The sequence below is a fragment of the Stegostoma tigrinum genome, chromosome 27 (genome assembly GCF_030684315.1).
Source record: "Stegostoma tigrinum isolate sSteTig4 chromosome 27, sSteTig4.hap1, whole genome shotgun sequence".
Lineage (NCBI taxonomy): Eukaryota > Metazoa > Chordata > Chondrichthyes > Orectolobiformes > Stegostomatidae > Stegostoma > Stegostoma tigrinum.
In genome coordinates, this window is record NC_081380.1 from 3,739,129 (window position 1) to 3,883,307 (window position 144,179).

Sequence of the window (144,179 nt, forward strand, 5' to 3'; positions counted from 1 at the left end):
TCACCTGTCAATCTCCTATGTTCCAGTGAAAAAACTCCTAGCCTATCCAGCCTCTCCTTATAACTCAAATCCTCGATTTTCAGTAACATTGTTTTAAATCTTTTCTAAATTTTCTCCAGCTTAATAATATCCTTCCTATAACAGTTAGTTACAGTTCTCTGCTCATCACAACAAATTTTAAATTTATCCAGGGTTGGTGACATGCAAATTATGTAGGTATCAGCTAAATCAGGGTCAGATATTAAGAACAAGTCAGCCAGGTTTCTGTAGTGAAAATGAGTAGCAGATTTATTGCCAAAAAAATTCAAATAAAGATGCAAAGATTATTGGAGAACAGTTTGGATTATATAAGTGTGCATATATAAACCTTTTTGAATAGCTCTATCATGCACACTGAGGAGGCAACTTTATTTACACCGAGAGTGGTTTGTATGTGGAATGAACCGCTAGAGAAAATGGTGGATATGGGTACAGTTACAATGATTAAAAATCATTTGGATAAGTACATGACTAGGAAGGGTTTGGACGGATATGGGCCAAACTCAAGCAGGTGGGACTAGTTTGGTTTGGGAACATGGTCAGCATGAACTAGTTGGACTGAACAGTCAGTTTCCATGCTCTATCACTCTGTCTCTTTGAGGGAATGCAGTCACTTTCAAGCTTCAAAATGGGGTCTCGGAACAACGTTTAAAAGCTCTGCCTTAGAGAAATGCACTGTGTTCAGCTGATTTTTTTTGTCCAAATAAAGAATATGAGTTACTATCCAGTGAGAATTTCATTCTGGTTAAATACAAGAAGGCCACCAGGAACAGCGTGAAGTTACATCCATCTGTAAAGAAGACCCCAACAAAAATGTGAATAAGTGTGACCCATAGCTGTGATGTACAAGCTATAAACAGCTGGTGAACTAAGGTTTAATAGTTGACATGTACCTGTTTGAAATACAACAGTGGCTGATGTTACCACTGGAGACTATTCTGTGATTGGGTTGATTTGCATGTCTGCTGAGGCAAGAGGCTGCATTAAAAACTTGCTCTCCTTGTGATCAGTGGAGTTGAATTGCTACAAAGAATTTCCTGTAGCCCTTTATCTTGTGAAGCACTCAGAGCATCAATGTATCATTCATTGCTGCACTGCTATATCTATACTACATCAGCCTGAATTATTAATGTTAGTATTTGCTGTGTCTGATGGATGTTAATAATGAATGTGCATTGTAGTAACTATAGTAAGTATATTTTATGCATGATTCTCAGTCTGGGGAGAGATGCAAATGTTACATTGTAAATATGTATCAATATAAAGAGGATATTTTTTGCATGCTTTTATATTCTAGAATTAAGGTAATAAAGGCCTTGAGTAAGTTACTCATAATGAGCAATTATGGACTAAAAGGTTTGGGTAACTGCACGATAAACAAGATTTTGTAAATTTATGATTCAGTAAACCAAATTATATGACAGATTCTGGCTAAGGTCTTATTATTTATCTAAAGTGAAGCAAAAGACTTTTATGTTAATTCAGAGGATAAATGTAAATTCACCATAGTCCTACCAGACCATTAGGTTGTTCTCATTAGAGAGAGAGACAAATTGTGGTGGTTTACTGTGATGGTCAGCACATCTCATTTGGCAGAAGTGGTTGAGAAAGAGAGCCCTTTAACATAGCCCAAGACAGTGTGGAAATCAAACCCATGCTGTTAGCATCACTCTACATTGCAAGGCAGCTAACTGACATTGACTGGACCAGCATTTGTTGCCAAACTCAAATTGCACTGGACAAATCAGTGGTGAGCTGCCTTCTTGAACAATTGCTGTTCGTGTGCTTTCGGGGAGACCACATTGTGAGCAGCAAATGCAGTAGGCTAGATTGTGTGTGCAGGTAAAGCCCTGCTGTTTGGCCCCTTGGATACTGAGAATACCTGCACTGCAACGAAGTGTAGATGGGGTGACCTCTTTGCAACTCACTTACACTTTGTCCGCAAAAAAGACCCTGAACCTACAAATGCCTGCCACTTTAACATACCATCACATTCCCTGGCCAACATCTCTGTCTCAGGTTTGCAGCCGTGCTCTAGTGAAGCTCAGCGCAAGCTGGAAGAACAGCACCTCGTTTTCCGCTTGGGGACCCTCGAGCCTTCTGGACTCAATATCGAGTTCAATATCTTTAGGGCTGAAATCTCCCACGTTCTTACCACAACCCTAACGTGCCATTTTTAGCCACTAGCAGTCTCCATTAATAGCTATTCACCCTCCTAGCCAGATCATTATCCACTTTGTCCAACTGTTCTTCTCTCTCTTTGGACTCTATCCCCACCTATCATTTACTCCTTACCCACTCCCTTCACCCTATCTTCTGCTTATAAACTGACAGTTTCCTACGTGCCATTCTATTCTAGGGAAGGGTTTGTTCGACCTGAAATGTTAACTCTGATTTCTTTTCATAGATGCTGCCAGACCTCCTAATCTTTTCCAGAAATTTATAGTTTTATTTCTGATTCAAAGGATCTGCAGTTCTTTTGGTTTGTGTTCTCTAGATCTTATTTCATTTGAACTTGGAATGGTTCAGTATCTGAGGAATTATGAATGGTGCTGAACATTGTACAGTCATCAGCAAACATCCCCACTTCTGACCTTATAGTGGGGAGGTTGGTGTGGATGTGCAGTTGGTCATTGAAGGAGCGGCTTGAAAATATTTATGCTGCTGAAGTGCCAGGCAATGATCATCTTCATAAAAGGAGAATCTAACTAGCTTCTTTTAATGTTACCATCACTGACTCCCCCTGTGTCGATATCCTGTCCCGCCCCCGCGGAACTGGACTCCCTGTATAAACACTGTGGCTACAACAGCAGGCCAGAGGCTAGGAATCCTGCAGTGACTAACTCATATCCTGACTTCCCAGAGTCTGTCCACCATTGACAAGACACAAGTCAGGTGTGTGTCGGAATACTCCGCACTTGCCTTTTATTCTTTATTCATTCACGAGATGAAGGTATCACTGATTAGACAGCATTTATTGGCCAGACCAGGTAGATGGCAGTTTCTTTCCTAAAGGACGTTAATGAACCAGATGGGTTTTTCCAACAATCAACAATGGATTCATGATCATTTTTACACTCTTAATTCCAGATATTTATTGAATTCAAATTGTACCATCTGCCATTGCGGGATTCAACCCCAGTTCCCAGAACATTATCTGGGTCTCTGGATTAACAGTCCAGTGATAATACCGCTAGGCCACTAGACCAGCGTCTATTACAATTCCTATTATCCAATCATTGGTGGTGGTGAGCTTGTCATTTATGAACTACTTCAGTCCTTGTGCTGTTGATGTGTCCACAAATTGGAGGGGAAGGAGTTCCAGCATATCAGCCCAGTATGACGAAAGGATGGTATATATCCAAGCTGGAGCTATTGTGGTGCTGGAGACAACCCATTCATTGCATCGTTACCTCCTTAGAGTAAGGGAAAGGGATTAACTAGAGGACCTTGATCTGACATTGAGAGATTTTTATCCAGAAAGGCCATCCAAGGGTAATGAATAAAGGAAGAATTAAGGTACAGATTAACTATAATCAAACTGGAAAAGGCTTGTTCCATTGTTCATATTCACTACATGTCAGCATTTTTCGAAATATCTTATAATTTTCATTTGAAATCCCTATCATTTCTACTGCAAGTGACAGTGACTAGTAAATTTGCAATCTTGACTTTCAGTAAGAATCAGTAACTCTTGGAAACGACTGTTCCAAACAGATGCAGTATATTTTAAAATAGAATGCCATTTCAGACGGGCACGGCTCGCTGTTTTTGGGATTTATCTGCAGTGTGATTATAGCACCCTCCTCCCAAATCTCTTGTCTTTTCTTAAAAGTCATTGATTCCATTCCCATCCGCCTGTCACAGCCAGAAAACCTCGAGCAATGACTTACACTCCCATTAACTCTGCCAGGTTGCTGACAGAGAACCTAACTTTGGCCCAGGACCCAACCAAAAGGTGGACCTGCCCTTCGCACCTGTGATCCAAATTGGAGATCTAAGGAAATGAAAATTTTCTACCATAGACAATTGGGAAAAGAGCTTCCATATGCAGCAAGGAATTAGAATAGAGTTTTAGCGTAAGCTACCAGATATTTATTAGTCTCTACGAATCCTAAGCTAGCAACATAACCACAGTAAATATCTCTGTTGTGGTTTTGTTTATTGCTCATAACAAGGTCTAATTCAATGATTTTCCACTGCTTCAGGTAATTTGCAGGATCTGTGGAGGATGGAGTGGGACCAGAAATCACAGCAGATGGTAAAAAGAAAGATTCTCAGCTTATTATTCCATGTACCCACCCTGACATTTTTCCTGCAAGATCGCAATACACTTATACACTGACTGACACTGAGGGATAATATAGAGGGAAAACGCACAATATAAAAAGCAGAAAACTTTAGCCTGGGATTTCTAACCAGATCTCCAACCAGAGATCTCTAGTTCTCTACAACCACCTTAAGATGACTGTCTATGTAGTGGAGTTTGCACATTCTCCTCGTGTTTGCACAGGTTTCCTCCGGGTGTTCCGGTCCCCTCCCACAGTCCAAAGATGAGTAGGTTACTTGGCCATGTTAAATTGCCCTTAATGTCCAGGAATGGGCAAGCTAGGCAGATTATCCATGAGAAATGCAGGATTATGGGGATAGGGTGGAGAGGTGGGTCTGAGTGGGATGCTGTTCAGAGGGGTGGTGTTGACTCAATGGGCCAAAAGGCCTGCTTCCATACTGTAGTGATCCTATAAGAAAACCCCAATCAGCATGCAAACCAGCTGTGTTTCCAGCAGTGCTCACAGTTCGCTTTGTATTCATACAGGAGGAAGTGGAAGGTAAATGGTTCAAATGTCATGTCAAATCTTAACTTCAAAATGTGAGGTTTGTGCAGTGTGTGGTCAGTCATCTGAGGCAAACATTGTCACCAATTTGTGAACAAGTTCCTGCATATAGCAAATTAAGTAAACGATTGGTTAGTCTAACGTACAACATCCACAGTTCTTTTGGTTTTGATTGGTTACCCTGCTTTATAGTGTTATTTAAAATGAATGATACTTACCATCTCAACATTAATAGCAGCCCTCTCAAGCCAACTGAACTAAGCAGTCCTTCATGAAATATAATGTCTTCTGACCTGGTAAGGGAGGTGACTGTGCTCAATTCTAACCATTGGATTGCTAGGAAGTCACATTCCAGAACGACTGAGGCCATGTTTCCACTGAACTGTGGCTGGAACGGGACAGGGTAAAGCCGAGGCCTCCAATATTGAAATTTTAATTATACATCTAGAAAAAGCCAAATTGAATCATTTGTATTGTCTCTGGGAGCCTTGCTGAAGTTTGAATAATGGTTTCATTGAGAAAGCCACGGTACAATATAGAAAATACATTAAATCCAATTCAATTTAACCAACTCTTTTTAGCTAACCTGATTACGCGGCTTCAGTGCACATGCTGCAGAGTCATAAGATTTGTTACTAATATTTCATGTTCATGGATACCATACCTACTGAAATCTGTGTCATAGAACATATCTCCAACATTAATGTGTTGGTGATAATGGGAACTGCAGATGCTGGAGAATCCAAGATAATAAAATGTGAGGCTGGATGAACACAGCAGGCCCAGCAGCATCTCAGGAGCACAAAAGCTGACGTTTCGGGCCTAGACCCTTCATCAGAGAGGGGGATGGGGAGAGGGAACTGGAATAAATAGGGAGAGAGGGGGAGGCGGACCAAAGATGGAGAGTAAAGAAGATAGGTGGAGACAGTGTAGGTGGGGAGGTAGGGAGGGGATAGGTCAGTCCAGGGAAGACGGACAGGTCACGGAGGTGGGATGAGGTTAGTAGGCAGGAGGTGGAGGTGCGGCTTGGGGTGGGAGGAAGGGATGGGTGAGAGGAAGAACAGGTTAGGGAGGCAGAGACAGGTTGGACTGGTTTTGGGATGCAGTGGGTGGAGGGGAAGAGCTGGGCTGGTTGTGTGGTGCAGTGGGGGGAGGGGACGAACTGGGCTGGTTTTGGGATGCGGTGGGGGAAGGGGAGATTTTGAAGCTGGTGAAGTCCACATTGATACCATTGGGCTGCAGGGTTCCCAAGCGGAATATGAGTTGCTTTTCCTACAACCTTCGGGTGGCCTCATTGTGGCACTGCAGGAGGCCCATGATGGACATGTCATCTAAAGAATGGGAGGGGGAGTGGAAATGGTTTGCAACTGGGAGGTGCAGTTGTTTATTGCGAACCGAGCGGAGGTGGTCTGCAAAGCGGTCCCCAAGCCTCCGCTTGGTTTGTGTTGCCCGGATTTTAGGCACTGATTTATTGAAAGTCCCATTGAACTATATTTCTGCTATTTTTCACTTCATTTATCTCTGATAAAGTGGAACTTTGAAGAGACAGAAGAGACCGTCCTGATGAAGAATGTAGCCCTGAAACATCAGCTTTCCTGCTGCTGTGATGCTGCCTGACCTGCTGTTCTCCAGCTCCACACTATATTGACTCTGGCTCCAGCATCTGCTGTTCTTGCTATCACAGATATTTTTCTGTTTCTTGGACTATGGACAAGGCAATACTTATTGCCCATCTCTGAGTGCCTGGCTGCATTCAAATCAAAATAAGGGACTTACATTTCCCGAGTGTCTGTTACTAATTCAAAATAACCCAAAATACTGTGTTGCCAGTGAAGCTCTTTGAAGAGTCATTGTCATTGCAGCTTTAAAAGACTTTGGTTAGGCCACACTTAGAGTATTGTGTTCAATTCTGGTTGCCACATTACAGGAAAGATGTGGAGGCTTTGGCAGAAGATGGGGCATTTAAGGACTTTTGGATAAGCACATGAATCTGCAAGGAATGGAGTGATATGGACCAAGGGTAGGCATAAGGGGTAAGTTTAATGTGGAGTCATGTTTGGCACAACATTGTGGGCCAAAGGGCCTCTTCCTGTGCTATGCAGTTTTTTGCTATATGTTCTATTGTAAGATTGGAAACATAGTAATCAATTTGTGCACAGCAAGAGACCACAAATAGCAATGTGATAATCGTCAGATAATCTGTTTTTTGAGAAGTAAATACTGCTCAGGACATCACTGTTTGAAATAGTGACACAGAACCTTTCAGACGCTAGCAAGGCTCTTGTTTACATGCTCATTTGAATGGCCACAGCTCCACCAGTGCAGCACTTCTACACTACTTCACTGACAAAGAACAAAGAAACCTACAGCACAGGAACAGGCCCTTCGGCCCTCCAAGCCTGCGCTGATCAAGATCCTCTGTCTAACCTGTCATCTATTTTCTAACAGTCTGTGTCCATTTGCTCCCTGCCCATCCATGTACCTGTCCAGATATATCTTAAAAGGCGCTAACGTGTCTGTGTCTACCACCTCCGCTGGCAACGCGTTCCAGGTGCCCACAACCCTCTGTGTAAAGAACTTTCCATGCATATCTCCCTTAAACTTTCCTCCTCTCACTTTGAACTCATGACCCCTAGTAATTGAGTCCCCCACTCTGGGAAAAAGTTTTTTGCTATCCACCCTGTCTATACCCCTCATGATTTTGTAGACCTCAAATCAGGCCCACCCTCAATCTCCATCTTTCTAATGAAAATAATCCTAATCTACTCAACCTCTCTTCATAGCTAGCACCCTCCATACCAGGCAACGTCCTGGTGAACCTCCGCTGCACCCTCTCCAAAGCATCCACATCCTTTTGGTAATGTGGCGACCAGAACTGCACACAGTACTCCAAATGTGGCCGAACCAAAGTCCTATACAACTGCAACATGATCTGCCAACTCTTGTACTCAATACCCCACCCAATGAAGGAAAGTATGCCATATGCCTTTTTCACCACCCTATTGACCTGCGTTGTCACCTTCAGGGAACAATGGACCTGAACACCCAGATCTCTCTGTTCATCAATTTTCCCTAGGACTTTTCCATTTACTGTATAGTTTGCCCTTGAATTTGATCTTCCAAAATGCATCACCTCGCACTTGCCCGGATTGAACTCCACAGTCCCTAGATTTTGTGCATAGGTCCCTAGAATGGGGCAAGACCTTACAATTCTAAGAGGGTTTGTCGGTGCAAGGTAGCAGCTTTCCCTTCCTGAAAGCTGTTGGTGATCTTTAAGGGTCTAGGCCCGAAAAGTCAGCTTTTGTGCTCCTGATATGCTGCTTGGCCTGCTGTGTTCATCCAGCTTCACACTTTGTTATCTCCGTGATCTTTGTAGGCCATTACAACCCATCCCCCACCTGAAACAATCACTGCCTTCAGCACAGTAAGAGCTGTAAATAATATACAAGATGGGGTTGGTTTAGCTTGGTCACTGGATGGGTGGTTTGTGAAGTAGTGTGATGCCAACAGCATGGTTTCAGTCCCTACCACTGGCTGATTTTACCATGAAGGACTCTCATTCTCAACCTCTAACCCCTTGCCTGAGGTGTGGTGGCCCTCAGGTCAAACCACCACTAGTTGTCACTCTTTAATGAGAGAGCAGCCCAATGATCTGGTGAGACTGTGGTGACACACAAGATACACTGCAGCAATTTACCATGCTGCCTTCACCGGTGCCTTCCAAACCCACAGCAACTTTCAGAACTTACTGCTCCCCTACCCAAGCTCTTTCAGTCTAGTTAAAATGCTGATATTTACCTGACAATCTGCCTCGCCCAGAATTTTGTGCTCCCTTTCTATGACAGCAAACCTCGTTTTAATCAGTACTTTTATGAACTGGCCCTCCTGATCAGGTGGCAAAAAGTATATATCTAAACGCTACAACGTTTACTGTATTATTCTGTCCAACTATTATAGAATTTAATTTATTTACCTCAGTGTAAATTGAGGAGTTAAAAGCAGGACAAATCCAACCCAGCCAATTACTGCCCCATCTGTTCACTGTCAATCATCAGTAAAGTGATGGAAGGTCCCATCAACAGTGCTATCAAGCAGCACCTGCTCAGCAATAACCTGCTCAGTGATGCCCAGTTTGGGTTCCACCAGGGCCACTCAGCTCCTGATCTCATTACAGCCTTGGTTCAAACATGGACAGAAGAGCTGAATTCCAGAGGTGAGGTGAGAGTGACAGCCCTTCACATCAAGGCTGCATTTGTTTGAGTGTGGCACCAAATAAATCTAGAAAAAATGGAATCCATGGGAATCAGGGGGCAAAGTCTTTGCTGGTTGGCATCATACCTGGCACATAAGAAGGTAGTTGTGGTTGTTGGAGGTCAGTCATTTTCACTTCAGGACATCTTTGCAAGAGTTCTTCAGGGTACTGTCCAAGGCCCAAACATCTTCAGCTGCTTCATCAATTACCTTCCTCCATCATAAAGTCAGAAGTAGAGATGGTAGCCAATGCTTGCACAATGTTCAGCACCATTTGTCTGATACTTAAGCAGTCAATGTCCAAATGCAACAAGGTCTGGACAATAACCAGGCTTGGGCTGACAAGTGGCAAGTAACATTAACAGCATACAAATGCCAGGCAATTACCATCTCCAATAAGAGACAATCTAACCACTGTCCCCTCATATTCAATGGTGTTACCATCACTGAGTCCCCCACTATCAACACTCGGGGGTTACCATTGACCAGAAACTGACTGGACTCACCACATAAACACAGTGGCTATGAGAGCAGATCAGAGGCTGGGAATACTGCAGCGAGTAACTCACCCCCTGCCTCCCCAAAGGCTGTCCAGTCAGGACCATGATGGAATACTCCCCACTCGCCTTGGATGAGTGCAGCCCCAATAACGCTCAAGAAGCTTGACAGCATCCGGTGCAAAGCACTTGATTGGCACTACATCCACTCCCTCCACCACTGATGCTCAGTCGCAGCAGTGTGTGCCATCTACAAGATGCACTGCAGAAATGCACCAAAGATCCTTAGACAGCACCTTCCAAACCCATGACCACATCCAGCCAGAAGGACAGGGGCCACAGTTACATGGGAACACCACCGCCAGCAAGTTCCCCACCAAGACATTTGACTTGGAAATATATTTCTGTACCTTCACTGTCGCTGTGTCAAAATCCTGAAATCCCCTCCCAATTTCTTTCTGGGCCTACCTACAGGATATGGACTGCAATGGTTCAAGAAGGCAGCTCACTACCACTTTCTCAAGAGCAACTCGGAAGTGGTGGAGGCTGGTACAATTACAACATTTAAGAGGCATATGGAAGGGTATTTAAATAGGAAAGGTTCAGAGGGATATGGGCTAAATGCTGGAAAATGGGACTAGGTTAATTTAGGATATCTGGGTAGCATGGATACATTGAACCAAAGGTCCTGTTTCCGTGCTGTACATCTCTATGACTATATGATTGTATTTAATACAAATTTTCAAAATTATGAACCAGTGAACAGAGTAGATAGCGGGAAACAGTTCCCACTCACAAGCGGATTGTGAACCAGAGGGCACGGCTTTAGTGTTTTTCAAGAGAAGTAAACACAAGGTGAGGGAAAAAAAACATTTTCTTACAGTGACTAGTTTAGGTCTGGATTGCCCAGCCTGGAAATATGGTGGAGGTAGGTACAAATGAGGCGACTGAGAGAGCGCGATTTCTCTTTAAAAAACCATTCCCCAATGTTCAGGGTATTGAAGAAAAGTGGGAGATTAAAAGGGGGCTGAATGGCCTCCTCATGCACTGATCCAGGGATTGCTGTAAGCAGGTAATGTATCTCATGCAGACGATCGTGGCAATTTGCTAAGGACATTGAACATAGACGTGGGAGAATGAGAGGTATTAAGGGGACATGGGAGATAGGAACAATATGGAGGCGAAATGTCAGAGGATCTGGGGCACACAATGGGAGCATGTGGGGTATGAGGAAGGGGCTGGAGGGATATCATGGGGGTGGGGGCACATGGAGTGGGTAAATACTCTCTAATTAACCTGTTCAGAGCTTTTAATACATCCCTGTGGAGCTGGTGGGGACTCGGACCTTCTGGCTCAGAGGTGGGGACACTACAAGCACCCAGCCTGGGTATGAGGGCTATGATAGGCATGTGGCCTGGTTGGAGAAGGGAGCGTTAGTTGGAAGGGTTGAGATTGGTGAATATTTCTGCACTGATGCCTCAGTAAAAGGAGATTGGCTCTCTAGTCTGGCTCTCCATCTGCTGCCATCACCAGTTAGGACCTGCTACCACATGGAATCAACGTGGCTCCATACCCATCCCTGGCCAGCTGCAATGCAAACAATGGCAGACACTTGCACGCCCAGCTCTCTCCTGCTATGTCACCCTGGTCTCCGACATTCACAATAATCATATTCTTTCTCTCAACGTGGCAGAAAGAGAGTGGCCTGCTGCTGTGAGGGGAGGCCCCCGTCAAACAATCTATGGTCACCTGCCTCTTATAATCAAGACCCCACGGCTGGAGTTGGCCAATTAGAGGAGGCCATAGGTGTCACTGGATGAGTGCCCCCTGGCGGAGCTGGGACAGAAGAATTGATTTGGGGGATGAGAGGGGTGTATTTTGGGTTGGGTCGTGTATTTTGGTTGGGGGTGTGGGTGGATGCCAGAGAGAGGATGTGAAGGGCCTGGCTACCCTGGCCTGGCATTCAGTGTTTGTTGTTCAATGGAGAGATAACCCCCACCAGTATCTGTGGTGGCAGCTTCCAGGAGCAATGCATGGTGACAGAATGACCAGAATGTCCCCCACCACAAACCGTTACTCCCAGTGAGCTGAGGCCTCCCCCCAGATCTTTAATGGGCCAGTTGAGGGCCAGTTCATTTGTTAGCGGGGGTGAAAATGGTCACCTCCCCACCCAATCAAGTGCCCTTCCAGTTTCCAAATGCACCACCTCCAGGGGCTGTAGTTATCTCCCCTTCACTCAGAAAGTTTCTTCCTTAAATGAGACATGAAGAGACAACAAGGTGTAGAGCTGGATGAACACTGCAGGCCAAGCAACATCAGAGGAGCAGAAGGCTGACATTTTGGGCCTAGACCCTTCTTCCGAAAATGGGTTCAGAAAATTTCTGAAGAAGGGTCTAGGCCCGAAAGGTCAGCTTAACATGTTCTGAGGCAATCACTGCAGCCAGAGAGGCTTACCTATTGCTCTAACATGTGGTATCAGGGGGGGACTGCAGCAATTAATGGGATCTGATCGAAAACCGAAAGAACTGCGGATGCTGTAAATCAGGAACGAAAACAGGAGTTGCTGGAGAAGCTCAACGGGTCTGGCAGCACCTGTGAAGAGAAAAACAAAATAGAGTTAACGTTTCGGGTCCGGTGACCCTTCCTTGGAACTCGTTCTGAGTGAAGGGGAGATAACTACAGCCCCTGGAGGTGGTGCATTTGGAAACTGGAAGTGCATTTGATTGGGTGGGGAGGTGACCATTTTCACCCCCGCTAACAAATGAACTGGCCCATTAAAGATTCGGGGAGGGATCAGCTCACTGGGAGAAATGATTTGGAGTGGGGGAGGTGTTCCGGTCTCCACGCAGTGCTCCTAGGGTCTGATGATGGATATGACCTTGAGCAGTGCCGCAAAGTGACCTGTGGGGTCCAGCTCTCCGGTAGTTGAAGTATCCTGCATTTATTGATGGCAGAAGTAATCCATTCCTGCCCATTTGTCCTGAATAACCCTGATCATTTCCCAGTCTGTGACAAATCCATTTCTACAGCAGATGCCATTTTTACATCAGCACTTCATTACTCAGCATATCTATATGAAAGCAGGGTCCTGCCAGTTTGACCTGACTGCTGTGTGTGTACCCACCTGCCAGCATTCTACCTGGGTGTGTCAGAGTGTAGAACCTTCTCATTTTGTTGATGGGCAGGCTCTCTGGAGAAGTATGGGGCAAATTGGCTGAACCAAGTTTCTGCTCAATATTCATTTGCCATTGAGATGGATGCGTGATCTTCATGTTCACCTTGTGTTTCTTGGAAGAATTTAGTGAGAGGTGTTACCGACTATAGGACTCTCTACCCCCCCCCAGACTGAGATAACTCCATCTTCTGGCTGTCTAAAAATACAATCAGCATCAACATTTGTTCAAATGCAGTGATATTATTATCATTGATTTTCTGAAGAAGGATCCCGACCCGAAACGTCAAAACTTCCTGCTCCTCCGATGGCGCTGTGTTCCTCCAGCTCCACACTGTGTTACCTCTGACTCCAACAACAGCAGTTCCTACTTTCTCTGATATCATTGACCTGTTCAGTTTCTGCAAACCCTTCCTACCCATTGGCCAGACTGACTCATTCTTGCAGCGGGCCTAACTGATGAGTTCTTCCAATTGCTGATCCATCACTACTGCCAGGAGGAGACTAACATCAGACTCAGGGGTTGTGCCCTCTGCTGCTTCCTCCTGATGGCCCATGATTGAACACTCATGCTTGCACAGTGATGGAAATAAACCCTTTACTATCTGTCCTGTGCCCATTGCACTGGCACATTGGTTTTCGTTCACCACTAAATTCTGAGGGAATAACACTTGAGCATTAAGGGCTGTGCCTCCCTGAAGCACAGGGCAGCTCTGGCTGAACGGAGTCAGCTAGTTGAGCTGACTGCCTGTCTGGTTAGTGATGCCAACAAGTGCTGGTTTGATTCCCATACCAGCTGGAGAGGCAAAAGCCCTTATTTATTGTCTGAGGCGTGGTGACCCTCATGTTAAACCATTTGTGTTTCTCTCTCAGAGAGAGCAACCCATCATCCTCTGGGACTATGGCATGCTTCACCAAACTTGAGTAAACTGCAGAAATGTACTTTCTTGCTTTGTTTTCTTTCTCCCACTGTGTATTGTGGGTTACGTAAAGGAGTCATAGTCATACAGTACAGAAACAGGACCTTTGGCCCAACACATCCATGTCAATCAGATTTCCTAAACTGAACTAATCCCAATTGCCTGCATTCGGCTTGAATGACTCTAAACTTTCCTATTCATGTACAACTGTCTTTTAAATGATGTAACTGTAATTGTAAAAGTTTAACTTTTTGGGTCTGGTGACCCTTCCTCAGAACTGACCCGAAACGCTCACTCTGATTTTTCTCTTCACAGATGCTTCCAGACCCATTGAGATTTTCCATCAACTTCTGTTTTTGTTCCTGATTTACAGCATCCGCAGTTCTTTCGGCTTTCACTTTCAAGGAGCTACGAACCTCCACTCCAAGGCCTCTTTGTTCAGCAACTCTCCCCAGGACCTTACCATTAAGTCTTGCCCTGATTTGCCTTTCCAAACTGCAGCACCTCGCATTTATCTGAATTAATGTCCATCTGCCTCTCCTTGGTCCATTGGCCCAGTTGTTCAAGATCAGATTGTACTGTTAGATGACATTCTTCACTGTCCACTAATGATCTTTCCTCATAATGCTCGACCGTCTTGCCAGCCAAATATCTGTCCATCTATTGGTCCCGAATGCACTCAATGACTAAGTGTGCACAACTCTGTGGTACACAGCATTTCAAATATTCACAAAGCTTTGAGAGAAGATCTACTCTGTCATAAATATCCACACCTTATCCTGATGCCATTATGCTGTAACACACCCGCAACCCCCACTGTCTCTGAGCCACAAAATCAGGAGAAACATTTACTCAGCTTTGACCTTAAAATCTTCTCAAATATCAATGAGATTACCTCTCATTCTTCCAAATCCCAAGAAATGTAGGCCTGGTCTCTCCCCATGATATAATTCAGAGGTGTAATGGGTCTTTGTTGCAGTCCCTCTTGAACGGGTTAGTCTGTCCTTAGGGAATTAAGTCAAATAGGAAGAGCCTACAGAGAATTTCGAGGTAACTCCTCTGGTGGCTACGAAGCAGGATAGCCCAAAGAATAGTCAGGAATGGCCAACATTTTGTCCCCTTCATCATTGTCAACAATGCTATCTTGCTCTGCCCATCCCTCAGAATCACGTTGAATAGTCTTTTAGCTGGCTGGTCAGAGGATCTCCTCATGGGTCTGCTCCTGGACATGGCTGCACTGCACACGTCCGGGCAGCGGTCCATGGAGGTGGAGGGGGTCATGATGGCTGACTGCCTGCCCCTCTTCTGCAGTTATGTCTGAACACAGTGTGTGCAGTGACACTCGCGATACCTTCAGGGTGAGGTGGGCACCGCGGGGCGGGTGGAGTAATTCATTTCCCCCTCCCAATCTTATTCTGATTTGGTCCTTACCCTTCCCCTCACTTCCTCTTTTGCAAAAGCATTGCCCCTACCAGGGTTTTTTTGTCACTGGTTCCTTGGCCACATGGGTGCTTTCCTGATGGTGGTGTATTGATCAAGTTATTTACACAACTGTGTCTCTCACTGCGTCCTGCACCGACATGTGCAAACGTGGGTGTTGGGAAAAATCAGCACGACTGCTGTATGGCACTAGTGCAGGGGCAAAAATGTTTCACCAGGAGACGGGAATCTCCTCAAAAGAAAACAGAATCGACTTTATTGTCACTTGCACTCAATGAGTGCTGGGAACAGTTCGTAATGTCATCTCTTGGTGTCATCTTAAGTACAGCGTACATAGGTACAGGTACTTTAGGTGTTATCTCACAATTGAAATAGTAGGAAAAGGAACAGACGAGCATGGGAATTACAGAGTTTAAAAGCCCAGAATGAGAATAAAATGTGTCTTTAAAGTCCTCACACCACAGTCCTTTTCTACTGATCCCGCGCCCACCAGGATTCAGAACATGAGGTCTCCCCCTGTCCTGGGCTCAGACATGACCCACCCCCCAACCCTCCCAGCCATCCCACGCTCATCCGCACCCACTCCAGGCTCCGGCTACGACTCGCTTCTGGGACTCAACCCTCGCTCCCTCTGCTCCCGGCTCCGGGACTCAACCCTCGCTCCCTCTGCCTCCCGCTCCATCTCCATTCTCCAGGTAGGGTAGTTAAAAAAAGGTTGGATCGGGGGGCGGGAAGCTGCTCCAGGAGGGAAAGAAAAGGAAAAGGAAATGGAACTGGTGAGCAGAGGAGCTGTGCTGGAGTTTCTTACTCTGCTGCCATTTTGCCACCAATTACTAAAAATACAACAGGAGTGTAGAGTTGACATTCTTTTTATCTGCAAATTGGATGTCCTTCCTGATGACAAGACACAGCCTTCCATTTTAAGATGGGACCTGACTCCGCGCTAGTTTGGAGTGTGAATGCTTGCCTCTGGGAACTCAAATTGCCCGTTCCCCATTCGGCACATCTCCTGCTAGTGAGATGAGCCCACTAGCTGAATGAGCAAGACGTGTCAACCCTCAAAACAAACTAGCTCACCCTGCAAGAAATTTTGAGTGAAGTTCCAGAAATTCTTCCGGAAATGGGAATTCTCCCAATATCTGGAGCAACCTCCCATATTGCAGTTAACATTTATCCCTCATAATGTCCCAGCAATGGCTATCTCTAACAGAAGAGGGGCTCCAACATAGCGGCTTGACATTTGAATGACATTCGCACTGGTCCCTACCCAGTTCACAGCCCGGTTAGTACTACCCTGAGAATTAACTTGGTTCAGAAGTGTGTCTGGTTTACCCACGCTACGCAGCCATTACAAGAACAGACAGTGGGATTCCTGATGAACGGTTCACGCAGGACCCCCACCCCACTCCCCAGTTTCCTACAGCCTCTTCACCGTCTCCATAGGTCAAACCAGGATAGTGCTGGGACACTCAGCAGAGAACATCCACAATAGTTCCCAGAAACTACTGGTTCGCTAATGTCCTTTAGGGAAGGAAACTGCCATCCATCCTGGTCTGGCCTACATGTGACTCCAGACCCACAGCAATGTGGTTGATTTTTAACTGCCCTCTGGGCCATTAGGGATGGGCAATAAATGCTGCCTAGCCAGTGATGCCTGCATCCTGTTAATGAATGAAAGAACTGAAATTCTCCAGCCCAGGTAATATCCTCTGTACCTTCTTCAGTGCTGTCACATCTTTTCCATAATGTGAATTGCTGAACTGCACACGGTGCTCCCGTTGTGTCCTAACCACCATTTTATATAGATCCAGCATAACTTCCCTGCTCTCAATCTCCACTTAACTAGATGAGGGAGCAGTGTTTCGAAAGCTTGTGATTCAAATAAACCTGTGGACTATAACAAGATGCAGCTTGGTCTGCTGTGTTCATCCAGCTCCACACTTTGTTACCTTGACTATAACCTGGTGTTGTGTGATTTCTGACTTTGTCTATCCCAGTCCAACACTAGCACCTCCAAATCTTAATCTCTTTGCCTTGGCTAAGAAAGGCAGGTGTACCACATGCCATCTCTACCACTCGATCCACCAGCCTAAGGGACCTATGTACATACATACCAAGATCCCTCTTATCCCGGTGCTTCCCCCCGGATCCTACCATTCATCATGTATTCCCTCACCTTGTTTGTCCTGCCCAAGTGCATCACCTCACATTTATCTGGATTGAATCCCATTTGCCACTGATCGGCCTGTCTATATCCTTGTGCAATCTAAGTCTATCCTCCTCACCTTTTACCATCCCACCAATTTTTGTGTCAAAATGCAATCTTACTGATTAACGCTCCTACATTCAAGTCTAAGTCACTTATATAGACAACAAACCACAAGGATCCCAACACTGACCCCTGTGGGCCTCCACTGGACACAGATTTCCAGTCAGAAAAACACTACTCAGCCAACACCCTCTGCTTCCTGCCAATCAGCCAATTGTAGATCCAATTTACCAAAATTCCTTGAATCCCATAAGCTGTTACCTTTGCTATCAGTGTCCCATGTGGGACCTTACCAAACGCCTTGCTGAAGTCTAAGTCAAATACATGCCCTCACCTCCCCTTAACAAAACCATGCTGACTATTCTTGACTAATCCCGTCTCTCCAAATGCAGGTTAATTCTGTCCCTCAGAATTGCTTCCAATAGTTTCACCAACACCAAGATTAGAGTGGTAGTTTCCTGATGTATCCATTTCTCCCTTCTTGACTAATAGATTTGGCTGTCCTCCAGTTCTCTGGCACCTCTCCTGTAGCCAGACAGGAATTGGAAATTATTGCTAGCCCCCCTATTATTTCTTCCCTTGCCTCACTCAGCAACGTGGGGGACAAATTATCCAGCCCAGTATACTTATCTACCTCTAAGCCCACCAGACCACTCAAAACCATCTCTCTATCTATGGTTCAGAGATAGTAGGAACTGCCGATGCTGGAGAATCTGGGATAATATGGTGTAGAGCTGGATGAACACAGCAGGCCAAGCAGCATCAGAGGAGCAGAAAAGCTGACGTTTCGGGTCTAGACCCTTTCTTTTCTGAAGAAGGGTCTAGACCTGAAACATAGCTTCCTGCTCATCTGATGCTGCTTGGCCTGTGTGTTCATCCAGCTCTTCACTTTGTTATCTCTCATCTATGCTTTGGGGCGGCACTGTGGCTCAGTGGTTAGCACTGCAGCCTCACAGCACCAGGGGCCCAGGTTTGACTCCACCCTCAGGTGACTGTCTGTGTGGAGTTTGCACATTCTCCCCGTGTCTGCTTGGGTTTCCTCCCACAGTCCAAAGATGTGCAGGCAAGGTGGATTGGCCATGCTAAATTGCCCGTAGTGTTCAGGGGTGTGAAGGTTATGGGGGGGGTGGGTCTGGGTGGCATGATTCAAAGGGCAGTGTGGACTTGTTGGGCCAAAGGGCCTGCTTCCACACTGTAGGGAATCTAACTTCTTTAGGTATATCACAGTCCTTCTTGCTGATTTATAGACCCAAATTTTCCCCTTCATCGTGAACACTGACACAATGTAGTCATTTAGAACTCTACATATGTCCTTTGGGTCCAAACACAAATTACCACAATGTGCCCTATTTTTTTCCTAATTATCCTTTCATGAATTGTAAAACAACATAAGGGTTCACCTTATTTCTTCTGCCATTAGTCCACGTTTCCCCTTTTTGCACTTCTAATTTCGTTTTTAAGTTTCCCCTCACACATTCTATACTCTTCTGGGGCTGCAGTATCTGCCATAACCTTCCCTTTATCTCTTTACCCAATCCTGTATGTCCCTCAATATCTAGAGTTCACAGGGATTTGCTGCTGTTGTTCGTGTGAAGATTCATTCCAGCCTGCAATGTTTGTGAAAGATGTGATAAGGACAAGTCAGGTAAAGCCCCATTAAAAGCATCCTCATTTCCTAGCTCCATAAAGAGCTGAGCAAAGTTGGTTGATGTGATTTTTTTTAATTAAAAACAAGTTACATAATTTCTCATGGCTGTGAACACTAAGATAAGCAATTGGACACTTCTAACCCAGCGACAAGGAGCAGTGCCATACGCAGAATGTTGTACAGTGAGTGTGCCTGTACCAGCCGCCTCATTTCCTGGGAAGAAGTTATTGTTATGATGGGCCATGTCCAGCTTGGGGCCTCGTTGACTGTTCAGTTGCTGTGGGGATGACTGGAGTGGTCCCTTATGAAGTTCTGTAAAAGATGGGGAGGTGTTCTCTGAAGAAATAGTGTCTGGCTTCTTGTTCAATTATTCAGGAATGTGGACTTTCCTGCTGAGCGTTGTCAGTTGGCTTGGAAGGGATGTTTCCTGGTGTCAATAGGATCCAATTCTCCTGTCTGCGCTCACTCTGTTTCAGAGTCCCTTCTGGATGCTGAGGAATGTTCTCCCTCTGTTACTCTTTGGTCTGTTTTCGAAAGAAAATCCAACAATATTGTTTAATTAGCCGAGGAAGGAATATTGAGTTAATTGCAAACATACCTTTTTAAATATTTGCAGTGAGGAGTGGAACTTAAATTTCATCATCTCCCCAAAACGGGGGGGTTGGGCTGATGGGGGCTTCTCCTGTTCACGTACAGGTGGCACAAGACCTGTGTGCTCCAGCTCATTCTAATCATTTCATTGTCCAGCTACATCACCCAAAGAAATGGCACTGAAATAACACCACAGAGGCCGGTATCCCATCACCAAGTCACCCTTCATTTACACATGCCTAGTACTTGACTATCTTCTGGCTCCCTTAGAACCAGCTCTCAGAGTGAACAGAACCCCTGACTCTCCTGTTTATATCTGTCAGCCAGGGCTCCCTGATTGGACCAGTTTCATTGCCCCAATCAGGGAACTCATATTCTATGAGGTCCACCTGACTGACCTCGTTACAATCACTTACAGGCGCCACATCCTTTCTTTCGGGACACAGTAGAGGTGCAGGTCACTGAGTCTGAAGTTATTGTCTGTGCAGACTCGATGGGCAGAAGGGCCTTCTCTGTGCTGTATGAATCCTGGAGCTTCCACCAGGAACAATGGGTATGTGCCCTCTCCTGTGCTGTGTTTGGTGATGTGGGTGGGGCATTTAATCAGGTGGAAGGGTGACACTTAGGGAGTCTGGTGCCTTCTTTCCTTCTGCTGTGATTAAGGCCATAGCAGAAATGCCCAGGTAATCTATCTGCCCCTCCAACTGAAACCTTCACATGGGCACCTAACAGCATTGGCCCATCTATGGGTGTGAGAACATGACTTGGCTACAGGCAGTGGCAGGAGGCTGGTTCCTCACACAGAGGCAACTAGTGCCTGGCCCAGAGACCTGGCATCAGGATGGGGAAAGAGTTAGCCGCACTGAGAAGCCCTCTCCTGCCCTTGATGCCTACCCTCCTTTTCCTTCCTCCCTGAACCCCAGCCCCATCCATCCCTCACTTCCCATGGTGCCCCCTCCTCCATCTGGAGCCTCAGGTACGTGTCATACCAGCAGCAGTGCCCACCTCTGATTGACTGTTAGCTCTCTGTGGGCGGTATGCCCACCCGTGGAGGTGGGGTCCTTGGGCAAAGATTCATTGGTGGCCTGCCAAGTGCCAAAGTGGCACAGGATTTGGCCAACTTTCTCAAAAATGGGTGCGAACTGCCACCAGCTGAAAGCTTGGAGTAGGGCAAAGGGGGGATTGCCAGTCCCTGTGAAAGTGACAGCAGTGTGAAAGAGAAAGATTCTGCTCCCTCAGTGTCCAGTTGGTGCATCACTGTGGGCAGCTAACCATGCCAGCCAATGCCTGGTACCCAGGTCCCAAAATAACATAGCACACAGATCGGCATTGGGGTTCTGTCTGCTCTTCCTATATCCAGTCAATGCTCACTTCGCTTGTGCAAATGTGGCACCCTACACAGAACACAGATTTAGTTGGCACCATTTTAGGGCTCTAAGGGTAATGCTCAAAAACTAAAACAATCACACTTTCACACGGTTTGGCTTTCTAAGTGAAAATCAAGTGAAATGGATTAAATCTTTTATAGGTAACACAGCGTGGAGCTGGAGGAACCCAGCAGGCCAGGCAGCATCAGCGGAGCAGTAAAGATGATGCTTCGGTTTGGGACCCTTCTTCAGGAATGGCCTGGATTATGTCTTTTGTTGTGTTTGATGATCTCTGCATTAATTACTCATCATCAAATCTTCACTCACTTCTGCTGGTTTTGATGTGGGGGATTCTCCTTCAACATTCTTGAACTTCTTTTGTTTGTAGTAGTTACGTTTTGGGAGCATGTGAAGCAATACCAGGTCACACACGAGTGTTGCCTTGAAAGAAATGAATAGTTTACGTAGTTTAAAAGAATTCATTCATCCATTGGTACTGAGTTCCCTTACCTAGGTTCAAAAGGGTGCACCTTCAGCTGTTGTATTTTGAAGGTCCTATCGTCTAACGCGAGATTCTTGAGATAATCTTTAGTCGAGAGTAAATGTGATTTGTTTTTGCCTTCCTCAGAGTATTTAAATTAAGAGACTTGCTCCCAAATGAATTTACACTGTACAGTATCAGGGACACACATACCCATCAGCATCCTGTTGGATTTGAACCAGTGTCCAGAGCCCACTGCGGAACTATAAAGACTGAGCCTCAGAGACAGAGGTGGAATTATTACACTTTGACCACTGTATATTCTCTCCCTTTCACATACATGCCCCTGCATTGTTAACACAGCTCTTTGATCTGCCCAAAACTTGTTGACCTTCCAGAGCAAGGAGCTGACCCTGACTGAGTGTTGCAGACTGGCACATTCCAAGGTCCAGGATGACCGGCTGAGGGATGCACCAAAGCTTGGGGCAGCCGCACAGTGGGGCAAGACCACTGTCTGAGGTCTTCCTGCTGAAGTTAATTAGGGCCTATTCAGTTATTGGACCCTCCTAGTGCCTCAATGCATGTAAATATAGTCCTGTATTGGTTGGTTTGAATAGAGTCAAACTCAGATGTTTGTTGTGTTTCCTTGACATGCTACTGTACAGAACTGAATGGCATTTGTGACAATATATTGATGTATAAAGTGTATTATTGAAATAAAGAAGTTCTAGTTGCCGGTTGCATGGGGAACTTGGGGTGGTATTGTGGCTCAGTGGTTAGCACTGCTGCCTCCCAGCCCCAAGGGACCTGGGTTCGATTCTACCCTTGGGTGACTGTCTGTGTAGAGTTTGCATCCTCTGGGTGCTCCGGTTTCCATGTGCAGTTTAGGGTGGATTGGCTATGCTAAATTGGTCAGGGGTGTGGGCTAGGTGGGTTAGCCATGAGGCAGGGGGATGATTGTGGGTGGGTGCTGTTCACTGTGGACTGAATGGCCTGTTTCCATCCTGTAGAGATGCTATGAATCCTGCGCCTGAGGCAAAGTCTGACACCTCATGCAATGTAAAATTGGAAACAAGATTTGTAAATGTAGCCTGTTTGATGGTTGGTTGCTTAATGAAAGTATTCATTGTTGATGAAGGAGCAAATAGAGACAATCTTGATTCTAAGCACCTGGTATATAGCTGCCTTTTCCAGTTGCAGGGTGGATGCAGGATCGCAGTGTATCAATGTTCGAATTTCCGCAGAAGAGATTCTGAGGTGTTGCAGTTGTGATGTTGGAAAAGTAGTTTGGATATGATGAGAAAGAGAGAACACTGAGGAAGAATAAATATATGGCTCTGCTTTAAGAAAGTGGTTAACATGGTCTTCATAATTTGGAAACCATGATGTGGAGGCGCCAGGGTTGGACTGGGGGTGGACAAGGTCAGAAATCACAAGGCCTGAGGTTATAGTCCAACAGGTTTATTTAAAACGCAAGCTTTCGTGGCTCAGCTTCTTCTTCAGGCATTGTGTATGTGTGTGAGAGAGAGTATGAGACACAGAATTTATAAGCAGAAAGGTAACAATCCTAAAACTGGCTGTCTCTTGTTGAATTTTTAATCAGTTAGGAAGGAGACTGCTGGTTAAATGCAAGGTCCAACTTCCTCTCGTCATTATCCTGAGGTAATTAAAGGTTTTATCAATGTATACAAGAGGTGACATCTCAGGTCAGACAATGCACTTTAGGTCTGCGGTGTTCCCAGTTGTTTGGTTGTCCATATGTTTCTTTGTACTAGCCCCTTCAATTCTGTATGAAGATGGCTCCTTCTTTGCCTGCTGGTTTGATGACGATTGGCTTTGAGAGCACAGGTGGCCATGCATTGTGCCTGGGTGACGTTTTGCACCACCTTGTAAGTGCGGCTGATGAATCTGGCACACTACAGGTGACCCCACTGCACTGTACACTTGCACACACACTCACACACCCATATGCTCATACTCTCTCACAAATACACACTCGCACAGATCTTCTCTCACACATACACTCTCTCACACACATGCACTCCCTCACACTCACGCTCTCTCAAGCACATGCACAAACACACACACATGGACACAGACACACACACACACACACCACACACACACACACACACGCACACACACACACACACACATATACACACACACACACTCACACACTCTCTCATACCCACAGACTCACACTCACAATCTCTCAAGCACATGTGCAGACACACACACATAGGCATGCACACACACACATGCACACGCACACACACACATGCACACGTACACATGTACACACAGACACACGCACACGCACACATGCACACACACATGCAAACACGCACATATACGCACACACACACATGCACATGCACACACACATGCACACGTACACATGCAAACACGCACATATACACACACACACATGTACACAGGCACACACACATGCACATATGCAAACACGCACATATACACACACACATGCACATATACGCGCGCACACATGCACACGTACACATATACACACACAGACATGCACACGCACACATGCACACACGCACATATACGCACAGACACACACACACACACACGCATACGCATGCACACAGACAAACAGGAATTATTTCATCCTAGATGTCTGTGTAGTTGCAGATAAATCCTGTTTTGCTCAAAAAGATAAAACCTGACCCCAGTTTAAAACATAGGCAGATTCTAAGCAAGACCTCGCACTTAAAATGCATTGTCTGACCTGCCTATAAATTCTCTGCCTTATACCCTCTCTCTCACACTATGCCTAAGGAAGGAGGTGAGCCATGAAAGCTTGCACTTTCAAATAAACCTGTTGGACTATAATCTAGTGTTGCGAGATTTTTGACTTTTAATTTGGAAAATGCAAAGGGGAAGGTTTTAATTCTGTATAAAATTCATTTGGTTGGACAGTATATGTTGCACCTCATTTTCTCTATTAAAAACCTGATTGAAAAGTAAGGAAGAGAGAGGGCATATATAGCAAGGCATTTCTAGACAGTTCATTGTATACCAAAGGCTAAAAGTTAGCATTACCTTTTGGAAATTTGAGAGGATTATGAAATGGAAATAAACTTTCTTCACAGCCTTGTAACTGAGCAACTTTTTCTGTTCGTTTCTGAGTGTAAGACCAGGAGAAAGTGATTTCGCTCCTCAAGCTGGTTTCACTATTCAATTAAATCTTGGCCAAACTCCACCTCACCTCCACATAACCCTTTCCCCTCAGATTGTCTGATCAGTGAAAATCTATTAATCTTAGACGTGAAAGATCTAATTAATATCTCAAACCCCACTCCAACCATGTGCATCATAGTTCTTTGAGAGGAGTGAGATCTAGATTTCTCCTATCTTTTGGGTAAAATAATTGCTTCCTGAGATGCTTCCAAAATGATCTATCTCTAATGTTGAGATTAATGAGTATTTTTACTTACCACTCCAAACACCCCAATTCCAGAACCAATAGTTGTCATGGTTGGAATGATGTTAAATTTACCAGCCTAATAAAACAAAATGAGACCATTAAACAAGATGAGTAACTAACTACAACCTCTAGTGCACACACTCGAACTAGTGCATCTTTTATCAGAGAATGTTTGACTATTTTGACCAAAGGAAATTAATACTATTCAGAGGAAAAGTGAAATACACCTTTGCCAATTAAGCTTTGAATATTTAATAAAACAGTGATTTTTAACATTACAAGAGAAATGTGTATTTGAAGGACTGCTTTGATGATTTTGAGTGTTAGCATTATATCTGGACAGAGGTTCCATTTTGTGTGTAATTTTAAATGGACTTGACAAGGTTCAGTGAATTAAGCAACCTCATTTAAGTAACTGATGTCCTTTGTTTGACAGGAATGCCTGGTCAATAAGGAGCATGGTCAGACCACTGCAATGTGGAACCTCAGCAAAGTGAGACTAGGCTAAGTGAATTACTTTCTACGGTTAGAAACTTGGTTCAAAGTGGAAATTGAATACGAAAGGGGTCAAAGGTGATTTAGCTAGGGTTTACTGCAAGAAATAAACTCCTCAGAGTGAGGGGCGAGTGGAACCAGAATAAAAGTCTTGCATCGAGAAGCTGACCTACAGTGAGACCAATGACAAAGTGTGATGGGAGTGCAGAGAAAGAATCTGATCACTGATTCACAATGTTGACTATTTCTTTTCATTAAACTAAATATTGAGTCTTCAGTTTGTGTTTTGACCTCAGATGTTTTTCTCTTTACTTAATAATAAGTATTTTAGTGCTGTGTTCTCTCTCTTTTTAGTTTATAAAAACAATGTATCAGAACAGGGAAATATAAAGAACAAAGAAACCTACAGCACAGGAACAGGCCCTTCGGCCCTTCAAGCCTGCGCCGATCAAGATCCTCTGTCTAACCAGTCATCTATTTTCTAACAGTCTGTGTCCATTTGCTCCCTGCCCATCCAGGTACCTGTCCAAATATATCTTAAAAGATGCTAACGTGTCTGCATCTACCACCTCCGCTGAACCTCTGTCCAAGCACCCACCACCCTCTGTGTAAAGAACTTTCCACGCATATCACCCTTAAACTTTCTCCTCTCACTTTGAACTCATAACCCCAAGTGACTGAGTCCCCTACTCTGGGAAAAAGCTTCTTGCTATCCACCCTGTCTATACCCCTCATGATTTTGTAGACCTCAATCAGGTCCCCCCTCAATCTCCATCTTTCTAATGAAAATAATCCTAATCTACTCAACCTCTCTTCATAGCTAGCACCCTCCATACCAGGCAACATCCTGGTGAACCTCCTCTGCACCCTCTCCAAAGCATCCACATCCTTTTGGTAATGTGGCGACAAGAACTGCACACAGTACTCCAAATGTGGCCGAACCAAAGTCCTATACAACTGCAACATGACCTGCCAACTCTTGTACTCAACATCCCATCCGATGAAGGAAAACATGCCATATGCCTTTTTGACCACCTTATTGACCTGCGTTGTCACCTTCAGGGAACAATGGATCTGAACACCCAGATCTCTCTGTTCATCAATTTTCCCTAGGACTTTTCCATTTACTGTATAGTTCGCCCTTGAATTTGATCTTCCAAAATGCATCACCTCGCATTTGCCTGGATTGAACTCCATCTGCCATTTATCTGCCCAACTCTCCAGTCTATCTATATTCTGCTGTAATCTCTGACAGTCCCCTTCACTATCAGCTACTCCACCAATCTTAGTGTCATCAGCAAACTTGCTGATCAGACCACCTACACCTTCCTCCAGATTATTTACATATATCACAAATAACAGTGGTCCCAGTACAGATCCCTGTGGAACACCACTGGTTACAGGTCTCCAATTTGAGAAACTCCCTTCTACTATTACTCTCTGTCTCCTGTTGCCCAGCCAGTTTTTTATCCATCTAGCTAGCACACCCTGGACCCCATGTGACTTCACTTTCTCTACCAGCCTGCCATGGGGAACCTTATCAAACGCCTTACTGAAGTCCATGTAAATGACATCTACCGCCTTTCTCTCATCAATCAACTTTGTCACATCCTCAAAGAATTCTATTAAGTTGGTAAGACATGACCTTCACTGTACAAAACCATGTTGCCTATCACTGATAAGCACATTTTCTTCCAAATAGGAATAGATCCTATCCCTCAGTATCTTCCCCAGTAGCTTCCCTACCACTGACGTCAGGCTCACTGGTCGATAATTACCTGGATTATCCTTGTTGCCCTTCTTAAACAAGGGGACAACATTAGCAAGTCTCCAGTCCTCCGGGACCTCACCCGTGTCTAAGGACGCTGCAAAGATATCAGTTAAGGCTCCAGCTATTTCCTCTCTTGCTTCCCTCAGTAACCTGGGATAGATCCCATCCGGACCTGGGGACTTGTCCACCTTAATGTCTTTTAGGATACCTAACACTTCCTCCTTCCTTGTGTCAACTTGACCTAGAGTAAGCAATCATCTATCCCTAACCTCAACATCTGTCATGTCCCTCTCCTTGGTGAATACCGATGCAAAGTACTCGTTAAGAATGTCACCCATTTTCTCTGAATCAGCGCATAACTTTCCTTCGTTGTCCTTAAGTGGGCCAATCCTTTCTCTAGTTACCCTCTTGCTCTTTATATATGAATAAAAGTCTTTGGGATTTTCCTTTAACCATGTTTGCCAGCAATATCTCATGTCCCCTCTTAGCCCTCTTAATCCCTCGTTGCAGATTCGCTCTACATTCCCAATATTCTTGCAAAGCTTCGTCTGTCTTCAGTCGCCTAGACCTCATGTATGCTAAAGAGCAAGGAATTTCTAGAAATTAATTTATAGGGTCATTGAGTAATGGAGTTGTACAGCATGGACACAGAGTCTCAGTCCAACTTGTCCATGCCGATCTGAAATCCTAAATTAATCTAGTCCCATTTGCCAGCTGGTGCCCCATATCCCTCTAAGCCCTTCCTATTCATGTACCCATCCAGGTGCCTTTTAAATGTTGTAACTGTACCAGCCTCCACCACTTCCTCTGGCAACTCATTCCATATGCGGACCACCCTCTGTGTTAAAAAGTTGGCCCTTAGGTCCCTTCTAAATCTTTTTCCTCTGACCTTAAACCTATGCCCTCTAGTTTTGAACTCCCCCACACAAGGGAAACTACCCCTCACTTTCACAGAGATAGTAGGAACTGCAGATGGAACTGGAGAATCTGAGATAACACGGTGTGAAGCTGGATGAACACAGCAGGCCAAGCAGGATCAGAGGAGCAGGAAAGCTTGACATTTCGGGTTAGAACCCTTCTTCAGATTTCAGTTTTCACATGCCCTTTATGATTTTATAAACATCTTTACGATCACCCCCTCACCCTCCAGGGAAAAAAGTTCCAACCTATGCAGCCTCTCCTTATAACTCAAACCCTCCAGTCTGTTAACATCCTGGTAAATCTTCTGAATCCTTTCCAATCTGAATAATATCCTTCCTAAAGCAGGATTCAAAAATTGATCTGCAATGAGGAACAGGAGAGTGGCTGAGTGGCAGAGGCAGGTATGAAGACCTAGGGGCTAAAATTGAGGAGCCTCAGTCCCTGCAATTGTCCAACAATTATGATGTCCTTGCAAACTCTGCGGTTGGGAGTGGGGACTGCAGCAAGGATGAACAAACTCCCTTACAGCGCCTTGGTGCAGGGAGCCATTCAAATGGTGAAAGGAAATTGTTCTGTTGAGGGATAGATCCTGTTCTCTGCAGTTGCGAGGGGGAGGAATTTGGACTCAAAATGACTGTGATAAATTTAAACCAGGGCAATTGCCAAGGAAAGGGGTAGAGCTGGCTGGATTGGATTGAGAAAGGAATTTAGTAGTGAAGGCAGTTGAAGGAAAATGGCAGACTTTAAGAAAATAGTTCATGGCTCACAGCAAAGGCATATTCCAGTGAGGAGGAAGGATTCTATGAAGAGAATAGTCCAAACATGGTTAACCAGGGAAGTCTAGGAAACCCTCAGATTGAATGTAAAAATGTACAATGTGGCAGTGGTAAACCAGTTGACTGGAAAAGTTTTAAAAATCAACAAAGATGACCAGAAAAACAAAGTGGGAGAAAATAGATGTTGAGGTTAAACTTGCAAGTAATATCAAGATGGACAACAAGAGCTTCTTTCAATATGGAAAAAGAAAAAGAGCGGCTAGAGTGAACATAAGCCTCTTAGAGAAAAATAACAGAGAACCAGAAAATTGCAGAGGAGGTGAACAAATATTTTGCATCAGTATTCACAGTAAAAGATATTAATATTGTTCCAAATTACTAAATATGTAAGGGCCAAAGGACGAGAGAAAATAAACAGAATGACTAAAACTGGAGGAACCGTGTTCGGGAAACTAATGCGGTTAAAAACTGATATGTCCCATTGTCCTGATGGGATATATTCTAGGACATTGAAGGCAATAGTTACAGAAATAATGGACGCAATAGTAGTAATCTTCCAAGAATACATTGTGTCTGAAAAAGTTCCAGAGGACTAGAAAGCTGTCAATGTAACACCTTTATTTATAAAAGCAAGGTGATAAATAATATGTAATTATATCTATTGAAATGTAGAAAATAGGAGTAGACCTTTCAGCCCTTCGAACCTGCTCCACCAATCAATATGATCATGGCTGATCATCTAATTTAGTACTCTGTTCCTGCTTTCTCCCCATACTCTTTGATCCCTAAGAACTGTATCTAACTTCTTCTTGTAACATTCAATGTTCTGGCCTCAACTGCTTTCTGTGGCAGAATCCCTCAGGCTTCCCACACTCCGGGTGAAGGACTTCTCCTCATCTCAGTCCCAAATGACTTACTCCGTATCCTTAGACTGTGACCCTTGGTTCAGGATCCCCTCGTCATTGGGAACGTCCTTCCTGCATTTACTTTGTGCAATAATGTTAGAATTTGGTAGATTTCCGTGAGATCCCCCTCATTCTTCAAAAGTCCAGTGAATATAATTCTAACCATTCCAAACTCTCTTCATATGTCAGTCCTGTCATCCCAGAAATCAGTCTGGTAAGCCATTGTTTAGGCCAGTTAGCTTATTTGTTATTGCAAAAATGTTAACAGTCTGTTATAAAGGATGAAATAGCAGCACATTTAGAAATACATAATATGATCAAACATAGTCAAATAGCTTCATGACAGGGAAATCTAGCCTGACAAATTTACTGGAATTCTTTGAGGATGTAACCACAGGATAGATAAAAGGGAAGCTGTGGATAAAATATATTTAGACTTCCAGCAGACATTCAATAATGTGCCACACATTAGGCTACTGTATTGGAACCATGGTAGGAGGTAGTTCATCAGCATGGATAGGTATTGGATAACTAACTGTCAGACAGTTGGGATAAGGGGCACAATTTTAGAATGGCAACTTGTAACTAGTGGAGTGCCGCAGGGATCAGTACTGGGTTTGTTGCGATATACATTAATGATTTGGTTGAGGAAAGTGAATCTAAGATTGCTAAGTTTATGGATGACACAAAGAGTCTGCAGACGATATGGACAGGATAAGTGAATGGGCAAGAACTTAGCAGATGGAATATAATTTGGGGGAATGTGAAGTCATATAATTTAGCAGGAAGAATAGAGGAACTGAATATTATTGAAATGGGGAAAGACTACAGAAAGCTACAGAACAGAAAAATTTGGAGATGCTTGCCTATGAATCACAAAAATCTAGCATTCAGGCTCAGTGGATAATAGAGAAAAAAAAAATGGAATGTAGGCTTTTATTTCAAAGTAAATGGAATATAAAAGTAAGCAAGTTTTGCTAAAGCTTTACAAGGTATACTGCAGCTGGAACACTTGAACAGTCTTGGGTCTAATATCTGTGTAAAGATATATTGGGCTGACAGTCAGTTCAGAGAAGGCTTACTGGGCTAATCGCAGGTATGAGCAGCCTGTCTAAGGACAGGTTGAGCAGATAGGGCCTGTACTCTTTGGAGTTTAGAAGAATGAGAGGTGATCTTATTGAAATGTATAAGGTTCTTAGGGACCTGACAGATGCAGAAAGTTTGATTCCCCCTTGTGTGGAAGAGGTGCAGAGGGCAGAATCTCAGAATAATTGAATTGAATTAGTTTTAATATTAGAACATAGAACATAGAACTGTACAGCACAGAACAGGCCCTTCAGCCCACAATGTTGTGCCGACCATTGATCCTCATGTGTGCACCCTCAAATTTCTGTGACCATATGCATGTCCAGCAGTCTCTTAAATGACCCCAATGACCTTGCTTCCACAACTGCTGCTGGCAATGCATTCCATGCTCTCACAACTCTCTGTGTAAAGAACCCGCCTCTGACATCCCCTCTATACTTTCCTCCAACCAGCTTAAAACTATGACCCCTCGTGTTAGCCATTTCTGCCCTGGGAAATAGTCTCTGGCTATCAACTCTATCTATGCCTCTCATTATCTTGTATACCTCAATTAGGTCCCCTCTCCTCCTCCTTTTCTCCAATGAAAAAAGTCCGAGCTCAGTCAACCTCTCTTCATAAGATAAGCCCTCCAGTCCAGGTAGCATCCTGGTAAACCTCCTCTGAACCCTCTCCAAAGCATCCACATCTTTCCTATAATAGGGCGACCAGAACTGGATGTAGTATTCCAAGTGCGGTCTAAGCAAAGTTTTATAGAGCTGCAACAAGATCTCACGACTCTTAAACTCAATCCCCCTTTAATGAAAGCCAAAACACCATATGCTTTCTTAACAACCCTGTCCACTTGGGTGGCCATTTTAAGGGATCTATGTATCTGCACACCAAGATCCCTCTGTTCCTCCACACTGCCAAGAATCCTATCCTTAATCCTGTACTCAGCTTTCAAATTTGACCTTCCAAAATGCATCACCTCGCATTTATCCAGGTTGAACTCCATCTGCCACCTCTCAGCCCATCTCTGCATCCTGTCAATGTCCAGCTGCAGCCTACAACAGCCCTCTATACTGTCAACGACACTCCAACCTTTGCGTCGTCTGCAAACTTGCTGACCCATCCTTCAATCCCCTCATCCAAGTCATTAATAAAAATTACAAACAGTAGAGGCCCAAGGACAGAGCCCTGTGGAACACCACTCACCACTGACTTCCAGGCAGAATATTTTCCTTCTACTACCACTCGCTGTCTTCTGTTGGCCAGCCAATTCTGTATCCAGACAGCTAAGTTCCCCTGTATCCCATTCCTCCTGACCTTCTGAATGAGCCTACCATGGGGAACCTTATCAAATGCCTTACTGAAGTCCATATACACCACATCCACAGCTCGACCCTCATCAACTTTTCTAGTCACATCCTCAAAGAACTCGATAAGGTTTGTGAGGCATGACCTGCCCCTCACAAAGCCGTGTTGACTGCATTTGATCAAGCCATGCTCTTCCAGATGGTCATAAATCCTATCCCTCAGAATCCTTTCTAACACCTTGCAGACGACAGACGTGAGACCTACTGGTCTGTAATTGCTGGGGATTTCCCTTTTTCCTTTCTTGAAGAGAGGAATTACATTTGCCTCTCTCCAGTCCTCAGGTACGACTCCAGTGGAGAGCGAGGATGCAAAGATCCTCGCAAGTGGCGAAGCCATTGCATTTCTCGCTTCCCAAAGCAGCCGAGGACAAATCTGGTCTGGGCCTGGCGACTTGTCAATCTTAATGTTTGACAAAATTTTCAGCACATCAGCTTCCTCTATCTCTATCCATTCCAGCATGCACACCTGCTCTTCAAAGGTTTCATTCACTACAAAGTTTGTTTCTTTCGTAAAGACAGAAGCAAAAAACTCATTTAGGGCTTCCCCTACCTCCTCAGACTCCACACACAAGTTCCCTATGCTATCCCTGATCGGCCCTACTCTTTCTTTAACCATTCTCTTATTCCTCACATAAGTGTAAAATGCCTTTGTGTTCTCCCTAATTCGTTCTGCCAAGCCTTTCTCATGCCCCCTCCTGGCTCTCCTCAGACCATTTTTGAGCTCCTTCCTTGCCTGTGTGTAATCCTCTCTAGCTGAACTTGACCCTAGCTTCCTCCACCTTATGTAAGCTACCTTCTTCCCTTTCACAAGAAGCTCCACTGCTCTCGTCATCCAAGGTTCCCTTATCTTACCCCTTCTTGCCTGTCTCAGTGGGACATATTTACTCATCACTCGTAACAACTGTTCCTTAAACAGTCTCCACATGTCTATAGTGCCCTTACCATGGAACAATTTCTCCCAGTCCATGCTTCCTAACTCATGTCTAATCGCGTCATAGTTTCCTCTTCCCCAATTAAATATCCTCCCATTTTGCCTAATCCTCTCCTTCTCCATAGCTATGTAGAATGTGAGGCAGTTATGGTCACTATCACCAAAATGCTCTCCCACCACAAGATCTGATACCTGCCCCGGCTCGATTCCGAGCACCAAGTCTAGAATGGCATCTCCCCTCGCCGGCCTGTCAACGTACTGAGTTAGGAAACCCTCCTGAACACACCTTACAAAAACAGCTCCATTCACATCTTCTGCTCGAAGGAGGTTCCAATCAATATTGGGAAAGTTAAAGTCACCCATTACAACAACCCTACTACATCCGCACTTTTCCAAAATCTGCCGATTTATGCTTTCTTCAATCTCCCTGCTGCTATTGGGGGGCCTGTAGTAAACCCCTAACGAGGTGACTACTCCCTTGCTGTTCCTAATTTCCACCCATACTGACTCAGTAGGCAGATCTTCCTCGACAATGAGTACAGAGAAAAGTTTACAAGTTGCCGCTTAGGCTGCCAGAATAGGTATGAGGTACGCAGGTACAGATTCTTCAGTACAAGTTCTTAGGAAAATAAGGGGTGACACATTAAAGACAGAAGTGAGGAAGGATTTTTTTTCAGAGGACAGTGAATTTGCAGAATTCTTTACTGCACAGACCTGCGGAGGCTGGTTTTTAAGTATATTCAAGAGTGGAGAGACAGATTTTTAACCAGTACGGAAATCAAGGGTTATGGGGTCAAAAGGCAGGAAGTGGAGTTGAGGATTATTAGATTAGCCATGGTTAGTGGATCAGACAGTGCCTTGAGCGAAGCTGTTGCACTGACATGTGACAGCAATGTGGCTAATGGGATTTCTCTGGCCCTTGCAGTGAAAACTTGGCGGTCATGTTGACAGCAGAAGACAGTTGGAGCTAAACGACTGATTCATTGTTAGCACAGTTTCCACGCAAGTGAAGAGCCTGTTTCAGAAATCAATTTATCTCGGGAGGTATGTGGGACAATTACCTTCATGCATTTAGTCTAATGGAAGAGCGTACAGTTTGTGACTCTCAATTAACACCCTGTTAGCCTGCTGAATGTTAAATATTTATAGTCTGAGCACCAACCCAATAGAGTGAACACATTATAGAATGTGGTCATCTGAGTTAACGCAGCAAGATTTGTCTATTTGGTTCCAGGCCTACTTTGATTTCCCATTAAAGTTGGCCCTCGTTTGTTAGAAATTGATGATTGACCTGTAGAATTGGTTGGTGATACCGAATGCAAGGGAATATAGAACACAAGTATGGACTCAAAATCAGGGATTTTTTCTTCAATTTGCCAAATACTGCATAATGAAGCTAAAACAAATGATTGTCTCAAATGGAAACTGTAGATTCAAAGTGGTTGCTTTGATTACACCACACTGTGTTGTTTCTGGGACCAGATTTTCGATGGAAATGACTCTTAGAGTACCACCAGTAAAACAGACCCATCTGAAAACTCACCACTAACCTGCTCATTGAGGGGAAAAATGGAAAATTCACAGAGACTTTGGGAAGGGAGAAGCATCACTAGGATAATTTAGAAAAAGTTATTACCTCTGAAATATTACCTTGGGCTATCCTAAGGTAGTGTCTGATGTAAATTCCATTCCCTTCACTTAATAATATCACCCAAAAATAAGAGAGCCTTACCTTCCCATGAACCATGATATCTAATCGAATTCCATACACTTTGTAAAGGTCTCTCATTTCCACACCATTTTCCTTGTAGTATTTGGCATATCTATGAAAAAGAAATTTTGGCAACATTAGTGAACCTGGAGACAAAGGAAGACTTGCATTTCAATACCACCCATCATATTGTCAGCCCTCGCAACCCACTTTAAGCCAATGAGGTAATTTAGAAGCTGTTCTATGTTCTAGAAGTGAGTGAAGTAATGTAAGAAAAACAGCGGCTAATTGAGTACAACAATTCCTAGCAACAGCCAAGTGATGATGTATTGATAACCTGGTTTTTATGTAATTTGAGGAATATTGCCCAGGGCACAGGGAGAGGGCTACCTGTTCTTCCTTGAAATCATGCCATGGGATCCAATGCGATGATCAGACAGAGCATGATGAACATAAGAATATAAGGACTAAGAGCATGGAGGGGCAATTCAGCCCCTCGAGCCTGCTCCAACATTTGATACCTTCATGGCTCATTCTTATCTCAGCCTTGGCTCCTCCTTCCTGCCCACTCTCCATGACCCGTCAACCTATTACTCATTAAAAAATCTACCTCCTCCTCCTTTCACTTCCTTCGACTTTAAGTACCAAGAGTTTATCCAACAGTTCCTCCTAATCAGTTTAGAACTCTTCTCATGGCTGAATTCCCACCTTCGTTAAGGTAGCCATCCCTTGTAGGTAAGGACAGAAGCAAGTATTCATTTCATACATCAACAATACCTCTTCATTCTTCGCCCCCTTTTCGTCTCTCATCAGGCCTACTCCTCCTTTTGACACCCTTTCCTGCTGATGATTCAATAGAAGATTCCAGAATTCTCCTTTCTCTTGGCTACTGGTCTTTTGCCATCATCTATCTTTGCTTCTCTGACATGCTTTCCAGCTGTTCTCTGAACCTTTGTATTCAGCTGGATTCCCACCACTGCTTTCTACCAGTTATCTACCAGAACCATAATTTGTCTTCTTTATCTTAATTTGTATCTCCTTTTTTGGTGTGCAGATACATAGATCCCTTAAAATGGCCACCCAAGTGGACAGGGTTGTTAAGAAAGCATATGGTGTTTTGGCTTTCATTAACAGGGGGATTGAGTTTAAGAGTCGTGAGATCTTGTTGCAGCTCTATAAAACTTTGGTTAGACCGCACTTGGAATACTGCGTCCAGTTCTGGGCGCCCTATTATAGGAAAGATGTGGATGCTTTGGAGAGGGTTCAGAGGAGGTTTACCAGGATGCTGCCTGGACTGGAGGGCTTATCTTATGAAGAGAGGTTGACTGAGCTCGGTCTCTTTTCATTGGAGAAAAGGAGGAGGAGAGGGGACCTAATTGAGGTATACAAGATAATGAGAGGCATAGATAGAGTTGATAGCCAGAGACTATTTCCCAGGGCAGAAATGGCTAGCACGAGGGGCCATAGTTTTAAGCTGGTTGGTGGAAAGTATAGAGGGGATGTCAGAGGCGAGTTCTTTACGCAGAGAGTTGTGAGAGCATGGAATGCGTTGCCAGCAGCAGTTGTGGAAGCAAGGTCATTGGGGTCATTTAAGAGACTGCTGGACATGCATATGGTCACAGAAATTTGAGGGTGCACACATGAGGATCAATGGTCGGCACAACATTGTGGGCTGAAGGGCCTGTTCTGTGCTGTACTGTTCTATGTTCTATGTTCTATGTTCTTATTGTCCAGGGATCCTTTGTTTTTTGAGGGAATATTTTTTGGCCATGCCTGAATTTTTCTAGTCCATTGTTCAGCTACAGTTTTTGCCTCTAACCTTTGTCCTCCAGCATATGTGGCCCAGTTCGGCTCTTCAGCTATTGAACCCACACTCCACCAGTTGGTTTTCTTACTCTGATTGTTCGCTGACCTTTTCTACTGTAATTCTGAACCTTATTTTATTTTATTTCATTCATTTGTGGGACATGGGCGTCATTGGCTAGGCCAGCATTTTTTGACTGTCTCTAGTTACAAAGGTGCTGATGGTGAACTGCCTTCTTGAACCACTGCAGTCCACGTGCAATGGGTAGGCCGCTGTAAGGGAGGGACTTCCAGGATTTTGACCCAATGACAGTGAAGGAACAGCGAAATATTTCCAAGTCAGGATGGTGCGTGGAGGAGAAATTGCAGGCGTTGGTGTTCCCATGTATCTGCTGCCCTTGTTGTTCCAGATGGAAGTGTTTGTGGGCTTGGGAGGTACTGTCTAAGGAGGTTTGGTGAGTTTCTGCAGCGCACCTTGTCGATATTACATACTGATGCTAATGACCATTGGTGTTGGAGGGAGTGGATGCTTGTAGATGTAGTGCCAATCAAGCAGGTTGACTTATCCTGAATGGTATCAAAGGTTTTGAGTGCTGGTGAAACTGCACGCATCCAGGCGAGTGGGGAGTATTCCATCACACTCCTGACTTGTGCCTTGTAGATAGTGGACAGTCTTCGGGGAGTCAGGAGGTGAGTTACCTGCTTCAGGATTTCCAGCCTCTGACCTGCTCTTGTAGCCACTGTGGTATTTATGTGGTGAGTCCAGTTCCATTGCATGATTTACACCAATTCTGACATGTTACTTGAAGGCCAGTTCAAAATACCTGTTCAGTTCATCTGCCACACTATTTAATGTAAATCCAACTCCTTTCCATGTTATGCAGTGGGTCGCGAGAATGCTGACACCAGCAAAGTTTAGGAATAGATTGTTGCAATAGTACAAATTTCACTTTCCCTAGTGAGGCCAGTGTTCTATAAACCCCTCCTACATCAGTGCAGCACATTCATTCCTCTAATCAGATTTGTCCTATGTCCATTTTCACACGGTTTAGTTAACCATGCAGTCATTATTAACTTTGAGGTCTGCTTTTCAATTTGGTGTCACCCTCTCGTACTGGCGATGTACATTCCTTCTCTTGTCTTTGGAATGAACCATTATAACTGGATCCTCCCCCTCCCATTCTCTGCAGCCCTCAGCAGATTTTGTAAACTCTGCTATCAGGCAGGCAGCACAGCCATCTGAACTCTCACTCTCTTGTTGCAGTGAACGTGGTCAATCTCCCTCAGTACGCTGCGTGCACAGAGTCACTATATTCCCTTTCATCCCCCTTGTCCACTTAAACTGCTTCCTGTATAACAATCCCATGGTTAACATTAACAGAAGGAAGTTCAGTAGGTTTGACAGTGTCTGCGAAGAAAAATCAGAGCTGAAGAAGGTGATCCTCCCTCAGAAATGTTAACGCTGATTTTCTCTTCACAGATGCTGCCAGACTTGCTGAGCTTTTCCAGCAACTTCTGTTTTTTTTTCCTGATTTACAGCATCCGCAGTTCTTTCAGGTTTTAATTCCATGGTTAAGTTAACTCCTCCATCCTTTAGTCTTCACTGTCATCCAGACAAACTGAAAAAACATCAAACCAGAGATAACGGGAACAGCAGATGCTGGAGAATCCGAGATAACAAAGTGTGAAGCTGGATGAACACAGCAGGCCAAGCAGCATCTTCGGCACACAAAAGCTGACGTTTCGGGCCTAGACCGATGGTCACGAAGACTGAGGTTCCTGTCCTTTGGGTTCTTTTATCTTGCTCAGCTGCAGTCTCATACTCACCTATCCCTGACCACTGCCATAACAATGGATCATGATCCTGGGCTACCTAATTATGGGCTAGATTTATAATTACAAAAGTGCTCTTGTCGAAGAGGACGTATAGTGCTGATGTAGATTCAGTCGCTGACAATTCCCTGAGGATGCACTGTGGAATAGCACACTTGTAAAGGTGTTAAGGCAACTCCAAACAGCAGCCCTTTAATGGGAGAGATGCAGTCCAAAACAAACTGGGCTGTAATCTTCTGACAACAGCGAGGAGCAAAGAGGAATCCTGCCAGAGATCCAGGGAGATTTGATCACCCTCCTCCACCATCCCCACCCTTACCCCCTCCCCCCAGCCTTCCCCCTGCCACTCCAGGCTCTCCTTGCAGTTTTTTTTTCACTTCTGAGATTGACCCAGTTATGCAGAATCACAAAGACACAATCTGACATAACGTCGTTACACCGACAGATGGTTTTATCAAACGGCATGCTGCATTTTTTTAACGAAACACGAGTGCTGTCAACTTCCAAGTCCAGCTGTGAGTTTCTTACCTGAAATTAAATCCTGCTGACACCTGCTCCTTGCCTATGCCCCCATAGAGTTGATGGAAGCTATATTTGGGTTTACAGTGCTTCTCCGACCAATCCAGGTCACAGTTCCAATCTATCACAATCCCGATCATACCACCCTTCAACAGAAAACGCACACTGTGACCAGAGCCACACCATCAGACCTTTTAAAACCATTATTTCACAATTACAGACATCACTAGCTTGACCAGTGTTTACTACACATCCCAAGCTGGCCTTGAGATTTGACTGAAATTTGCAACACCTTGAGAGACAGGGCAGATGGGGAGTAACTGCACCCTCTCATAAGGGGGTCAAGAACAAAAACACACAGTTACAAGATAAAATGCAAAAGAAGCAAATGAGAGGTGAGGAAAATCTTCTCCACACCACGCGTAGTTCAGGCCTTGAGGCATGGTGGAGGCAGGTTCGTCTGAAGCATTCAAGAGGGCATTGGATGATCAGTTAAGTAGAAATGATATTCGGGGTTATGGAGAAAAGGCCATATCTCAGCACTGAGTCATTATGCCAGCACAACAGGCCGAACTGCCACCTCTTGCATTGTAATGATTCTGTGATTCTGATGCTGAGCTGCCTTGCTATATCACTCCAGTTACTGCTGTCAGGGCGTGAGTTCCAGGATATAGCAATACAGAATGTGTCTCTATCATCCTTTAATGCTTCAGCGCATGTTATGATAAATTAAGCCAGCTACTGTTGCTTTCTGCTCGTTGCATTGCCATTGATTATTCGGAGGCCAATGCTCCTGGTACAAGTTTACACTTACCTTATACGCCAAGGCAGTGAAATTCTCTTTAAGCTCTTCAACAATGTATCCCAAACGGAACACTGGGCAGAGAGGGTCACGGACCTTATGGTAGGTGCAATTTTTCAGAGTTGCTTTGGTTACTGATTCCACTATATTCCGCCTGGAAAATACAGCTTTTTAATGAAGTTAAAGAGAAAACGCACTACTTTTTATAACAAAAAATCAGTTTAAAAAAAAATTGCGTTCCCAAACGTACCTGGAAACACCAAAGGCTGTAAATGTGATTGCATTCTTGATAAAAATTGTAAAGTTTTCGGCAGCCATCAACAATGGTGGACTAAGGAGTGGACAAGAGAAGACACCCGTATTACTATAGCCGTCAAACTGCCTTGGATAAACTGACAAGCATCATAGTGAGGTCATTTTGACCTTGGGTTATGTGTAAAATGAGTGATACCACAGCTGGGGGCTTGCAGTTTTCAGAAATGGAGAGATTTTCAACACCAGCAGTATTGACCCTGCCCAATCCACAGTATTGGCTTACTCTTCCAACTCCCCGCACCTATGTTCTCAAATCACTGCTGAAATAACTTACCACAAAGGAATACAAATTGTGTGGAGATCTTTCCTACTTGTGCAAGTGGTAGAAGGGAAGACCATTAGGTCTGCGCCATATGAGAAGTGGGGGAGATGATGGCTTGGTGGTGTTATCACTGGGCTGTTAATCCAGAGACCCCCATAATGTGCTACAGGCTGGGTTCAAATTCTGCCACAGCAGGTGGTGGAATTGAATTCAATAAAAAGAAAGTCTGGAGTTAAGAGTCTAATGATGGCCATGACCCTATTGCCAATTGTTGGAAAGGAAACCTCCATCCTTACCTGGTTTGACCTATATGTAACTCCAGATCCACAGCAAAGTGGTTGACTTTTACCTGCCCCCCTCTGGGCAATTAGGGATGGGCAATGAATGCCAGTCTGGCCAACAACACCCTCATGCCATCAATGAACAAAAGAAAACACGCAGAAAGGTTTGGAGGGGAAAATCTAAACTTAGAGCAGGAGGAACTGAGGGTAGAGCCACCGATGGTGGAACACTTAACATTGGGAATGCTTGAGAGGCAGGAGATCAGGAGAAATTGCATCGATTGGAGACTGGATTGGTAAGGAGAGAACAATGGGCACAGTATGCATTGGGAACTCTTCCCAAAGAGCCAGTAGACATATGATGGGTCAAACAGCTTCCTTCTGTTCCATGTTATTATAGAATAGCCTACGAGGAGGGGGCACCCCATTTGGCTGAGTGCTCCCACCTTCCTGGCTGGTAAACCTCTCGTTGCAGCAGAACCTAGTTTGTCAGATTGATCTTCACAAACATGTAGCCACATTCTGACCTGAATTCACGAAGATTGGGCAAATTATTTCTTTGCTTGCTTGGAGGTCAAGTGGAGCAGAGATAGCAATGCCTAGGGAGTGCTAGGTGGATATCTGAAAACCACCCACAGGGCCTCAGGCCCATGCCAATCCCAAGCAAAAGATGTGCCTGAGTTCTGAGGAAGGGTCTCCGGACCCAAAACGTTAACTCCGTTTTCTCCTCCACAGATACTGCCAAACCTGCTGAGCCATTCCAGCAACTTTGTTTTTGTTCCTATTCTGCATGCACACTGCTTATTTAAATCACTTTAGTACTCTTTGTGGAATGTGCGCATTGCTGGCCACAGACCAACATTTGTAACCCACCCGTAATTGCCCTGGTGAAGGTGGTAGTGAGCTGCCTTCTTGAATCAATGCAGTCCTTGGTGTGTAGGACCCACAACGCAGTGAGAGAGGGAGTTCCAAGATTTTGACTCAGTGTCACAAAGGGAATAGTCATATATTTCCAAGTCTGGGGAGGAGATTGCATGTGGTGGTGTTCCCAAGTATCAACTGCCTTTGTCCTTCCAATGGAGGAGGTCACAGGCTTGTAAAATGTTGTCTCAGGAGCCTTGCTGAGTTGATGCAGTGCAGTGTAAATGATACACACTGACGTTGCTGTCTGTCAGTGATGGAGGGAGGGAGTGAGGGTCTGAACTCTCTGAGCACTGGATCAAGAGCTTTTTGCATTTTGTGCTGTATGGTCTCTTTGTATGAAATGTCTTTGGCATTCAGCAAACAGGAAGGAACTGGATTTGACGGAGAGACCATGAGAATCGGTCTCTCTCATGAACAACACAAAAGTTGCCAGGCCGGGAGTCAGATAAGAATCCTTACTTTGAAACGACGCTGTCATCTTCGACTGGGCACCATCCAAAGATTTCACACGTCTTGCTTCCTGCAGTGTTGTTCCGGCATTTCCCGCTCATTATGCCTGGTGAGATCAAAAATTCCAACAAGTTCAGTCAAAGAATTTACACTACATCCCTACTGTCCTCCATGTAACTATTCCCCCTTACGTCTCAGCAATTTTTAAAATTCTCTCATAAAGTCAGAATCATGCAGGAAACAGGCCCTTTGGCCCAACCCGTCCATGCCAACCAGGTTTTCCGACCTGAGCAATTCTCCTTTGCCTATGTCTGGCTCATACCTATCTAAATATTACCTGTTCATTTCCAAATGTCTCTTAAATGTTGTAAATGTACCTGGCACTACCACTTCCTCTGACCGCTCGTTCCATACATGCACCACCCTCTGTGTGAAAAGGTTACCCCTCAGGTCCCTTTTAAATCTTTACCCTCTCTCACCTTAAACCCATGCCCTCTGGTTTAGGACTCCCTATCCTGGGGTAAAGACCTGGGCTATTCGCCTCATCTATGCCTCTCACGATTTATAAACCTCTGTAAGGTCACACTTCGGCCTCCAACACTCCGGGCAGAAAATTCCCAACCGATGAAGTCTCTCTTTATAACTCAGACCTTGCAGATTTGACAACAACCTTGTAAATCTTTTTCAGGGACCCTTTCCAGTTTAATAATATCCTGCCTATAGCAGGGCGACCAGAATTAGAAGCAGTACTCCAAATATGGCCTTACCAATGGGACAGCATTAATCGTTTTCCTGCCTTGTGGCACCTTGCCTGTGCCCGTTGATGATACAAATGTCTTTGCTAGGGCCACAGCAATTTCTTCCCACAATGTTCCGGGATACAATTGCTCAGGTCACCTTTTATGTTCTGAGACCTCCAGCACCTCCCCTTTTGTCACGTGAACTATTTTCCCAAGTTCCCTGGCTTCCATGTCCTTCTGCACAGTAAGTACTGACCAGGAATACTCGTTTAGGATCTTGTAGAGCACAGAATCCGACAGAGGATGCAGGCCCTTCGGCCCAATTCAGACATGCTGACCAGGTTTCCTTAACTGCCCCAGACCCATCTGCCTGCATTTAGCCCATATCCCTCCAAACCCTTCCTAACCGTGTACCTGTACAATTGTCTTTTAAGCGTTGTAATTCCATCCACCTTGACCACTTCCTCTGGCAGCTCGTTCCATACACACACCACCTTCTGCATGAAAAAGTCGTCCCTTTTAAATCCTTCCTCTCTCACCTTAAACCTATGCCCTCGAGTTTTGGACTCCCGTACCCTGGGGAATAGGTCTTGGCTATTCATCCTATCCATGCCCCTCATGCATTTGTAATCCTTGATAAGATCACCCCTTAGTCTAATATGAAAGAAGTCCCAGCCTATCAGCCTCCCCTTATAACTCAAACCCTCCAATCGCTGTAACATCCTTATAAATCTTTTGCACCTTTTACAGTTTAATAGCATCCTTCCTATAGCAGGACGACCTGAATTGTACGCAGTACTCCAAATATGCCCCCATCAATATCTCATACAGCTGTAACATGACATCCCAACTCCCATGCTCAAATGCTCTGATTAATGAAGGCAAGTGTGCCAAATGCTTTCTTAGCCATCCTGTCTACCTGTGACACCACTTTCAAGGAACGATACACCTTCACCCCTGGGCCTCACTCTTCAACCACACTCCCCAGGGCCCTACCATTAACTGTATAAATGCCGTCCTGTGGAGTCCATGTAGATCCATCTGGGTAACGATGGCAGATTTCCATCTCCAAAGGTCATTAGTGAAACAGAATATTCAGTGATATTTACAATGGTCACCATCAGTTAGATTAGGATTATATTCCTGATTCTATCAACACATTGAGGTCACTTGGACAGCAGCTTCCATACTTAAAACCACTGACATCTCAAAGAAAGGTTGTAGATACATAGGAACAACGCCATCTGCAAGCCTTCCTCCAGGCCAATCACCATCCTGCCTTGGAAATATATCAACGGTCCTTCAGTGTTGCTGGGTCAAAATCCTGAAAAAGCACCCATCCTAAAAGCATTCTGGGAGTAGCTATACCACATGGTCTGCTGTGGCTCAAGAAGGCAGCTCACCACCATCTTCTGGATTACATTTGAATGGCAGGTTCAGTGATATTACCACAAGACCATTTCTGAACATAATGTGGATGACTACACTTCAAATGTCAGATACCATTAGTAACAGAATGTCCTGAGTCGTGAGATGGAGGAAGACCAACCAGTAGAGATCTGTCATAATGAAACAGGCCGAAAAAGGTCACAAGGACAAATGCAGACCTATAAAAGTGCAATTAGGAGCTTAATGTTTCCTCAGAACCTGTTATACTCAGGGCACCTGTGGACACTATCTCTGACTGTTTGATTAGAAAAGCCATTGCAATAGCATAATTCCATGGCATTTCAGAAAAAGGTACAAACTGTCCCTTTATCTTGATGACTAACTGCTTATATCTGCATTTTAGTTAATAACTGCATCATTTTTACACTGTAACTTTCAGCAGTGGTTGTGTGACCAGCCCAACTCGTCCCCGCCTCCCTAACCTGTTCTTCCTCTCACCTATCCCCTCCTACCACCTCAAGCCTCACTTCCATTTCCTACCTTCTAACCTCATCTCGGCTCCTTGACCTGTCCGTCCTCCCCAGACTGACCTATCCCCTCCCTACCTCCCCACCTACATCAGCTTTTGTGCTCCTAAGATGCTGCTTGGCCTGCTGTGTTCATCCAGCTTCACACTTTGTTATCTTGGATTCTCCAGCATCTACAGTTCCCATTATCTCTGATGAACTATTTATCTTTTTTAAAAGTAAAGTTTTGTCATTAACTATTTTTAAATTTGGAACATTCAACTGCTAAAAGAGGGTTAAATAAGGTACAGGTGCTCCAGCCAATCAGGAACGAGTGATCCCATCCATTCCTTGTTCCAGTCCTATTCCGGCCACCACCCACAACTCTTTCTCCAATACATCGATGATATTGTTGATGCTGCTTCCGTCTCTCATCTGGAAGTGGAGAACTTCATCAATTTTGCCTCCGATTTCCACCCTGCCCTCACTTTCACCTGGTCTATCTGACTCCTCCCTTCCCTTCTTTTGACATTTCTGTTTCCATTTCTGGGGATAGACTGGCCACTAATATCCATTACAAACCCACCGACTCCCACAGCTACCTGGACAATACATCTTCACACCTCACTTTCTGTAAATATCCATCCCATTCTCTCAGTTCCTCCATCACATGTGTTCCGATGAGGCCAACTTTGACAAGGGAACCTCCAGAATGTCCACTTTCTCCCTTAACCAAGGATTCCCCAGCTCCGTTGTCATCAGCGCCCTCAATTAGGTCTGATCCATCTCTGGCACTTCTGCCCTCACCCCTTCTCTTGTCCCCTGCAACAGCGATAGAGTTCCTCTTGTCCTTACCTACCATACCACCAGCATCCACATCCAGAAGATCATCAGATGCCATTTTCACCATCTCCAGCGTGATGCCACCAGCAGACACATATTCTTCTTCCCACCCTTGTCTGTCTCCCGCAGGGACCGTCCCCTTTGGGACACCCTGGTCCACACTTCCTTCATCCCCAACACCTCCTCACAGCCCTATGGCACCTTCCCCTGTAACCGACGAAGGCAGAACACCTGCCCATTTACCTCCTCCCTCCTCACTATCCAAGGGCCCAAACATTCAACCAACACTTCTTAGAATCTAGTGTACTACATTCCCTGCTCACAATGTGGTCTCCTCCACATTGGGGAAACGAAGCGTAGACTTGGCGACCGATTTGTAGAACATCTAAGTTCTCCTCGCAAAAAAGACCCTGAACTACCTGTTGCCTGCTACTTCAATGCACCACCCTGCTCCCTGGCCAACATCTCTGTCCCTGGCTTGCAACAGTGTTCCAGCAAAGCCCAATGAAAACTGGAGGAACAACACCTCATTTTCTGCTTGGGGGCCCAACAGACCCCCAGACTCAATATTGAGTTCAATAATTTTAGGGCCTAAACTCTCCCATGTCCCAGTCCCCCACCCTACACACCAGGCCTTGTTACCACACAGCCTGCCATTACACACCCCGAGGTGTTAGTCACTAACAGTCCCCATTAACAACTGTTCACCCTCCCAGCCTGGTTGTTAGCAACTCCTTTGTCTGTCCAACTGTCTTTCTCTCTCTTTGGGCTCTATCCTATCGTTTACTCCCTGCCCCACCCACCTCCCTATTTTCTGCATATAAATTGACGTTTTCCCAGCCACCATCAGTTCAGGAAGGGTCACTGGACCTGAAATGTGAACTCTGTTCTTTTCCTTCACAGATGCTGCCAGACCTGCTGATCTTTTCCAGCAACTTTGTTTTTGTTCCTGATGTATCACTGAGGCTGTATAAGGCTCTGGTCAGACCATACTTGGAATATTGCCAGTAGTTTGAGCAACATTTGTAAGTAAGTATATGCTGTCATTAGAGGGGTCCACATGATGTTTACAAGAACAATCATGGGGATGAAGGGCTTGTCACAAAAGGAAGGGTTAAGGATTCTAGGTGTGCACTCAGAGCTTGGAAGGATGAAGAGGGAATTCAGAATACTGAGGCCTGGACAGGGTAGATGTGAAGAAGATATTTTCATTAGTAGGAGAGGCTAGGGCCTGAGGGCCACAGCCTCAGTATGAAGGGACAACCCTTTACAACTGAGATGAGGAGAAATGTCTTCAGCCAGAGGGTGGTGATTCTGCAGAACTCATTGCTGCATGAATCCTGATGAAGGGTCCCAGCCCAAACAGTCAAATTTCCTGCTCCTCTGTGGCTGCCTGGCCTGCTGTGCTCCTCCAGCAACAAACATCCAGTTGTTTAGCTGTTAATGGGATGCAATATGTGCGCTGCTTAAATTAAGCTAAATGGAGTCCTGTAATCAGAGGCCCCAGTCTTTGAGCCATCAAACAGCAGTGCACAGCCAAGCTGTGGTACAAGCCTTTCCAAAGATCCCAGGCAGGGCCTTGCTACATTACTCTGAGTCTTGATGATGTGATTACCAACCATGTTCACCCAGAATAAGATGAGCTAAACTTCCTTTTTTTCTGAGGAAGGGTCTCTGGACCTGAAACATTAACTCTGTTTTTTTCCTTCACCGATGCTGCCAGGCCCGCTGGGCTTTTCCAGCAACTTTGTTTTTGATCCTGATTTACAGCTTCTGCAGTGCTTTTGTTTTTTAAGCCTTCTTTCTTATTGTCCTGAAACAGTTTGGCTGCTTTGATGATTTTTCGCAACAGGAAATAAGTTTCTCCTTGTAACCCAGTTCAAAATTAGTGGCTGTCTTCATACACTGGCCACAAATAAAACTGCTTTTCTGGGCCACCCCACCACTAGGTGGAGCAGCGAACAGACATGTGCAGAGAGGCAGCGTCTCAATGAGGACCTCTCTGAAAACGGGGAGGACGATTGGAAATACAGGGACTTTGCAGTAAATTTCTACCCGTTACACTAGGGAAGGTGTTAGCCTAGTGGTAACATCATGCAACTAGTAATCCAGATTTTCAGGTTAATCTTCTGCAAGATGTGAATTCAAAACCCATTGCAACAGATACTGAAAGATCAATTTTAAAAAAACTGGTGCTAAATGTTAGATTAATGGTGCAACTTGTGTTGATTGTTACTTCTAAAAAAAACTGCAGTCGGTTGGTAGTGTGCATTAATGTGCTGTAAATCTGTAGTCAGTGGGAAGTTGAAATTGGCAACTGTAGCTAACATACCTAAAACAAAAAAATGCACTTTTGAACCTGTTCTTTGGAAAAAGCTGCATGGGCCACTTCTATATTAGCCCTATCGGAGCTGGAAATTTCCTGGCTGGCTGGAAAGTGTTGAAAGAGCATGTGTGTCATGAGTTAGGTCACAGATGTAATGGAACCTGAGCCTGGGTCTACAGGGCTGCAGTGACATTGCCCTCTCCCTCAATCCTCACTGTACAGTTCTGTCCATGAAAACTGGTTACTGTTCACTCCTGGAAGTGTAGATTTCATCTTACTGCAGAGCAGTCCTCAAAAGGTTAGGCGTCTCTGTAATATAAGCCTTAACTATTATAGGGTTCTGTAAAATGGTCAAACTATAACATTACACCAAAATTCTTCAGATACTTTGAGGATTCAGACAATGGTTCAAGTACTCGCCAAACACAGCATGCATTTTGATCAAGTAACGTGGGCATCATAAAATCCGATTTTTGGGCTCATGGGTTTGAATTCTCAGTCACAATTAGGACAATTATTAAGGACTTTTTCTTTGCTTATGAATATTCAACAAATGGAGCAGATCTTCCAATAAGGGGGTGCGAACAAAATACATGGAATCACCCAACAGCCAATTGGCTTCATTTTGGGGCTGGGGGTGTCTGTGGTATCCCAGTGACTTTCCTCACCTTGTGATCAGATGCAGTATTGATGGGTCCGAGGCTGAGAGCCTCTTTCTTGTTGATTAATTGCCCAAGTATCACCCACCATTCAGACAAAAGCTTCAGATAATTACTGCTTTCCAGCCAGGTTTGAAGGACAAGGCCTTGTCCACATCCCTACCCCCCCCCCACCCCAAAATTCACCGGGAACTTTAGCCCTGAATTTCTCCAGGAATCATCTGCCCGAATCATCAGGAGATGATTGGCTGAAAGTCGGTCGAGACAATGGAAATGGCCAAACCTGTTGATCATAAACTGGGATCATGCAAAAAAAACCAAGGAACTCATTTTTAAATTTGGACCACTTGCTCAGTGTAAGCAGCTGTATGTCAGTTCCTAGTTGAACAACACCAATTTAAAGTTCTCATCCTTAATTTCAAATCCCTATATGGCCTCACTTTATCCACTCCTTTATATTCTCTTCCTATTCCACAACCCACCAAGAACTCTGTGCTCCCCTATTCTTAGGGCAACACCGTGGCCTGGCAGTCAGCATTGCTTCTCACAGCACCAAGGACCTGGGTTCGATTCCACCTTCGGGTGACTGCCTGTGTGGAGTTTGCACATTCTTCCTGTGTCTGCATGGGTTTGCTCCGGTTTCCTCCCACAGTCCAAAGATGTGCATGTTAGGGTGCATTGGCCCTGCTAAATTGTCCCAGATGTGCAGGCTAGGTGGGCTAGCCATGGTAAATGCAAGGTTACTGGAATGGAATGCTCTTCAGCAGGGTGGTATGGGCTGAATGGCCTGCTTCTACACCCCCAGAACCCTTTCAAATCTCTGCCTCACTTTTCTCCTCCCTCTTTGAAGAAAATTTTGGCCAACTGACCTAGCTTTCTGTGATACTTCAATGTGTCCAAGAGGCTATATAACTTCAAATTGTTGTTGTTCATTTCCCTTGAGTTTCCACCAATCTCTTATCCCGATACATTCAGACCTGTGACAATAGCACTTTACAAGTGACTAAAACAAGTACTTGTGAACTGTGTTGAAGTTGGGAAAATCTTACCCTCCATTTGCTGAAATCACTGATTCATAGTGAAGTTATTTTGAGGATGATATTTTCGTCTATCGATTTTAATAATTCAGTTTCAGTTCTTGAATTATAGAGTGATGGTGGATGTACTTACCTTGTCCATACCGGCTAAACTTTCCTGCCGTGCAGTCACTGTCAGACTCACACTCTTCGGAGCTTTGAAGCTATCGATGAGATAACGAAACAGAATTAGTTTTCCACCATTATAATTCCCACTCATTCCATACACCATTAAAGAATACCAGCTTGAATGGGAGCCTTGGCTCAGTGGATAGTCCTCACATTTCAATGAGCCAGACATGAAATTGAGGCTGACTATAGCCTAGGATTGAGGGAGTCTGCATTCTCCCAAGACAGCATACCGAGCAAACAGAATCTCAACTGAATGTCAGATACACTCCCAATGTTGTCGCTAGACTGATCTCTATAAAACCAGCTGCCCGAATGGCTAAAACTCATTTATATGTTTATGGTTCATTTCTTGATACCCTTAAGAGGGCAATATCCATATTAAGTTTTAACATAATCATTCAAAATATATGAATCCAACATATTTTCTGATCAGTCAAATGAAGTGTCACAGAGGGGAGCATGTAGAGGGTGGCTTGATTCTAATTGGAGGCATTGGTCTGAGCTGCTCCATTGTTGTAAATATGGCAAACTAGGCCAACCAATAGAATTCCTGTCCTAGAGATGGCACCATTTTCACAGGGAGCTAACACGGACAGTTCATAGTGTAAAATGGGTGGGTTAAGGGGTGCTTGTGATGCAGTGACACTGGCCCTACATCTGGGACAGAGGTTCCTAGTTCAAATCCAACCTAGCCTTGAGGTGTGCCATGGGTTGCTCAAACAGGATGATGAAAGTATCCTAACGTTAGCATCTTAGCTCCATTGTGCACGTTACCCATCACCGTTACTGAATGGAGCCATTCTGCCTGAGCTACCAAGCAGCAACTCACCTGTGTACAGTGCATCATGGACTGCCTTGGGGTCACAATATAATTGGTCATTATAACAAAGGAGTCTGATCCCTAAAAGAAAGAAAGAAGCACAGTTACATGATGAAGGATCACAGCAAGATACTCCTGGTTTCTTTCTGACAATATCTGATTTGTTGACCATTCTTGTCTCTTATTTTGATTTCAAGCCTGATGTACTTTTAGTTTTTTTTATATGCTAGCTCACACAACATGTCAGGTTCTATTGAGACTGATATCTTGAAGTTTATTTATATCATTGACTATTTAGATGGTGATAATATTACACATATAAACACACATAGTCTGGTTTCAATACTTACTGTTATCACTGTACATGACACATTTAACCAACTGGGGTAGCACAGCAGCTCAGTGGTGAGCACTGCTGCCTCACAGCAGAGGGACCCAGGTTCAATTCCACCCTCAGGTAACTGTCTGTGTGGAGTTTGCACATTCTCCCCATGTCTGTGTGGGTTTCCTCTCACAGTCCAAAGATGTGTGGGTTAGGCAGATTGGCCAAGGGAAATATAGGATCACAGGGATGGAATGGGTCTGGGTGGGAAACCCTTCAGAGGGTCAGTGTGGATTCAATGGGCCAAATGGCCTGCTTCCATACTGTGCAAGAATCCTATGAATGACTACTCTGATTGTACTACACATGGACAGAGAGTCACTAAAGGTGAGGTGGGTAGTTAAATATCAGAAGCCGTGTATGAATAAGGGGTGTTTTTTCTGGTTGGTGGTCAGTGGTTAGTGGTGTGCCTCAGGGTTCAGTGTTTACAATTTAACTGATGGTTTAGAGTTGGGGACCACGTGTAGTATGACAAAGTTCACAGTAAGATGAATGGTAGAGTAAAGTGTGCAAAGGACACTGAACATCTGCAGAGAGATATAGATAGGTTAAATGAGTGGGCAAGGGTCTGACAGATGGAGTACAATATTGGTAAATGTGAGGTCATTCATTTTGGTAGGAATTACAGCAAAGTGGACTATTAGTTAAATGGTGTCCTTGAGCATGCATCACAAAAAGTTGGTCTGCAGGTGCAACAGGTGAGTGGAATTTTGTCCTTCATTGTGAGAGGGATTGAGTTATAAAGGGGTGAGGTTATATTACAGATGTATAGGGTGCTGGTGGGGACACACGTGAAGTGCTCTGTGTAGCTTTGCTCTCTTTACTTGAGAAAAAATGTACTGGCACTGGAGGGGGTACAGAGGATGTTCACGAGGTTGTTTCTGGAATTGAGAGTTGGCTTATGAGGAGAAACTAAGTAGACTGGGATTATATTCATTGAAATTTAGGGGGGGATCTTATAGAAACATACGAAATGATGAAGGGAGTAGATTAGATAGAATCAGGAAGGCTGTTTCCACTGGTGAGTGAAGCTAGAACTAGGGGGCATAGCCTTAAAATTAGCAGGAACAGAATTAGGACTAAATTGAGGAGGAGCCTCTTCACCCAAAGGGTTGTGAATCTGTGGAATTCCCTGCCCAGCGAAGCGGTTGAGGTTTCCTCGTTGAGTGTATTTAAGGCAAAGGTAGATTTTTGAACAGTAAAAGAGTTAAGGACTATGCGGAGTGGGCAGGTAAGTGGAGCTGAGTCCATGAAAAGATCAGCCATGATCTTATAGAGTGGCAAAGCAGGCTCGATGGGCCAGAACGCCTGTTCCTGCTTCTAGTTCTTATGTTCTTATGTCACATAACTGTGCTGAAGGCCTGTCCATTCATTGGACTTTTTTTGTCCCTGATTATTACCAACTGAATTCAAACAGCCACGGCAGGACTTGAAATACGAATCCAGTAAAGGCACTGTTTTATTTCTACAGGAAGATATGTAGAAAAAGCAGCTTCAGGGCATCACACAACTATAAAAAAAGCATTTCAGTGGTTTGTGGCCTGCAGGTCTCACCACCACAACAGGCAGTGCACACGAGAACTGAAACTGTTCTGCCTGCTGCTCATCCAAGTGCCTTGCTATCTCTTCACCTCACTCATTCAAACCCTTTTATGTTCATGGCCAGCGGAAGTTCAATCCATTTGGTTACTTCCCACAGTTAGGGCAAGCTCCATCTCCTGGTTGGTGCCTGATGTGTGTTGGGCATAATGGAGGTGTGCTGAGTGGGAGATTCATTAATACTTCAAATATGGATGGTCAAAGGGCATTGTCCCACTGCTCTGACCTGGGCATGAGCACATAGTTTCCAAGATGGCGGGGGAGTAGGTCTCCTCACCAGAGCTCATCCAAGCTAACTGCTTTTCTTTCTTTCCTTTCTCCTTCCTTCTACTTTTCTCTTTCTTTCTTTTGGCTCTTTGGTCTTTGGAGCTTGGTTGTGGAAACAGCTGGGGGACATTGCCAGTCGGCCACGAGGCTGTCGGTCACTGTTGGGGGCATTGCGGCTTCACCAATGGAGCAAGTGCAGGAGCGCGACTCTGCAGGGAGGTGGCTGATGCGGCCACAGAGCGTGGCAGGGGCTGGGGCACAGTGCCGTCCCGCATGGTAGCAGCAGCAGCTGGTGGTGGAAGATGGCAGTTGGTGGCGAGTGGCGGTGAGGCCTGGGGTGTCACATGGACCTCAGGAGCGGTGGTCGGTGGCAAAGCCAGCTGGTGAGCGCAGGTAGGTCTTAACCCAGTGCGGGAAAGTATGCCCGGCATGGGAGAGAGTGAGTCCTATTGAGAAGATTTGTAGCTCAGGTTGAGGTTCTGGATGTGAGTTTGCTCGCTGAGCTGGAAGGTTCGTTTTCAGACGTTTCGTCACCATTCTAGGTAACATCATCAGTGAGCCTCCGACGAAGCGCTGGTGTTATGTCCCGCTTTCTATTTATCTGGTTAGGTTTCCTTGGGTTGGTGATGTCATTTCCTGTGTTGGTGATGTCATTTCCTGTTCTTTTTCTCAGGGGATGGTAGATTGGCTCCAAATCAATATGTTTGTTGATGGAGTTCCGGTTGGAATGCCATGCTTCTAGGAATTCTCGTGCATGTCTCTGTTTGGCTTGTCCTAGGATGGATGTGTTGTCCCAATCAAAGTGGTGTCCTTCCTCATCTGTATGTAAGGATACGAGTGATAGTGGGTCATGTCGTTTTGTGGCTAGTTGATGTTCATGTATCCTGGTGGTTAGCTTTCTGCCGGTTTGTCCAATGTAGTGTTTGTCACAGTTCTTGCAAGGTATTTTGTAGATGACCAAACCAGATAAATAGAAAGTGGGACATAACACCAGCACTTCGTCGGAGGCTCACTGATGATGTTACCTAGAATGGTGACGAAACGTCTGAAAACGAACCTTCCAGCTCAGCGAGCAAACTCACATCCAGTGAGTCCTATTGGCCCACGGCTTAAGAAAGGACCATAATGATTAAATTTTTAAGTTTATTTCTTCATTTTCCATTTTTATACTAAGAAGACAATAGTGTTGAATTTTTAAAACATATTTCTTTACTTTTCTACTTCTGTAATACAGATTTTGTACCTAGATACTTTATGTGTGGTGATACTTTGCACTTATAGGTATACATTTATACCCCATACTTGAGTGCACATGACAATCAAACTTATACCTAAATCCAAAGCCTAGGACCAGAGGTCATGGTTTCAGAGTTAAGGGACGAGGAGGAATTTCTTTTCTCAGAGGATTGTGGAAGTCTTTGCCATAAAGAGCTGTGGGAGCGGAGTCCTTGTGCATACTTCAGGCTGAGATAGATTCGTCATCAGTCGCAGGATCAGCAGTTACGGGGAAAGAGCAGGAGAGTGGATGAGAGGTATGACTGATCATCCATGATCCTGTTGAATGGCAGAGCAGGGTCGAGGTGCCTGAATGGCATACTCTTGTTTCTATTCCTTATCTCAAGAAACCCGTACATTCCCCAGGAAACCTGGCAGTAAAATAGATTGGGTGCATATTCTTTGGTAGGAGGCAAGGGGCAGCAATAGAAATTGCTCACAGATTTTACAGAGTTGTTCCGAGTTCCTGGTTTTGTTTTTGGTCAATTAGAAACATGGGGATTAGCAGAGAGGGGAAGACCCAGGCAGGTCAGCTCTCCTACACGTGACATGTTACAGCGACAATGAAATGGTTCATTTGTCATGAAAACCAATCCCCGTTAACCAATCCACAACATTCTGTCAATTGTGGTCCATTGCTTGTCTTTTCTGCCGAGTTCCATTTCCTGCCATCAGGAATTCACTAAACCGCTGTACTTACAGAAATAAAATCTCCAGGCAGGTCAAGACGAAGTTACTGGACATCCCCAGGACACAGATACCATCCCAGGATTCCACCCCTCAACCAGCCCACAGCCCAGGTCCTTAGTTATACAGGATCCAGATCATGGGGCCCTGGCCCCTGAGAGATGTCCTGTTCAGGCCCCAGAACTCTGACTCTGACCACAACAGTGTGACCCCCATATCACTGAACCCCAGTGCTCGGTTCTCCAGCTTGTCCCTGAAGATTGTGACAGCCAGGCTATGACCACCCACCGCAGCCCAGGATTCTGCCTCCTCCCCTTCACTGACTTCTGGCACGGACCCCCTGAAGACAACTCCAGGATTCTGGCCTGCAGGAATCAGGAGGAATTTGTCCCATGCAATGATGTGATCGCGTTTTAAATCAGCGCTGAGTGTGAGAACCCAGCTATAGAAAGACTAATGATGCCATTCAGTTGATCTCCTCAAAATTCGTTTTCGTTTTAATCAACCTGTTCAGAGATGTCATGACACAGCAGGAGGGACTTGAACCTAGGCCTCTGGGCTCAGAGGTAGGGACATGACACCAAAAGAGGCCCTATCCTCTCATTTCCAAACCAGTCTCACCTGTGATGGGAAGGAATAGTCAACAGCGTCCAAAATCCGTGGGCCAATGTTAGAGAGGTTCGTGAAGCCAATGCCTTTCACTTTAACTGAAACAGAGCTTATGGTGGAATCAGTGGACTGATAGCCTTTCTCATAGATGAAAACCCATCTGCAAGACAAGGAAGGAAAACTGTATCAGAGATAAAGGGAACTGCAGATGCTGGAGAATCTGAGATAACAAAGTGTGGACTTTGATGAGCACAGCAGGCCAAGCTGCATCTTAGGAGCACAAAAGCTGACGTTTCGGGACTAGGCCCTTCTAGCTTTGTGCTCCTAAGATGCTGCTTGGCCTGCTGTGTTCATCCAGCTCTACACTTTGTTATCAAGGAAGGAACACTGCATGCTTACCCTGCGTAACACCACATCCCCTCATGTATTCATGAACAATGATGACCCACTCACCCATCTGATATGCTCCACACAGCCTATAAATTACAACCCCACAGAATGGTGACAAACCCAGGCCAATTAGAGCAAAACCATCTTCTATCCAACCCCTTTGAGTGATCTGAATGGGAGGTGATGGCCTAGTGGTATTATCACTGGACTGTTAATCCAGAGACCCAGACAATGTTCTGCGGACCTGGATTTTAACTCTGCCATGGGAGATAGTGGAATTTGAATTCAATAGAAATCTGGAATTGGGTCTAAAGATGATCATGAAATGATTGTCGGGAAAAACCCACCTGGGTCACTCATGTCCTTTAAGGCCAGAAGTCACACAACACCAGGTTATGGTCCAACAGGTTTATTTGAAGACTCAAGCTTTCATCTTCAAATAAACCTGTTGGACTGTAACCTGGTGTTGTTTGATTTTTGACCTCGTCCACCCCAGTCCAACACCGGCACCTCCACATCATGTCCTTTGGGGAAGGAAATTGCCACCCTTACCTCGTCTGGCCTACATGTGACTCCAGACCCAAAGCAATGTGGCTGACTCTTAATGGCCCTCTGGGCAATTAGGGATGTGCAATAAGTGCTGCCCACCTCCCATGAATGAATAAAAAACAAACTAATTAACAATAAGTTGGGAGATCACTCCAGCTCTAACTAATGTTTCCAAAGTGTTACAAACAGAATTAGTTCCATAACTTTCATGGACTGGGTCACAGGGTCATTGGGATCACTGCTGATTGGCTAACATGATCCTGATCCCAGTCACTGGGCCTCACACCAAGGTCAACTCACTGGAAACCAGGCTGACTGAATCAGCATTGCTACAGGTTATAATTTCAAACTGTTGCAGAGCAGCAAATGCTCACTGCCCTTAGAGATCGGACACAATTTATTGTGAAAGAAAGCATTTCAGGATTGACCCATTGCTTTCTGGATCCACAGGACAGCAGGTGTAAACGTAGGTCCATCCTTCTGGAAGGGACAGGGCACGAGGGAGCAGATGTAGCACAGTTTGTTTTGGGCAGCATTTCAGTGATGCTATCCGAGTCTAGGGTTAAGGTTGGCACTCTCACCCCAAGTCAGAAAGTTGTGGTTACAAGCTTCGGTACAGATATTTGAAGATGAAATCTAGGCTGACGCTGCGCTGCAGTACTGGGACAGTGCTCTGCTGAAGGGTCTAGGCCTGAAACATCAGCTTTTGTGCTCCTGAGATGCTGCTTGGCTGCTGTGTTCATCCAGCTTCACACCTTATTATCTGGGGCAGTGCTGCTCTGTCAGAGGTTCTGTCTTTCAGATCAGGCTTTTACCTGCTTAGCGTGACTTAAAGAGATCTCATGATCCTATTTCTAAGAAAAGCAGAGGAATTCTCCCAGTGAACAGACAGGTTCTCATGGAGATGCAGATGAGCCTCTGAGGTAAACTATGATGTCACTGACAGTAGTCATGTGATAGAGGCTCTGCTAGAAGGTTGGAACCAGAGTTTGATAACACATAATGGCATCCATTAACATTTGGGATCAAATAATAGAGACAGGTGATGTGCAACTCTTTTTCACAGCTTTAGCACATTAGGAATGTAAGAACGGATGAAATGACATACAAACTAAACTGTCCCCTTCCACCACGGTAGACCCTCACCCTATCCATTTCATTCTCTCAATGATAGTTCCTGTGGAAGTGTTTCCTAATCTCCAAAGTAATTTGGCCAAACCACAGACAATTCATTCATTTGATCTCTCGGCTTAAAGCTTTGAGGATAGATGCAATAAGATGCTGGGCTTTCCAGTGCTGAACTTTCCTTGTCACAATGTGGGCAAGGTCACAGAACTGCCTTTCAAAGATCCCACTGCGTACATACTGAATTAACTCATCTTGTGTTCCTTCGAATGGTGCTCTGGTATGACCAGAAGGTTCAATTCCATGTGCTACCTTTTTTTTCACTCGTTTAGCTTTCCCATCTGTGCAGCTTAGGTGTCTCAGGGCGTGTAGCTCCCCCACTTTTGAGACAGAAGATCACAGGGTCACAGACTTGCTCAGCACCAAAGTCTTGGCTGACTCATCAGGTGACTTCAATTTAAGGTAAAATCAAGCGGACCGTTACAGGGTTTGGCCACTCTGAGTCTGTGATCAACATGCCGAGCAGATCTGATTGCAGTTATTCATGCTGAACTAAATCCTGTCTCCATGATTCTTTTTCACAAATGTGTTCACATGGTGTCTAGGTGTAGAGGGATGACAGTGAATTGATGCATTAATCCGTCCCGATCTTCTATTAACTTCAATGAAGATAAATCTCAGGAGAGACACTGCTGTTTGGCTATCACCCTTCAAAGTGTGACACAAAGTCAAGTCCTACTTTTTCAGGTGCTACCCATGTAGCTCCGAACGAAATATTCGTAATTGCCCAGCACAAATCCTCAGAGGAATTGAAGCAGTCCGTTGGGACGCCACCTACTGATCACGCTTACTGCTGCGTGCTCCTCTCAGTGTAATGGCCTCTGAGGCATTTTAGCAGCATGACTACAATCTCATTAACATCACAATGCTAAGCAAATGCCTGGAGCCCTCCTGTTAGAACACATTTTGGACAAAGCTCACATCAATCCGGTGACTGTTCAAGCTTGGAACTCGATGTTAATGATCGATAATAATTACGTCAAAAGGCAGCAAATTCTTTAGATCTGCAAGAATATTTTATTTACCGGATTGAGAAGCCAGCAGGATCAGAAGTGGATTCTCACAGCTTCCCCCCCTCTCTGTTCCTGCTGCCCTCCCCTTGGCAGTCACCAATGCCCCCCCCCACCCCACAACCACCACCACGTTGGATTCACTCTGGTGTTGCAGCTCCTGCTAGCAACCTTTCACCTCCTGTGTGACCTGTGCACTGTCTCTAAGGGCTTCACAGCCAATTAATCACATTTGAACTGTGTGCAATCATATAATTACCATCCCAACACAAAACAAGTGCACATTTCTATCATTACTGTGCTTTTGTTTCATTCATTCATGTTGTGTGGGAATTACTGGATGGCTAAGCACTTATTGCCCATTCCTAATGGTCCCACCTTTCCCTTCTCTCTAACCTCCTCCAGCCCAACATCCCTCCGAGATATTTGCACTCCTATCTTTGGGCAAGTGAGGCCTGAGTGATATGGGAGCCAATTGTTGGATGGGACTGAATCGACAGAATTGCGATAATGGTGCTTTCTCCAACTGGAAGAAGCTGACTGTTCTGGTGCCACAACAACTCATTGCATTTATTAATAGAGATTAACAGTGAAGGATTTGGTGATTGACTAGTAACCCAGAGGCTCAGGCTAATGCTCTTGGGATCTGGATTCAAACTCTACCAAATCTAGTTCGCCAATAATTCCAGTCCACTGTGTAAATGTCAATCTGAAGAGACTCACTTTCTAAGTGGCAGACAGGGGAGGCAATGGCCTAATGGTATCATTGCTAGACCTATTAACCCAGAAACTCAACTGATGCTCTGGGGGCCCAGGTTCAAACCCTGCTGTGCCAGGTGGTGAAATTTGAATTCAATTAAAATATGTCTGGAATTAAGAATCTACTGAAGACTATGAAACCATTGTTGGTTGTCATGAAAACACATCTGACCCACTAACATCCATTAGGGAAGGAAGTCTGCAATCATCTCATGGTCTGGCTCACATGCAATGTCAGACTCACAGCAACTGCCCTCTGAAGTGGCCTACCAAGCCGCTCGGATCTGTTAATTAACACAAAGTCTCAACAAGGAAATGAAATTGGACAGACCGCCTAATGTTGACCCAGACACTGGAAAAGATAACGGCAGAAACAGCCCTGTCAACAGTGCAAAGTCCTCCTCATTAATACCTGGGGGCTAGTGCTAAAATTAGGAGTGCTGTCTGACAGGGCAGTCAAGTAACAGGCTGACATAGTCATATTCACAGAATCATACCTTACAGACCATCACCATCCCTGGATAAGTCCTGCACAACAGATTCAACAGTGTGTACTATCTACCAAGATGCTCTGCAGAAATTCACTAAAAATCCTTAGACAGCTCCTTCCAAACCCACAATCACTTCCATCTAGATGGGCAAGAGCATCAGATACAGGGGAACACCATTGCCTTCAGGCTCCTCTCCAAATCACTCACCATCCTGATTTAGAAATATATCGCCATTTCATTACTGTTGCTGGATCAAATTCCTGGAACTCCCTCCCTGATGGCATTTTCGGTCAACCTACAGGACATGGACTGCAGCAGTTCAAGAAGGCAGCTCACCACCACCTTCTCAAGGACAAGTGGGGTCAGGAGACATATCAGCAATGCCCACAGTTCACAAGTGAATAAAAAAAGTCAGTGGGGATAGGTTAGGTGGATTGGCCATGCTAAATTGCTGGAAATGTTTCAGGATGCATAGCTTAGGTGGGTTATAGGAGATGGGCCTGGGTGGAATGCTCCAAGAGTCAGTGTGGACTTGTTGGGCCGAAGGGCCTGTTTCTACAATGCAGGAATTCTATGATTCTAAATCTGGATAATCAGTTTGGCTTCAAACATGACCAGATCATCTATTAATGCGATCGATGACATAGATTAGTCCCCAGGTGTGGGCAATTTTGGGATGTTGCCAAGTTCCTCATATTGACACATTAATGCCTCCAGTTTCACTGAATATCAGATTTGTCACCCGTGTTGAGGTACGAGAGAAGTTAAAACAATTTTGAAGCTGATGGTGTCATTGAGAAAATCCCCTATCCATTGTGGATTTGAACAGGGAGATCGGGTGACACAGAAGTGGTGATTTCAGATTCTACATCTGGCTTAAAGTAGTGAGCAAAGCTTTCATTCCACCTGTTTCTACCATCCAATAACTAGTGGCGACATTTTATTACCCCAGCGTTCGTGAAGCTCAATGTGTAGCAAGGCTGTGTTTAGACACCAATATCAGAACAAAGGCAATATTTCACAGCCTGCGTTCGCTACATTGGTGTGTTTTAATACCACAGAATGACCTACAGACTAACTCAGCACCTAGTGCATTGAAGGAGACATTTTCTTCAATTTTAACAAATGTTGAGGGAACACTCTACCTACTTAAAGATATTGTTACTCATGGAAGTGACAAAGCAGACCCTGATCAGATATTGTTAGTGGTGCTTTACTGGATACACACAGCACAATGTAATGTTCAACGATGACACATCCCTATTTGCCGTGCCTGACAAAAGCTGGAGTAAAACCCGTACACAACAATATCAAGGACAACGATGTGCTTGCAACATTGTTTATCATGAGCGAGTTGGCATTGGTCCTCGGTATGCCCAACTTTATCATACTCTATCATTCCCAAAGGTGGAGCGATCGGAAGCTGCTGCACAAAGCTGCACAACAGGAATAGAAAATAGCATAAACAATATTTGACATATTTAAAGATGAAAATAACATTGCTGCCAAACCTGAAACATTTCAGCGCACATGCAAAAATGTATGTTACAGCAGCTACGACAGGAATTCTGATAGGAGCTGTACATCGAAGCAGGCAAAATCACTTATACATCATGTCCATTGTCAGAAGCTGAACACAAATACTCTCTGGGACAGTGGGAATCATTATCTGGAGTATGTGCTAGTAAAAATCGGCACTTGTATTACTGCAGTAGAAAGTTTACTCTGCGTGGATTGTTAAACACCGTACATCATTCGCTGCTTCAGAATCTAATCAGCAACCTCTGTGAATCCATACATGATTAGATCACCTTCATCGGTTTGAGATGAGTATCTTAAATGTTCAGGTAATCAAGTACCTGCAGATATACTTTGTTGTGCTTGTTATTACATTAGTGAGAGACTTCTAGCATTGAAGACAATGTGATCGCAGTGAGTCTTGTTCTGTGAGAGAAGTAAAACCAGCGACAATGGGTTGAAGAAAGTAAGGCAGTACCTAAAAACTGAGTGGCTGTGTGAAGGAGTTCATCTGACGAGGATGAACTGTGCATGACAGTGCAAACTGTGTCCTGGGTTTACTAAACCACAGAGTTTACCAAAATCTCCTCGTGATCATTCAGCTCACATTATCCTCTGTTCACGAAACACTCTCGGAACTACTTTAACAAGTAATTCCCTGCTGCTGGCTGGGAGATGTGAAGGATTCCAATTCCGTAACCTTAGACCAATGCTTGTGGGGATCAAGCCCTATGTCAGAATCTGAAGCAAAAGGTGCACACTGACAATTCAGTGCAGTACTGAGGGAATACTGCTCGGTCAGATATACTGTCCACTGGGCAAGGCAATGTAGTTGAAGATACAGTTTTATAACATGAAATATGTGTTAAAATCAGTTTCATTAACAAGGGACAGACTACAAAAGCAAGGAGGCTATGCTAAACTTGTGTAAGACTATTTTGGCCCTAACTGGAGCATTGTGTCCAGCTCTGGGCATGGAAGGATGTGAGAGTGTTAGGGCTGGTGCAGAAAAGATCCATACGATTGGGATGATTAATGTAAGTTATGAAGATAAATTGGAGAAGTTGGGAGTGTTTTCCTTGCAGAAGAGATTTCTGAAAGGAAATCTGGTAGAGGTTTACAACATCATTCAGGACGTGGACAGAGTCAATAGAGCGAATCTGTTTCCAACTGATAAACAGATCGAGAATGACAAGACATAGATTTATATTGATTGACAAGGATTCAAAGAAAACCTCTGTCAACCAGCAGGTAGTTCAGATCGACACTGCCTGAGAGTGCGGTGGAACCAGGTTCCGTGGGAACCAGGCTGATCTTTGAAAAGGAGGAATATGCAAGGTTATGGGGAGGAGGTGAAAAATTGACGTTTTGGAGAGCTGGTGCAGTCATGATGGGCCGAATGGCTTCATTCTGCTCTGTAAGTCTGTGAAGTGTAGATGAAATATCAACCTGATGTCAAAACTTTGACCAGTCCCACCAAAAAACAAACTCACTCTTGTATATTCAGATTTCGACGCCTGAGATTTCTCATGTAGGTAATATCGTAAATGGTAATCCTTCGATTGTTTATATATCATGGAAAGGAGCCATTGATATAAAAATTAGTTGGTGCCCAGCTCTTTTTGTATAACTGGAATGTAAAAACAGCTTGCAAACACTGTTCCTTCAGTAGATACAGCCAGTGCGTACAGCTGCTGATTGTGAGTGCATTTTGAGCAAAGTTTTTGTGAGCTTTTTGTTTCAGGATGTGACCTGATCAAGAGCTTCCAAATGAAGATGATGATGCCCTGTAAATGAAGACTGCAGTTTATACAAGGGCAACAAGGTCAGATCAGGAACCAGAATGAAAAATGATCATTGAAGCTCAGTGGTCAGCACTGCTGCCTCTCAGCGCCAGGTTCAATCCCACCCTTGGTCTGTGTGGCGTTTGCATATTCTCCCCATGGTCTGCGTGAGTTCCCTCTGAATGCTCTGGGTTCCTCCTGTAGTCCAAGGATGTGAAAATGACATGAATTGGCCATGCTAAGTTGCCCATTGTGTCCAGGGATGTGTAAGTTAGGTGGCGTAGTCATGGGAAATACAGGGTTACAGGGATACGGTAGGGAGGTGGATCTGGTTGGGATCCTGTTGTGGACTTGATGGGCTGAATGGCCTGTTTCCACATGGGAGGGATTCTATGATTCTATGACATGAAAGGGCAGAAATTATGTTAAAATTTAAAGGAATTATTGAGGTGCTCGGTCTTGAATACATGCCTTAGGTCGTGTTAGCAGCGGGGATATGAAGGAGCTTTATTTTTATTAAAACATTAAACAGCAAACACAGAGGCGTCCCACGGAACAAAAATCAGATCCATAAATTAATGACTGTGAACTTAGCAAATCAGTAGAAAATGACAGAGGCACTGTGGATATATTTTAAAAGGGGACATACTGTAGGTAATTGAGCCAATAGAGCGAGCTACGTCAAAACTGCATTGAAAAGTGGTAACCTTAGCATACAGGCAGCGAGCAAACATCTTCACTCATGATAATGAATGTTTTTCGCATCTTCAGCTTCATTGGTGTGAGCAACACTCATTTAACAAATATTCAAATTTAAAAACAGAAAAATCAGGGCAGGACTTATATACTTAATGGTAAGGTCCTGGGGAGCATTGCTGGACAAAGAGACTTTGGAGTGCAGGTTCATAGTTCCTTGAATGTGGAGCCACAGGTTTACAGGACAGTGAAGAAGGTGTTTGGTATGCTTACCTTTACTGATCAGTGCATTGGGTATAGGAGTTGGGAGGTCATGTTGTGGCTGTACAGGACATTGGTTAGACCACTTTTGGAATACAGTGTTCAGTTCTGGTGTTCGTGCTACAGGAAGGATGTTGTGAAACTTGAAACGGTTCAGAAAAGATTTACAAGGATGTTGCCAGGACTGGAGTTTGAGCTACAGGGAGAGGCCGAATAGACTTGGGGTACATGAATTAGAAGGATTTAGAGGGATATGGGCCAAATGCTGGCAAACAGGATGAGATTTATTTAGGATATCTGGTTGGCATGGATGAGTTGGACCAAAGGGTCCATTTCCTTGCTGTATATTTCTATAACTTGATCAACAAACTAGTAGATTGCTGAGTCACATTACATCTGATTCCTGGTAAGAAATCCCAGAGCCTTGGCTCCCTCTTCAAAGCATTCCTCCCTGACAAACACGCGTAGTGCAAAGTTTAGAGAATTAATTCACAGCTCAAAGACCGGTGTGGGAGAAATGGATCAGACCCAGAGGGAGCTGGCACAGGTACAAGGGTGAAAAAACACAAAAAAACTGCTGGTGAAACTCAACAGGCCTGGTAGCATCTGTGGAGAGAGATATGGAAGAGCCATACTGGTCTTGAAACATTAACTTTCTCCTCTCTCTCTCTCTCTCTCTATCTCGCTCTCTCTCTCTCCACAGATGCTGCAAGAAGGGTCTAGGCCTGAAACCTCAGCCTTCCTGCTCCTCTGATGTTGCTTAGCCTGCTGTGTTCGTCCAGCTCTACACCTTGCTGCCAGACCTATTGGGTTTCTCCAGCATTCTTCGTATTTGTTTCAGGCCTCCAGTCTTTGTAGTAATTCACTTCTATTTGAAAAGAAGAGCTGTTCGACTGGTATGGGCTTTATTTGAACAATGTTAGAAGTAGAGTACTGATGAATCATGTCACTAAGGATATAGATAGGGCTTTACGCTAATTAGTGGGGGAGGGAATTCCAATCAAACGTGGTTAGAAATCAAAAAGAAATGACAGAGCAGAGATGCAGCATAGTGTAAAGGAGGCTGATAATCAGAATGTTACAGAAAGCATCGAAAGTATACACGAAAGAGTGTGGAAGAAATTCGAACCAGAGTCAGTAATAAGGGTACAAACGAAAGAACTGCGGATGTTTGTAAATCAGGAACAAAAACAGATGTTGCTGGAAAAGCCCAGTGGGTCTGGCAGTATCTGTGAGGAAAAGGATCAGAGTTAATGTTTCGGGTCCCCAGCGCCCCTTCCTCAGAACTCAGTAATCAGGGAAAGAGTCAAAGCTTAAGGCTCTTTATTTAAATGCATGCAGCAGTTGTAACAAGACAGATGAGTTGGCAGCACAAACATAAATAAATAGCTATGAACTGCTAGCTTAATGGAGACATGGCTACAAACCGATGAAGACCGGAAACTCAACATTCAAGGTTGTTGCATGTTTCTGAGGAATAGACAAATAGGAGGAGGAGGGATAGGCATGTATGTGCAATAGGTTGTGATGTGGAATAGGTGTGTGTGGAAACTAGTAGTAATAAATCATGGCTTTGAGCTGCCCATGGGGCCTTAAAGAATTACCTCACTGTAGGACAGAGTACAAATCAACAAATAATGGAGGCATGAGAGAAGGCCATTGCAATTGTCATGGGTGGTTCTAATCTGGATAGCGACTGGCCGAATCAGATGATCAAGGGTAATATGGAAGAAACATTTGTAGTGATTATCAGGGATTGTCTCTTAGGGGGTACGTTGCGCAGCCTACCCAGGAACAGACTATTTTAGATTCAATAATGTGTAATGAGGTTGGATTAATAAGCAAACTCAAACCATGGGCAGCACGATGGCTCAGTGGTTAGCACTGCTGCCTCACAGCACCCAGGATCTGGGTTCAATTCCACCCTCGGGCAACTGCCTGTGTACACATTCTCCCTGTATACCATGGGTTTCTTGCGGGTGCTCTGGTTTCCTCCCACAATCTAAAGGTTTGCAGGCTAGGTGAATTGGCCATGCTAAATTGCCCATAGTGTTCGGGAGTGCACAGATTAGGGGGGGTGGGTCTGGGTGTCAGTGAGGACTTGTTGGGCCGAAAGACAGTTTCCACGCAGTAGGGATTCTGTGATCTTCCAGAGGAAGTGGTGGATGCAAGTACAGTTATAACAATTAAAAGATATGTTAAGTACATAAATAAGAAATGTTTGGAGGAAAATGGACCAAGTGCAGGCAGGTGGGGCCAATTTAGTTTGAAATTATGCTCAGCATAGACTATTTGGACGAAAGCATCTCCTTCTGTGCTGTATTATGCTTTGAAACTATGTCTCTATGACTGGTTCCCCTTTATCATTTGTTATCTGCTTAAAGAAATCTAGCAAATTTTATTTTCCTCTTTGTAAAACCATGTTGGCTGATTGTGTTAAGCTTTTCTAAATATCCTGCTATTTCTTCCTTAATAATAGGCCTTAACATTTTCCAAGTGTCAGACTAACTAGCCTATAGATTGCTGCTTTCTGTCTCCCTTCCTTCTTGAACAGGGTTCCACATAGAATCCGTATAGTATGGGAACAAGTCCTTCAGCCCAACAAGTCCGCATCGACCCTCAGAGAGTCCCACCCAGACCCATCCCCCTATGACCCACACATCCCTGAACACTATGAGCAATTTAACATGGCCGATCCACCTAAACTGCACAACTTTGGACTGTGGGAGGAAACCAGAGCACCTGGAGGAAACTCATACGGACACAGGGAGAACGTGCAAACTCCACAGAGACAGTCGCCCGAGGGTGGAATCAAACCCGGGTCCCTGGTGCTATGAGGCAACTGTGCTAACCACTGAGTTACTGTACTGCCTGTCATAGCAACAGAATCCAATCAGTGGGAACCCTCCCAGAATCCAGTGATTTCGAGAATATTTCAAATAAATCCTCCACTATCTCGGCAGCCACTTCCTTTAAACCCGTAGGTGCAGGCCAACAGATTCTGGAGACTTATCCACCTTTAATCCCATGAATTTGTCAAGTACAGATGGTCATAGTTGTTGAAGGTCAGTCATCTCAGCTCCAGGACAAGCTCTGCAGGAGGTCCTCAGGGTAGTGTCACAGGCCCAACCATCTTTGACTGCCTCATCAATGACCTTCCATCCATCGTAAGGTCCGAAGTTGGGATGTTCATCAATGATTACTCAATGTTCAGCAAGCAGTCCATGTTCAAATGCAACAAGGTCTGGACAATATCCAGGCTTGGGCTGACAAGTGACAAATGAGATTCACAAAACACAAATGCTAGGCTATGACCATCGCTAATAAGAGGCAACCTAACCACCACCCTTGCCATTCATTCATGTCACCATTCCTGAATCTCTCATTACCAACATCCTTGGAATTGTCATTGACAAGAAACTCAACTGGGCTGGCCATATAAATATAATGACTACAAGGATAGATCAGAGGCTAGGAATTCTGCGACGAGTAATTCGTCTTCTGACTCACCGAAGCCTGTCCAACATCCACAAGGGCACAAGTGAGGAATGTGATGGAATTCTCCCCAGTTGCCTCAACAGCACTCAAGAAGCTTGACAACAACCAGGGCAACGCAGCCCACTTGATTGTCACTACATCCACAAGTATTCATTCTCTCCAGCACCGACGCTCAGTAGCAGCAGTGTTTACTATCTACAAGATGCACTGCAGAAATTCGCCAAAGATTCTTAGATGGCACATTCCAGTCCTGTGACCAGGACAAGGGCAGCAGATACATGGAAACACCACCCACTGCAAGTTCCCCTCCAAGCCACTCACTATTTTGACTCGTTCCTTTAGTGTCACTGGATCAAAATCCTAGAATTTTCTTCCTAATGGAATTATGTGTGTATCTACTGCATACGGACTGCAGCAGTTCAAGAGGCAGCTCACTGCCACCTAGCGACTGGGGATCAGGGGTTCGCAATAACTAGTGACTCAGCCAGAGGGGCTCGTGTGTCCCAAGTGATTAAGCAGAGTGAAGGTAAGTGTGAGGCCATCTTTGGACTGTGCAAGGAAAGAAGAACATATGTGGGAAATCTGCACGGACACGGGGAGAATGTGCAAGCTCCAAACCCAAGGCTGGAATCAAACCTGGGCCCCTGGTGCTGTGAGGCAACAGTGCCAACCACTGAGCCACCTGAAAGGGCAGAATGGAGACTTATGAAGATATTGGAGGCAGTTGGCCTAGTGGTATTGTTGCTGGAGTGTTAATTCCGAGACCCTGGTAACGTTCGGGGCACACGTTCAAATCCTGCCACAGGAATTGTGGGAAAACCTGGAATCGAACCTAGCTATGACCACGAATCCATTGTCAATTATTGGAAAACAAAACATCTAGTTCTTGCCCTTCAGGGAAGGAAGATGCCATCCTTGCCTGGTCTGGGCCTATGTGTGACTCCAGACCCACAGCAATGTCGTTGACTCATAACTGTCCTCTGGGCAATTAGGGATGGGCAATAATCGCTGCCAAGCCAGCGATGTCCTCATCCTGTGAATGAATATAAAAGAAGTGTTCTAAAGGAATTCACTGGGCTAGTTCCTGGGCTGAAGGGATTGACTTGTCAAGAGCAGCTTAACAGGCTAAGGCCTTTATTCGTTCAAGTTTAGAAGAATATGAGTGACCTTACTGAAACACAGGATTCTGAGGACCACGAAAGGGTAAGTGTTGAGATGATGTTTCCCCTAATGAGGGACATAGTTACTGAATGAAGGCAAACTCAGTTAAAATGTGAAGTAATTTCTTCTCCCATTGGGTGGTGGTTGTCTGGAGTTCTGTACTCCCAGCAATTGTGGAGGCTAGGTCACCAAACATACTTAAAGAGGAGGTGGATGGATTTTAAAATAATATCAGGGAATTTCGGCATGGATTTGTGAGGGGTAAATTGGGCCTCACAAACCTTATTGAATTCTTTGAAGAGGTGACCAAACACGTGGATGAAGGTGGATGGATATAAGTAAAGCGTTTGATGAGGTTCCCCATGATGGGCTCATGCAGAAGGTAGGGAGGCATGGGATGGGAGGAAGTCTGGCAGATTGGATTCAGAATTGGCTGACCCTTAGAAGACAAAGGGTGGTAGTGGATGGAAAATATTCAGCATGGTGCTCAGTTACGAGTGTGTACCACAAGGATCTGTCCTAGGCCCTCTTCTATTTGTGATTTTTGTAAATGATTTGGATGAAGAAGTGAAACGGTGGATTAGTAAGTTCATGGATGACATGAAGGTGGGTCACGTTGTGGATAGTGCAGAGGGTGGTTCTCGCTTACAAAGGGACATTGATAGGATGCAGAGCTGGGCTGAGAAGTGGCAGATGGAGTTTAACCCTGAAAAGTGTGAGGTGATTCATTTTGGAAGGACAAACTTGAAAGCAGAATACAGGGTTAATAGAACAATTCTTGGCATTGGGGAGAAGCAGAAAGATCTTGGGGTACATGTGCACAGTTCCCTGAAAGCTGCCACCCAGGTGGATAGAGTTGTTCAGAAGGCGTATGGTGTGTTAGCTCTCATTGTTAGAGGGATTGAGTTCAAGAGCCGTGAAGTAATGCTGCAGCTGTACAAAAGCCTGTTTCAGCCACATCTGGAGCATTGTGTCCAGTTCTGGTCGCGTCATTACAGGAGAGATGTGGAAGTGTTGGAAAAGGTGCAGAGGAGATTTACCAGGATGTTGCCTGGATTGGCGGGAAGGTCTTACAAGGAAAGGTTGAGAGAGCTAGGGCTTTTCTTTTTTGAACGCCGAAGGATGAGGGGTGATTTGATAGAGGTGTACAAAATGATCAGAGATATGGACAGAGTGGACAGCCAGAGACTTTTCCCGAGGGTGGAGGTAGCTTTTATGAGGGGGCATAGTTTTGAAGTGAGTGGAGGTAAATATAAGGGAGACATCAGAGGTAGGTTTTTACTCAGAGAATGGTCGGGGCGTGGAATGCATTGCTGGAGAGGTTGGTGGAGTCGGCCTCATTAGGGGCATTTAAGCGGCTATTAGATCAGCATTTGGATAATAGTATGAGGTAGGGGTGGAGGTTAGATTGACATTAGGATTAGGGTAAAAGTTCGGCACAATATCGTGGGCCGATGGGCCAGTACTGAGCTGTACTAATCTATGTTCTATGTTCTAAATGCTACGAGGAGTAGGTACAAAGAACGAAGGTAAAGGCTTGAGCAGATCAGACATAAGCTTGTTAAATGACAGAATAGATTTGAAGGGCTGAATGGCCCACCCTTGCTTTTATTTCTTATGTTCTTACTTGTAAAAGACTAATAATGTTTGCTATGGGTGTATTGCAGGAGATAGGAATTGAAGGCATAACTTATATTCAGAGTTTCTCATAAATTACAACCAAAAACAAGGAACAGTTGAGTTGATCAAGAATTTTGGAAGTAATTAGATATTAAATACTGCTTTAGACTGAAAGTAGTATTCCTTTCATGTACAAACAAACACAGGTAGTTTGTGGCCTGTTAGCATCAGGCTATCTGATCCTATAAAGATAAGACACATCAGAGCCTGAGGGACTTTGAACCAATCTTGCTGAGGTTAGTGTGAACAGGCAAACAAACAGACGTACAGCATTCCTGATGAGTAATTGGAATGTGAATTATAGCATAGAGTCGTACAGATGTACAGCACAGAAACAGATCCTCTGGTCCAACTGGTCCAACAGGTTCAACAGAACCACTGCAGTCCTCCTGCTATGGGCAGACCCACAATGCCATTAAGGAGGGAATTCCAGGAATTTGACCGATTGATAGTGAAGGAATTGGTGATATATTTCCAAGTCACAATGGTGAGTGACTCGGAGGGGAACTTGAAGGTGGTGGTGTTCCCATATATCTGCTGTCCTGGTCCTTCTATATGGAAGTGGTCGTGGGTTTGGAAGGTGCTGTCTGAGCATCTGCAGTGCATTTGCTTGACTGTACACACTGCTGCGCCTGAGCGTCAGTGGTGTAGGGAGTGGATGTTTGTGGATGCTGTGGCAATCAAGCGCGCTGCTTTGTCCTGATGGTGTCAGCCTTCCTGAGTGTTGTTGGGGCTGCACTCATCCAGGCGAGTGGGGAGTATTCCATCACACTCCTGACTTGTGCCTTGTGGATGGTGGACAGGCTTTGAGAATTCAGGAGGTGAGTTACTCACTGCAGTATTCCCAGCCTCTGATCTGGTCTTGTAGCCACTGTGTTTATGTGGTGGGTCCAGTTGAGTTCCTGGTCAATGGTCACTCCCAGGGTGTTGAAAGTGGGAGATTCAATGATGGTAACACCATTGAGCACCAAGGGACTGTGGTTAGAGTGTCCATTATTGGTGATGATCATAGCCTGGCATTTGTGTGGCGCAAATATTATGTTCTACTTGTCAGTCCAAGCCTGGATATTGTCCAGATCTTGTTGCATTTGAACACAAACTGCTTCAGTATCTGAGGAGTCATGAATGGTGTTGAACATTGTACAATCATCAGTGAACATCCCCTGACCTTACTCGAACAACACTTCTGACCTTACGATGGAGGGAAGCTACTTAATATTCCATTAGTATTGCTGGCTAGGTCCCTGTTTATTAGTCATCCATGCCCTGGAGAAGGTGGTGGTAAGCTGTCTCTTGAACTATTGCAGTCCTTGGGATGTAGGAACACCCACAGTGCTGTTAGACAGGGAGTTCCAAAAACTCTGAAGGAAGGGCAATATATTTCCAAGTCAGGGTTGTGTGTCACTTGGAGAGAACTTGTAGCCAGTGTAGTTCCCATGAATCTGGTGTGCCTTTGTTCTTCTATTGTGTGTTTGGAAGTTGCAATTGAAGGAGCTTTGTGGGTTGATGGAACCATGAGTATAAATTTGGGATGTAAAATTAATTTCACTAATGGTGGCCATTGCTCTATGAAAAATAACTAGCTCACTTTTCATTGGTGAAGGAAATCTCTCATTCTTGGTGACTGGGCGAATTATGGAGAGAACACGAGTACCGAATTCATGTTTAAAAACTGAGCACTGAACTCTGATGAGTGGAATAATGTAGAATGCAGCTGGCCAAATTAATTAAAACAAAAGTCGGAATGTGAAATGTGATCAGCTGCAGCGACCAAGCCCCCCCCCCCCCCACCCACCCCCACCGAGTAATTTTGTTTTTAAAAACTCTACCTCTGCAGACCATCAAGATGTCATTGTGGGCTACAATCTGTGCCTGTTCCACTCAAATGCAGAAGTGAATACCATCTGGTAACGTCCTGGGTGGGCAAGGCAGGCTTTGCAGCTGTAAGTGAGTTAATCCATTTCCAAATGCCAGACGCTTATAGTAAGTGATTCTGACTATCTGTTACTCCAAACCATGTATTAAAATGGTACTCTCTGATGCTCTCTGATGAAGGGTCTAGGCCCGAAACGTCAGCTTTTGTGCTCCTGAGATGCTGCTTGGCCTGCTGTGTTCATCCAGCCTCACATTTTATTATCTATTAAAATGGTACTGCCTTGTGCCAGTTTGGTAATTCTATCACAGACGAGGGCTGTCAGTCACTTCACCTCTGCAATTCAGCTCTTTTGTACATGTTAGATCCAAGGATCTAATGAGATCAGGAGCTGAGTGGCCCTGGTGGAATCCAAACTGGGCGTCACTGAGCAGATTATTGCTGAGCAGGTGCTGCTTGATAGTGCTATTGATGGAACCTTCCATCACTTTACTGAAGATCGAAAGGAGACTGATGGGGCGGAATATGGCCAGGTTGGATTTTTCCCGCTTTTTATGACAGGACATACTTGGGCAATTTTCCTATTGTTGGGTAGATACCCATGTTGTAACTGTATGGGAACAGCTTGGCTACGGGGGCAGCAAGTTCTAGAGCACAGGTCTTCAGTGCTATTGCTGGAATGTTGTCAGGGCCCGTAGCCTTTGCAGTATGCAGTGTCTCCGACTGTTTCTTGATATCACATGGAGTGAATTGATTTGGCTGAAGACTGGTATCTGTAATGCTGGGGATCACCGGAGGAGGCCAAGATGGATCATCCACTTGGCACTTCTGGCTGAAGATTGCTGGGAATTCTTCAGCCTTATCTTTTGCACTGATCTGCCGTGCTCTTCCATCATTGAGGATGGGGATATTTGTGGCACCTCCTCCTCCAGTGAGTTGTTTAATTGTCCACCACCATTCACAACTGGAAGTGGCAGGACTGCAGAGCTTAGATCTAATCCGTTGGTTGTGGGGTCACTTAGCTCTGTCTATCACTTGCTGCTTTTGCTGTTTGGCGTGCAAGTAGTCCTGTTTGGTGGCTTCACCAGGTTGATACCTCATCTTCAGGTAGGCCTGGTGCTGCTCCTGGTAATCAGCAGCGGGTTCCCTTGCCCATGTTTAACCTGAAGGCATGGGACTTCTTGGGGTCCAGAGTCAACGTTAAGGACTCTGAAGGCAATTCCCTCCTGACTACTTACCCCTGTGCCTTCTTCTGCTGGGTCTAACCTGTTGGTGAGACAGGGCATATCCAGGGACAGTGATGGTGGTGTCTAGGACAGATAACTATTGCTTAATTAGTCTGTGAGACAGCTCTCCATATTTTGACACTAGCCTTCCGACATTGGTAAGGAAGAACCTGCAGGATCAACAGGTCTGTTTCTGCCGTGGTGTTTTCTGGTGCCAAGCTTGCTGCCAGGTGATCCATTTCTTTGGGACTTTGTAATGATTGGTACAACTGAATGGCTTTGTAGGCCATTTCAGAGGGCAATTGAGGGTATCGCTGTAGGTCTGGAATCATGTGTGGGCCAGACCGGGTGAGGGCATTAATGAGTTTGAAGGGAGTTCCACCCCACCACCCAATGACAGTTTCATTATCATAATTGTTTTGGTGACATCCGTATTTCAATTGAATCCAAATTCCACTTTATGCTGTGGTGGGATTTGAACCCGGGTCCCCAGTACAATACCTGGGTCTCTTGACTAACAGCCGAGCGAAAACACCACTAGGTCATCACCTTCCTTTCAGTTAATAGTTTGATATGGATTTGAACCCCAAGCTGGCAGTCAGAGGAATTTAAAAGCCACTTAATATTCCATTAGTATTGCTGACTAGGTCCCTGTTTATTAGTCATCCATGCCCTGGAGAAGGTGGTGGTAAGCTGTCTCTTGAACTATTGCAGTCCTTGGGATATAGGAACACCCACAGTGCTGTTAGGCAGGGAGTTCCAAAAACTCTGAAGGAAGGGCAATATATTTCCAAGTCAGGGTTGTGTGTAACTTGGAGGGAACTTGTAGCCAGTGTAGTTCCCATGAATCTGGTGTGCTTTTGTTCTTCTATTGTGTGTTTGGAAGGTGCAATTGAAGGAGCTTTGTGGGTTGATGGAACCTTGAGTATAAATTTGGGATATAAAATTAATTTCACTGATGGTGGCCATTGTTCTGTGAAAAATAACTAGCTCACTTTTCATTGGTGAAGGAAATCTCTCATTCTTCCCCGGTCTGGCCTACATCTGACTTCAGACCCATAGCATTGAGGTGTTTTTATTCATTCATATGATGATTCATAGACCAATATTTATTCCCCATCCCTAGTTGCCCAGAGGCCAGCTAAGTGTGAACCATATTGATGTGGGCCTGGAGTCACGTGAAGGTCAGACCAGGTGAGGATGGCAAGTTTCCTTCCCTAAATAACCTTAGTGAACCAGATGGGTTTTTCCCCAACAATTTTACTGCCATCATTGGATGTTTAATTCCAGATTTCTATTGAATTCACGTCTCACCATCTGCCATGACTGGATTTGAACCCGTGTCCCCAGAACATCACTTCGGTCCCTGGATTCATAGTCTAGTGAAAATGCCAGTCAGGCATCGCCTCCCCCAACTTTTAACTGCTCTCCGAAATAGCCGAGCAAGTCGCCCTTGCAAGGACAATGAGGGTGGATAACATAGTTTGGGTAAGTGTGTTTGTGGGGACACAGGCCAGGAGGGATTGTGGTTGGAAATTTGGAGCAAAGACAGCCTGTGTTAAAATTCTGGAATGAAATCAGGCAGTTGTTTAGGACAGAATCCAAAATTCCCTCAACAAAGTCTTTGGCCCTGGGTCCTAATTGAAATTTTTGAGATTGAAATTGATAGAATTTTGTAGGTGAGTCTATCACTGCAGGTGGATAAAATTGAATAAATGCTTCTGTATTTGTAAAGGAATAAAAAAAAGCAGTTGCCCTGGCTGTTCTCATGCACTGAGAGGCTGGAAGAAGGTTAATGCTGGAAGAGTGACTGGTGTGGAGCACAGAGGATAAAACCAGAAATTGCTGAGCAGGTCACACAGAGCGAAACGGAGTCTGTGTTTCTGACTGGTAGCCTTTCAAGGAGCTGAAATACCAGCTCTATTTCTCCCTGCAGATTCTGTGTTGACTGTTGAGAATTTCCAGCATTTTGTCATTTTATTTTGGACTTCCAGAAATGGCAGTATTTTGTTTTTGTATCACAGAACCGGGCAGACTGCATTCACATTGTGGACCTCCAGCATTGCAGGGGATTTTTTGCCCCCTGAATTCAACAGACGTTTGATCTTGGACAGTTGGTTTGGCATCCACCTGCAGGAGATATTATGGGAATGTCTTTAGAACCTGCCTATCCTATATCCATGGTATGTTCCTGTATCTAGGAGTAAGAAGGGTATTCCCAGCCTCTCTCACCCATTTGTTTGCCAGTATTCTGAAATGGCTGTTGTGGAGGTCCAGGGAAAACTAGGACAATTGCTTTCCTTGTTGAGAAGGATCTCGATGTTGAATTGGCCTTCATCACGATGCTGTGGCCCCCTCCAGGGCCAGGAGCAGGAACTAATACTTCCACGAGTATCCACCTCCAGGAATTGTCGTAAGGGGAAGATCGAAGTTTGACGAGAAAGTTCGTAGAGAATCACCGGAGAGCACGATCATAATCTCTGGGCTGTTTCCTCAGAGGTTCACTGTTCTCCTGGTGCAGATCCTCAGTGAGACTAGAAACTCCTAACCACCAACCACCCCGCTCCCCACCTCCCCCCCCCCCCCCCCCCCCCCCCACCCACCGACTCCCACCCCAGCCTGGAGTTTCAGCACCAAGAAAGTTAGGCAATGTGGGCTTAGGAGAAACTCAGAATTTATTGGGACGTAAGGGGGAATAGTTACATGGAGGACAGTAGGGATGTAGTGTAAATTCTTTGACTGAACTTGTTGGAATTTTTGATCTCACCAGGCATAATGAGCGGGAAATGCCGGAACAACACTGCAGGAAGCAAGACGTGTGAAATCTTTGGATGGTGCCCAGTCGAAGATGACAGCGTCGTTTCAAAGTAAGGATTCTTATCTGACTCCCGGCCTGGCAACCTTTGTGTTGTTCATGAGAGAGACCGATTCTCATGGTCTCTCCGTCAAATCCAGTTCCTTCCTGTTTGCAGAATGCCAAAGACATTTCATACAAAGAGACCATACAGCACAAAATGCAAAAAGCTCTTGATCCAGTGCTCAGAGAGTTTAGACCCTCACTCCCTCCCTCCATCACTGACAGACAGCAACGTCAGTGCGTATCATTTACACTGCACTGCATCAACTCAGCAAGGCTCCTGAGAGAGTATCCCTGAACTCTACCATACAGCAGGACAAGGCCAACAGATGCATGGAAGGAATTTCACCTGCAAGTTCCCTTCCTAGCTACTCACCACCTTCTTTTGGAAATATGTCATCAGTCCTTTGGCGTTGCTGGATTGAAATCCTGGAACTCCCTGTCTAACTGCACTGCAGCTGTACCTGCACATATAAAAGGCAACTTGGGATAGGTGATAAATCCTGGCCCGGTCAGTGATGCCCTCATTCAGCAAAGAGCAAAAGAGGGATTTAAATAAGCAGCGTCGGAGTGCAGCCTGTGTTGCCTCGGCCCTCTACACCTCTCTATGGATTGATATGCATGGAGATCAGTGGGAGGAGAAGCATTTGGTGTCCCTGCTGTTGTAGTACTTCGGGAGACAGCTGGCAGCCAAGGGCCTAGGACAGTCTGGAGGCCAGAGCTGCCCCTTTCATTGAGGAAAAGGTGAATTTTCAGGGTGAGTTCTGATTGCGTTGATAGACCAGCTGGAGCCCAGCTTTACCTGTGAACATTTAAAGAATTGGCACACTGAGGGACAAACTTCTGAATACTCCGGGCACGCTCAGCAAGTCAGACAGTGAGTGACCGAGTAGCAATACGCTGTTAGCTGGTCCCTAGAGGATATTGCACTGTAAAATTGCAGAATCTGTGTTCATAGAAGAAGGGTGTTGGAGAAATTGATTGGAAAGAAGGTTGAAAAACAAACAAAATGGAAAAGCCACCCTCACCTTCGCAGACTCGCACATGGAAATGCACTTACTTACTGTGCACAAAGCTCACACACATTCACACTCACAAACTCCTCACAGACACAAACACAGACTTGTAGATACCTGCACACACTCTCCACATCAGGTACTGTTGTAATGTAACCCACAGTCTCAGGTTAATACTGTGGGGGCATGGGTTTAAATCCCCACAATGGAAAATGGTAGCATTCAAATTCAGTTAATAAAATGGAATTCCAATTTGATCTCAATAATGACAACAAAGCAGTTATCACCACCTGTGATAAAAACCCATCCTTTTCCAGTGTGGCCTACACGTAACTCCAGAATCTCAGCAATGTAGATGAGTCTTAATTGCCCTCTTTAATGACCAAACAGGTCAGTCAGTTCCAGGGCAATTAGGGATGGGCAGCAAATACTGTCCTTGCTCGCCACATCCTTTGAAAGCAATAAGAAAGAAAGAGCTATAAATTGATTGACTTGCATTTGGATTTGCACTCCAGCACGTTGCCTTCCCTCACCTCTTGAGATCACCGCTCCTGCCGTCAATCTTCTCCATCCCAATCAGTGAAGAGGAGGTGTGCTTGGATAAGGAAGAGACAAAAGAACAAGAGCAATCCCCTTGGGAGCACGTTGAGGGTGTGGATTTTGAGGTAAGACAGGAGCAGTAACAAAGAGAAGAAGGCAGGACAATGATCCAGGCAGCCCAGAAGGCCAGAGGGAACAATGTTGCTCCTTGCTTCGGGGATCCCTGAGCTGGCTGGAGACATTGTGTTTGTAAATCCCAATTTCCTTTGTGCTGTTGGAACATGGCTCTCTGCTGAGTGTACGTCACATAAGTAACAGTTTAACTTGATCATTACTCTGTTCAATAAAAATTCTCCTTTCTTTCAAAGGCAGTGCTGTAGCCCCCTGCTCTGTGAAAGCTAAATGTCCTGTGCTAACCTTGCCTGGGCCCAGCATTGGTGATAAAGCAACAATTCCACCTGACAGCACTCTGCCTTGTTGGCGTTCGAGTGGTCTTTGTGCTTCGACGTAGGAGTCACTGCAGGAAGTGCACTCCCTCATGAGGATTACCAAACGGTCACTCCACCTGACAATGCTTGAGGTTGGTCGGCTGGCTGAACTAGTTCGCTGTTTTGCGGACATTTCGTTACCGTGCTTGGTAACATCGGAGGTGCTCTGAGGATGTGACCGAGCACAGCAACGAGATGTCCGCAAAACAACAAACTAGCTCGGCCAGCCGACCAACTTCAACATCCACAACCTGAGCTACAGATCTACTCCAAAACCTTACTGACAATGCTCCTCTGAGTGTTGCCACGTCACCAATCCTTCAATACTTCTCAGTGTCATGAATATTCGCTGAAACCTTGTTATGCCTGAGCAACTTCTCTGACAGTACCACATCTGTAATGGGCCGTGATCTCAGCACTAACTTTCTCTTTAGTGCTACACAGCGAGGGAAACTGAACATGGGAGTTATCCAATAGCCATTTCACAACCTTAAATATTACCTTGTCTTGGACACAGGACAAGGCTTTCCCTCCTGAAAGGTATGGAAGCTCCATAAATTCCGACGTCTCTCCCTTGTGATGAGTGACTGAACTGGAGATACTGGGCTCCAGTTCCTTACCTTAAGCCTTGCTGCAATTCCAACTTATAGGCACGTGGCCCTCTGACAAATGCAGTCACTCACATTGTTGATAATCAGAGATGAACTGATGTTTGGCAACGTAGCATATCTATTTGCTGACCGAAGAGTACACACAGGGTGGTGCACATGTAGAATGAACTGTCAAGAGGAAGTGGTAGATGCAGATACAGTTACAATATTTGAAAGACATTTGTATAAGTACATGAATAGGAAGGGTTTAGAGGGATATGGACCACACAGGCAAATGGGACTAGTTTTGTTTGAGAAATTTGATCGCACAGACAAGTTAGACCAAAGGGTCTGCTTCCATGCTGTATAGCTTTATGTTTCATATCTTTAGCTTCATTCTAGTTAACACAATCCTTATGGGATAGTAAGACTACAAAAGGGATCATCAGCGGAAGTGAACACATATTTACAAAAATGCACAAACTTATCTCAATGCAAATGTGCCACCAATGTGTCCTCAGACTGGTTTTTACTTTATCTCTGTATCACTATTTGTAGACATTGCCCAGCAGGGCTGGAGGAACTGTACTGTTTGGTAATGCTGTGTCGACTGAGAAGACTTGAGTGGTTATCCCCTGTAGGATTTTGTCTTTGAAACCCCTGGCCCAGCTGAGAAAGTACCACCCAGATTCAGGCTCACCCCATTCTCCCCAATGGGAGAGGCATTGTGTCACAGACAGTGGGGAGGGGCTCATAAACGGGCAGGACACCTCTGGAAGGTGCTTTCCTGAAGCTCTGGCAGCGCCCGCCTATGACCGCTAGCACCAACCTGGTGACTTGAGTGGAATGGGGCACCCTTGAGACACAGACTGATGACCCTGATGTCCCTGTTGCCTGAGATGACGTGAATGATGGAGAATGGGTCCTTCAGCAACCGAGCTGTTTCTCCAGCATTGACTGGCACACTTTCCACAGAGGCAGGCAGGTGTACAATTTTCAGAGTCATCACAGCGGTGAGCACGCGGAAGCACTCATCCATCTCTAGTTCCAGCCTACTCTCTGCTTGGTGGTCTGATGCTTCTCTCTCTCTCTCTCTCTCTCTCCCTGTCTCAAGGTTGGTCACATCAATCTGTAGCTGAGCACAGAGGCACATCTAGTCCACAGACTCTCCGGCTGCACTCTGAGTGTTATGGGCCACAGGCTGTGAAAATGTTGTCAGTGATGTGCTCCCCAGAATGTGCCTTGCTGAGCCTGGTTTGGCGAGAGTAGCCCCTGACAGTCTTCACACTGCTCGAGGGTATAGCTGTGACGTCATCTTCTGGATTTCACAAGTTTCCTCCTCAGAGCCTGAGCTGGTGCAAAGGACTCAGTTGAGGATTCCTGGATACCACTAGTGCCTGTGGAGGTGAAGACAAATAGTGAGCAGATGGTCGTGGAGGGAAGCTTACTCAGAGCAGTGTGCCAGCACTGGCGTTCACATTGAGAAGAGCAGAGTGCAATCTCAGGGTGACAGGGATGCTGGCCCATTGTTATCTCCCCCCTCACTACAGGACCAAAAACAGCTCTTCTCCAGCTAACTCAATGGTCTTCCCTCACCAACACAAGCTTTGCCAGCACTCCCCACCCCAGGACTGAACGAGATGGTGACGGGTGCAGCAGCATCAGTTGTGAGGTTGCGAGGGGAGGTGTGGTTTGGTCAGCCGGAGCTCTGGAAAGGTTAGCTGCTTGAATGGCCAAGCTGGGTGTGAGCCCTTGACTGGACATCACACTCGTGATGACTTTGCAGGCTGTGAGGTTTCGTGGCTGTGCCGTGGCCGAGTTAGAGCAAGTGTGACCGTGAGGAGGCAGGGTGAAGAGAGTGCCACTCCTCTTCGTGTAGCACAGGAGAGGGGTAACTTTTCTATCAACCTTCGCGCAGGGTCCAACCGCACTGACCTGTGCCCAGGCTGGTTGAATCTGATACAGGAGACTATCGCAGGGATGATGATGTGCCATCTTTTTCTGACCTTTCAGGACACCTACCCTGTAGCAGGAACAGGGGGCTTCTTTTCATGAAGCAGGAGCGAGCACCACGTTGTGAAGGCTAATTTCTGGCATGCAGCATTCAAAATGGTGTCCATCTGGTCTTTAAGTATGACCCAGGGTCTTCGAGCATGGAAGGTCCCATCAAGAGGTGAGTTCAGCTCCTCAATGTGTCCCTCCCCATGCGATTTACTGAGTAACTCCCACCACATCTCACTTGCAGCGGAAATGCGCTGAGAAGTTCACAATTGGCTGAGATAATTCTGGCCATGGCAGATATAAGGCCATCCAAAATACTGACCGTCACATTCCCACATCAGAAGGAAATATTCCACACTTTGAAAAAATGGTGCATCTTTATGCTTTGTTCACACACTCATTGCATTTGATGGTTTTGTTGTTGTGCAAAGTGAAGAAGTACATCGAACTGAGTTGCAGAGGAAAATGGACAAAAATAATTCTATCCTCATGCTTATATGAAAATAGAATGAATATAGTCAGGGGCTATATTCAGCTCACAGCAGATTCTAGGAATTACAGTCGCATTAGATGGATTTTCTCATGAGATCCTGTGTTAAGATTTCCCCAGTTGAGAAGATTTACAAGAATGCATCATTGCAGAAAGCGTGTATTGAATTTGATTATTAATGTTCACACAGGGATTCTGTATAACAAGGCGTTGTGGGATTGCCCTCCTTCTGGTTACACTGTGTCAAAAGCACAGAAAGTAGAGGGTGTACATTTATTTCTCTGCCTGAGCTAAATGTCTCTCACCTGCTGCGGGGACCTGTTGGTTGGACAGCTAGATATTAGCAACAATAAAAGGATAACTTTGAACATTTCAAATTCCTCAGAAATAGTCAAGGGTCCAGTAGGCTTCACAGAATCTGCTGCCAGCCTGCAAATTGAAGCATGGCAAGAGAAACTGCAATGTGCCTTTTAGCAATGGTTAGTGCCGTGCTATCATCCCCTCCGTGTGAGTGACATAGACTGCTCACTGAAATCGGTCTCTTAATGATTGGCACTTTGTAATGTAATTTAGTTGTTCTGTTATGTTCAACTAACAGTTGACTGGAAACTCCAAAGGTAGACAGATAATAACATTTAACACCAGACCAATGCTCATAATCATTGGAAACTCCACTTGTGTGGTTTTATTTCTGCTTTTCACTCAGGTGCCCTGCGGGTATTCCATCCACATTGCTGAAATTAGGTGTTAAGATATCCTCCAGGCTCTCCTAAGATTTAATACCTCGGTCATGTTTGAAGTTCAAATTAGGCAATGGAATTTTAACAATAAAGTAGCTGTACGTTTGGAAATATACAGGTTGGCTGCTTTCATGGAAATGTCCCGCTTCCCTACGTCACGGGTTTGCTCTCTATCTGCACTTTGTTCTTCCCAGCAACTTGCTCAGATGGGCCAAAGGGTCGAGGTGTTGCAGTTTGGTAAGACAAGCCAGGGCAGGAGTTACAATGTTAATTGTGGGGACCTAGGGAACGTTGTCAAGCAGAGAGACTTAGGGGTACAGATATAATTCCTTAAAAGTTATGTCACAGGGACTCTGAGTGGTGAAGAAGGGTTTGGCATGCTTGGCTTTATTGGTCAGCGCATTGAGTATAGGGGTTGGGTTGTCATGCTGCACAGGACACCAATGAGGCCTCCCTTAGCCGACTGCATTCAGTTCTTGTCTCCCTGCTATGGGAAAGATGTTTATAAACTTGAAAGGGCTCAGAAAAGATTTAGAAGGATGTTGTTGGGATTGGAGGGTTTGAGCTACTAGGAGAGGCTGAATAGACTGGGTCTATTTTCCTTGGAGCATCAGAGGCTGAGGGGTGACCTTATAGGGGTTTACAAAATCATGAGGGGCAGGGATAGGTGAACAGCCAAGGTCTTTCCCCCAGGGTGGGGGAATCCAAAACTAGAGGGCATAGGTTTAAGGTAAGAGGGGTAAAATTTAAAAAGGACCTGAGGGGCAACATTTTCACGCAGAGGGTGGTGCGTGTATGGAGTGTGTTACCAGAGCAATTGATGGAGGTTGGTACAATGACCACATTTAAAAGGCATCTGGAAGGGTATGTAAATAGGAAGGTTTACACAAATATCTGTCAAATGCTGGCAAATGAGACTACATTAATGCAGAATATTTGGTTGGCATGGACAAGTTGGACTGAAGGGCCTGATTCTGTGCCATACAACACTGTGATCTATATCGACAACAGGGTTGTGTAACTGTTTGCTTGCTTGAGTTGGTAAATAAAGCTAATAAAATTCCAATTGCATTAATATGCTGAGAACACTTTATACTTCAAGTCCCACACCCAACATGAATCCTCGATAAACAAGAACACCAGTCATAAGATTCATTCCAACCATGATTACTCACTGCTGATTTGCACCCTGTCTAACAAGGTGCAGAGTCATTGAATCTTACTGACATAAATACACAGAAAACCAGAAAGGACCATTCCACCCATCATTTCTGCACTGATTGTTTAAGTGAGCCGTCCAATTGAATCCTACACTCCACATGTTGACCCATAACCAGTTGTATACTAATTATGCACTTCTTTTATTATTTTACATTTTTATTTTAATGTTTCTTTGAAACAATATCACATTAAAATTCTTTGATGGATGTGGGCATCATTGGTTTCACCAGCATTTACTGCTGATTCCCAATTGCCTTTGGGAATGTGGTAGGGAGCTATTCTCTGAAATCAGTGTAATGTGGACGGTGGATGGATAGCCACAGTCCTTTTAGGAAGAGAATTCTAGGATGCTGACTCAGTGACAACGAAGCAACAGCAATATAATTCCAAACAGAACATTGTGTGGCTTGGATTGTGCTGTCATAGAGTCATACAGATCGGAAACAGACCCTTCAAACCAACTATTCCAAGCCAACCATAATCCAAACTAAACTAGTCCCACCTGCCTGCTCCTGGCCCATATCCTTCCAAACCTTTCCCATTCAGGTACTTATTAAAATGCCTTTTAAACTTTGTAATTGTACACACATTCACCACTTCCTCAGGAAGTTTGTTCCACATTGCCTATCTACAGTCCTGAAAAAAATATTATCGTCAGATAAAAGTTTGATTACTTTGGGATTTCTTACGAACTTGATTCCAATATGCTTTCAGAGAATGTTTTCAAGTGATGAACAACCCTTTATCATAGAGCCTTTGAGGTCTACAGCACCGAAAAAGGCCTTTGGGCCCACAGAGGCTGTGCTAGTCATTAATAACCACCTATTCTAATCCATTTTCCAGTGCTTAATCCCTTTCTTTGTATGCCTTGGCATCACAAGTGAACATATAAACACTTTTCATATGTTTTTGTGGATTTCTTTCTCTACTACCCTTACAAGTAGTGAGCTCCAGATTCCCACCAGCCTCTCTTCATAACTGAATGTCTCCAGCCTGGGCAACATCCTGACAAATCTTCTCTGCACCCCCTCCAGTGCTATCACATTTCCCCTTATAATGTGTTTTCTAGAATTGTACACAATACTCTAGCTGTGTGCCCAAACCAACATTTTACGCAGTTCCAGCTTAACCTCCCTGCAGTTGAATCCTGTGCCTCGGTTAATAAAGCCAAGTGTATATATGCCTACTTAACTCCTTTATTCACCTGTTCTGATACCTTAAGGGACCTGTGTACATACGAACCAAGGTCCCTGTGATCCCCGGTGCTTCCCAGGATCCTACTGTTCATCAAGTATTCCCTTGCCTTTCTTGTCCTGACCAAAGGCATCACCTCACATTTATCTGGATTCAGTTCCATTTGCCACTGATCAGCCCACTATCATCCCCCCACCCACACTAATTTTCCTATCATCTGTGAACTTACCAAACAACCCTCCTACATTCAAACATAAATCATTTTTATAAACTGCAAACAGAAAAAGCCCATAAAACTGATCCCTGTGGGACCCCGCTGGACCATATTTCCAGCCAGATAAGCACCCCTCAACTGTTACTCTCTGCTTCATGCCAGTCAGCCAATTCTGGGCCCAATTTGCCAAACCTCTTTGGATCCATAGCCTCCTACCTTCATTATCAGTCTCTAATGCAGGACATTATGTAAGGCCTTGCTGAAGTCCCAATAGACTACACTGAATGTATTGCCCTCATCTACACACTTGGTCACCTCTTTGAAAAATTTAGCCACATTGGTCAGACATGGTCTCCCCTTAACAAGCCATGCTGTTTGCTCTTGATTAATCCCCTTCTCTCCAAATGCAGATTAATTCTGTTCCTCAGAATTGCTTCCAGCAGGTTACCCCATTGCTGACGTTAGACTGACTGGCCTGTAGACTCCTGGTTTATCCTTTGCTGCCTTCTTGAGTTGGCTGTCCTCCAGCCTTCTGCCACTTCTCCTGTGGCCAGAGAGGAGTTGAAAATTATTGCCAAAGTTCCTGCTATTTCTTCCCTTGCTTCACTCAACCACCTGAGATATATTTATCTACTTTTAAGTCTGCCAGACACTCAGAACCTCCCCTATATACCTTTCTATATCCACATTGTCTCATTCATTAGTTAATACCAAACTAAAGCATTCATTTAGAATGCTACTTATGTCTTCTGGCTCCCTTCACAAATTACTGCTGTGGTCCTTAATGGGCTCTAATCTTTCCCGAGTTAATTAACTCATAAAATAATTTAAAATTTTCCTTTATTTTACCTCTTATAAACCTGTGCCTCCTTTTAGCTATCCTATTTTCCTTTTTTATGTCTCCCCTTGTATATTCTATACTCCTCCAGGGTTTATCTTGTTTTGAGGTCTCAGTATCTGCTGCAACGCTCCTTTTTTCTCTTTAACCAGTGCTGCTTATTCCTCCATATCCAGGGTTCACAGGATTTGTTGGTCCCACCCTTTATTTCATTGGAATGTGTTGGTCTGTACTCTCTATATTTCCTTCTTGAATGCATCCCATTCTTCTGACACAGATATACCTGATAGCATCTGCTGTCAGTCCACTCTGGCTAAATCATATCTGACTCTTAAAATTGGCCTTCCCACAGTTTAGAACTTTGATTTCAGGTCCAACTTGTTCTTTTCCAAAACAATCTTAAATCTAAGCGAGCAATGATCACTACCTGTAAAATGCTCCCCCACTGACATTGCAACCACTGGCCCAACTTTGTTACCTAAAATTAAATCCAGGACCACTCCCTCTCTTAGATAACAAAGTGTGGGGCTGGATGAACACAGCAGGCCAAGCAGCATCTCAGGAGCACAAAAGCTGACCTTTCGGGCCTAGACCCTTCATCAGAGAGAGGGGGATGGGGAGAGGGAACTGGAATAAATAGGGAGAGAGGGGGAGGCGGACCGAAGATGGAGAGTAAAGAAGATAGGTGGAGAGGGTGTAGGTGGGGAGAGGATAGGTCAGTCTGGGGAGGACGGACAGGTCAAGGAGGCGGGATGAGGTTAGTAGATGGGAAGTGGAGGTGCGGCTTGAGGTGGGAGGATGGGATAGGTGAGAGGAAGAAGAGGTTAGGGAGGTGGGGACAAGCCTGGCTGGTTTTGGGATGCTGTGGGGGGAGGGGACGAGCTGGGCTGATTTTGGGATGCAGTGGGGGGAGGGGACGAGCTGGGCTGATTTTGGGATGCAGTGGGGGAAGGGGAGATTTTGAAGCTTGTGAAATCCTCTCACCTCCACCTCCCCTCCTCCCACCTCAAGCCACACCTCCATTTCCCACCTACTAACCTCATCCCGCCTGCTTGACCTGTCCATCCTCCCCAGACTGACCTATCCCCTCCCCACCTATACTCTCCTCTCCACCTATCTTCTCTATCCATCTTCGGTCCACCTCCCCCTCTCTCCCTATTTATTTCAGAACCCTCTCCCCATCCCCCTCTCTGATGAAGGGTCTAGGCCCAAAACATCAGCTTTTGTGCTCCCAAGATGCTGCTTGGCCTGCTGTGTTCATCCAGCTTCACACTTTGTTATCTTGGATTCTCCAGCATCCGCAGTCCCCATTATCTCCCCACTCCCTCTCTTGTTGAACTTTCTATATACTATCTGAAAAAACCGTCCTGGCTGCATTTTAAGAAATCTACTCGCTCGAAGCATTTCACTCTACAAGTCAATATTGGGGAAAGAAATCCCCTAGATCACTATCCTATCACCTTTATATTCTTTGCAAAAAATGTTCAACACTTTCTCTGACCTGTAAAAGCCAACTTGAGAGAGAAAACATTTTTTCCTGACTATCTGCATCAACATTGCAGCCATCCCTCCCCTTATAGCTTTCAATATTCTGATTAAATTCAAAGACATTACTGTAAGGAGAACAATCCCAATGTCTTCAATCCCTGCAAAGGATCTGAAGGTCCCTAACCCTTGGTACCATTCTGTTGACTGTACCAGCACAATATGTCCTTTTATGGATGTGGTGTCCTGGATATCTCACATGAGGCTTTTTCAAGGTTCTGCATGATCCTGTTGTTTTTGTAAACTCCCAAGCACCCACCCCCAGTTATGGAGATGGAGAAATAATCAGTGGCTAACTGACAATAATATGTTTTAAACAGATGCTTAAACCCGTGAGTTTAATGCCTGGCTTCTTCTTAAGTAGTAAAAGAAAGACGAATGTTTATTATTCGACACCTTATTATTCAACAAACCCACATGCACTCACTTTAGAAGAGATGGTGATTACACAATAGCATGTCTAAAAGTCTATGATTTTCAGAGTTTTCTGCAGTACTTGCTTATCCCTGGGCAAGACTGGAAATGGTGTTGATGTCGAATCCTTTCTTTGTGCCTTCCACTGAAGGGAAAATCTCTGGTGACCTGAAGGACAGGTTCACTGGTGTTTTATGTTCACAGAAGCAGATTTCTTCAGTCAGGATGAGATGTAGTGGTAAAGCTCTGCCGCAGTCCTGTAGTCAGAGGGATATTAAGAGCTGGATTCCCTGTCTATTGGCGTTCCTCAGGCAGGCACTTTTTGCTAGGTTAGATGTTTCTGCCTTCGTAATCTTCCTTATCAGAAAGCTCTTGTGATCAGAATATTTCTTTCTGTTGTCTCTGTAGTGATTATAATGAGGCCGTCCAGATGGACATCGTACAATATGAGTTCCCTGACCAGGACTGTAAACTGGGCCAATCAGGGAGCACTGGCTGACATAAAAGGGTGAGTGTTGGGGATATTTACCCCGCGAATGCCTGAAAGGCTAGGCATTTTCAAATAAAACGGTGATTAGTGGTGGGATGCCAGCCTTTGAAGAGCTATTTCAGGCCTCATAAACAGTTTTGATGGGTTGGACATTGTCAAACAAAGCAATTTAGGCATCATCCACTTGCCCTCTTGATAAAATAATGCTTCTCAGATCCATTTCCTTTTGGAGTCAAAAGGTTGGCATCAGTAAGCTGAAGCCAGCCTTTTTAATTAATTGGAGAATGGGCACCATTAACCACAAGAGGGTCATTGGTACTTTAATGACTTTTCAAACATATGTCCAGAAAGGGTATTTTCATTTTAGTAACTTAGTCAAGATTTGTTCAGATATAAGAAATAGCTCAGGGTTCGCCTGACCTCAACTCTATTTAGTTAACAGACAAGTGTTAATTCATAACTTTATATTTATGACTCATAAGTTTGTATTGTGTTACTATGACATCCTATTTACACAACTATTTATCCCATAAACTTCTTATCAACGTGCTTTCCCACCGTCCAGATTTGAGAACATTTAACCCCATATCCCTCAAAATAATGCTAATCAAGATTATGTAGCTTTGCCATGCTCCTAACTTTTGGCTGTTCACCAAATTGTATCAGCCATACGGCTGCCCATCTCACTGCTCTATGTCCTCCTGAAGTTTGCCACTGTCCTGTTCCCTATTTACCAATTGGCACATTTGTATTAACTACAGACTTCAAACTTGTACACACAGAGTTTGCAAACATTTTCCCTCTGTGACCCCATTTTGAGGCTTGCAATCCTTCAACGAAACTGACAGTAAGAGAAGACCCGTGAGAGTGGGGCAAGCAGGCTGGAGCTCCTCATTGACCATTGCTGCCTCAGAGCTTGTGATTCCAGCCTTTCAGCTTACAACCCCAACTGGGGTCCTAACTTCCCACTTTGGGAACCCCTGTCCTATATCCAAGTTCAGGCCCCTTATGTTTGCCATGAAAAGTAATATTCCTATTACTATGCAAGGTGTCTTCAGTTAGAAAAGTATCTATTCAAAATATGTTATCTTAATCTCTTAGTCAGTTATACATCCACGTCACTGCAGACCTTATAATGCCACAATGTATTTGTTTAATCAATCTATTTCGAGGTACTTTAGCCAAATGTCTTGAAGACTCCACTTATATATTTACTGCTTTACTTTTGTTAAGTTTCTCTGGTACGGTTAGTTAGACTATTTCCATTGTCAAATGCTGTGCTGATTGCATCTTATCAACAAACATTTCTCCAAGTCAGAATTCACTTCTTCCAGACAATTCTTTCCTGAAGCTTTACACATCAATGACGTGACACTTCCCACTCATAGCTATCATGATTATCCTTGTCCCCTATGACAGAACAATGTCTATGCCACTTTAGGGATAGGTGACAAATACTGGCCCAGACAGAGATGCCCGTGTCTCATGAGCGAACAGACAAAATTTTACAATATTCCTGTCCTCAAGGACCACTCCCATATCTAAGAAGGATCAAAGAATTGTGGTCAGAGCTTCTGTTACCTCCACCCTAGCTTCCCTTAGTAACCAAAACATGGCCCATCTGGACTAGGTGGCCAGTTCACTTTGTTTGCTGCCAGCTTCTTAAGCAACCCCTTTCTATCTATTTTCATCTTGTCTGCTGTCTCTGCCTGCTCCTCCTGTCTTGTGACATTAACGCTATCCTCTTCCATGTGAAGACCAATGCAAAGTCCCAGTTCCTTGACAAAGATTACCTTTCCTCTTCCTAATTGACCCTGTTTTTCCTTCGGCACTCTTTACTTTCCTATATTTATAAAAGATGTATATATTTTTAAAATTGCCTGCTATTCTGTGCCCAGAATCTCTTTGTCCCTTTTCACTTGTACAACTACTTTCTCATTCCACTTGCTTTTTAACTGTATCCTTGACTGATGTCTATCTACCTCTTATTTGTGATTCGATTTATTTGAGCTTATTGTTTCCTCTCCTCATCTTACAACCATGGGCTAGCATTTATTGGCCATCCCTAAGATTTTGACCACTTTGCTATAGGCATAGGGCCATAGGTAGGCCAGACCAGGTAGGGTCAGCAGATTTTCTTCCCTCAGGGATGTCAGTGAACCCCAATAAGAAGTGACAGTGTTACATCACCACTATTAGGCCAACTTTTTAATGACTTCAAATTTTACCATGTGCCATCTTGGGATTCAAGCCCATGTCTCCAAAACGCTAGGGTTGGGTTCTGGACAAATCGCCCAGTGACATTAACAGTACGCCACTAGTGCTCCAATTTTTAAGTAAATCTTTTGCACCTCCAGAATTATCAAAAAGAAAAGACAAAATATATTTGATACAGGGCACTCTGGTTGTATTTTGTTCACCCAATGGCTAATCCAGTAAATGCTGCTGAGCTCTAATTGATGATGTGAGTTGGATGGTTGGCAGCGGGTGGAAGGTGTTAGGTTACAGGAGGATATAGATGGATTGGTTGGATGGACAGAGCAGTAGCTGATGGAGTTTAACTCTGATAAATGTGAAGTGTTGCAGTTTGGAAGAAGGAACAAGACATGGGAGTACTCAATAAATAATGAGACACTAGGGACCTCAAAGCAACAGAGGTGTTTATCCACAGATCCCTGGAGGTGGACAGGTTACTAGGATAATTAAGAAGGCATATGGACAGTTGCTTGTCATGCAATAAATTATAAGAGCAGGGAGGTGATGTTGGAGCTGTATAGGAATTAGTTAGAGTACTGTGTGCAGTTCTGGCCATCGCTCTATCAGGGAGATGTGATTGTACTTAAAGGTGTGTGAAAGAGATTCACAAGGATGTTACCTGGGATGGAGTACTTCAGTGATGAAAAGAGGCTGGATAAGCTCAGGTTGTTTCTTTTGGAGCGGAGAAGGTTGAGAGGTGACTGATAGAGGTGTATAAGATTATAAGGGGCATGGCCAGGGCAGGGAGAAAGCATTTGTTCCCCTTAGTTGAAGGGTCAGTAAGAGGAGAATTGAAAAAAACTCTTTTTTTCACCTGGAAACCTCACAATCTTTAAAAAGTACTTGGATGAGCACTAATTTGTAAGCTGCTGTGCCAAAGGTTCATACGCAAAACATTAGCTTCTCTCTACTCTCCACCAATGCTACGTGGTCTTATTGAACATTCCCAGCAGCTTCTGGGGCAAGAAACTTATTTTTATGCAGCTAGTGGTGGTGTGTGAACTTCCACAAGGGGTTAAGCGTTCATACTGCTGTGTCTACTTGTTGGTGAAAATAATCTGAAGATGGCAACTTCATGGTTAACTCTAAAAGGGAAAGCGTAGTCAAATCTGAGGATACAGGTAAGTATTGGGATCATTTATACAAATGGGCAGACGGATGTAACTTAATACCAATAAACGCAAAGTGTTGGAGGAAATGATGAGCAACATTAGTACAGAATCAGCACAGAGTGGTTTAGGAAAGCACTTGCAATGAATACATGCCCCAGGCAACATTGTTAACAATGAGATTAACGGATTGGTTGTATAAAACCACTACAACAGCATTAAGTATCAAACGCCATGCTGAATCTCTACAAGTGATTGACTACGCCACAACTGCACAATTGCATTGGACTCAGTGCCAGCTGGTTGTGGGGGGATGGCAGTAGACTGGAGATCTCATAATACAGAGGGTAGCATCAAGGCTGTGGGGGGCTTGGGTTCAAATCCCTAGTCCAACAACTGGCGGAATTTTAAAACAAAATCAATCAGTATATGATCTAGAATTTAACATTAGTTTCAGTAATGGTGACTGTGACTCAATTGTTAAGAAGACCATCATGTTCACTGAGAATGACAGAATCCCCACAGTGAGTCCACACCAAATCTCCAAAGAGCATCCCTGTCAGACCCAAATCCCTCCCTGTCCCTGTAACCCTACATTTTCCCATGGCTAATCCACCTAGCCTGCACATCCATGGTCCACTTCCTCCTGTCCCACTCTGGAGGCCTGAAATGACACCATGCCAGAGAGTTATCCAACATGAAAACAGACCTTTCGGTCCACTAGTCCGTGCAGACCATGTTCACTCAAGGGAAGGAAATCTGCCTTCTTTACCTGGTCTGGCCTACACGTGACTCCAAACCCACAGCCATATGGGTGACTCTTAACTGCCCACTGAAATAGCCTGGAAAGCTATGTAGTTCAAGGGATATTGGGGATGGTACTAATAAATAAATAAGAAAATAAATAAGAAAAATCTTCCACAAACTTCAATGGAATTGCCTACAATGGGCAGCCAATCCAATAATGCTTGTAGCCAGACAGTGAAGCAGACATGTATTTGACAGGGTATGTGTTGAAGCTGACTGGTAGATGAAGAGATTATATGGTCAACCTTGTTGAATATGTCACACCGATACTGCGCCTAAACTGTGACACCAGTGTGATACTGAATTGCTGGCCTCAGCTCATTCCCCCTGGGATTTCTCGCCATTTCTCCCATTCCCAAGATGCCTGACCAACAGTGAAAACCCATCCTTATATAGGGAATGTAGAGACACATAAACTCGATTCAGATGGCAGAAAGAATGCGTTCACATAAGGGATGATTGATGTCAGGAATTATTTACCAGGAAGGTTAGTGCAGATTCAGGGTTTGAATTTGGACTCAGCGGGAATTACAGACGAAGAAATTTAACATTTGCCCATCACCATTCAACAATGAGAAGTGTCATTTCAGCACTGGAGGTTTCAGTGTTAGCTTAAGGTCAGTCTAGAAAAAGTCTCATCACTTTTCTTGCAGATAGTGCAGAGATACAAGCCTTTTAATCACATCTGTGGCTCCAAGCCAAACTGACACTCCAAGCCTCAGATTAAAGAGTTAAAGAAACTTACTCTTACCCAATGATGTAAGCAAGCACTCCTAGCTGGATCAATCGAAAAATTAACCCAATTCTTTTGTTTCTGATGGTCACCATCCGAGGGGTGTCATACTCAAACAAAAAGTCAGAAACATTCGTGAGTAGTCTATCAGTTTCCATCATTGCAGGGAGAGCCTGGTTCTAGCCAGAGTGAAAGCTCTGACCCCTTCAACGTGGCTGCAGTCACTGGAACATCTGCAAATGGGTGTCTGTTTGATAACTTGTTTAACCCTGATGGGAGGAGCCTGTTGACAAAGCTATTTCTTTAGTTAACAATCAGCACTTCCACTTATGGTCTGAGACCATCTGGGAGCTACCGATGTACTGTACATGCAAAAAAAAGATGAGAAGTAAATCGATTTTTGTTAACTCTTTGTTAACTTTTGTGGCATTTCTTCTCCAGAGAGAGCAAGGGATGGGCCCCCAAGCTGCTGGTATCATGGAGAATTCACTTGCTGTTTAAAAGCATGAAAGACAATTTAACCTTTTAACCATTTTTGAGCTGCATTTTCAAATGAATTTTCAGCTCCTTGGTGCAGTCTCTTTAAGGAATGGCAAGTTGAGGTGTCAGAAAACTGGCCATTAGGTCTCTGATGCGAGAGCTTCTGGAGACTTGCATATTGTACTCTCAACTTTAATGTCGACAAGAGGAAGAATCCTATACTGTAGCCTTAGACACATTCAAGCAACATGGATGTCCATTTGAAAAGGCATGAAGGAAAATGAAGGGTCTATGCCCAAAATGTCAGCTTTTGTGCTCCTGAGATGCTGCTTGGCCTGCTGTGTTCGTCCAGCTTCACACTTTGTTATCCAGGAAAATATTGTATAGCTTTTAACATGAAGTTTCTGCTTTGAGTTTAAAACTCCCATCCTAGTTTACAAATCTCTTCATGGCCAAGTCGTTCCCTATCTCTGTAACCTTCTCCTGCCCCACAACCTTTCAGCATTCCTGATTTCAGTCGCTCCATCATTGCCAGCCATATCTTCAGTCGTCCTAAGCCCTAAGCTCTGGAATTCCCTCTTTTAAAACTCTCTTCCTGTTGACTCCATGATGTTCTTTGCATCTTATGTCTTTGACAAACTCTTCTGCCCAATTTGTTTAATATCTCCTTGTGTAAGCCATTATCAAATTTCATTCCATAACTGCCCCCTCCAGAGGACCTTGGGACTTTTATTTTACACAAAAGGCCAGCTGTTGTTGTAGATATCTTCATGCCCAGGCAGTAAAGATGTTGCTGCTCTCCTATTCATTATAGTCTCCAACTCTGACCTCAGTCTAAAGGTTGTGTTTCCAACTCCAAGACAAAAGATGGAGCTTGCGCACATTCTCTCCGTGTTCCCTCTAGGTGCTCCTGTCGAGTTCACACTGACCCTCTGAAGAACATCCCAGCTGCCCCCCCTACCCTTTAACCCCACATTTACCATGGTTAATTCACACGGTCTGCACGACCCTGGACACTATGGGCAATTTAGCCCCGGCATCCACCTAACCTGCACATCTTTTGACTGTGGGAGGAAGCCAGACCACCCAGAGGAAACCCACGCAGACACATGGAGAGTATGCAAGCTCCACATAGACAGTCACCTGAGGGTGAGAATTGAACCTGGGTCCCTGCTGCTGTGAGGCTGCAGTGCTAACCACTGAGCTGGTGTGCTACCCCAGTGTCTATAGTGAGCCAAATTTACAGCAGTGGACGTTATACTTTTACTTTAATACAAAGTTCATCACCTGCCTTGGGGTAATTTGAACTGATGTCTCTAGAATATTAGGCTTGGGTAGCTGGATTGCTAGTCCAATGACAGTACCATAGCACCATTGCTCCATCAAGTCCCATCTCAATGTTGACATTATTTCATCCCATCCTGCATTCTTTTCTCAAACAGGGTAGAGATAGTGGGGCAGTGCTTGGCAGTGACAAGTTCTCAGACGAGGGTCTTTGTTGCTTGTTAAATGTTTTATCAACAACCCAACTCTCCCTCAGGTCACTGTCTTACCAAACTCATCGTAGAAATTCTTCATCAGGAAATCTCGAATTGGAAACGAGTGCAGATTCAACACAAATACCAGGCACCAGCATGGGTCACACACACACACACACACACACACACACACACACACACCATCCACGGACATTTGCAGTTGACACATGTCAGTCTCGAACAAGTGTCATGGCACATCTCAGGGGAGGTGATGGCCTAGTGGTATTGTTGCTGGACTGTTAATCCAGGGACCCAGATAACGTTCTTGGAACTCGGGTTCAAATCCCATCATGGCATTTGAATTCAATAAATGTCTGGAATTAAGAGTGTAATGATGACCATGAATCCAATGTAAATTGTGGGGAAGAGCCCATCTGGTTCACTGACGCCCTTTAGAACATAGAACATAGAACATTACAGCACAGTACAGGCCCTTCAGCCCTCGATGTTGTGCCGACCTGTCATACCGATCTCAAGCCCATCTAACCTACGCTATTCCATGTACGTCCATATGCTTGTCCAATGACGACTTAAATGTACCTGAAGTTGGCAAATCTACTACTGTTGCAGGCAAAGTGTTCCATTCCCTTACTACTCTCTGAGTAAAGAAACTACCTCTGACATCTGTCCTATATCTTTCACCCCTCAATTTAAAGCTATGCCCCCTCATGCTTGCAGTCACTATCCTAGGAAAAAGGCTCTCCTTATCCATCCTATCTAACCCTCTGATTATTTTATATGTTTCAATTAAATCACCTCTCAACCTTCTTCTCTCTAATGAAAACAGCCTCAAGTCCCTCAGCCTTTCCTCGTAAGACCTTGCCTCCATACCAGGCAACATCCTAGTAAATCTCCTCTGCACCCTTTCCAAAGCTTCCACATCCTTCTTATAATGCAGTGACCAGAACTGTACGTAATACTCCAAGTGCGGCTGTACCAGAGTTTTGTACAGCTTCACCATAACCTCTTGGTTCCGGAACTCGATCCCTCTATTAATAAAAGCTAAAACACTGTATGCCTTCTTAACAGCCCTGTCAACCTGGGAAGGAAACTGCCATCCTTACCTGGTCTGGCCCACATGTGACTCCTGACCCATAGCAATGGGGTGGCACGGTGGCTCAGTGTTTAGCACTGCAGCCTCACAGCGCCAGGGATCTAGGTTCAATTCCAGCCTCGGGCAACTGTCTGTGTGGAGTTTGCACATTCTCCCTGTGTCTGCGTGGGTTTCCTCCGGGTGCTCTGATTTCCTCCCACAGTCCAAAGATGTGTAGGCTAGGTGGATCGGCCATGCTAAATTGCCCGTAGCGTTCAGGGGTGTGTGGGTTACAGGGGAAATGGGCCTGGGTGGGACGCTTCAAGGGGCAGTGTGGACTTGTTGGGCTGAAGGGCCTGTTTCCACACTGTAGGGAATCTAATCTAATATAATATAATCAATGTGGTTGACTCTGAACTGCCCCCTGGGTAATTAGGGATAGGCAATAACTGCTGCTTGGCCAGCAACGCCCTCATCCCATGAATGAATAAAGGAAAAGAAAATCTCAGACCCACTTACAGGACGCTCCTACACTTTGATGATGCACCTGAAGCTACAGCAGCAATCCTCACTCTGCATTCTGAGGGAAATGCACTCAGCTGGTGGACTGCCCCAGGCTGTATCTCGTGGCTCTTCTCTACTGTCACAGCACTCACCCACTCTTAGACTATCTAGATGATCACATCATCCATAGCTTGCCTCTCAGCCGCAGGTACCAAGCTCACATTACTGGTAACTAGCCTTCCCATTTAGCACAGACACAAAGCCAGGAAACTTGTTATTGATCTGATAGAAGAGTTTCTCCAGCACTTTCTGTGTTTGTTTCAGCTTTCCACCATCTGCAGTATTGTCATGGCTGTCAGCAGGCCTCAATCAAACCTTCAGCCAGGGCTCCCAGCACAGCCTAGGCCCTGCTCAGGGCATTCACTAACAGGACCAGGCTGGCAAGGGGAAGGAGGGAGTCCCAGCTCTGCACCACCCTGTCTGGTAGAACCTCCAAGATCCTGCCCACAGGGCATAGATCTGAGCTCCCCTTCTGCTGCATTCAGGGACAAATGTCAGGAACCATGCAGGGCAGCTCCAGAGTGATCGTGCTTGTCCGCATGTACAATGGGCCTTTAAATAAGGAGGCAGTGCCAGATAATCCCTATCAATCCCGGGATCTTCGGCGAATTGTCCCGGGAATGATGCGTTGTGAGATAGGGTGGAAATGGGATGTGTTACACCTTCAATGCTGAAACATCAATCACCAATTGCAAGAACGATTTCTGCGGTGAGTTTGGTAAGACATAGAGAGAAAATTCTCTCAGCTTCGAAGCGAGAATCACTCCACCGGAAAACATACAATCCATCCCGGTATCTCCAAACCAGCAGCCAGGATTCAAACCTTACCATTGGAGAGGGATACTATAGACTACAGTAGATCAGGCAGTGCTGGCCTTTCGGTTAAACCTATCCATCTGGAATGGGAGGCTGGGCCTGGGCCCTGGATCCTCCATTGGGATGTGACCCAGAGTTGGAGACATCTCAACGTAAATGCCACCCACCACCCCCTCCCCACCGGACTCCCCCATCCATGTGCTGCAGATATCTTCTCTATAAGCTGCTGCTACACACTGGCCACTTCATCACCTTTGTCCACCACTTGGATAGAACCTGGTGTAATCTTCTGCCCTTAGGTATTGAAGCTCCCAGTGTGGGGTACTCTACTTTTGGGGGGGGGGGAGGGAGGCGAGTGGCGGGGTGTGGGTGGTGTTCGGTCCCTTTCCCATCAGTGAACAAGATGGAGGGTGATGCATGCAGCTTTCCAGTGTCACAACCAGGTGCCAGGCCACATGTAGTTTCTGTGGCTCGGTGCAAACAGTTTTCGTATTTATGTTTTCGTTTGCTGTTCTTTTGCAAGGGCTGCTCTTCTATTTCTTCAACCCCAAGCTCTGCATCTATGGGAAGCCCGAGCAGGAGCAGATGGGCAGGTCAGAGGGATCTCCCTGGCCTAGGTTAATAGGTGCAGGCAACGTGGAGGGGCTTGTTATAGCTGACGTCCCCCTTCCTAGGTTTTGCCTGTGCTCCCACATGCATTGAGAGGGACCATAGAGTGTTCGCTGGCATGATCGAGACCAGTGGGCACCGCAGGAGCTGGGCTGCAGCATTACCCTGGAGAATTTGGATTTGACTAGTTTTCATTGTATTTCTATGAGTTTACATTAACCGTTTGATTCTAGTACAGTGTCCCACAAGGGGCACTGATTAACCCATTGAAGTTTGTTACTTTAAGTGGGAGAATAATGGACATGGGCGATCTGGCCAGCTGATGTAAAACCCTGAAACAGATCATTTCATTCCCCTCTCTGAGTGCAGTTTGAGGTGACTGCTTGGAATCGCATCTTGCTGTCCAGCAAAGGATTACACTGGTTAGGGAGCTTGACATTAAAACTGTGCTGTTAAAGCCTTTTGACAGAGGAGGAACCATAATCAGATAATTCCTACAGTATGCAAGCTGGAAGCTGGCCATTCAGCCCATCAAGTCCACACTGACTCTCCAAACAGCATCCCACCCAGACCTGCCCCTCTAACCTATCCTTGTCATGTCACATTTCCCATGGCTAATCCACTTAACATGTGCATGTTTGGATCACGGGAGGAAACTGGAACGCCCAGAGGAAACACCAACAGACACAGGGAGAATGTTTCAGAGATAGTAGAAACTGCAGATGTTGGAGAATCCCCCCTAATCTCTCCTCCCCCTACCGCAACTCAAAACTAGCCCAGCTCGTCCCTGCCTCCCTAACCTGTTCTTCCTCTCACCTATCCCCTCCTCCCACCTCAAGCCCCAACCCATCTCCTCCCTACCAGCTCATCCCGCCCCCTTGACCTGTCCGTCCTCCCTGGACTGACCTATCTCCTCCCCGCCTCCCCACCTAACAAGGTGTAGAGCTGGATGAACACAGCAGGCCAAGCAGCATCAGAGGACCAGGAAAGCTGACGATTCGGGCCGAGACCCTTCTTCAGAAGTGGGGGAGGCAAAGCAGATTTGGAAATAAATAGGGAGAGGCTGGGAGGTGGATAGAAGATGGATAGGTGGGAGGCAGGGAGGGGATAGGTCAGTCCAGAGAGGACGGACAGATCAAGGGGGCAGGATGAGCTGGTAGGGAGAAGATGGGGTGGGACTTGTGGTGGGAGGAGGCGATAGGTGAGAGGAAGAACAGGTTAGGGAGGCAGGGACGAGCTGGGCTAGTTTTGGGATGCAGTAGGGGGAGGGGAGATTTTGAAGCTGATGAAGTCCACATTGATATGATTGTGCTGCAGGGTTCCCAAGCGGAACATGAGTTGCTGTTCCTGCAACCTTTGGGTGGCATCATTGTGGCACTGCAGGAGGCCCAGGATGGACATGTCGTCTAAGGAATGGGAGGGGGAGTTGAAATGGCTCGTGACTGGGAGGTGTAGTTGTTTATTGTGAACCGAGCGGAGGTGTTCCGTAAAGCGGTCCCCAAGCATCCGCTTGGTTTCCCCAATGTAGAGGAAGCCACAACGACAACAGCAGATGCAGTATACCACATTAGCAGATGTACAGGTGAACATCTGTTTGATGTGGAAGGTCTTCTTGGAGCCTGGGATGGGGTGAGGGGGGAGTTGTGGGGGCAAGGGTAGCACTTCCTGTGGATCCAGGGAAAAGTGCCAGGTTGGGTGGGGCAGAAGTGTCGAAGGATGATTCGTTGGATCCGGAGGTTGGAGGAGTGGTATGTGAGGACGAGGGGGATTCTGTTTTGGTTGTTATTGCGGGGTGGGGGTGAGAGGGATGAGTTACGGGAAATGTGGGAGACCCGATTGAGGGCTTTCTCGATCACTGAGGGGGGGATGTTGCGGTCCTTGAAAAACGGAGACATCTGAGATGCTCGGGAGTGGAATGCCTCATCCTGGGAGCAGATCCAGTGGAGGCGAAGGAATTGCGGAGAGGGGATGGTATTTTTGCAGGAAGGTGGGTGGGAGCAGATGTATCCTAGGTAGCTGTGGGAGTCAGTGGGCTTGAAACGAATGTCGGTTTCAAGCTGGTTGCCAGAGATGGAAACAGAGAGGTCCAGGAAGGAGAGGGAGGTATTGGAGATGGTCCAGGTGACCTTAAGGCTGGGTGGAAGGTGTTGGTAAAGTGGATGAAGTGTTCGAGCTCCTTGTGGGAGAATATACAGTCATCAATGTAACGGAGGAAGAGGTGGGGTTTGGGGCCAGTGTAGGTGCAGATGAGGGACTGTTCCACGTAACCTACAAAGAGGGAGGCATAGCTTGGGCCCATGCATGTACCCATGGCCACCCCCTTTGCCTATAGAAGTGGGAGGAATTGAAAGAGAATTTGTTGAGGGTGAGGACGACTTCAGCGAGCGGATGAGGGTGTTGGTGGGGGGGCCTGGTCAGGCCTGCGGGACAGGAAGAAGCAGAGGGCCTTTAGGCCATCTGCATGGGGAATGCAGGTGTATAGGTTCTGGATGTCCATGGTGAAGATAAGATATTAGGAACTGGGGAATTGGAAGTTTTGGAGTAGGTGGAGGGTGTGGGTGGTGTCACAGACATAGGTAGGGAATCCCTGGATCAAGGGGGATAAAATGGAGTCGAGATAATTGGAGATAAGTTCGGTGAGGCAGGAGCAGGTGGAGACAATGGTTGACTAGGGCAGTTGGGCTTGTGGATTTTGGGAAGGAGATAGAAGCTGGCAGAGCGGGGTTGGGGAACAATGAGGTTGGAGGCTGCGGGTGGGAGGTCACTTGAAGTGATGAGGTTGTGGATGGTTTAGGAGACGATGTTTTGGTGGTCAGCGTGGGGTCATGATCAAGGGGGCGGTAGGAGGAGGTGTCGGAGAGTTGGTGTCTGGTCTTGGTGATGTAGATGTCAGTGCGCCATACCACAACTGTGCCTCCCTTGTCTGCGGGTTTTTTGGTGAGTTTGGGATTGGACCGGAGGGAGCGGAGGGCTGCACATTCTGCAGGGGAACGGTTGGAGTGGGTGAGAGAGGTGGAGAGGTTGAGGTGATTGATGTCTCAACAACAGTTGGAGATGATGACATCGAAGGAGGGTAGGAGGCCTTGGGGTGGTGACCAGGAGTAGGGTTTGTGTTGGAGGTGGGAGAATGGGTCAGTGGAGGGAAGGTTAGGCTCACGGTTAGAGAAGTAAGCATTGAGGTGGAGGCGGTGGAAAAACTGTTCAACGTCCAGGCGTGAGCATTATTCATTGATGTTAGGGTGGAGGGGGATAAAGGTGAGCATTTTACTGAGGAAGCCTGTCTTTCTGTAGGATAAGTGGAACAATCCCTCTTCCAAAGCTACATAGCCCCTAAGTCTCATCTCTTCCTTCATTACATTGATGACCGTGTCAGCGCCACCTCGTGCTCCCACAAGGAGCACGAACAGTTCATCCACTTCACTATCACCTTCCACCCCAACCTTAAGTTCACCTGGACTATCTTTGATACCTCTCTCTCCTTCCTGGACCTCTCTGTCTGCATCTCTGGTAACCACCTGGAAACCGATATCTATTTCGAGCTCCCACAGCTCCCTACAGACTCCCACAGCTACCTAGAATACACCTCCTCTCACCCACTTTCCTGCAAAAATACCATCCCCTATTCCCAATTCCTCCGCCTCCGCCGCATCTGCTCCCAGGATGAGACAATCCACTCCTGTACATCCCAGATGTCCTCGTTTTTCAAGGACCGCAACAACGGCCCGCAGTGGTTGAGAACGCCCTTGACCGTGTCTCCCGCATTTCCCACAGCACATCCTCACACCCTGCCCCCACAATAACCACCCAAACAGAACACCCCTAGTTCTCACATACCACCCCACTAACCTCCGGATACAACGCATCATCCTGTGACACTTCCTCCATCTGCTATCCGATCCCACCACCCACCACCCTTATCTGCCTTCCAGAGGGACCACTCTCTCTGTGACTCCTTGTCCGCTCCATACTCCCCTCCAGCCCCACCACACCCGGCACTTTTCCCCGCAACCGCAGGAAGTGCTACACCTGCCCCATGCTTCCCCCCTCACCCCCATCCCAGGCCCCAAGCAGGCCGCCCACATCAAACAGATGTTCACCTGCACATCTGCTAATGTGGTGTATTGTATCAGCTGTTCCAGATGTGGCCTCCTCTACATTGGGGAAACCAAGTGGAGGCTTGGGGACTGCTTCGCAGAACACCTACACTCGGTTCGCACTAAACAACTGCACCTCCCAGTCGTGAACGATTTCAACTGCCCCTCCAATTCCTCAGATGACATGTCCATCATGGGCCTCCTGCAGTGCCATAATGATGCTACCCGAAGGTTCAAGGAGCAGCACCTCATATTCCGCTTGGGAACCCTGCAGCCCAATGGTATCAATGTGGACATCACAAGCTCCAAAACCTCGCCTCCCTCAACCGCATCCCAAAACCAGACCAGCTCGTCCCCACCTCCCTAACCTGTCCTTCCTCTCACCTCTCCCCTTCTCCCACCTCACGCCCCACTGCCACCTCCTACCTACCAGCCCCATCCCACCCCCTTGACTTGTCCATCCTCCCTGGACTGACCTATCCCCTCCCTACCTCCCGACCTACTCTTACCTTTACTGGCTCCATCCCCGCCTCTTTGACCTGTCTGTCTCCTCTCCATCTATCTTCTCCTCTGTCCATCTTTCATCTGCCTCCCCTTCTCTCCCTATTTATTTCTGAATCCCCTTCACCTCCCCAATTTCTGAAGAAGGGTCTAGGCCCAAAACATCAGCTTTCCTGGTCCTCTGATGCTGCTTGGCCTGCTGTGTTCATCCAGCTTTATACCCTGTTATCACAGTGAGAATGTAATAGTTCTATATAGGCACTCAGCCACGGCTAGAATTGAACCTTTGTTCCTAGTGTTATGGTAGCTAACCAAACAGCCAAAAGTTTAAATAGATTATTTGGTCTTCATTTGATTGGCTTGTGTGGGTTTTTGGGGAAATCAGTTGCAATGTTCTCTGCATTACAGCAACTAGACTTTGCTCAAACAACAGCAGGCTGCTATTTTTCTACATCCTGATGTTGTGAAGGCTGCATTTCAAATTCGGCTCTTTCTTTGACTTGCACAGGCTGCCCTACTCTCCTGGAATGTCCAGGGGTTTCCTGGAATCGAGCATTCCGCTTTTGAGAACTGCTTGCAGCATCCTGTGAGATTAGCATTTTAAATTTCCTGCCTCGCTCGGGAGAATGGCGCTTGAACAATAAATACAGTGAGGGACTGCACAGAGCAAGTGGTCATTAGTTTCGTGCTGTCAGCCATAAATCAGCTAAACATCGTTAATTTTAAACAGAGTCCAGTCTCAGCCATTCCCACGACTTTATTATGGGATATTGCGGGAAAAGAGGGAGAGACTGGGGGAACAAGAGTGCCTTGGGTAAAAGTGACTGGGTCAGAACAGAGACAGTCATGAGAAGATTGGCTTTATGTATTCAAAGTCAATGTATATGATCATATGTGCAGCAATCCAATGGGGGGCCCATGTGGCGCAGTGGTATTGTATCTACCCCTAAACTAGGAGAGCCAGCTTCACATCACACCTGCTCCAGAGTTGCTTAAGAACAATCTCTGCAACGCTTGACTAGGAAAAAAATAATTGAAAAAAATATGTGTAGTAAAGTGGTAACATCCCTGCCTCTGAGTCAGGAGACTTGGTGCAAGTCACACCTGCTTCAGAGCTGTGCAATAACAGCATGGAACTGGTTGTTTAGAAAATATCTATGTTTATGAAGCAAACCCATGTCCCAAAAGCATTAACCTGGGTCGTGGGATTATTGGCCAATGACAATGTCACTACCATTACTTGTTAGGAGATGTAATCAGGGTGAGGGTCTAGTGAGGGCAGGTTGGTGTCAATGGGAGCCAAGGAACTGTGGAAAGTCCAAATTTATTTCCAATAGAGTGGACAGCAATTGGCCGCTCCTAATCCTGACTCTCCACCTCCTATTATTTAACATCTCCCAGTCAAAGTAGAAAGAAAGTGACAGCAACAGGAAAGATTAAGAGACAACTGCAAAAAAAGAGTGAGACAAAGAAAAAACTGACAAGTGGAAACATGCTGAAACAGAGGAAAGGAAGTGAGAGTGCATCTTGTGTACGCAACTGCATGTAATCTACCATGCCATCTCCTTAACTCTTACTTAATTGAGAAACTACTGGCCTGAAATCCAGTTCTTGGATGAGCAGAAGGTTTGTTCAATTAAAAAGCCAATTCTTTCATCTCTAGCACAAACAGTTCCTGCTCCCTGACAACTTCCTCAGTTCAAACCAACTCCCCGCACTGACCTATACCCTCCCTACTTCCCCACCTACACTCACTTCTACAGCTCCATCCCCGCCCTTTTAACTTGCCTGTGTCCTCTCCACCTATCTTCTCCTCCACCCATCTTATATCCACCTCCCCCTCTCTCCCTATTTATTTCAGAACCCTCCACCCCTCCACCTTTTCTGACGAAGGGTCTAGGCCCGAAGCGTCAGCTTTTGTGCTCCTAAAATGCCGCTTGGCCTGCTGTGTTCATCCAGCTCCATACTGTGTTATCTCTTTTAATAAAGTTGTTTCATATTTGGCCTAAGATGAGCTTCTGACTACAGATTTTCCCTATCACTATGACCATTTATTCCCAGCTCTATAACATGGTCCTATTCCACGTTGTCTTGGGTCATCTGCTGCTGAAGCCTTTATCCATAGCTTTGTTACTTCTAGACTATTATGAGGAACTTCAAGCTAGTTTCCTTTCTACGCTCCCTAAACATGAGGCCATTCAACAATCTGCAACCAATTCTGACTCACACTAGCTCCTGAGCACCCAACACTCCAGTCCTCACTGAACAGTTAGAGAAACATTAAAATTCTCACAATTGTTTTCAAACGCCTTAGCCCTTCCTACATTTGTAACCCCTTTCGGCCCCACAATCCCTTAAGGCTCTCCGACTCTCTTTAATTCTCGTCTCTCGCAGATGACCGATTTGAATTACTCCACAAGTTTCCCTTTAAACATTCTGCCTCTGGAAATACCTAGAGCATCTCAGTGCAGTCAAATGTACATGAGCGTGCCTGGCCATTCTTCTCTGATAGCTTTCCACAGTTCCTTAAAGACATGTTCCACCTCCCTGTCCATACTGTCCACATGTGGGACTAATGTTCACTTCTGACATTCCTTTGCTGGTTTGGTAGCCAGCTCACTGCGATAAGCTTTTTGGTATGAGGTTTGTACCAGGATTGAAGACATACTCCATGCTTTCATTCAAAGTTGTAGCGTCGCTACTTACTTGTCAGTGGTTCGTGTCAATTAATTTCCAGCAGTTTGTGATCAGCGAAATCCTTACTGACCAGATTCAATGTATGGAATCTTTTTGTACTGATTGCTAGGGCAAGTGTTACACTGCTGTGTTTCAGAATAATCGGACTGTGGCTGTGATGGTGCTTTTGGATCTAACTGCGACTGGTTTGGCAGCTTGAATGATATATACCTTTAGCCCTATTAGAGTTACATCAGCTTTTAAGGTAGCCCTTTCGCTTGTGCTGTAGTACTGCAGCATACAGGTTTCAGCTGACAGCGCTTGTGTGACTGATTCCATTATGTGCTCATGGTCCTTTCGCCACACATCAGGGAATCAATGGCCTAGTGTATTATCATTGGTCTGTTAATCCAGAGACCCAGAAAATGTTCTGGGGAGCCGGGTTCAAATGCTGCTATGGCAGATGGTAGAATTTGAATTCACTTAAAAGCAAAACCTGGAATTAAGATGATCATGAATCCATGGATGATTATCAGGGGGAAAACCCATTTGGTTTACTAATGTCCTTTACAGAAGGATACAACCATACTTAACTGGTCTGGCCGATACATGATTCCAGGCACTGCAGCGTGGTTAACTCTTAACCACCCAATGGACAAAAAAATACTGGCCTGGGCCAGTGATGTCCATGTCCCATGAATGAATATTAAAAAATGGGATGTCTCCCTGAAGGAGCTGTTTCCAATTCTTTTATCAGAAAATTTGGAATGGATGCTGTTAGCAGGTCAAAAAGAAAATCCAAGAATTCTCTGCGGGTCTTCTTGGTCCTGAGGAGAGGGACGTGCTGTTTATCTACAAATTTGCCAGGATCAGGATGGATCCCATAACCTGAATAGAGATGGCCAAAAGAATTGATGTGACCTACATTCCCCTGGCACTCCTTGCTGTTGCAAACAAGCCCTTGACAACGCGCTCCCACCACCAGAGTGTGTAGCTTTGGTTTTCTCCATCACCTTCATATCATCAGAAATACACACCAAGATATCCTTCCCATTGACACCAACCTGCCCTCACTAGACCCTCACCCCGATTACATCTCCTAACAAGTGGTGGTAGCGACATTGTCATTGGCCAATAATCCCACGACCCAGGTTAATGCTTTTGGGACAAGGGTTTGATTCATAAACATAGATATTTTCTAAACAACCAGTTCCATGCTGTTATTTTCTAAACAACCAGTTCCTTCAGATCCTGACCTGAAAGATTTTCTCTGGAAACAATATTTTCCAAATTGTGATTTCTTGAACTTCCTTTGCTGACTAAATACATCAATAACTATTAGCATAAGCTTGGAAAGCAACAGGGCTCCTGCGAATTTGGGATTCAATCCCTCCAGCACTGGAATTTTGTGTGGGCATCTCTTTAGAGAACATTTTAAGAAACACACCTTTAATGTGCCATCTTTCTGTGGCAAACAGGTAAACAAACTGCGCTGGTCTGTGCACTGAGGTTTAAGATGGCTAATACAGTTAAACTTCACATCATCTTGCTCATTCTCACATTTCTCTTGTGTGTGAGCACTGCACTTGCTGGCAGATTCATGTTTTCTCTGAGGTGTAATGCAACATCCTCTCTGAGAGACCCTATGGGGTTGAATCAGTCTGGGTGGGCATGTTTGTATACACCTTGGACTGACTCAAAGTGAATATCTTTGACCTGATCTGCTATGATTGGTAACTTTGTAAATGTGTGAAGTCACAAAGTTGTGTTCTGTACACAATGGTCGCTCAGCTATTGCTCATTCCTCCTGTCTACTGGGTGCTTGTGGCTTTCGTGAAGTATTTTTATAGCCGAATTACATCGGTGACATTTTAACACTGGGCGTAAGTAGCCCATGATACACAATCAGTTTCGTTGTTGTAGGTTGTATCATTGAATTCTAATGATCCAAATATATATCCCACAGGAATCTGACCAGTTGGGTTGTTTGCATGAGCTCCTATGTCGATCTTGTTTTGAGCTTATGTTTCCATTGCAGAATATCATTTTGACTTTGTCCACACATTGTGTCACATTCACAAATATAGAATGCCTGTTCTCCTTCTGGTTGAAGTTTCTTCTACCCTGAATCATGATGCTGGTGGTATGGATGCATGTGCATGTGTTTACACATGTCTCTGGGGCACTCCCTGTTGTTGCTACCAGCATGTTGCACGTGCCTTTTGTTTGGCCACATCCTCTGTAACATACATAGAACGTTACAGCACAGTACAGGCCCTTCGGCCCTCGATGTTGTGCCGACCTGTCATACCAATCTGTAACTTCTGGTTACGTCCCTGGAATCAAATTTCTTTCATTGGTGAGCCCTGTATCCTTTGGAATGTATGGCTAACAAAGATGTTGAATCACAGGACAGCTACATGGTGTTTCCATAGACTACTCTTCCATCATAGCTTAATGTGTCCTGGATACCATGTCAATATTGTTAGCTGTATCTAATGATTGCAGGCTATGATGTCTGCCTGTAACGGTTTCATATTTTCTACCATCTTCTAGTGCAATATCGATATTGCGGCCTTTCTCTTGTGCATTAGATCCTTTTGCAAAGATTTGATAGCTGGTGAAGTTATAACCAGCTCTGCTGTGCACTCAGACACCTCAGTCTCTGAGAAACCACAGCTCTTGTCCTTGTCACAGCTCTGATGGACAAACCAATCAATTGATTCCTGTGAGATAGTAAGAACTGCCAATGCTGGAGCCAGAGATAACACAGTGTGGAGCTGGAGGAACACAGCATCAGGCAGCATCAGAGGAGCAGGAAAGCTGACGTTTCGATTTGGGACCCTTTTTCAGAAAAAAAAATGATTCCTGTGCCTGTTTCTTGTAAGGCATCAGTTATTTACAACGCATCCTGTAGCTCATTCTTACATGAAGCTGACTGTCCAGCTTTTTCCACAGCTTAGCAGGATCTCTCTTGTCATCTTCAGCCAGGTGCGAGGGCTATGTGCAATCCCTCATTGACAATGGCTGTTGTTATTTTCACCACTTGTCCATCCTGTTTTGTAATAGTTAAGTCTGCAAAAAATGCTCAATGCTGTCAAAATCAAAGCTCAAAGCTACTTTTTGAAAGCCTGATTTCAAATAGGAGATCTGTGGCCTTCTAATACATGGTGGGGAATTTGATAGTCATCTTTCTGATGTTTGTTGCCTTTTACAAATGCTGTTGATCTGTACGAGGTTTACAGTAGTGAAACTACAAGACTAATCCACCTTGGAATTTGGTGATGCAGCAACTAAGGTTCATGCGCTTTGTTTTATTCCACCATGCACCGTTTTCAGGTGACGTTCATGCTATTTGTTTTGCCCACTTTTTCTTTCTGAGCAGGATTGTCAGCAGAAGTTCTATAGGGCTTCAATATAACCCACAGCAAACTCCCGAACACCACCTCCACCATCCAACCACCAGCTACAGGACGTTCCCTTCAAACTGAGTGGGAATTTAAACTTGGAAGGCCTGGTGTGTGAATCTGGTGGGCGTTGTCAGTTGTCCTAAGCAAGGGTGAAGAGGCAGTTTTCATGTGCTGCTCAGTATGGGAGATGTGAAGTAACATGGATGAGAGTGTGAGTGTGTAAGGCTGGATGATGACATTACATCTGGTGGCGTAGAATGTGTATGGACCACAGGGTGGAGTCCATTTCTTGATTGGTTAGTTATGGAAAGATAGCTTTAAGAAATTGAAGGATGTGCTTGTATAAAATATTGACAGGGAATGGGAAGTGTATAATCTATTTTTTTCTTGGTGTGTGGCGATGCTATGGCAATGTCCAAGTTGACGACCTGTGCCAGTGCCAGTGCCAGTACGCTATTGATGATAATTGTAGATGCTTTGGTGGCACCCATACCTAGGGTTCTGGTTGTCCTGTCCTCAATACACCCAAGGGAATCTGGTGATCTGTATAACTCAGTGTTCTCTTGTTGCTTTGTTCCCTGCCCTCCAGCCTTTTTATAGCAGATGGCGTGCACCCAACTCCTTATCCATAATCAGTAAAACACAAAACCATCCGAGACATACATGAAAGATTAAACCCATATTCCAATTTTAATTTGTTGCTCCCGGTTTTCTTTTGTGCCTGCTCAAGAGGCCGGACTTGGTTTAATATCTCATCAGAACGTTGGTATCTCAGACAGCACCCCTCCCCACAGGTAGGTGCATGCAGGCAGCCAGTCTACAGAATGGGCCAGAATGCACCTCAGCTCACTTCACCTCTCAGCACTTGCGCACTTAGTGCCTACTGCATGCTCACATCAACCTTGCTTTTCCTCCCTGTGTTGACTAGTGCAGACACACAAGCAATCTCACAAGCTGGTCAGCAGTCCTCAGCCAAGGCAGAGTACGTCAGTAATGTATGTCAGGGGTAGTGGCGGTGGTGATGATAAGGGTGGAGCAGTCCAGGGCCAGGATCACACTGTCTTCATAAAGGGCACAGTGAATGACCACACCTGTTATGGCCACCTTAACACACTTTGTGCAATATAACATGTATGCCTCTGTCTAAGTTTTTTCTTCATCCTATGATTTGTATGCTCTTGCTTACTATGATCTGTCTGAACTGCTCACAAACAAAGCTTTTCACTGTACTTAGGTACACATGACAATAAGTCAAATCAAAACAAATATGTCAAGGGTTGAATTGGGAAGGTAGGTAGGTGCAGATATGTGTAGATGAGTTGGCTGGGGACCTTGCAAGTTGGGAATGGAGTTTATGGCAAGTGTTATTGGAAAGGGAAGGTTGATGTGCAGGGCCTCACTAACATATTGAGGAGGAGGATGTAAGCCCCTGGCCAAGGAATGCTCACCGTTGCTTTCAATTGTGCTGCCACTCAATTGTGTGCAACGGGAAGGAAAATGGGCACAGCCACACTGACAGTGGGCAGGGTAATGGGCTCAATCTGTGAGGCATGGAGCTGTAGCATGTTAAAATGGTACCCATGCCCAAGTACTGGACCTGGCACTGATCTGTGCGGCCTGTATTCCCAAGCCATCTCAAGCCTCTATGCTTCAGGGTACCCGTGTACCGACTGACTGCCTAACTCTCTTCTGGATGTTTTTGCCTGCCTGTGTTTCCTTGGACCCCATCCCTCAGAAATAACATAGCCTTTTCCCTACATTTCTTTAAAATGATCCAAGTTACCAATTCTAATTTCTTCACTTAAATGGTATAAAACCTAATTCAAATATATGCAAGTAAACAGGCCTCCAGAATCTGTTGGGATCAAGCTGACTTTAAAATTAAACAAACCGTGCCTGCCCCACACAAAATACAAAGTGTAAGTCAAATTAAAGTGATACATTGCTCTAACATTTATGATTAATTTGATGATTGACAAGCTGCTCAATTACAGTCCTGGGAAGAATCATTTCATTTCTGGTGACCTTGAGACCAGATAATATGGTTCCATGAAAATATATCCATCAGGGTGTTTACTTAGAAACAAAACAGCATGTAAAGGAGAGCCACTGTCCAGTATCAAGTGGTGATAGAGACCAGATGGTAAAGTAGGACGGCAGCCTGAAATATATTCTCCAACCCACGGGAAGAGGAAAGGGATTAATTGTTTCATTTCTCCAAGAATGACAGCTTAAGTGTTGAAATGAAAAGACTTGTATTTTACAGTGCCTTTCATGATCATAAGATGTACTAAAGAGCTTGAAAGCCAATTAAGTAAATCTGGCGTGTCTTTCCTGTTGTGATGTAGGAAATATGGGAGGCAATTTGCTCAAAGAAAGAAGTTTCTTTTCTGATCAGATGTTGCTTGAAGAACAGAAATCAGTTGAGACAGTGAGAGGAGATCCCACCACTGCACCCAACCCCAACACCCGACCCCGTTCATCTTCAAAATAGTGTGTTGGAATCTTTTACATTTACCCGAGAGGGCAGATAGGGTCGCGATTTAATGTTTCACCTTCGACAGGAGCTTCAACAGTGCAGAGCCCCATCAGCCCTGCAGTAGAATACCATTATGGTACAATACCATATTGTGCTCAAAGCCTGGAGGGACTTGAACCCACACTTTCAAACCCAACAGCAAAGCGTCTGCCAACTGCACCATGGATTGATGTGTTTGAACTCACTTGTCTTCCAAGTAGAAACCCATTGCATTAATTTCAGTGACAGTAGGAACTGCCGACGCTGGAGAATCTGAGATAACATGGTATGAAGCTGGATGAACACAGCAGGCCACGCAGCATCAGAGGAGGAGGAAAGCTTCACATTTCGGGTCGGGACCCTTCTGAAGAAGGGTCCCGACCTGAAACGTGAAGCTTTCCTCCTCCTCTGATGCTGCTTGGCCTGCTATGTTCATCCAGCTTCACACCATGTTATCTCGCATTAATTTCAGTGTTGCCCTCCAAATTATTGCACATCTGAAAGGGGAGAGAGGTAGAATGATGGGAAAGTTCAGGTTCAGGAGATCTGAAAAGACAGAATACCATGTTTGGATGACTAAAGTGGAGAGTATGTGAGGGCTGGGTGAGTAGAGTGGTGAGGACAAGGTAGGTTTGAACAAATCACTGAGAGAGAAGCATTTGCAAACCCAAGCGAATGTAGGTCATCAAGCGCAGGAGCATTGGATAAATGGGGCTTGGCATAGGTTAGAATATGATCACCAAAGTACTGGACGTGCTGTGTTATTGGATTTGGGAGGCAGGAGGCTGGCCAGGAATCGATTTGAATTGTGGCATCCTGAGGTAACTGAAGCATATAGTCATGCAATTTTTGGCTGAGGCAGGGCCGGGGCCAGCCAATGGAAATCGGGTGTTACTGTTAAAGATTGGAATGTGGGGTAGGGGTCAAAGAGGATGCCAAGCATGCAAACAGTCTGGTTCAGGCTGAGGCAGTGGCGAAGAAAGGGGACAAAATTGACGGCCAAGGAGTGGACTTTACAGCCAAAAGCAAAATGCATTTGTCACATCTTTAATAATCCAGAGGTCAAGAGAAATGTCTGCTATATTCAGAGAAAAAGTTGGCATGTGAAATGTAGGCATGGTAAAAGAGGCATCTTTGGGATCTATTTGATAACAGATATGATGAGTGTGAAGCAGAGAGACCTTCTAAAAGTGAGTGAACACAGTCTGTACTTGATAAGAAGAGGCATCGTATAGGAGGCCTGAGTTAAAAGTCTAACGAGCATGTTCCAGCATGGAGACCTCAGAAGTTTTCAAAAGGTAGTGATGGAACAGCCCACTTTGTGGTGAGAACAGGGAATTTGAATTCCATACACTGCAGGAAAGGAAGGTGGCGAGGAGCGGCTTCATGGAGGTTTTTGTAGGTTGGGAGCACTCTCAGATGAGAAGTAATAGCTAACCTTTCAGAAAGATTCATGCATAACTGCAGGAGATTGGAAGGAAACCTGCACTCTCTCTCTGGAGTCCTGTTTCTGAGTCTCTCCTTATTCACAGGATCGAAATGTGGACACAGGCCCAATGCGGCTGGAGAACCAAAGTAGGACTGGCCACTCCCAAGCCTCTGCTGTCACTTTCTATTCGGTATGAGTGCCTGAGGAGGAATCCCAGAACATGACAAAAAAGCCCCGCTGAAGGGTGGGGGTTGAAGGTTGGAAGAACCCAAGAAAACACAAAGAGCAATATGTCAGTCAGATAGCCAACAGTGTCTGACTGCTTCTCTACCTCATTCAGAAAGAGTTACAAATAGAGATTGTTTATTAATTGGTTGGTTAGCTAGTGAATTTGCATCCCTTGCACCTGATTGTGTGTGGGGAAAGAAATTCCTTCCTGTTGTTTGTACAGTGGGAGAATGTTGAATCTTATCACCTTGTCTTGTGCTGAGCCAGAGCTCGGTTCACTACACCCCATATGTACATTTACTGTTGCGGCACAGGATTATTTCCATAACGATTCACATTTTTACCTGCACCTGTCATTGACTTGACTCAGGTGGCCCTAACAGGAGGACGGTGTACTCTGCTCAGCTCCTGCTTTTCAACCATTCCAGCTCGGGTGAGCTTAGCTGGAATCAGAGACAAACAAAGAACTGCGGATGCTGAAGGTCTGACAGAGAAACACAAACTGCTGGCAAAACTCAACCGGTTCTGACAGCATCCATGGAGAGAAAGCAGAGTTTATGTTTCAAGTCCAGGGACACTTCTTCAGAAGTAGGAAAAAAGCACTATTTGTGGTGAAGATGAGGTTGGGGAGGGGGCTTTGGGGGAGGAGAGGTGAGCAGGTACATGGCAATGGAGCCCAGAGAGAGACAGGTATGAAATGGGGATGCTAATGAGAGGATTGTTGATGCTAGGATAGAAAAGAAGCTGAGTGAGTGATAAACTGAGAGGAGGACTGAAAGGGCAGATTGGGCTGAGAACAACCCACGCCATGTGATAAATGTCCTGGGGATAGATGAGAATGGGTGACTGTGGTGACAGGACAGGGCATGGGGGTGGGTACACCACACATAAAGGATGGAATCAGGCTCTAAACATATTAAACTGATGCTGTGTCCCAGGAGCTGCAGGGCCACCAAGCAGAAAATGAGAAGTTGGTCTTTGAGCTTGTGCTCAGGATGGTTGGAACACTGCAGTAAGACTGTGACAGATATGTTGGGCCATGGAAACACGGTGATATGTTAAAATGGCAGGCAGCTGGAAGCTTGGGGCCATTTTTAGGGACAAAATATAGGAGTGGGTGGATGTGGAGAAAATGTTTCCACTAAGTAGGAGGAACTAAGACCAGAGGGCACAGCCTCAGAGTGAAGGGACAGCCCTTTAGAACTGAGACGAGGAGGAATTTCTTCAGCCAGAGGGTGGTGGCTCTGAGAAACTCATTGCCACAGACAGTTGTGAAGACCAAGTCATTGATTATATTTAAGACAGATGTTTAAGATAGGTTCTTGATGGGTAAGGAGATCAAAGGTTATGGGGAGAATGTAGGATATTGGGGATAAGAAACATATCAAATGGCGGAGTCAACCTGATGGGCCAAATGGCCCAACTGTGCACCTACATTTTATGGTCTTGTGGAGTTCTGCAAAATAGTCACCCAGCCTGCACTACCTTTCCCCAATGGAGAGGAACTACCCTGTGAGCAGAGAACGGAGTAGCCCAGACTGTGGGAAATGCAGGTGAAGTGCTGCTTCACCTGGGAGGTATATTAGGGCCCTTGCATTCTTTGGAGGGAGGAAGTAAAGAGGCAGGTGTTACACCTTCTGTAATTGCATGGGAAGGTGCCACGGGGTTGTTGGGAGTGGACGAGGAGTAGGTCAGGGTGTCCTGGAGGGAATGGTCCCTGCGGAAGGCCGACAGGGAAGGGGAGGGGAATGTGTGTCTGGTGGTGGCATCCTGCTGGAGGCGGTGAAAATGGCAGCTTTTGGGATGGTAGGTGAAGGCAAGGAGGCCCTGTCAATGTTGTAGGTGGGAAGGGTAGGGGCGAGAGAGGAAACAGCACAAATGGAGGAGTGTCATGGCTGAGATAGGAGGTCACAGCTGGTTGATCGTCTGGAGGGGACACTGGTGAGTGGTTAGGATATGGGCTGTGAAACCAAGCCAGAAGGAGAGAGATTACTTCAGTTGTGTCACTAGCTCAGACAGCATGTTGGAATCAGGTCCTGAGGTGTAGGCGTGTCTAACAATGGCTGAATAGAAGTGGGTCAGTGCTGGCAGCAAGAAAACTGCAGGGATTTTTAAAAAATTATTTGTAGCTACGGTTTTTAGTCCCCATCTTTAATTGCCCAGAGGGCAGTTAAGAGTCAGCCACAATGCTGTGGGTCCGGAGTCACATGTGGGCCAGACCAGGTCAGGACAACAGATTTCCTTTCTTAAAGGGTGTTAGTGAGCTTTGATGCTGAATGATTTTTATTGTCAAGTGTATTTTGCATTGAGAAATACAATAAAATGGAGTGAAAAGCTTTCATTTGATAATTTATGATAAGAGAATAACCAGATGGGTTTTATGACTATGGTTACTATAGTTGCCATTGGGTTAGTTTGTAATTCCAGATTATTTTGATTGAATTGTAATTTCATCATCTGTCATTGTGGATACATAGTTGTGTTTCCAGAACATTAGTGTGGAGTTCTGGATTACTAGGCCAGTTCTTGCTGCTTCCATATTTTCCTGACAGCGATGTTCATTCGAGTGTGGCATGCACTGCTCATTGGCTACATATTTAACATTGAGTGAGATTCCAGCTCATCTCCAGCCTCTAAAGGCTATCAGCCCCTCTTATAGGGAAGCTGCTCTGAACAAAAGGAAGCTGCTACTGATTGCTAATTGTCAGCAATATTTGAAAGAAAACAAAGCAGGATTTGACAGAGAGAGATTTCTCAGGATAATGGTAGGCTGTCATCTTAGAATCTGATAGGAGTGGAAATGACATGTTTCTGCAGGGAACCAGTAGATCCTGTCTGAAGTGAATGGGTGGCCAGGGAGGTCAATCATGGATCTGGCAGAGTTGTCGAATATGGCTCAATGACCTCATGGCAGGGAAATAGATCTTCACAGGGCATTAGCTATCCATTGCATCATAAACCAGTCACAATGCTTAACCAACCAGCATGCCACACCCCACTCTCACCAGCCCAATCATTTACCTTGAAGCTGTTCCTGGTTCCAGGGCTCAGAATCTTCAGATGGAGATTAGATTCCCTACAGTGTGGAAACAGGCCCTTTGGCCCACACTGCCCCTTCGAGCATCCCACCCAAACGCATCCCCCTGTAACCCACACACCCCTGAACACTATGGGCAATTTAGCATGGCCGATCCACCTAGCCTGCACATCTTTAGACTGTGGGAAGAAACCGGAGCACCTGGAGGAAACCCATGCAGACACAGGGAGAATGTGCAAACTCTGCACGGACAGTTGCCCGAGGCTGGAATCAAACCTGGGTCTCTAGCGCTTTGAGGCTGCAGTGCTAACCACTGAGCCAACGTGCTGCCCCTCACATCATCCAAAGCTACACCCTCAAACCACCACTCTCAGCTTCTGCAAAGATTGCAACCCACTGTCTTCAATCTAGTTTTAGTTTCTTTTTTATTCACTTGTGGGACTTGGGAGCCTCTGGCAGTGCCATCATTTATTGCCTGTTCTAGTTGCCCTTGAGAAGGTGGTGGTGAGCTGTGTTCTTCAACTGCTGCAGTCCACGTGCTGTGGGTTGATCCACAAAGTCGTTAGGGAGTGACATCCAGGATTTTTGCCCAGCAACACTGAAGGAATGGTGATATATTTCTAAGTCAAGATGGTGAGTGGCATGGAGGGGAACTTGTAAGTAGTTGTGTTGCCATGTATCTGTGCCCTTGCCCTTCTAGAGTAGAAGTTGTGCATTTAGAAGGTGCTGTCAGAGAATCTTTGATGAATTTCTGCAGTGATTCTTGTGGATAGTACACACTGCTGCGACTGAGCGTCAGTGGTGTAGGAAGTGGATGTCGTGGCAATCAAGCGTGCTGCTTTCTCCTGGATGGTGTCAGCCTTCTTGAGAGTTGTTGGGGGCTGCAGTCATCCAGGCGAGTGGGGAATATTCCATCATGATCCTGACTGGACAGCCTTTGGGGAGACAGGAGGTGAGTTACTCGCTGCAGTATTCCTAACATCTGATCTGCTCTCATAGCCACTGTGTTTATGTGATAACTCCAGGTGGATTTCTGATCAATGGTAACCCCTTGAATATTGATAGTGAGAGATTCAGTGATGGTAAATCCACTGTGTGTCAAGGGGCAATGATTTGATTTTCCTTTATTGGTGATGTTCATAGCCTGGCACTTGTGTGGTGCGAATGTCACTTGCCACTTATCAGCCTAAGCCTGGATATTGTCCAGATCTTGTTGCATTTGAACATTGACTGCTTCAGTATCAAGGGAGTCATGAATGGTGCTGAGCATTGGGCAAGCATCAGTGAGTACCCCTACTTCTGACCTTACGGTGGTGGGAAGATCATTGGTGAAGCAGCCAGAGATGGTTGAGCCTAGGACCCTATCCTGAGGGAAGCTTTCATGGTATAGTGGTGAGCTTGGTGTCCTGGGTACAGGTCCCACTTGCTCCAGAGATGTGCAGTAACATCTCTGGACAAGTCAATTAGAAAGTATCTACCCCGAGGAACTCCTGCAGAGGTGTGCTGGAGCTGGAATGACTGTCCTCCAACAAACTACAACCTTCTTCTTATGGGTCAGGTATGATTCCAAGCAGTGCAGGGCTTATCCCCAATACCCATTGAGTCCTGTTTTGCGAGGGGTCCTGATGCCACACTTGGTCAAATGTGGCCATGATGTTAAGGGTTGTCACTCTCACTTCACCTTGGAATTCAACTCTTTAACTTTTAAGTCACCTCTTACTCTTCTGAACTCCAACAGTTACAAATCTAGCCTGTCTAACCTTTTAGTGAGAAGATAACCCACCCGTTGCAAGTATTAGTCTGGTAAATCCTCCCTAAACTACTTCCAACACACATATCCTCCCTTAAATAAACCTACCAATACTGTACCAGAAGTGGTCTCATGAATGCCCTGTGTAACTGAAGCATCTGTACTTGTTTACTCAGTTCCCCTCACAATTATTATGGTGATTTATACACTGAAATCCCAATGTATTGCTGAGTTCTGCACTCAGGGATCTGACTGCAACACAAGTCTGCCGCATTCAATGTTTCTGAAAACATTGGGGATGATGGTCTGTCAGTTCCTTGTGTCCTTTCTCTACTCTCACACCCATCCTCATCCTATTTGCTGCTGTAATGAAGGACTGATGACAGTGTGAGCACAGACCTCTTGCTTTCTCATGTACTCATCTTTCCCCCAGCTCACCCTGTCCCTTCTGGTTTTCAACTTTCTGACAGCTGAGAGAGAGCATCAGCACACCATCGATGATGATGCTCTTTCAATTGATAACAAGGTGTGAAGCTGGATGAACACAGCAGGCCAAGCAGCATCTCAGGAGCACAAAAGCTGACGTTTCGGGCCTGGACCCTTCATCAGAGAGGGGGATGGGGTGAGGGTTCTGGAATAAATAGGGAGAGAGGGGGAGGCGGACCAAAGATGGATCGAGGAGAAGATAGGTGGAGAGGAGAGTATAGGTGGGGAGTTAAGGAGGGAACAGGTCAGTCTGGGGAGGAAAGACAGTTCAAGGAGGTGGGATGAGGTTAGTAGGTAGGAAATGGAGGTGCGGCTTGAGGTGAGAGGAGGGGATAGGTGAGAGGAAGAACAGGTTAGGGAGGCGGGGATGAGCTGGGCTGGTTTTGGGATGCAGTGGGGGGAGGGGACGACCTGGTCTGGTTTTGGGATGCTGTGGGGGGAAGGGGAAACTTTGAAGCTTGTGAAGTCCACATTGATACCATTGGGCTGCAGGCTTCCCAAGCGGAATATGAGTTGCTGTTCCTACAACTTTCGGGTGGCATCATTGTGGCACTGCAGGAGGCCCATGATGGACATGTCGTCTAAGGAATGGGAGGGGTAAGTTAAAATGGTTCGCGACTGAAAGGTGCAGTTGTTTGTTGCGAACCGAGCGGAGGTGTTCTGCAAAGCGTTCCCCAAGCCTCTGCTTGGTTTCCCCAATGTAGAGGAAGCCACAACAGGTACAGTGGATACAGTACACCACATTGGCAGATGTGCAGGTGAACATCTGCTTGATATGAAAAGTCATCTTGGGGCCTGGAATGGGAGTGAGGGGGGAGGCGTAGGGGCAGTTGTAGCACTTCCTGTGGTTGCAGGGGAAGGTGCCGGGTGTGGTGGGGTTGAAGGGGAGTGTGGAGCGGACAAGGGAGTCACGGAGAGAGTGGTCTCTCCGGAAGGCAGACAAGGGTGGGGATGGAAAGATGTCTTTAGTGGTGGGGTCGGATTGTAGATGGCGGAAGTGTCGGAGGATGATGCGTTGTATCGGGAGGTTGGTGGGGTGGTATGTGAGGACTAGGGGGATTGCTCTGTCAATTGATCTGATGTTAGCAGCCATCCACTTGGTGACCAGCTAATGGCCTGCTCTTGCTGCCAGCTCCATGAAACCAGTGCGGGATCCAGTCTGACATCTATTGTGACTATAATATTGGCTTTAAAAGGTGTATTTTCTCCTGTTTTTTTTTGAAGTGGTTTTGAGCCACAGGTGATGAACTGTCTCCTCCAAGCCAATAAAGTTAACAGCTTGCGAGGACAGGGTTTTTTTTTACAAGTTGAAAGCCAGTTTCCCACAGAACCGTGGTCTTAGTCTAGCTTTCAGTAGTTGTTGAGGTTTTGAAGCTGGCTATGGAAACTGTTATATCTCTGTCTCTCTGCTACATGTAAAAGTGGGAATACTCTTCCTGCTGCCAGAATTGCATGAGAGACATTTGTTTTCCTGACTTTGTCTTTGCCAAGGGTGTGTTTATGGGATGTTACTATATTGGAACAATTACCGTTTACTAGTGAAATAATCTATCACTCTGTTAAGGCTTCCACTCGAGTTAAAGTTATACCAATTCCTCCTTTTGTTTGTATATTAAAAACAGGGTAAGAATGAAGTGTGTTTTGCTTAAAGCTGTGTAGTTACGTCTAGAACACAGCACCTGACACATACTTTTAAATGAGGTAAAATTTAGGGTCCAGGCTACCCCCTTGATATATTTGAAAGGGGTTTGGCCAGGTCCACAACACTATCTGTTAATGTCAGTATCTCAATTTCCAACTCAGTACAGATAGCAATCATTTAACATCTCAGTGTTATACTTTCACCTATCCAGCAGTCATGAGTATCGAGCTTTCTGTCATGTAGACTGCTCCCATCCCTGCTTTAGATGCGAACAGGCACATTATCTGCCCTCTAATCAAGCACTAAGATTTCTGAGGTGTCCTGCCAGGGCAGTGACAGTGGCACTAATGTCCAGCCCTATCTCAGGACTGTGTGCCCGCCTGCTTTCCCTGCTGCCACTCTCCTGGACCATGCTGTTGCCTCTCAGCCAGGCTGCCCAGGTTACGACTGCCCACACTGAGGTAGTGCAGCCCGAGACTGGGCTATCTCAGATTACAGCTGCTTGAGAGCATTTGACCAGGCCACCCACAGTTGCCCCTCATGGAGGTATTACTGTGTTACAGTCTCATGGCTGAAACCCTGCAGGAGCACACGGACACACTGAGAGAACTGCCAGCCAATGCTAACAGATACAAAAAGATGTATCATTCATTTGGTTTAAGTAAGGGGTGTGTTTTTTGTGGAAATGTTAACAGTGGTGCATTCCACTACAGATAACAAAGTGTGGAGCTGGATGAACACAGCAGGCCAAGCAGCATCTTAGGAGCACAAAAGCTGAAGTTTCGGGCCTAGACCCTTCAACAGAAAAGATAGTGTTTAGTTTGCGCCTGCAGGTAGTTCTGCTGTAATGCGTGTTTCGTTACTGCAGATTGGCTGTAACATGTTTGTGTGACACTAGCTTTCTGCATTACAGGTACAACGATTTTCAATAACGATTTCCCTATAACACGATTTTCTATAGCATGAGGTCACACAAGAATGCAACTATTGTGTTATAGGAGAACCACCTGTACATAGTGAAAGGGGGCCATAGTGGATTCGAAAGGGATGTTCTTTCAAGGGAGGTGAAATTTGAGCAAGCATTCTCAGACCCACCCATTTGCAATAAGCTGACATCCACTCTGTCTCCTCCTTGTCTCCCTACTGGTATCTCCCAGATCTTCTCTGTCTCTCCTCTCTGACTACCTTCCTGTCTCCTCTCTGTTGGTTCTGACTCCTCTCTGCTTGTACTTCATTTTCTCACTCTTCCCTTCATGTCTCCTCCTTGCCTTCTCTTCCTCCCAAAGTGGTGCTGAAGGCCTGCTGACCAGCTCTGCACCCTCCCGGGTGTGAGATTGTGGGCGGTGCACTCAGCCAATTGGCAATCGCCAACATAATGGCTCACACAGCAACTGGGCATTGATGGGATGCATAGAATTAAATAGAATAGCAACTAGGGGAGCTGATGGCCGAGTGGTATTATCGCTGGGCTATTAATCCAGATGCCCAGGGAAGCAGGTTCAAATCCTGTCATTGCAGATGGTGGGAATTGAATCTAATAAAAGCTTGGAATCAAAACTGTAATGATTACCATGAAATCATTGTTAATTATCAAGGAAAAACCCATCTGGTTCACTAATGTTGTTTAGAGAAGGAAAACTGCCATCGTCACCTGATTTTGCCTAGGTGTCACTCTAGACCCACAGCAATGCGATTGACTCTTACTTACCCTCTGGGCAATTAGAGATCAGCAACAAATGCTGGTCCAGCTGGGCTGCCCTCTGCCCATGAATAAATTTTTAAAATTTGTAAGTGAAAGGATTTGTAAATTGCCATACCATGGTGCCTAAGTTAATGACTGATAGTATAATGAGAAGAAAAAACATAAAAGTTCATCACAATTCAATTAATGGCTCTTGGGTTTGGGGGTACACTGGAAAACTGAGGTGAAACTGCCACACAAGGCTGGGCTGAGACTGTCACGCTGAGACGAGACCTCCACAGTGAGACTAGTCCCTCACACTGGGCTGCTGGAATAGCCAGAAATGGCCGTAGAAGACCTCCATGCCAAGCCGAGACTGCTACCCCAGGCAGAGACCTCCACACCAGGCCGGGACCACCACATCAGGTCAAGATCTCCATATCAGGCCAAGATCTCTACGCCAGGCCACGGCCTCCACACTAGGCTGGGACCTCCACAACAGACCAGGACCTCGACAACAGGCCAAGACCTCTACGCCAGCCAAAACCTCTACGCCAGGCCAGGACCTCCTCATGAGGCCAAGAACTCCAAGCCAGGCCGAGAGCTTCATGTCAGACCGAGACCTCCAAGCCAAGCCAAGACCTCTAGGCCAGTATAGGGCCTCCACACTAGGCCGACACCTCCACACCAGGCCAGGACCACTACCTCAGGTGGAGACCTCCACAACAGGCCGATACCTCCACACCAGGCCAAGACCATCCCTCCAGTACCAGAGAGCCACACTGAGATATCGCCCCAACAGGTCCCAGGCCTACACCACCATTCCAGGCCACGGGAAGCTACCTTGTTGCCAGGCATGTTTTGGGAGAAGACATCTCCTGCCAAATCCGATAAAAGAAGGTAAGGTGCCATAATATGGAAACATTAAAGAAAAGCATAGAAAGAGAAAGAAAGTAAAGCAGATGAAATAGACAAGCTCTGGCTGAGGAACTTACACCATGCACTGTTACTTTGCCACCATCTTGGAATTTTGGAACCTCATGGACCTTGTATCTACTTTGATTGACATAGAGTGCTCACAGGGGACCATGCTGATAGCCAATGGCTTCCTGAACAGCTGACAAGTCCAGAACCAGCTGGAAGTTCATCACAGTTAATCTCTGGGCCAGCGACAGGGCAAGTACCAACTGTAATACAGGGCCAACGTTCACAATTATCATCACATTCGTTAAAATCTGCTCTGTTCGATTTGACTGCTGCATTCCTACATTACAACAGCGACCACACTTGTAAAGTATATCAGCTGAAAGCATCATGGAACATCTGAGGTCACGGAAGGTGCAGTAGAAATGCAGGTCTTTGCTTTCTGTCATCAGATCAGTCATTGACCTGATTTGTCAGCTCTGTTTCTGTCTGTTGAGTGGCTGATTAATCTGCTGAGTGTTTCCAGAATCTTCTGTTTTTATTTCAGGAAACTCTGCCTTTGTTCGATGCACTCAAGAATCCATCTCAAAGCACTTCACTGAAGAGGACTATGAATGGAATCACCTCAAAGGTTTATTAACTTTCAGACTTGAAAGTGAGTGCATTCTTTTAGAATATAAAATCCTATTGTACAAAGTGAGTTCAGAGTCTTCTCAGTTGTGTTTATATTGCAGAGAGCTTACAATTTGCAAAGATAGATGCAATGTGTCATTGAAAGAGAGTGTCTGGGTTCACAGTGTTTCCTGCATACAGTAGACCATTCGTTGACACCTAGCTTTGCATTGAACCCATATCCTGTTATGATACCAGGGCACAGAATCTTCAGTAAACCGTTCTTCTTTTTGAGACCCGTGCATGGTACCAGACATGCACAGTGCGCTGTGGACGTGCCCTATGCGTTCACTGGTGTGGTCTGTACTACTCACTGGCCCAAACGTCTATTTCTAAGAAACTCCAGGTCTCTATTGAAGGGTTTAAAAGTGAGTTTGACAAAACAAGTGTTAACAAGTCAAAACCATTGGGCGAGTTAACAATGGACAATTAACCCACCACCCTATAGCAAAGAATCTGCATTCTTCACTGGAGCAACACTTTTTTTTCAGAACACTATACTGAGCACAGGTTCATAGAATCCCTACAGTGTGGAAGCAGCCCATTCAGCTCATCAAGTCCACACTGAACCTCTGAAGAGCACTCCACCCTCATCCACACCCACCCTATCCCTGTAAACCTGCATTCCCCATGGCTAATCCACCTAGACTGTACACCCCCAGGCACTACGAACAAGTTAGCCTGCCCAATCCACCCCAACCTGGACATCTTTGGACTGTAGGAGGAAACTGGAGCGCCCAGAGAAAACCCATTCAGACATGGAGAGAATGTGCAAACTCCACATAGACAGCCACCCGAGGGTTGATTCATACCGAGGTTCCTGGTGCTGTGAGGCAGCGGTGCTACCCACTGATGCACCATGCCACCCTAGCTTGAGTTGCCCTGTCATATCCTTCTGTTTGGAGAAATGCAATTGCACTTACTGGCATGCTATAGTCATCTGAGTTCAACTTCAGCTGTAACGGGCTTTGTGTATAGTCTGAGGTAAACAATAAAACTTCATAACTTGTAATATTCCATCAGAGTGGTATTGCTGAAAATATTTGGATTTTCAGAGACGTAAAAGACCCAGCCACTGGAAAATCACTAGCCTGCAAGAAGCAAGAAATGCAGTTGTCTGCATTACTGGATGAGTAAAAATGGTTGTGCAATTTCAATTTCCTGCTGCTGCTGAAATGGAGGAAGGTATGAGACAGAACAGTTGTTTTTTCATTCCCAGTGGTGCAACTATGGAATACCTATGGAATTAATTTTGAAAGACTGAGCAAATAAAGGTAGCAGTCGAACTATCAGTGCTGGGACAGAGGGCTTCAAGTTGTACTGCAGTCATAGAGTAGAGTCATAGAGTAATACAGCATGGAAAGCCTAGATATCGCTGAGGAGTAGAAAAACCAGACGCAGAGATATTGTAAGTTCGGAAACTCATTAACATTTCATCTGAATGGTATTTGTTCAATTCAGAGCTGAGGAAAGGGGAAACTATTAATCAATATGCAAACTCACTGATACATCGAGCTGAATCCTATGCATTTGGATGGCTGAAAGATGAACTAGTCATACTGTCATTGGCACGAGGTATTTTGCCATGAAAGCATGGCTGCTCAGAAAAGAAAGCAATCAGCATTTGCAGAAGCTCTGATGTCGATTATCAGCAAGAACAAATTAATGGGAAATCAGTCAAGGTTTTGTTTTATGCTGAGGGACTTCCCAGCTGAATGAGAACAACATATTTGATAAAAAGAGGACATATTCCAGAAGAGCCAGCAGGAAGGTGAGGAGCATAAGGATGATTGTGAGTGTTGCAGAAGGCATCATGTCAAAGCAAAGGAAGCATGCTCCACTTGGGCTCGTAATGAAAGAAGATCAATCACTTTGCAGTAAGTGTTTAGCTCAAAACAAGAAAAGCAAGTCTATAAAGATGTCTGCTGGCAACATGGAACAGGTGAGCATCATCAGGCGGCTCGTGGTTTTTGACAGTTAGAATGATAACTGCCGAAGAAGCACACCAGGTCAATGTGGAGAGTCAGATAGACATTGATGCTTTGTGCAAAGCCACAAGCTTTGCAGACCTGTCTTAAATATCTGAACATGGTGACAACCAAAGAAAGTCCTTTCAAGGTAAAATTGAGAAAATTGATGGAACAAACCTCGTGCGTTCCCAGCTGATAGTGATAGATGGACAATTCAGATCCGAGACTGATTTGAGAGACTGTAAGTTTTAGTTTTGCTTTTTGTTTACCATAGTGGCCAGTTATTGAAAGTATTCACAAAAGGTTAGCAATGAACTTTTAACAAAACAATACGAAAGCTTATTACAGAAAAAAGAAAATGAACAATAAATATATTACACTGTACAAGATTGATTTGAAATAGTCTTATTACAAATATCAGAAATAAAGATCCTACCCTTTTACCTCCCATAACAACCTTACAGATACTCACGCCATCTTCACTTTAAAGTGCTTTAGAATATAGCACATAGAACAACACAGCATAGTACAGGCCCTTCGGCCCACGATGTTGTGCCGAACCTTTACCCTAAACCTAAGGCCTATCTAACCTCCATCCCTACCTTATACCATCATCCATATGCCTATCTAATAGCCGCTTAAATGCCCCTAATGAAGCTGACTCCACTACCCTCTCCAGCGATGCATTCCACGCCCCTACCACTCTGAGTAAAGAACCTCCCTCTGATGTCTCCCCAATATCTACCTCCACTTACTTTAAAACTATGCCCCCTCATAATAGCTACCTCCACCCTAGAAAAAAGTCTCTGGCTGTCCACTCTATCCATACCTCTGATTATTTTGTACACCTCTATCAAGCCACCTCTCATCCTTCGTCGTTCTAAAAAGTAAAGCCCTAGCTTTCTCAACCTTTCGTCGTAAGACCTTCCCTCCATTCCAGGCAACATCCTGGTAAATCTCTTCTGCACCTTTTTCCAACACTTCCACATCTTGTCTGTAATGAGGTGACCAGAACTGGACACAATGCTCCAGATGTGGCCGAACCAGGCTTTTGTATAGCTGGAGAATAACTTCACGGCTCTTGAACTCAATCCCTCTATTAATGAAAGCTAACACACCATATGCCTTCTTAAAAACTCTATCCACCTGAGTGGCAGCTTTTAGGGAACTGTGGACATGAATCCCAAGATCCCTCAGCTCCTCGAGACTGCCGAGAATCGTTCCGTTAACCCTGTATTCTGCTTTCAAGTTTGTCCTTCCAAAATGAATCACCTCACACTTTTCAGAGTTAAACTCCATCTGCCACTTCTCAGCCCAGCTCTGCATCCTATCAATGTCCCTTTGTAACCTAGAACAGCCCTTCACACTATCCACAACTTGAACCATCTTCGTATCATCACCTTGTTGAGTAAGCATAGCCGTGGTTGGCTTCTGGAACTTTCTTCCATCCGACGTCAACACAGTTTCTGGGGAAGCAAATGAGATTTCATGTGCGCAGCTTCCAGCAATTTCCGGCCAGTTTCCTTCCTACCATAGCACTTCAAGCTCTACTGTCATGTATTGAAAGGTAAAGTGCCTCTGGGTGATTTTCTCTCAAGCAATGCAAGATTTTTTAATTTTCCCCAGGCTTGACTAAACTAACAGCACCTCCTTTCTCTGACTGAACCTGCACATTGCTGGAGTTTTTGGATAGTTCTGTCTTTCTGTGACATTGGGTGCCTGTCGCTAGGCAGCAGCATCTATTTTAGTCTATCCTAGCTTCCAACGCACTGAACTATTCACCTTGAAGGTTTTATGTACCTCATTTAGATGCGTATTAACAAAACTTCAGACTTATCATTACCACTTAGAGAACTGAAAAATGAAACTGAAACTATATACCCCGCCTTTCTTTCACACAGAATGTAAAAATGCAATCAAACTTTAATTGTTCTTCCATGTTAGAACCCTCATTTCCAAATAATAAGAACAAAATGTTATAATTATGCATCACAGTAAATGAAGCTAAAAGCCTAATTCAAAGGCAAAGACAAAGATCTTAAGCTCCAGATAGTAGATTTGATACAAAATTTACTCTCTCTGTTGAAGCAAGTTCAGAATATTAATCCTAAACTTCCTAAATTCTAAAGCACATGAAAGAGACCAATTTAGCAACTGGCCCTAAGTCCATCCTGAAAGGTGAGGAGCTGGAAATAAATAGAGTAATCAAGAATGGAACAACTGCTAAAAACTGGATTAGCAGCATGTGGCAGTGAAAATCTTTGGAAAGCCGAGAGGGTCCAGAGAAACAAATGATCTCAATAGATCTTTGAAGATCTCTTTGAAGAAATGCTCTTTGGATGGTTGGTGCGGAACCTAGGGAAACTGCCATAGAGAGCTTGCCAGAAGAACCTGAAGCTGAACAAGCAATGAATGTAAATTGAAAATACCTGAAGTTGAGTACGTAGGTCATGTACAAACAACAAAAGGACTTCACCTGGATCCTGACAGGGTGAGACCTGCAGGAGGGATGCAGCACCCAACAGATGTGAAAACAATGCACCAGTTTGCTGGATTAGTGAATAGTTTAGCAAGATTTTTGTTGAATTTGTCCCCAGAGTGTGAATATCTGCTCCAGTTCAGTGTTAAGAATGTGCAGTGGGACTCGGACATAGAACAAAAAGCAATTTTTGTACCAGAATCAAATAAGTGATGACAACACCAGAGCTGAGGTGTGATGATGTCAATGATGAAGTCACCTCGTAGTGTGCTGCCTGTGAGACATGGACTGGGGAATACTACTGTAGCATAGGCAGCCAATTGTGTTTGCATCCAGGATGTCAATGCAAACTGAATAATGCCATTCTCAGATTGAGAAAGAGAGCTGAGTTTTTGCATGTGTGAGCATTTTAATCACTAATTGTTTGGTAGAGATAAAATGACAGTGTATTTTGACTATAAGCCTTATTAAAAGCACTTTTCCCAAACCACTTCCATCTGCTCCAAGTCATCCAGAAAGAATGTTACTTCGTTTGCAGAGACGTCACATGGACGTAACATGCACGCAAGGGAAGCAGATGGAAATTTTTGACATATTGTCGGGAGAACATTCCCTATCAGAAAAGTATGGGACGCTAAGTGCCGAAATCTTCCACATTCAATGAGATGCAATAGCTTCACATGTTCTGGAAGCCATCAAGTCAGTAGAGACATTGAATCTGAAAGACAAGCTTTGTTCTGCCTGTACAACATCGCAGTGTGTTCGGCACAAGAACCTCATTGCTGTGTTTAAGATTCTGCCTAGATATTGTGTGGCTCACTGTTAAGGTCACATGACTACAGCTGACTATGACAGACATTTGTTCATTGTATTTCAATCCAAACACTTCCCTTTTGATACAAACAAAAAGGCATGGATCATCACGTACATTTTTATTAATCTGGTTTACCAACTATGTACAACTCCTGATCTCCTGCCTTAGCAGTGTGCTATTTCCAGCAGGCTGTGTACAAACAGAGGAAATCCTTTTCAATCATGCATGTCTCTCTATGCTGTTGTCATTGGTTATTCATCTGGGGGTGATGTTGTTTCTCCAGGAAATGTTGTTGCTGTGTCTGTTGTTCCTGTGGTAGGTGCTGTCGTTCTGTTTCTGTTGCTGGGTTGTTGTGACCTCTGGGCTGGTGTGTGATCCGCGCAGTTCGCCTTTACCTGAGCAGCTGCCTGAGGCTGAGCATTTGTGCCTGTGGCTGGCAAGAGTCTATATGGTCATTCAGATATCAACTGAGGCAACAACTATGGTGTGCAGATCCCAAGTAACCGCTTGGACTGGCTTTTGCTGAGATCATTGTTTGTTTGCACCCTGACCAGCTCTCCAATACGTAACTCTGGCGATGGTGTTGCAGTGCCGTCAAAACTGCATTGGGTTTCCATCATTTCATTTGGGTTTTGTCACTCACATTAGTTACAACTTCCGGCTTCAGTTGGTTTTAAGCGATTTGAAGAGTAGTTTGTGTGTCATGTGACATTAGTCTTTGTATTGGACTACTGCCCAGGTCTTCACTGGGTCTATTACTCCATTTCAAGGATTGCCCTGTGTTGATCTGTGTGGGATTTGCTCAATATCTTTGAGTCCTTTCACAATCTTCCTTCCTGCCTCAGCCTTTCTATTTGACTGGGGATAGTGTGGAGAGAACGTGTGCTGTTCACTCGTGAACTAGGGACTAATATCACTTACAACAATGTTGGTAATGCCATAACAGCTGAAGTGTGCTTTTAAGCATTCAACAATTTAGCAGTAATCCTTGAAGTCAATTAGTTCATGTCCCAGCAATCTGAATTGTAGTCTACTGTGACAAGATAATCAGTTCATGTGAATATGAGGAGGCCTATGCCCAGCTTTATCCATGATCTGTTTGGGATGCTGTGGGTCACCAGGGGCTCTCTAGCTTGCTTAGCTCAGTACACATTACAAGCACTGCACTGGCTGATGTGCTCCCTAATTTTGTTACTCATGTTTGGCCAGTACAGCACATCTCTTGCCTTCCTCAGACCTGATTCAATTCTTCGCTGACTTGAAAGAATGCATTTTAGCATTTGTTCTCTCATGATGCCCACATTAATATTCTTCCAGAGCAGCAGAATTATCAAATGGCACATGCACCCACCTATATCTCCTGAAGGGTGTCCAGAATGTAGTTAGAAACCAGATGCCTTCATTCAGCTTCACTTGCTCTAACCATCCTTCCCATGAAGGGTGGTAAAGACTTCGCAAATTGCAGCAAAATTTCTCAGTGGTTGGCATGTAGCAGTGAGATCTCTTCAGGACTTTCTTCAGACCCCTTGGGTCAATGTGTTCTCTAAGCTTTCCAGGCTGTGTCCCCGCTACCATGCTGCTAATCAGCAGGAAGTTTCGTTGCCCATGTTTAACTTAAAGCCATGAGGCTTCATGGGGTCCAGAGTCAACATCGAGAGCTCTTTGAGCAACTCCCTCCTGACTGTATCCCACTGTGTCACCCGCTCTGCTGTCTGTCCTGCTGGTGAGACAGGACATATCCAGGGATGGTGATGGTGAGACATTGTTTGTAAGGTGAGTATGAATATGTCAGGCTGTTGCTTGACTAGTCTGTGAGACAGCTCTCCCAATTTTGGCACGGACCCCCAGATGTTAGTGAGGAGGACTTTGCAGGATCAACAGTGCTGTTTCTGCCGTTGTCTTTTCCAGTGTCTGGGTTGATACTGTTGTGGAGAATGACCAGGAGACGTAGAGAGTTCTTCAAGGAAGTAAACCTTTATTTGCAAACAATGGCTGTGACAATCAGAAAGTGGTTTTCCGATCGCCCCCAATCCTCGGGGCTTGTTATCTTTTATACCTTTTCAGTTATTATGCTCTTTCTCAGGTTGTCAGCATAACCGATTGTGTTAATTAGCGTTATCTCACCAAGCTATTCATCTGCTGAATCATCTCTGCTACAATTATTTCTCAACTTATTAGACTCTGATTATTTTCTGCTGCAATGGTCTCCCACTGCGCACCTAATTAGTGTTATCATGGCCTTCAATATTTGAGATTACATATCACATGATGGTTCTACCTTAATCACACTGAGCTACCATTGCTCCAGTTCCCCTAGTACCACCTAATGCATTGCCATCTAATACCACCTAATCTATTACATTATGTCATTATGGCCCTCAGCCTGTTTACCTTTATGTCACATGATTTGACTTGACTAACCTATTCTTACTGTCTTCCATTCATATATACTTAATTTGTTCCATGTAGCCCCATGTCAATTATCTTATTGCTTTGTATGTTCCATTTTATTTTCCATAATACCATGTGATCCACTCAGTCTCATTTCTTGGAGACTTTGTAGCGATTGGTACAAGTAAATGGCTTGCTAAGCCATTTCAGAGGGCAGTTGAGTGTCAACCACATAGCTGTGGATCTGGAGTCACATGTGAGGGTGAGGGTGGTAGATTTCCTCCTTCATCAGGACTCAGTGAAGCAGATGGGTTTTTCCGACAATCGGCAATGATTTCATGGTGATCAGTAGATCCTTGATTCCAGACTTTTTTTGTGAATTCCAATTCCACCATCCGTCGTGGTGGGATACGAACATGGGTCCCCAGAACATCAGCTGGGCTTCTGGATTAATCGTCTACTGATAGTACTGCTAGGCCATCACCTACCCCATGAGAACCTGCAGCTGCTCTCTCTCTCTAATTCACACTATCATTTAATTACATAAATTCACCACTTTCAGCAAGTCATGGTGACCGGGCCTACATCCTGAAGGACTGCGGCTCAGTGTGGGTATAGTCAGATCCGAGATTCAGACACTGCAGCACATTTGGGAGATAAAGGGGGAGAGGGAGAGATAGAGAGAGATAGAGAGAGCGAGAGAGCAGAGAAAGAGAGAGAGAGAGTAGAGAAAGAGAGAGTTACCTTGACTCTGGGTTCCAGCCAGCCAAACCATGTCCTTTAAATATTTCAAACTGGTCAGGGGCAGAGGGATGTGACAATAAGGGAAAGGGATCCTGAATGGAGTATTGAAGTTGCCCCAGTCTGGACCTTGTACAACAAAGGCCACAAGGTACTTGCTCCCTGTATGGATGTGGAAGTGTCTGCAGGGAGAACGGTCAAAATGACCACTGCACCATAGTCCAGGAAGCCATTCGAGCGATGACAGCACAAAGAGAACTGATAGCGCTCGGGGATTCGACAATCAGGGGCACAGATCCTGTGTGAGCAAGATCGAGGGTCCCACATGGCGTGTTGTCTTCCTGGAGCCAAGGTGAAGGATACCTCAAGTCATCTCAAAAGGATCCCGGAGAGCGAGGGGACCAGTTATTATGGCCCATGTTGGCGCCAAAATCATTGGCAAGAGTAGGCCAGGGGTGCTGTTTGAGCAATGTCAGGAATTAGGAACAAAACTAAAAAAAAAAGGCCCTCAAAGACTATAATCTCTGCATTAGTATGCGAGTCTCATGCAAACTGGCAAAGAGATAACATATTGGGAAAGTGAACCTGTGGCTAAAGGAGTGGCATGGGAAAGAGGGCTTTCATTATGCAGTACTGGCACAGGTGAGAACTGTACCTTTAGGATAAGCTCCACCCGAATCTAGGACCAGGATCTGAGCGGAAAGGCTAAACAAAATGGTTACAAGGACTTTATTTGAAAGAGGGGAGGGTTCAGCAGAGTTCATTAAAATTCCCAGAACAAGTAATAAGCCAGGGAGTGTGGAAAAGGGTCAAGAATCTAACTACAGGCACCACAGATAAGGGGACAACTATGAGAAGGACGGCCAGTCAATGCAGGACTGAGGGTGTTGTAGTTAAATGTGTGCAGTATATGAAACGAGCTTGTTGTGCAAACTGAAACTGGCAGGTATGATGTTGTGGGTATCACAGAAATGTGGCAGGAAGGGGAACGAAATAAGTGTCCTATCAATAGGATGGGCAGATGGCTAGAGGGAGTAGAGTTGCTTTGCTAGTAAGAAATGAAATTAAATCAATAGCAAGAAGTACTTTAACCCCTCAGCCGGGTTCATATGGTAAAACCCTACTGTTTAGCACAAGCACATAGCCAGGAGGCTGATAATGGTAGTCAGCAAACCTCGGTCAAGTTAATGGGGACAGCCTTTGCTCAAGGGTTCCTGGTTCCTCGAAAACGGCCTCCAGTAACAATCCAGGCCTTGCTCAATACCGACAGCGGAAGATGCTCTCCTCATAAGGGGCGAGGAGCCAAATTTTGGACAGCACATCAACTGTCCCGGCTCTTTCTGCCTTATTGTGGGCTGCTTTCCTCCTGGAGCTAGAGAGAGAGGGGCAGGTACTAAGAAGAGATGAAAGTGGGCTGCACTGTTGGTGCTGATGGGGAGGAGTGAGTGTGTTGGCAATGCAGTGGGCATGCAGGGTCAGGGTCAGGGGAATGGAAGGGAGTGAGGAAGATGTTTCAGGCATATCAGATAGCAGTAACTATGAGGATCGTGGCAGCCTGGTACAGTAACAGATAGAATGAGTGTGAGGTAGTGACAGGAGATGGTGTAACTTACTCTAGCTGAGTATATCAGGTAATAAGGAAGGCATGTGGAATTTGTAAATGGCATATATTGTTAAAAGAATTGAGTATAAGAATGGGGAAAACATTGCTGCAATTGTACAAGGCATTAGTGAGACTGCATTCGAAGGTATTACATATAACTTGGTTCCCTTTGCTTGAGGAGGAATGTAGTTGCATCGGAGGCAGTTCAGAGAAGGTTCACTGGACTGGTTCCAGAGATGGAGGGAGAAGGGGTTGGATTTGTCTTATGAAGAGAGATTGGCCAGGTTAGACAGATACTCTCAGGAGTTTAGAAGAATGAAAAGTGATCTAACTGAGGCCAATAAGATGCTAAAGAAGATTGCTAAAGTAAAAAGGGTGTTTCCATTTTTGGGGCAATCTAGACCAAGACAACGCAGTTTTGGGTTAAGGGGTGCCACATTAAAAATAGAGATGAGGAGAAGTTATTTCTCTCCAAGGATCATGATTTTGCGGAATTCGCTACCACATTGAGTAAATTTATAGAAGTGACCGATTTTTAATTAGTAATGAGTTGAAGGTTTATGGAGAGCGGGCAGGAAAGTGGAGTTTCAACGGCCCACTCCTGCCCTGAGCTCTGGTGTTAACGTACTGACATCGAGAGCTGGATTTTCAGACCAGAGTTTGGAGTCAGTATATGGTGTTCAGTATAACAAAGTGTGGAGCTGGACGAACACAGCAGGCCAAGCAGCATCTCAGGAGCACTAAAACTGACGTTTCGGGCAGGTTTGCTCATGTGAAGTGAACATGTCCCTCCCTATGGGATGATGAGTAAATTTGTGTTCAGTGACAGTGCAAAACAGCTGATGGAGAATTATCTGCCCAGTTTACACCCTGACCCAATGTTTCTGACTTATTATCATTTGCTTTGCTGACCTCACCTCAAATTTTCAATATAGTCCCCACAGCCTCTTAGAATTACAGCCTGTAAATTCCCACAGACCACACCAGTGCAGACACAGGCGCCTCCACAGTACACTTTGCATATTTAGTGCCCTGCGTGGCTCTCAAAATGAAGAGCTCCTCATTGAAAGCACTGAGCCCCTGTCTCTTAACAGGATATGGCTTTAGTGACATTTTCTGGTCTTTATGCTGGGAACATCAGCTCCTCTAGGTTCACACACCATTCTGACTTGCATCCTGTAACTCCTTCCCCAAACAGCGCTCTGTGGTTTTAAGAGGGTGAAATTGCTGGAAAATATCTGCAGGTCTTCCAGCGGAAATGGAGTCAACATTTTGAATCCAATACGGCTCTGCTTGCCAACTGAGAAAGAGATGGGATAATGATGGACTTTATGCTGCAGAGAAAGGTGGACAGGAACAAATAGGAATGAAGGGAGACACTGAGTTCAGCCTTTCCTGGGGTTATTGGTCTGCTCTGAACTCTCTCCTCAACAAATCATGTCTCAAGGTTTTTTAGACAAATCACAGAATATAACTGTTGTGATTGTAACAAGGTGAGCCAAGTGAAACCTATAGCATATGAGTTCCCTGACTGGGGTTGCTAATCTGGTCCAATCAGGGAGCCGAGGCTGACAGATATAAACAGGAGTATCAGAAGTTCTGCCCACTTTGAGAGCTGGTTCTAAGGGAGGTGGATCATTGTCAGGTGTAAATAAAGGGTGACTTGGTGATGGGATTCCGTCCTCCATGGAGTTATTTCAATAACAATTCTATGATCTTAAGAAAATTAGATCTTTAATCATTACATTCATCCTGTTAATCTTAATAATCCACAGCTAATAATCCTCACAGTGTTATGATCATCCATTTAGCATGGACAACAATAAAAATATATCTTTATATCCTTCCCCACCTCTAGTCCGATGCACCAAAGCCCAATAATGCAGTGTGCTGTGAAAACAAACACAGGTACAAGTGTTGCAGATTCACAAGGAGCATCACAGTGTTGTGTCTCATTTAATGACCTGTGGCTTTGCAATTTCATGGAATATATAATATCCATTGAATGTTACGAGAGTTTGGAAGGCACGTGGAACAGATGCATCTGCCAAATGGAAAGGAGACAGTGAGATTCGAGGTAAAACACATCTGAAGAGTGGCTAAAAATATGAGGCTTTGAAAAGAAAGTTGGCGTTAGGATGAGGAAAAGGTGGGCTCAAGACTCATGCTCTGACAGCACATCAAAAATCTCAGACTTTTTCTGAAGAAGGGGCCTGACCCGAAATGTCAAACTTTCCCGCTCCTCTGATGCTGCTTGGCTTGCTGTGTTCGTCCAGCTCCACACCGTGTCCTCTCTGATAGCACACCTTTTTCCTTGTTCTTTTACAGGATGCGAACATCACTGGCAAAGCCAGCATCTGTTCTTGAGCTGAGTGGTCAAATTAAGAGCTAACCATGCTGTTGTGGGTCTGGAGTCACATGTAGTCCAGACTAGGTAAGGATAGCAGTTTCCTTCTCTAAGGGGCATTGGCGACCCTGTAACAGCAATCAATGGTCATTGCCGAAAGTAATTTTTTAAAAGTAATAATTCTGGACTGATTTAACTGAATTGAAATTCTACTAGTTTTGAGGGTGGTGCTGCTAGTTTAGTGCTACAATCTCCCAGTGAAATAACGAAATAAGGAGCAGGTTAGTGTTTGAAGGCTAGATGTAGCCAGGGCTGTTGTGGAGGGGCAATGGCTATGAGGATGGAAATCAGCAAGTCGATTTCCAGAGGTGGAAATATAGTTTTCTGTGGCATAGAGCTTACTCCTGGATGTACATTGCAGAAGATTTGGGACGATGTATGAATGGCAGAGGTGGGGAGACTGACAAGAACATGTGAGCAGAAGCAGGATGATACAAGCGAGGATTTGAAATTTTGATGGCTGGCCTGCCACACTCTTTTTGAGCAGTCGTTATTGGATACTTCTGTGGGGCCGTGGAGGGGAAGCGTGGGGTTGAGTTGGTTGTTGGGTGTCAGTAGAGACATTTCTCATCATAGAATCCCTACAGTGCAGCAAGAAGCTGTTTGGATCATTGAGTCTGCCCCAACCATCTGAAGACCATCGCACCTAGGCCCAGGCCCAGATCCCGCCCTATTCTCATAACCCTGCATTTCCCATGGCTAACCCACCTGGCCTGCACATCTCCAGATAGCGTGGAGCAATTCTGCATTGCCTATCCACATTTTTGGACTGTGGGAGAAAATGCACGCAGACACAGAGGAAACGTACAAACTCCACACAGACAGTCACTCGAAGCTGGAATTGAACTCAAGTCCCTGGCTCTGTGAGGCAGCAGTGCTAACCACTGAGCCCACCATGCTGTCCCATAATGCAACACGATGGCCCTGCATTTCACGAAAGATATCCTTGCTCTCGAGTGTGTGCAACAAAGAATTACCAAATTGATTCCCGGGCTGGCAGGACTGATGTATGAGGAGAGATTGAGCTGGTCGGGATTGTATTCACTGGAGTTTAGAAGATTGAGGGGAATCTCATAGAAACCTATAAAATTCTAATGGGGCTAGACAGCTTGGATCAGGAAAGATACCCCCAGTGTGGGAATCCACAACCAAGGGTCACAGTTTAAGGATAAGGGGTAAACCTTTTAGGACTGAGAGGAGGACAAATTTCTTCACCCAGAGAGTGGTGAACCTGTGGAATTCAGTATTACAGATGGTTAAAGCCAAAAGTTGGCTAAAGCCAAACCTCATAAGTTTTTAAGATATAGCCCTTGTGGTTGAAGAGATTGTGAGAAAGGGGGAGGGTGGGATTACGGTAATGAGCTCGATGAACAGCTATGATCATATTGAATGGTGGAGGAGGTGAATGACCTACTCCAACTCCTATCTTGTTTGTATTAGTGTCTGTGAAGTAAAGAGAATATTTACCACCTCTCTATCCATGGGCAAGTCTGATTTGTTCTTGCATGTGAAGATAACAAGAGCATCATTTGTTACTGATCTCCAACTACCGTCCTCTTCACACACTTTTGACGAGTATTCCCAATGTCCACAGTTTGATGCTCAGTTGATCTTGTTCCCTCCCAGTACAGCTTCCTCTACCTCGCAGTTCACCTTTGGCCTGCCGAGGAGATCTGGCCAGTGAATTGGCACAAGTTAGAAGCCTAAGGTGACCACTCGCCACAGTGGACGGGACTGCTCCAGGTGTTGTCTTACAGGGTGCGAGTGTGGTCATAAACCAACTGGTGGTCACCATATTGTGCTACCAGCTGGTTACTTTGGTCCCTCCCCCGGCTTGGTCACAACCATGCGGAAAATGCTTATCGAGTTTTTCTGGGACAAGGGGAAACATTGGTTCTCTGCTGTGGTCTTGCACTTGAGGAGGGAAGCTAGGCGCTGATAGTGCCTTCTTGCCTTCAGACCCTGCAGTGAGCCTTCTCCAAGGTGGTGCGCCCTGATGATGTATTTCTTCCATCAGCTACCCGGCCTCTGTTACAGTACGCAGTTCCTATTTGTGGAGTGGCCACGGCCCTAGGTTGCCTTCTAGGAATCGCCTGTCTTCTGCCTGGACCTGATCACAGGCTGGGAGGCTCGCGCCAGAGCTCTTCCCCTATCGGAGTGGCGGCTCTCATCAGGGAGTGGCTGCTCAGGAACAGGTTACATGGAAATGTAGAAATATAGGAGCAGGAAAAGGTCATTCGGCCCTTCAAGCCTGCTCTGCCACTATCCACGATCATGGCTGATCATCCAACTCAATAGCTTAATCCTGCTTTCTCCCCCTAACCTTTGAGCCCGTTCGCCACAGGTGCTATATCTAGTCACCTCTTAAATACGTTCAATGTTTTGGCATCAACTACTTTTGTGGTAATGAATTCCACAGGCTCACCACTCTTTGGGTGAAGAAATGTCTCTTCATCTCTGTCCTAGATGGTGGACCCCGAATCCTCAGACTGTGACTCCTGGTTCTGGAGACAACCACCATCAGGAACATCCTCCCTGCATCTACCCTGTTCAGCCCTGTTAGAATTTGATAAGTCTCAATGAGATCTGATCTCTACCAAAAACAATCCTAACCTAATCAACCTCTCCTCATATGCCAGACCCACCATCCCCAGAATCAGCCGGGTAAACCTTCACTGCACTCCCTTGAGAGCAAGAGCATCCTTCCTCAGAAAAGGAAAACAAAACTGCAAACAATGTTCTAGGTGTGGCCTCACCAAGGCCCTGAATAACTGCACCAACACATCCCTGCTCCTGTATTAGAAACCTCTCGTAATGAAGGCCAACATACCATTTGCCTTCTCTACCACCTGCTGCGCCAGCATGCTTACCTTCAGTGACTGATGCACAAGGACACCCAGGTCCCACTGCACACTCCCCTCTCCCAAATTACAGCCATTCAGGTAGTAATCTGCCTTCTTGTTTTTGCTTCCAAAGTGAATAACCTCACGCTTATGCAAATGATACTGCATCTGCCATTGATTTGCCCACTCACCCAACCTGTCCAGATCATGCTGAAGGGTCTCTCTATCCCCATTACATTCACTCTCCCGCCCAACTTGGTATTATCTTCAAACTTGGAGATGTTACATTTTGTTCCCTCATCCAAATCATTAACATATATTGTTGACAGCTGGGGTCCCAGCACCACTCACTGTGGTACCTGACTTGTTACTGCCTGCCAGTTTTAGAAGGACCTGTTAATTCCTGCTCTTTGTTCCCCCTCTACCAACCAGTTTCCTTTCCATCTCAATACACTTGCCCCAATCCCATGTGATTTAATCTTGCACATTAATCTCTTACGTGAGACTTTGTCAAACGCTTTCTGAAAATCCAAATATACTACATCGACTGGCTTCCCCTTGTCAACTCTACTGGTTACATCTTCGTAGGACTCCAACAGATTTGTCAAACATGATTTTCCCTTCATAACTCCATGCTGACTCTGTCTGATCCTGCCACTCTTTGCTATAAAATCCTTGACAATGATTTGAGAATTTTTCCTACAATCAATGTTAGGCTCAATGGCCTATAATTCCCTGATTGCGCTCTACCTCCCATTTTGAATACTGGAGTGACATTAGCCACCCTCCAATCAGCAGGGACAGTTCCAGAGTCTACAGAATCCTCCTGAAGCACAGATTGCGCTGGCCGAGAGAGCTCGGGATACAGGGCAGACCAGTATTGGGGACGTGCTGGATGGTAGAGGAGGGGGCTGGATAACACCGGCATGGGCACCCTAGAGGGCATTGATCCACCTCTAGTACACGACCCAAGCCATCCAGAGCCTGACAGATAAGGCACTTGGCCCCAAGACCTCATGTACTCAGGTGTGCAGTGGGCTCCCATGTAAACTGGCTCCTGTCCGTCCGGAACTCGACATCAGTGCCACGCAATGGACTGTGCCACGAGGCGCAATGCCCCACAGTGTGAGCCACCTTAAGGATATCCTCCCGGTGCCCTTTGGAATGGCACGGAGGCGTTAGTGGTGCAGGTTGATGCCACACACCCTCACTCACGCTTAGACCCACCATTCAGACTCACCTTGGCGGGACACTTTGCCCTCTGGTGGTGGAGATTCCCACTGCAGGGCCCTCTATGAAGAGGTTCTCCCCTTTCACATTGGGGATCTGTGGTGGAGAGTGTTACATGCAGTGTTCCCATGCAACCAGTGACTGAGCAGTTTTACCGGGTCTGTGTCCATGTGCACATTCTATGGCCTGGAGGAGACGGTGTTTCATACTTACGTTGACTGTCTCATTGCAGCCCCTTCTTAGTGAAGGGGCTGCCATTAAATTTTTGGTATCATTTCAGCCCCACGCCCCTGGTCTACAGGTACCTGGCATGGAGAGGGGTGGAGAAGTCTATGAGCTTTCCTGTGACTTTGCTCCTGAGTCTGAGCCATTATTGTTCCTGACTGTCTGTCCCATTTCGCGGTAGGTTCTCACTCACATGGTCCTGCAGGAGGGAGCACTGGTATGATGGAGGTCTTCCATGGCCATTGGGCACCTTGGGGAATGGTGTGCATGATCAGCTTGATTAATGAATTTTGATTTAGTAGTGTAAGTTTCTGTTCAACTTTTTAAGTTTGTGTTTGTTCTAGGCTTTGAGACCAGGAAAGGGCTATTTTGTTTTTCCTAATATTGATTTCAAACCCCTAGGAAGGGCGACGGAGGAGTTTTTTATTTTAACTTCATACTTCACAGATGTGCAAGATGGGGGCAATGTGAGGGGACTTTTCATATGTAGAGAGGAATGTTCTTCTGGATGTTAGATTTCCTTGTACCTGTCCCATGTGTGTTTGATGGGGATGGAGCAGAGACTTTATATTGATTAAATTGGGGAAAGTTTATTTTACTTTTTCATCCCTTGTGGTCCTTGTGGCAGGGATTGGAGTCAAGGGAGAGCCATTTTTTTGTTGATTTATTTATTTTTCTTTCTCCCAAAGTAACACTTTCTTTTAAGAAAGTCGAGAAAGCTTGCTTTTTTATATAATTATTGATTCACAAGATGTGGGTGTTGCTGGCTGTCCAACATTTGTTGCCCATCCCCAATTGCTCAGAGGGCAGTTAAGAGTCAACCACATCGCTGTGGGCTTGGAGTCACATGTAGGCCAGACAAGGTAATGATGACAAATTTGTTTCCCTGGAGGACATTAGTGAACCAGATGGGTTTTTCCCCCAACAACTGACAATGGCTTCATGATTATCATTACACCTTAAATTCCAGACTTTCTATTGGCTGAAATTCACCATGTGCCATGGCAAGAAATGAATCCCAGAACATCACCAGGTCACTATCTTAACAGCTCAGCAATAATACCACTAGGCTGTGGCCTCACCTTCAAACAAGTAGTGCGCATTTTATTCTCTATTTCACCCAGTGCTGATCCTATCGCGGAAATGTCTGATTGGGGCAGTTTCTAGGCTTTCTCTGCTCCTACCTTTTGCTTAAAAGAGTACAGTGTCTCTGGGGCCCACATTAGTTTGGTTCCATAGTTAGGTCCAATGGCCACTATAATGAAAGCTAGCCTGCTAACTACTGCTCCCCCTTCCATTCCTTAGATGACATGTCCATCCTGGGCCTCCTGCAGTGCCACAATGATGCCACCCGTAGGTTGCAGGAACAGCAACTCATATTCCGCTTGGGAGCCCTGCAGCCCAATGGTATCAATGTGGATTCCACAAACTTCAAAATCTCCCCTCCCCCCACTGCATCCCAAAACCAGCCCAGCTCGTCCCCGCCTCCCTCACCTGTTCTTCCTCTCACCCATCCCCTCCTCCCACCTCAAGCCACACCTCCATTTTTTACCTTCTAGCCTCATCCCGCCCCCTTGACTTGTTCATCCTCCCTGGACTGACCTATTCCCCTCCCTATCTCCCCACCTATACTCACCTCTACTGGCTCCGTCCCCACCCCTTTAACTTGTCTGTCTCCTCTCCAACTATCTTCTCCTCTATCTACCTTCGATCCACCTCCCCCTCTCTCCCTATTTATTTCAGAACCCTCTTCCCCTCCCCCATTTCTGATGAAGGGTCTGGGCCCGAAACGTCAGTTTTTCTGCTCCTAAGATGCTGCTTGGCCTGCTGTGTTCATCCAGCTTCACACTCTGTTATCTCAGCTAGCTACTGTTGGGCCTCAGCTGAGCTGCCGATCCCTGTTGGAGCATATTGTTGAGTAGGAATATGTCCAAGGTAGCTGTGCCTAAGGAATCTTACACAATGTTCCCATCAGTTTGAGCCTGATCTGAAACTAATAACCTTTTCAGACGTCAGGAGCATTCCACAAACATGACCTGATAGATCTTGGGCAAAATCAGTCACTAGAGAACCCTCTGCCAATCCCTGCAGCTACCAGGGTTCTCCCAGGTTTGTAGTTCTACTGAGGGCCAATAGGTCATCGTGTACATGTAGTTAGAGGACGCTTCCACCCTCTCTGCCTGTATTTGTTGGAGGGTTCTCTATGATTCTCGGAGACCGCTGATGTTCAGATTGTTTTCTCCCATGTTGGGTACCCACGGATCCGCCTTACACATGCTCAGTGATTCCGCCATTGCCGTCACTTTGACTCTACTCTCCTGGTCGAGGTAGATCCGGAGTGGAGACTCTAGGCATCATCATCGAGCTGGTGGCGGCAGCAGAGACCAAGTCACTGGTTCTCGGTGAGGCAGCGGCAGCAGCTCCTGGATGTGATAGGCCCAGAACTGGTGTCTCCTGGTTAGGAGTGTGGCGGTGACGGTAGCTGCAGAGCCGGTGTCTCCTGGTGAGCAGTGCGACGGTGATGGTGGCAGCAGAGCCGGTGTCTCCTGGTTAGCAGTGTGGCAGAGATGGTGACAGCAGAGCCGGTGTCTCCTGGACAGCAGCGTGGCGGTGGCAGCAGAGCCGGTGTCTCCTGGTTAGCAGCATGGCGGTGACGGTGGCAGCAGAGCCGGTGTCTCCTGGTTAGCAGCGTGGCGGTGACGGTGACAGCAGAGCCAGTGTCTCCTGGTTAGCAGTGTGGCGGTGATGGTGGCAGCAGAGCCGGATTCTGCCGGTTAGCAGTCTGGCGGTGACGGCAGCAGAGCCAGTGTCTCCGGGTTAGCAGTGCGGCAGTGACCGTGACAGCAGAGCCAGTGTCTCATGGTTAGCAGAGCAGCAGTGATGGCGGCAGCAGAGCCGGTGTCTCCTGGATAGCAGCGCGGCGGTGACGGTGACAGCAGAGCCGGTGTCTCATGGTTAGCAGTGTGGCAGAGACGGTGACAGCAGAGCCGGTGTCTCCTGGTTAGCAGCAGGGCGGTGACGGTGGCAGCAGAACCGGTGTCTCCTGGTTAGCAGCACGGCGGTGATGGTGGCAGCAGAGCCAGTGTCTCCCGGTTAGCAGCGTGGCAGAGATGGTGGCAGCAGAGCCGGTGTCTCCTGGTTAGCAGCATGCCAGTGACGGTGGCAGCAGAACCGGTGTCTCCTGGTTAGCAGCGTGGCGGTGATGGTGGCAGCAGAGCCGGTGTCTCCTGGTTAGCAGCGTGGCGGTGACGGTGGCAGCAGAGCCGGTGTTTCCTGGTTAGCAGCGTGGCGGAGATGGTGGCTGCAGAGCCGGTGTCTCCTGGTTAGCAGCGAGGCGGTGACGGTGGCAGCAGAGCCGGTGTCTCCTGGTTAGCAGCATGGCATAGACGGTGACAGCAGAGCCAGTATCTCCTGGTTAGCAGCGCGGCGGTGACGGTGGCAGCAGAGCCGGTGTCTCCTGGTTAGCAGTGTGGCAGAGACGGTGACAGCAGAGCCAGTGTCTCCTAGTTAGCAGAGAAGCGTTTACGGTGGCAGCAGAGCCAGTGTCTCCTGGTTAGCAGCGAAGCGTTGACGGTGACAGCAGAGCCGGTGTCTCCTGGTTAGCACTGTGGCAGTGACGGTGGCAGCAGAACCAGTGTCTCCTAGTTAGCAGCGTGGCAGAGACGGTGACGGCAGAGACGGTGACAGCAGAGCCAGTGTCTCCTGGTTACCAGCGTGGCGGTGACGGTGGCTGCAGAGCCGGTGTCTCCTGGTTAGCAGCATGGCAGAGACGGTGACAGCAGAGCCGGTGTCTCATGGTTAGCAGTGTGGCAGTGACGGTGGCAGCAGAGCCGGTGTCTCCTGGTTAGCAGCGTGGCAGAGACGGCGACGGCAGAGACGGTGACAGCAGAGCCAGTGTCTCCTGGTTAGCAGAGCGGCAGTGATGGTGGCAGCAGAGCCAGTGTCTCCTGGTTAGCAGCGTGGCGGAGACGGTGACGGCAGAGACGGTGACAGCAGAGCCAGTGTCTCCTGGTAACCAGCGTGGCGGTGACAGTGGCTGCAGAGCTGGTGTCTCCTGGTTAGCAGCATGGCAGAGACGGTGACAGCAGAGCCGGTGTCTCATGGTTAGCAGCGTGGCAGAGACGGTGACGGCAGAGACGGTGACAGCAGAGCCAGTCTCTCCTGGTTAGCAGCGCGGCGGTGATGGTGGCAGCAGAGCCGGTGTCTCCTGGTTAGCAGTGTGGCAGAGATGGTGACAGCAGAGCCGGTGTCTCCTGGACAGCAGCGTGGCGGTGGCAGCAGAGCCGGTGTCTCCTGGTTAGCAGCATGGCGGTGACGGTGGCAGCAGAGCCGGTGTCTCCTGGTTAGCAG

At 45.5% G+C, this 144,179-nt stretch overlaps 2 protein-coding genes across 11 annotated transcripts in view; one reads left to right on the forward strand and one right to left on the reverse strand.

The window, feature by feature from the left end:
• camkk1a (calcium/calmodulin-dependent protein kinase kinase 1, alpha a) overlaps nucleotides 1–1,462 on the forward strand; it is a 302,104-nt gene extending 300,642 nt beyond the window's left edge. For all 10 annotated transcript variants that reach the window (XM_059655225.1, XM_059655220.1, XM_048557282.2 and 7 more), the window contains one exon: nucleotides 1–1,462. This exon is cut by the window's left edge and continues 3,978 nt beyond it. The gene's annotated coding sequence lies outside the window, so the exon portion shown is untranslated.
• Nucleotides 1,463–19,142: 17,680 nt separating this feature from the next.
• p2rx1 (purinergic receptor P2X, ligand-gated ion channel, 1) lies at nucleotides 19,143–93,253 on the reverse strand. Its single transcript, XM_059655300.1, has 12 exons — nucleotides 93,057–93,253; nucleotides 55,427–55,574; nucleotides 50,605–50,676; nucleotides 49,738–49,807; nucleotides 42,114–42,210; nucleotides 40,123–40,203; nucleotides 39,885–40,026; nucleotides 39,080–39,216; nucleotides 34,937–35,027; nucleotides 24,975–25,040; nucleotides 21,357–21,470; nucleotides 19,143–19,595 (listed from the first exon to the last, which is right to left on the reverse strand). Exons 1-12 carry the CDS (start codon nucleotides 93,197–93,199, stop codon nucleotides 19,584–19,586), a joined length of 1,173 nt encoding a protein of 390 aa, XP_059511283.1. The 5' UTR covers nucleotides 93,200–93,253; the 3' UTR covers nucleotides 19,143–19,583.
• Between the last annotated feature and the right edge of the window lie 50,926 nt (nucleotides 93,254–144,179).

Coding starts and splice junctions, on each gene's coding strand:
- p2rx1 (XM_059655300.1), bottom strand. CDS start 93,199: ATGATGGAAACTGATAGACTACTCACGAATGTTTCTGACTTTTTGTTT. Junction 49,808..50,604: donor CCATGATGCACTGTACACAG/GTGAGTTGCTGC, acceptor TCTCATCGATAG/CTTCAAAGCTCCGAAGAGTG. Junction 42,211..49,737: donor GTTTAGCCGGTATGGACAAG/GTAAGTACATCC, acceptor TGATCTCACCAG/GCATAATGAGCGGGAAATGC.